Here is a 144,179-nt window from a genome sequence, read left to right as displayed (position 1 = left end):
TACGGTTCCTGCAATAGTGCAACACTCACACCACGCTCACTTACAACCTTACCCAAATCACACATTACCGCATACGCTCTCTGACAATTACACTGCACTATATTAAGTCCCGTATTAGCCATTGCTAATTCTCTGTCTCTCTCTATCTAACATTCTCAAATACTCCGGGCACTCCTCAGACACAACCGCGTGATCACACCTCATACCCCTAATCTTGCAGTTACGACACACCACATCCTTCTTACAACTACCTTTCAAATGTCCAGTCTCACCACACCGCTGACACAATCTCTCAGTCACACTACACTCACGCATCATGTGCCCAAAAGCATAACACTTATGACATCTCAGCACACTCAAGAACTCTCTCACCTTACACGCATGCCATTTCACATACACACGTCCCTCCTTACACAGTACATCCCTCACCTTCCCACTCACTTCCATAATCACATTCCCAACACTTACATTCTTCCTATTCACCCTACTCAATATTCTCACCCGCTCCCTAAATTCACTCTTACTAACACTACCCTTAATATTCTTCTCATACATTTCATTCATGAACTCCTGACTCGCCATCTCATTCGGCACATCATACACAATCACCTTAGGACCTATCTTCCTAGGCAATTCCACTTTCAAACCAATTTCATCAAACTTCTTACATTCACGCACCGACTTCAAATCACTCTCACTCGCCGTCTCAATCGCTATACCACCCGCTCTGATCTTCCTCACCGCTTTCACACGCACATTCAACACACCACTCACCTCACGCATCACTTCCTCCTTAACCTGCTCACTCGTCGCTTTCACCGTCGCATCCTTAGGCCTAACGACCACCGCATACGACTTCGCATTCGACCGCACACTCTCCGATTTACTCACACCAGACATACCAGGCACACCCCTCACCACACTAGTACCAGCCACACTCGCATAACTCCCACCACCCTTCCCACTCATTCCACTCATCCCCATACTCATAAGCCTCTCGCACTCATCCAATCTTCCTTCAGCCTAATCAGTTGCTCCTCATATTCACTCACAGCACTCAAAATAACCTGACTCGCAGCCTTTTTTTTTTTTTTTTTTTTTTTTTTTTTTTTTTTTTTTTTTTTGTCGTGGGGAAAATCTTCGAAAGACTCCCTCCCACCTCCTTGGGGTGAGATGGGAGGGGTGTGTGGGATTCCCCGCGCCCGTACAACGACAGGCGCGGGACCTACCCACTAAAAACCCCACGGTGACCCTTCGGCACGCTTTGGGAGGATACCGGGAATCGCTCGAAGCATTCTTCCGGTATCCTCCCCGTGCCCGCGCTTTCGCGCCCATCCCCCGGGGGGACAATCGGTCCCCCCAGTAGACACACTGCCTCATAGCGGCGGGACGGGGCCACTCCATCCCGCCGCTATCCGTCCCGGGGCCGCGTTTAGTGGCGGCTGCGAGCCCCAACTCGCAACCGCCCGCGACCCCGTTTCCACCCCTCGGCGGCCGGGCGTTCATGGCCGCACCAGACCGCCGAGGGTGCTTCCCCTTGCGTTGGACCGGTAGGGGGAGGCACTCCTACCCCCAACCGGTCCGACCCGGCGCCGCCTGGCGGGAGGAGGGTCCCCTCAGGACCCCCCTCCCAGCCTAGGTCATCCGCCACGCCGAGGCGGCCGCCCGCGACGCCTCGCGACCGGGCGAAGACCTCGGGCCACCGCACGAGCGCGAGCTTCAGCGCGCCGCTGAAGCTCGCGCTCCCTCCCCGCGGCCTCCTTCTGCAACATTACGTTCTCGCAGAAGGAGGCCACGGCCCTCCACTTCTCCTCGCTGCCGGGCGTGGTGCGCGCCACGCCCGGCAGCGAGACATCCCGCCCGACAACGCCGACCAGGACACGGCGCTCCCCCTCCCACGCGGGGCATACCTCCAGGGTATGATCCGCCGTGTCCTGCTCAGCGTCGCAGTGGCAGCAACGCGCCGTCGGCTCCTTCCCTATCCGGCACAGGTATCTTCCGAAGCTGCCATGCCCGGAAAATACCTGTGCCAGCCGGTAGGTGAGGCTGCCATGGCCTCTGTCCAGCCACTCCTTCAGGAGCGGCCGAACAGCCCCGACCGTCCGGTGCCCCGCGGTTGGCAGAGCCAGCCGCTCCTGCCACGCGAGCAACACGGACTGCCGGGCCTGGCGCTTCAAATCGCCCCAAGCAGGTTCCTGCCCGCCCGGGACCGCCCCCACCCCCGCGCGACGGTCGACGCGGTGCCGGTACATCACCGCGTGCGACCGCGCGAGCAGGTCCATGGGCGGCATCCCCGCTAGAACCGTCGCCGCCTCATGTGACATGGTCCGATACCCGCGGACGACCCTGAGCGCCATGCGCCTCTGCACCCGACGCATCATAGTCATGCTGCGCCGGGAGGCAGCCAGGTCGTCCGCCCAGACGGGGGCCCCGTATAGGGCCACCGACTGGACCATTGCCACATAGAGGCGACGAACTCGGCCCGCCGGGCCCCCCAGGTTGGGCAGGATCCGGCCCAGAGCCGCAACCATCCTTTCCAACCGGGGGACCAGGCAGCGGAAATGCTTCTCGAAACGCCAGTGGCTATCGAGGATCAGCCCCAGATACCTGACCTGGGGCTTCACCTCGATGTCAGCCCACCCACCCGAATCAGAGGGGGTGGCGGATCCTGCCGAGGTGAATGAAACGCAATCACCTCGGTCTTATGGACCGCCACCGTCATCCCCATCCCCCTGATCCGGTCGACGACGCGTTGCGACCCCTCCTCCGCGCGACGCATGGCCCTCCCCCAGTGCGCCCCGACGGCCAGCACCAGTGTGTCATCCGCATAACACACCGTGCTGACGCCGTCGGGGTGGCCGGCCCGCAACACCGAGTCGTACGCGATGTTCCACAGGAGTGGCCCGAGGACCGACCCCTGCGGAACACCGCAGTACACCTCCCTCCGCATATCACCATCCCGGCCCGGATACTCGATCCACCTGCCGCGGACAGCATACTGCTTGCTCAAAAGCTAACTGCTTTCTTGCTATCCTGCTGCTTGCTTTCCAGCTTACTGCTTGCCTATCAGCTTCCTGCTTGCTTCTAGCTTACTGTTTACAAAGTAGCATACTGCTTCCTAACTAGCATCCTCCACGGTTACTAGCTCACTGCATTCTTACCCGCTTACTACTTGCTTGGTAGCTTGCCTCTTGGTTCTAGCTTACTGCATGCCTACAAGCTAACTGCCTTCCTTCTAGCCTGCTCCTTGCATTCTAGGGTTATTGCATGCTTACTATATTGCCGCTTGCTTTCTAGCTTACGGCATGCTTACTAGCAGGCTGCTTGCTTACAAGCTTGGTGCTTGCTTTCTATCATACTGCTTGCTTACTAGCTGACTACTCGCTTACAAGCTGACTGCTTGCATACTAGCTTGCAGCTTGCATTCTTGCTTACAGCTTGCTTACAAGCATACTGCTTTCTTACTAGCTACCAGCTTTCTGACTAGACAGCTGCTTGCATACAAGCTTACTGTTTCCTTAGAAGCTTGCTGCATGCTTTCTATCTTAGTGCTTGATTATTAGATTGCTGCATGCTTTCTAGCTTCCTGCTAGCTTACTAGCTTACAACTTGCTTACTAGCTAACAGCTATCTTACCAGCTTACTGTTTGCTTACTGGCTTACTGGTTGCTTACGAGCTTGTAGCTTGCTTACTATCATACTGCCGCTTTTCTATCTTCCCCCTCGCCTACTAGCTCACTTCTTGCTTTCCAGCTTGCTGCTAGCTTACTCGCCAGCTGCTTGCTAGCTAGCCTGCTGCTTGCTAGCTAGCCTGCTGGTGCTTTCGGTCTCACTGCTTGTTTACTTACCTGCAGCGTGCTTTCTAGCTTACTGCTTGCGAACTAGCATACCGCTTTGCTACTTGCTTACTGCTTGCATACTAGATTACTGCTTGCTTAGTAGCTTACTGCACGCTTACTAGCTTACTGCTTGCATACTAGATTACTGCTTGCTTAGTAGCTTACTGCACGCTTACTAGCTTATTGCTTGCTTACTATCTTACTGGTTGCTTGCTAGCTTACTGCTTGCTTACAAGCTTACTGCTTGCTTACTAGCTTACTGCTTCCTTACTAGCTTGCTGCTTCCTTACAAGCTTCCGCCTCGCCTACTAGCTCACGGCTTGCTTACTAGCTTACAGCATGCTTACTAGATAACGACTTTTTTTTTTTTTTTTTTTTGTCGTGGGGAAAAACTTCGAAAGACTTCCTCCCACCTCTTTGGGTAGAGACGGGATGGGTGCGTGGGATACCCCGCGCCCGTAGAATGACGGGCGTGAGACCTACCCACTAAAAACCCCACGGTGACCCTTCCGCACGATTTGGGAGGATACCGGGAATCGCTCGAAGCATTCTTCCGGTATCCTCCCCGTGCCCGCGCTTGGCGCCCAACGCCCGGAGGGACAAACAGTCCCCCCGGTAGACACTCTGTCTCATAGCGGCAGGACGGTGCCACTCCATCTCGCCGTCATCCGTCCCGGGGCCGCGTTTAGTGGCGGCAGCGAGCCCCAACAGCGACCCCGTTTCTACCCCTCGGCGGCCGAGAGCTCATGGCCGCTCCAGGCGGCCGCCCGCTCCCCCTCCCACGCTTGGCATACCTGGAGGGTATGATCAGCCGTGTCCTGCTTGGTGTCACAATGGCAGCAACGCGCCGTCGGCTCCTTCCCTATCCGGCACAGGTATCTTCCGAAGCTGCCATGCCCGGAAAATACCTGTGCCAGCCGGTAAGTGAGGCTTCCATGGCCTCTGTCCAGCCACTGTTCCTGCTCTCCCAGGACAGCCCCCACTCCCGCGCGACGATCGACACGATGACGATACATCATCGCGTGCGACCGCGCGAGGAGATCCATGGGCGACATCCCCGCAAGAACCGTCGCCGCCTCATGCGACACGGTCCGGTGGCCGCGGACGACCCTCAGCACCATCCGCCTCTGCATCCGAAGCAGCATCGTCATGCTGCGCCGGGAGGCCGCCAGGTCGTCCGCCCAGACATGGGCCCCGTATAGGGCCACCGACTGAACCACATAGAGTCGACGAAATCGTCCCGTCGGGCCCCCCAAGTTGGGGAGGATCCGGCCTAAAGCCGAGACCGTCCTCTCCAACCGGGGAACCAGGCAGCGGAAATGCTCCTCGAAGCGCCAGTGGCTATCGAGGATCAGCCACAGATACCTCATCCGGGGCTTCACCTCGATATCAGCCCCACCCACCCGGATCAGAGGGGGTGGCGGATCCTGCCGAGGTGAATGGAACGCTATCACCTCGGTCTTATGGACCGCCACCGTCATCCCCATCCCCCTGATCCGGTCGACGACGCGTTGCGCCCCCTCCTCGTCAAGGCGCTTGGCCCTCCCCCACTGAGCCCCGACGGCCAGCACCAGTGAGTCATCTACGTAACACACGGCACTGATGCCGTCGGGGATGTCGGCACGCAACACCGCGTTGTACGCGATGGTCCACAGGAGTGGCCCGAGGACCGACCCCTGCGGAACCCCGCAGTACACTACCCTCTGCATATCACCATCCCAGCCCGGATACTCGATCCACCTGCCGCGGAGATAATCCCCGACCACTGCCCTGAGACATGTAGTGTGTAGCCGTTATTCTGTCCAAGCGCGTTGCCACTTGGGGACTTTGCTGTACCTCAGACCGAAGGTCTATACCAGCAACTACATTTTGCCTGATGTTCGGGCATCTACTTTTCACGCGTCGTTATGCGTTTGGAGGCTAACGACGTCGAAACCTGCTGCCACCTCGAGTCCAACCCAATCCAGGAACGCTTGCCGAAGCAAGCGGGGCTTGTATCCCGGCCCGAGGAGGTCATTGCCGAAGCACATGACCTAGCATCCGTTCGAGTACATTTTCAAGCATGGTTCTTAAAGAGAATCCGCAGACTTCTCTCGTTCTGTTACGTAGCGTAGTGCGTTCAATGGCGATTTTGGTTTCGCCCTGCTTTCGTAAGTAGTACCGAGCGCGTATATGTCCGGAACTCCCTGTATAGGTCTTGTGTTACAAGATCGGCTTCGGTCACCGGCCACGGATGGCCAGTTTCTTCAGCCGCTTGTCTCAGGAGTTCTCGCGCGTCTCGGTACCTCCGGCACTCGAATAGGACGTGGTTTGGTGTTTCCACTTGGCCACAGTCACAATTCTCGTGCGGTACTAAAGCAAATTCCTTGAGCTTGGCTCGGAAATCTCCGTGCCCGCTTAGGAATTGTACCACGTAGTGATCCAAGATCACCCAGCTTGCGTTGAGACGGTCAGATACATCAGAGAAGTAGCGGTAGGTGACCCTACCTTTCTCCGATGACGACCATCTCGTTTGCCACATATTGAGAAGTTCCGCTCGCACCAAGGCTTTCGCCTGAGCAGCGGTTACTTCTCCAGCCGCCAAATCGGCTCGACTTATTCGACAATTTCCGACTTCTATATTGATTTGTCTTCTAATCTGGTATGCACACGCGCGCTCCACTAACACCAAGTCTATCGGCATCGTCCCGGCGATCACAGTGATCGCGTCGGTAGATACCGTGCGATAGGCCTTGGTGACGGCGAGCAAAACATGTCTCTGCGCCCTGGCAAGTTTAGTTCTTGTCACAGAGGTGAGCATGTCTACCCATCCGGCGGCGGCGTATGTCGTGATCGGGACGAAGAGACCTTTGTACAAAGTACGCATGGTTCTGTGTCCCAATCCCCAGTTTGATCGAGCAAGTCTTGCTAGCGTATAATACGTTCGCATGACTTTGCCATTCAAATATTCGACGTGGGATCTTACTCCCATTCGCGCATCGATGTGAACACCCAAGTACCTTATGGTTTGCTTGAGTGCCACACTTCTCCCGTTTATCTTTATCACAGGAGGTCGTTCTCTATCCAGATTTCCTTTCAAGAGAATCATCTCGGTCTTAGTCGCGGATAGTGTAAGTTTCTGCGTGGCGCACCACTCAGAAATTGTATCCGCGACTCTTTGCCCTCTTTGCTGCAACTGATTCCTCGAGTTTCCGTAGAATACCACGAGTAAGTCGTCAGCGTAGGCTATTGGCTCGCAAGCCAGGTGTTCGTTTGATAGGAGCTGTAGAACTTCGTCAAAGACTAGGTTCCAACAGCTCGGACCGAGTATCGACCCCTGCGGGCAGCCCTTGGTGACTTGCTTACGCACATTACCGTGTTTGGAAACTATTGTAACCATACGGTCAGCGAAGTAGTCGACCATGAGTCGATAAAGATTTCGGGGACATCCCCGGCGTTTCAGCTTCTGAAGTATGCTTGGCCACCAAACATTATCAAAAGCTCCGGCGATGTCGAAGGAGAGACCCATCACATATCGTTCCTCTCGCTGGGATATCAATTCCCTAAGCTTCACCACGGCGTCTTCCGTGGATCGTCCAGGCGCTGCCCTGAGACACGGGGGGACCCGATGATATTCGAGCCCCCTCCGTATCTCTTCCCAGGGAAGGGTGTTAAACGCGTTGGCAATATCCAGCGATACCGCCAACGCCGCCCCTCCCCGGGAGACGGCCGAATCCGAGAGGGCCCTGACACGACTGATCGCGTCGACCGTCGACCGGCCCCCCGGAAACCGTACTGGCAGTCGGCCAGGCCCGGAGCACCCCGCGACAGGTGCTCGACGAGGCGGGCAGCAATCACTCGCTCGAAGAGCTTGCCCACCTCGTCGAGGAGACAGATGGGCCGGTATGCGGATGGAGACACCGCGGGCCGACCCTCCTTCCGGATGAGGACCATCCTCGCTACTTTCCAACTGGGGGGGAATCGCCCGTCCCTCAGGCATCGGTTAAACAACCGCTTGAGGTCGGCCCCAAGGACGCCGTGGGTTAAGACTCAAACCCGGTCGGGCACACCATCCGGACCCGGGGCCATGTTACGCGCCACATATGTTCGCGACCATCCCCCCGAGCCGGGCGACCTCCTCCTCTATACTCGGCAACTCGGCCGCCCCCTGCGGCCAAGTTGCAGCGAGGGCGAGCTGCCATCAGGGCGTCCTTGTCCAGGCACCGACGTGGCCAGCGGCGCGGTGGGGTACCACCCGGACGGTGGTGTCGGGATGCATCCCCCGCGGCGGCAGAGACCTCCATCCGGATATACCGGTGGTCCGAGAGTGTCTCTGCCCCCGCGACCACGTGCCACCCCGACACCATGCGCACGGCGTTGGGCGTTGCGAATCCAACATCCACGATAGACCCCCCATATCGCCGCACACACGTGTGCTCCGACCCCCGGCTCAGTAACCGAAGGTCGAGGCCCGCCGCCCAGTCGCCCAGGATCCCACCGCGAACGGAAGTGCTGCGGGATCCCCACGCCACTGACTTGGCGTTGAAGTCCCCCAGGACCACCACCGGCCGGGCCGCGCAGCGCTGCACGTATGCTGCGACCTCGGCCAGGTACTGCTCGAACGCGACGTGACCGCTGCGAGGCAACTCTCCCCCAGTCCACGGCGACGAATCCCCGACCGTGCTTCAGCATGGAGAACGGCGGGTACCAATTGCCACCTCCCCATACCGTCGCCACCAAGCCGTCCGCGTCGCCCACCCAATGAGGGTGATCAGGGACGCGGTACGGCTCAGCGGCGACAGCCAGGCCAACCCCCCACTCCGCGACGACTTGGGACATCATATCCTGTGCCGCGCGGCAGTGGTTGAGGTTGGCTTGGAGGAGGAGGCAGGCCCAATTAATTACCGACCGCCCCAGCCTCCTCCCGGCTGTCCGTCCTCGTGGCACTGTCCACCTCCATGGTGGACGATGCCACCGCCCGCGGCGCCGGAGCCGGAACGGCCCGCCTATTCCTCTCCTTCCGGAGGGGGGAGAGCACTTCCTGCTCCCCACCCTGTGGTCGGCTGGCATCCCCCTGTCCGCACATAGCGGGTAGTGATGGGCCGCCGAGCACTGGCTCGCGCGGTGGTCCTTCGCTCCGCAGCGGTAACATTGACCGCTGCAGTCCACCGGCGAGGTGCACCACTGCCTCACATGTCCTAATTCGAGGCAGCGGTGACACTGGAGCGGGCGCGGCGCGAGTTTCTCCACTCGCGCCGAAACCCACCCCAACAAAACCCTCCCGGATTCCGCCAATTTATGGACGGCGGAGAGGGGGCAGCGGACCCACACGGACCCCAGGCCGGAAGGAGATCTGCGGATCTCCCCGACCCGTAAGTCCTCCTCAGGGCAATCCCCCGCCCATGCCAGGGCACGCGCCACGTCCTCCGCGGTGACCGAGTCCTCCAGCCCACACACGCGCATCTCCGTGCATTTCGTGGGCCGGGCGACCCGGACGCCCCGCTCGCCCAGCTGCTCCCGGAGCCTCTGGGCGAGTCGGCGAGTGGCCCTATACGGGGCTCCCGTCTGGGCGGACGACCTGGCGGCCTCCCGGCGCAGCATGACGACGCTGCGTCGGGCGCAGAGGCGAATGGCGCTGAGGATCGTCCGCGGCTACCTGACCGTGTCGCATGAGGCGGCGACGGTTCTTGCGGGGATGCCGCCCATGGATCTCCTCGCGCGGCAGTGGGGGCGATCCCGGGAGAGCAGGAACCTGCTTGGGGCGATTTGAAGCGTCAGGCCCGGCAGTTCGTGGTGCTCGGGTGGCAGGAGCGGTTGGCCCGGCCAACCGCTGGGAACCGGACAGTCGGGGCTGATCGGCCACTCCTGAGTGAGTGGCTGGACAGGGGCCATGGAAGCCTTACTTACCGGCTGGCACAAGTATCTTCCGGTCATGGCAGCTTCGGAAGATACCTGTGCCGGATAGGGAAGGAGCCGACGGCGCGTTGCTGCCATTGTGACGCCGAGCAGGACACGGCTGATCATACCCTCCAGATATGCCCAGCGTGGGAGGGGGAGCGCCGTGTCCTGGTCGGCGTCGTCGGGCGGGATGTCTCGCTGCCGGGCGTGGTGCGCGCCATGCTCGGCAGCGAGGAGAAGTGGAGGGCCGTGGCCTCCTTCTGCGAGAACGTAATGTTGCAGAAGGAGGCCGCGGGGAGGGAGCGCGAGCTTCAGCGGCGTGCTGAAGCTCGCGCTCGTGCGGTGGCCCGTGGTCGTCGCCCGGTCGCGAGGCGTCGCGGGCGGCCGCCTCGGCGTGGCGGATGACCTAGGCTGGGAGGGGGGTCCTGAGGGGACCCTCCTCCTGCCAGGCGGCGCTGGGTCGGACCGGTTGGGGGTAGGAGTGCCTCCCCCTACCGGTCCGACGCAAGGGGAGGCACCCTCGGCGGTCTGGTGCGGCCATGAACGCCCGGCCGCCGAGGGGTGGAAACGGGGTCGCGGGCGGTTGCGATTTGGGGCTCGCAGCGGCCACTAAACGCGGCCCCGGGACGGATAGCGGCGGGATGGAGTGGCCCCGTCCCGCCGCTATGAGGCAGTGTGTCTACTGGGGGGACCGATTGTCCCCCCGGGGGATGGGCGCGAAAGCGCGGGCACGGGGAGGATACCGGAAGAATGCTTCGAGCGATTCCCGGTATCCTCCCAAAGCGTGCCGAAGGGTCACCGTGGGGTTTTTAGTGGGTAGGTCCCGCGCCTGTCGTTGTACGGGCGCGGGGAATCCCACACACCCCTCCCACCTCTCCCCAAGGAGGTGGGAGGGAGTCTTTCGAAGATTTTCCCCACGACAAAAAAAAAAAAAAAAAAAAGTGTTGGCTGCTCTCAGTCACGTGATCGACCCAATATATTTACTTGTGATCGATCGTCGAAGGTCCATAAACAGAGAGGGTAGAGAAATATTGAAATTAAGAAGAGATACACATTGAAGAGCAGGGATAGCGCCGCGAGGTGGTGATTACCCCTCTCGTGGCCTCGACTGCGGATGTCTGTTCGCTTCTTGGCTTCGAGATTCGATAGCTGGTCCTCGCAGCGAGCAGATCGACAATCGATTCCGCTCCGCGACGAACCCAAATCTCTGAATATAGGTCCTGAGAATACTCGAACCTTTCGTTGGGAATTTTAAATTGTTGCTCAAAATTAACTAAATCGGTGAGGCATTTTATCAGCCCTGATTATTGACTGTGCAATCTCGCCGAATAGCACGTGACGCTCGAGCTACGTGGTCGTGTGAGGGAATTGAAAGCTTCGGTTCGCGCTTGGCGAGATTATTAACAAAATTTAAGAGACTGTGGGTTTTCGTCCGACTTTCATGTGACGTTTGTGCTTCGCGGTCATGAAAGGGGAATCGAGATAAGAATCGTTTCCCGTGTGTCGAAACTCCAGTCTCAGCAAAGGACTACGGCCCGATCAGTACTGACGACTCCACGGACTGTTGCATTTGACGCGGTTGTGGGAGGCTGACTATCTTCACGTGACATTTGAATTTCGCGGTCGTGTAAGAATTTGTCGTACGGACTGCTGCATTTGACGCGGTCGTGCGACAAGTTGAATTGTCCGCACGGTTTTGTATATCACCCCTAGGGTGGTCTCTGACCGATACCCTACGTGGGCTCACCGTTTCTTCGGTCGGGGCTAAGAAATTCCGGACTTCTTAGCTCTCAACCTGCACGAGCAACGCTCCCTGACCGCCAGTGAGTACGTACCCTGTGCGTAGAGCAACGCATAATGAGCACCGTTGTGTATGCTCCTTTAAACGTAAGACGCTATGTGCGCCGTTAAGGGCTACATCACACCGCGTCTTGTACGCAGGGAACGGTGAGAATCTGCGGTTTGGACAGCATTTGAAGCTTTACGACCTCCACCTGTTGTCCTTTCCTGCGGCATTCATCCAACGCTAAAAAGCGGAGAATTGAGAAATTAGATCTCTTCTTCCGCACAGCGATCGAACGGTTCTCGATTTGTGAGAACGTTCATAATATACAATCCACTCATACATATCTCAGTTCGTCGAGACGTGTCTGTAATCTCCGCTCTTGAGTGCGAACGGCACAGACAGGAGCGTGCGAGATAGAGCGAGACGGGCGATGCGACAAGCGTTAATAGGTATTTAAATCCAGCCTTGTCTTTCCTTGTTACAGAACAACACATCGCGAACTTGGCCAGGAGCAGCCGGCCGAGGTTTTTTCCCCCCGGACGTCTGGCCGACGTCTAGGCGGTTTTTTTTCCTTTTTTTCTTTTTCATTGAGAATAAACGTTAATTTTATTGAGCAAAATCAGGTGCATCCATTTATTCAATACTTTTACCTAGTGTCCTTTGCACCGTAATCCGGACCACGTCAGACTAAAATAACCCCCTAAAGGCGGTGAAGGTCTTCAAAGAAGCAGGCTAGTAAGAAAGCAATTAGCTAGTAAGAATGCAGTAAGCTCGTAAGAAAGCAGGTAGCTAGTAAAGAAGTAGTAAGATTGTAAGCAAGCAGCAGGCTAGTAAGAAAGCAACTAGCTAGTAAGAAAGCAGTATGCTAGTAAGCAAGCAGTAAGGTAGAAAGCAAGGAGCAGGCTGGTAAGAAAGCAGTTAGCTAGTAAGCAAGTAGTAAGCTAGTAAGCAAGCCGTAAGCTAGTAAGCAAGCAGTGAGCTATTAAGCGAGCAGGAAGCTAGTAAGGTAGCTGTATGATAGTAAGCAGCCAGTAAGCAAGTATGCAAGCAGTAAGCTGGTAAGAAAGCAGTATGCTAGTAAGCAAGCATTAAGCAAGTAAGCAAGCAGTAAGCCAGTAATCAACCTGATAGCTTGTAAGCAAGCAGTAAGCTGGTAAGGACGCAGTTAGCTAGTAAGGAAGCATTCGCCTGGTCGTAGAGCAGTAAGTTTGTAAGAAAGCAGTAAGTTAGGAAGAAAGCAGGAATCTAGTAAGCAAGCTGTAAGATAGTAAGCAAGCAGGAAGCTGGTAAGCAAACAGTAAGCTAGTAGGCAAGTAGTAAGCCAGTAAGCAAGCAGTAAGCTAGGAAGCAGCAAATAAGCTGGTAAGCAAGCAGCAGGCTAGTCAGGAAGCCGGTAGTTAGTAGGAAAGCAGTATGCTAGAAAGGAAGCAGTGTGCTAGTAAGCAAGCTGTAAGCTAGTAAGCTACCAGTAAGATAGTAAGCATGCAGTGCACTAGTAAGCGAGGGGGAAGCTAGTAAAGAAGCAGTATGCTAGTAAGCAAGCAGTAAGCCGGAAAGCAAGCAACAAGCTAGTAAGCAAGCAGTAAGCTAGACAGCATGCAGTAAGCTCGTAAGAAACCAGACTGCTAGTAAGGAAGCACAATGCTAGTAAGCAATCAGTAAGTTAGTAAGGGAGCAGGAATTTAGAAAGGAAGCAGTAAGCTAGTAAGAAACAAGTAAGCTAGTAAGCAAGGAGCAGGCTAGTGAAAAAGCAATTAACTTGAAATAAAGCAGTATGCTAGTAAGGAAGCGGTACGCTCTTACGCAAGCAGTGAGCTAGTGAGCGAACAGCAAGCCAGCAAGCAAGCAGTAAACGAGTAAGTTAGCAGTAAGCTAGTAAGCAAGCAGTAATCTAGTAAACAAGCAGTAAGCCAGTAAGCAAGCAGAGAGCTTGTAAGCCAGCAGCAAGATAGTAAGGAAGCAGTCTGCTAGTAAGCTAGTAGTGAGCAAGTAAGTAACCAGTAAGCTAGTAAGCAAGCATTGAGCTGGTAAGAAAGAAGTTGGCTAGTCAGAAGGCAGCAAGGCAGTAAGCAAGCAGTAAACAAGTAAGCAAGCAGTAAGCTAGTAAGCGAGAAGGGAGCTAGTAACAAAGCATTAATCTTGTAAGCAAGCAGTATGCTGGTGAGAAAGCAGATAGCTAGTAGGGAAGCAGTATGCTAGTAAGCAAACACTAAGCTAGTAAGGAACAATTAAGCTAGCAAGCAAGCAGCAAGCTAGTACGGAAGCAGTTAGCTAGTAATCCAGCAGTAAGCTTTCAAGCAAGCCGTAAGCTACTAAGCAAGCAGTAAGGTTGTAAGCAATGAGTGAACTAGTAAGCAAGCAGTGATATCGTTAGCGTGCAGGGAGTTCGTAACAAAGCAGTAATCTTGTAAGCAAGCTGTATGCTGGTGAGAAAGCAGATAGCTAGTAAGCAAGCAGTTTGCTAGTAAGCAAACACTAAGCTAGTAAGGAACAACTAAGCTAGCTAGCAAGCAGCAAGCTAGTACGAAAGCAGTTAGCTAGTAAGCAAGCAGCAGACTAGTAAGAAAGCAGTTAGCTACTAAGAAAGCAGTAGGCTCATGTGCATGCAGCAAACAAGCAAGCAAGCGATAAGCTAGTATCAAAGCAGTATGTTAGTAACAAAGCAGTAAGCTAGTAAGCAAGCCGTAAGCTAGTATGCAAGCAGTGAGCTAGTAAGAAAGCAGTATGCCAGTAAGCAAGCAGTAAGCTAGAAAGGAAACATCGAGCTAGGAAGCAAGCTGTAAGCTAGTAAGGGAGGAGGGACCTAGTAAGGGAGCAGAATGCTAGTAAGCATGCAGTTAGCTAGTAAGCAGCCAGTAAGCTAATAAGCAAGCAGTAAGCTGGCATGGAAGTAATTGGCTTGTAAGCAAGCAGTAAGCTAGGATGAAAGCAGTGAGCTAGTAAGCGAGGAGGATGCTAGTAAGCAAGCAGTGAGCTAGTAAGCGAGCTGTGAGATAGTAAGCGCGCAGGAAGCTAGTAAGGAAGCAGTGAGCTAGTAAGCGAGGAGGAAGTCAGAAAGCAAGCAGGAAGCTAGTACACAAGCAGAGAGCTAGTAAGCTAGCAGTGAGCTAGCAAGCGAGGAGGAATCTTGTGAGGAAGCAGTTAGTTAGTAACAAAGCATTAAGCTAGTTAGCAAGTAGGAAGCTTGTAAGGAAGCATTCGGCTATTAAGAAAGCAGTAGGTTAGTAAGAAAGCAGTGTGTTGGTAAGCAAGCAGTGAGCTAGTGAGGAAGCATTTAGTTAGTAACGAAGCGGCAAGCAGTAAGCAAGCAGTAAGCAGGTAAGGAAGCAGATATCTATAAAGGATGTAGTAAGATAGTAAGCAAGCAGTAAGTTACTAAGCATGCAGTATGGCAGTAAGCAAGCAGGAAGCTAGTAAGCAAGCAGTATGCTAGTAAGCAAGCCTTAAGCTTGTAAGCAGGCAGTAAGCTGGTACGCAAGCAGCGAGCTAGTAAGCATCCAGTAAGCCAGTAAGCAAGCAGGAAGCTGGTAACAAAGCAGTATACTAGAAAGCAAGCAGTAAGCTAGAAGGCAAGCAGCAAGCTAGTAAGCAAATAGTATGCTACTGAGCAAGCAGTAAGCTAGTAAGCAAGTAGTAAGCTAGTAAACAACCAGTAAGCTTGTAAGCAAGTTGAAAGCAAGTACGCAGGCAGTAAGCTTGTAAACAACCAGTAAGCTAGTAGGCAATCAGTAAGCTAGTAAGGAAGCAGTAATCTAGGAAGAAAACAGCAAGCTAGTATGCAACCCTCTGGGTCTGTGTCCGGCAATCGTCGGCCGCAGTAAGGGGCGTAGCGACCCCGAGGTACCTGATGCTTATCACACTGTAAGCCTCCTGTTGGTCGTCACAGCGACCCATCCACAATTCCTTCTTTGGTTTTGTGAATGGTACGTGACGGCAGGAGGAACGGGGGACTTGGCTTAGCCGCCCGGGCCGCGAGTATGGCGACTCTATAAAATCGCCCTCGAATCCTAAGCTATGGTGCGCGGCGATAGGATGCATGGTTGGGGGAGAAAGGGACACCTGCTGAACACCCGGAATATTAGGCTTGCCCGGGTAAGGCGGCTCTGCCCGGGTGGACCTTTATTCCGACCTACGCATGGGAACTAAATGGATTTTCATAACAAAGCGGGGTTGGGCGGGTTATTGCGGAGAGGGAGGTCGAAGACGGTGTTGGGGCTAGTGTGACGGCGCTCGCGCCTCACTCAGCGCCTGGCCCGGCTTCGTGGAGGGCGGTGGAGGGCGACGAGACTGCTTCAGAATGACTGCGTTCCTCTCCAAGAGGAAGCGAACGGGGCAGGCCGTCTCCGGAGTGGGTAGGGCAATGATCCCGGTGGTAATGGTGAGTTGCCTCAGGGACGAGCTAATCGAGGAGATTTCCGAGAGGATATCCTCGCCTCTTAAGCAGATGGAGAAGGTGGCCGCACAATGCTCCTTTAAGGGGCAGAAGAGCGGCGGCGCAGAGGCCCTGAGAGAGGCTGCGCAAAAGGTGAGGGAGGCGGCGCAGGAGCTGGGCGAACGGAACGCCCGTCTGCAGCCCCTGTTGGAGGAGGTGGGACGGCGGAGGAGGAGGGCAGAGGCGTGCTGGTATGGCGCGGCCCTCCCTCCAATCCTCCCGCCTCCACCGCCGCGTGCCCCGGCGGTGGGAAATAAGCGGGATGCGGCGGCGGTGGTGCGAGGCTCTACAGGCCCTTCCGCCTGCACTCCGTCCGCGCAGAGTTCCCCGTTCTCCTTAGAGGACGAACTTCTGAGGAGGATTGGGGAAATGATTGACCGCAAGCTGGCCGCCTTCCAGGATGAGCTCCTCCCCGGTAGAGCGGTCAGCAGGAAGGCGTTGCCCCCCCCCCACCCATGCCGTTACAATCGGGGAAGGCGAAGGTGGTGGGAGCGAAGGCCTCGCAGCCGCAACCTCCGCCATCGCCGCACGCGGCCAAAGTAAAGGCCGCGAAGACGCGACCTGTGCGCCCCCCCCCCCCCCCGCAGAACGGCAGCGGTGGTGCTGACCGTCGCGCAGGGTGGCGATCTGACCCTTGCGGCGGCGATGCAGCTCGCCAGGAAGAACATCTCCCAGGAGGAGCTTGGCATCGCTTCCGTGAGGGCGAAGAGGGCCGTGACCGGGGGTCTCTTGCTGGAGATCCCCGGTGCAGAAGGCGGCGCGAAGGCGGATCGTCTCGCCCAGAGGCTCCGGGAGCAGCTGGGCGAGCGAGGTGTCCGGGTCGCCCGGCCCACGAAGCGCACGGAGATGCGCGTTTACGGGCTGGACGACTCGGTCACAGCGCAGGTGGTGTCTCATGCCCTAGCGAGGGCGGGGGACTGCCCCGAAGGAGACGCGCGGGTCGGAGAGATCCGCAGGTCTCCTTCCGGCCTGGGGTCGGTGTGGGCCTGGTACCCCCTCACCGCTGCCCGCAAAGTGGCGGAATCCGGGAGGGTTTTGGTGGGATGGCTTTCGGCGCGAGTGGAGATACTCGCGCTGCGCCCACTGCAGTGTCGCCGCTGCCTCGAGTTGGGGCACGTGAGGCAGTGGTGCACCTCGCCGGTGGACCGCAGCGGTCAGTGTTACCGCTGCGGAGCGAAAGACTACCGCGCGAGCCAGTGCTCGGCGGCCCCCCCCCCCCCACTGCCCGCTATGTGCGGACATGGGGAGGCCGACAGATCACAGGGTGGGGAGCAAAAAGTGCTCTCCCCCCTCCCGGAAGAAGAGGGGGAATCGACACTCTCCGGTTCAGGCTGCGCGGTTGGTGGCATCGTCTATAATGGAGGTGGACGGTGCCACGGGGACGGACAGCCGGGAGGAGGCTGGGGCGGCCCCTTAGTAATGCTGCCCCGTCTCCTCCTCCAGGCCAACCTCAACCACTGCCGCGCGGCACAGGACATGATGTCCCAGGTCCTCGCGGAGTGGGGGGTTGGCCTGGCGGTCGCCGCCGAGCTGTACCGCGTCCTTGATCACCCTCATTGTGTGGGGGACGCGGACGGCTTGGTGGCGGCGGTATGGGTAGGAGGCGACGTGTCGCCCGCCTTTCTCCATCCTGGAACGCGGTCGGGGATTCGTCGCCGTGGACTGGGGGGGAGTCGCCGTGGTGGGGTGCTACATCTTGCCCCGCAGCGGCCACGCCGCGTTCGCGCACTACCTTGCCGAGGTCGCGGCATGCGTGCAGCGCTGCGCGGCCCTGCCGCTGCTGGTCCTGGAGGACTTTAACGCCAAGGCGGGGGCGTGGGGATCCCCCAGGACCTCCGTTCGCGGTGGGATCCTGGGCGACTGGACGGCCGGGCTGGACCTTCGGTTACTGATCCGGGGGTCGGAGCACACGTGCGTGCGGCGATATGGGAGGTCCATCGTGGATGTTGGATTCACGACCACCAACGCCGTGCGCATGGTGTCGGGATGGCAGGTGGTTAGGGGGGGGGGGCAGAGACACTCTCGGAACACCGGTATATTCGGATGGAGATCTCTACCCCCGGATGTACATCCCGACACCACTGCCCGGTTGGCGCCCCACCGCGCCGCTGGGCGCTTCGACGCTTGGACAAGGACGCTATGATGGCAGCTGCTCTCGCTGCAACTTGGCCGCAGGGGGCGGTAGAGTTGCCGAGCATAGAGGAGGAGGTCGCTCGGCTCGGGGGATTAGTCGCAAATATTTGCAACGCGGCGATGCCCCGGGTCGGGCGGGCTACTCCTCTCCGGGCGGTGTACTGGTGGTCGGCCGCGATCGTAAAATTGCGCTTCGCGAGTGTGCGCGCCCGACGCCAGTACACCCGCGCGCGCCGTCGTCTACGAAGAGACGATGGCGTGGCGCGAGCGAGGGCCGATGACCTGTATGAGTCATACCGTACGGCTCGGGTTGCTCTGCAGTTCGCCATCTAACGGGCCAAAACCCGGGCATGAAAGGAGCTCCTCCAGACCCTCGATGACGTTTCTTGGGGGCGCCCGTAGAAGGTGGTGCTAAATAAGCTCCGCCCGTGGGCGCCACCTGTCACCGAGGGTCTTGATCCCCTGCTGCTGGAAGCCGAGGTCAATACTCTCTTTCCAATTGGGCTAGGAGGTTCACGTCCTCCGGCGCCGTCGGCTGTCCCCATTGAATGGGCGGCCGAGCTGGGGGTCACGCAGGGGGAGCTGGCCACGGCCATCAAACGGCTCGTGGCGCGTAACACGGCCCCGGGGCTGGATGGTGTGCCATGCCGGTATTGGGTTTTGACTCAGGGCTTCGTTGGGGCCGACCTCAGGCGGTTGTTTGACCGATGACTGAGGGACGGGCGATTCTCCGCTACTTGGAAAGTGGCGAGGATGGTCCGCCTCCGGAAGGCTGGTCGGCCCGCAGAGTCTCCCTCCGGCTTACCGGCCCATCTGTCTCCTCGACGATGTGGGCAAGCTCTTCGAGCGCGTGATTGCCGCGCGCCTCGCTGAGCCTCTGTCGGGCTGTGCCCCCGGCCAGGCCGACTGCCAGTGCGGCTTCCGGGAGGGTCGATCGACGATCGACGCGATAGGTCGCGTGAGGGACCTCTCGGAGTCAGCCGTCTCCCGGGGTGGGGTGGCTTTGGCAGTATCCTTGGATATTGCCAACGCCTTTAACAACCTTCCCTGGGAAGAGATAAGGAGGGGGCTCGAAGATCATCGGGTCGCTCCTTATCACAGGGCAGTCGTCGGGGATTGTCTCCGTGGCAGGTGGATCGAGTATCCCGGCCGGGATGGAGATATGCGGAAGGAGGTCTACTGCGGGGTTCCGCAGGGGTCGGTCCTAGGGCCACTCCTGTGGAACATCGCGTACGACACGGTGTTGCGGGCCGACCTCCCCGACGGCGACAGTGCCGTGTGTTACGCAGATGACACACTGGTGCTGGCCGTCGGGGCTCAGTGGGGGAGGGCCAAGCGCCTCGCGGAGGAGGGGGCGCAACGCGTCGTCGACCGGATCAGGGGGATGGGGATGACGGTGGCGGTCCATAGGACCGAGGTGATAGCGTTCCATTCACCCCGGCAGGATACGTCACCCCCTCTGATCCGGGTGGGTGGGGCTGATATCGAGGTTAAGTCCCGGATGAGGTATCTGGGGCTGATCCTCGATGGCCACTTCGAGGTGCATTTCCGCTGCCTGGTTCCCCGGTTGGAGAGGATGGTCTCGGCTTTAGGCCGGATCCTCCCCAACCTGGGGGGCCCGGCGGGACGAGTTTGTCGCCTGTATGTGGTTCAGTCGGTGGCCCTATACGGGGCCCACGTCTGGGCGGACGACCTGTCGGCCTCCCAGCGCAGCATGACGATGCTGCGTCGGGTGCAGAGGCGAATGGCGCTGAGGATCGTCCGCGGCTACCTGACCGTGTCGCATGAGGCGGCGACGGTTCTTGCGGGGATGCCGCCCATGGATCTCCTCGCGTGGTCGCACGCGATGATGTATCGTCATCGTGTCGACCGTCGCGCGGGAGTGGGGGCGGTCCCGGGCGGGCAGGAACCTGCTTGGGGCGATTTGAAGCGCCAGGCCCGGCAGTCCGTGTTGCTCGCGTGGCAGGAGCGGTTGGCCCTGCCAACCGCGGGGCACCGGACAGTCGGGGCTGTTCGGCCACTCCTGAGTGGGTGGCTGGACAGAGGCCATGGAAGCCTCACTTACCGGCTGGCACAGGTATTTTCCGGGCATGGCAGCTTCGGGAAGGAGCCGACGGCGCGTTGCTGCCATTGTGACGCCGAGCAGGACACGGCTGATCATACCCTCCAGGTATGCGCAGCGTGGGAGGGGGAGAGTCGTGTCCTGGTCGGCGTCATAGGGCGGGATGTCCCGCTGCCGGGTGTGGTGCGCGCCATGCTCGGCAGCGATATGAAGTGGCCTCCTTCTGCGAGACCGTAATGCTGCAGAAGGAGGCCGCAGGAAGGGAGCGCGAGCTTCAGCGGCGCGCTGAGGTTCGCATTCGTATGATGGCGCGAGAGCGGCGCCCAGGCGCCAGGCGTCGCGGGCGGCCGCCTTTGCGCGGCGGATGACCCTGGCTTGGAGGGGGGCCCTGAGGGGTCTTCAACGCCAAGTCTGTGGCGTGGGGATCCCCCAGGACTTCCGTTCGCGGCGGGATCCTGGGCGCCCGGGCGGCGGGGCTCGACCTTCGGTTACTGAACCGGGGGTCGGAGCGCACGTGTGTGCGGCGATATGGGGGGTCTATCGTGGATGTTGGATTCGCAACGCCCAACGCCGTGCGCATGGTGTCGGGGTGGCACGTGGTCGCGGGGGCAGAGACACTCTCGGACCACCGGTATATACGGATGGAGGTCTCTGCCGCCGCGGGGGATGCATCCCGACACCACCGTCCGGGTGGTACCCCACCGCGCCGCTGGGCGCTTCGGCGCCTGGACAAGGACGCCCTGATGGCAGCTGCCCTCGCTGCAACTTGGCCGCAGGGGGCGGCCGAGTTGCCGAGTATAGAGGACGAGGTCGCCCGGCTCGGGGGGATGGTCGCGAACATATGTGACGCGGCGATGCCCCGGGTCGGGCGGGCTTCTCCTCGCCGGGCGGTGTACTGGTGGTCGGCCGCGATCGCAGAAACGCGAGACGCGAGTGTCCGCGGCCGATGCCAGTACACCCGCGCGCGCCGTCGTCTACGGAGAGACGATAGCGTGGCGCGAGCGAGGGCAGATGACCTGTATGAAGCATATCGCATGTCGCGGATGGCTCTGCAGGTCGCCATCAAACGGGCCAAGACCCGGGCATGGAAGGAGCTCCTCGAGACCCTTGATGAAGAACCTTGGGGGCGCCCTTATAAGCGCCTTACATGTTGTTTGGCCTTTTAACACCCTACTACCTTACAGGTTGGTTACAAGCTTACTGGTTGCCTACTAGCATACAGCATGCTTACTATCATACTGTTTCCTTACTGGCTTTCTGCTGGCTTACTATCTCACTGCTTTGTTACTAGCTAAGTGCATACTTACAAGTTTCCTCCTGGCATACTAGCTTACCGCTAGCTTACTAGCTTACTGCTTGCTTAGTAGCTTGCTGCTTGCTTTCTGGCAAACCGCTTGTTTACTAGCCTGCAGCTTGCTTTCCCGCTTACTGCTTGCTTACTAGCATAATGGTTTCTAACTACCTCCTTACCAGCTTACTGCTCGTTTACGAGTTCACTATTGCTTACTAGTCTACTGCTTGCTCACTAGCTAACTGCTTTCTTACTAGCCTGCTGCTTGCTTACTAGCTTACTGCTTGCATGCAAGCTTACAGCTTGCTTACTAGGTAGTTGCTTTCTGACCAGCTTGCTGCAGGCTTAGTAGATCACTGGTTGCTTACCAGCTTACTGCTTGCTTACTAGCTTGCTGCTTGCTTTATAGCTTACTACTTGCTTACTAGCATACCGCTTCCTTACTAGCGCCCTCCTGGCTTATTAGCTCACTGCTTGATTATTAGCTTACTGCTAGCTTGCTATCTCACTGCTTGGTGCCTAGCTTACTGTTAGCATACTAGCCTACTGTATGCTTACTAGCCTGCTGCGTGCTTCCTAGCATACTGCTAGCTTACTTGCATACTGTCTTATTACTAGATAATTGCCTTCCTACTAGCCTGCTGCTTGATTACTAGCTTACATGTTTCTAACCAGCTTACTGCTCGCTTACTAGCATACTGCTTCCTTACCAGCTTCCTCCACGCTTAGTAGCTCACAGCTTGCTTTGTAGCTTACTGCTTGCTAACTAGCTTACTACTTGCGTACTAGCAAACTGCTATCTTACTAGACTGCTCATTGCTGACTAGCTTACAGCTTTTTTTTTTTTTTTTTTTTTTTTTTTTTTTTTTTTTGTCGTGGGGAAAATCTTCGAAAGACTCCCTCCCACCTCCTTGGGGAGAGGTGGGAGGGGTGTGTGGGATTCCCCGCGCCCGTACAACGACAGGCGCGGGACCTACCCACTAAAAACCCCACGGTGACCCTTCGGCACGCTTTGGGAGGATACCGGGAATCGCTCGAAGCATTCTTCCGGTATCCTCCCCGTGCCCGCGCTTTCGCGCCCATCCCCCGGGGGGACAATCGGTCCCCCCAGTAGACACACTGCCTCATAGCGGCGGGACGGGGCCACTCCATCCCGCCGCTATCCGTCCCGGGGCCGCGTTTAGTGGCGGCTGCGAGCCCCAACTCGCAACCGCCCGCGACCCCGTTTCCACCCCTCGGCGGCCGGGCGTTCATGGCCGCACCAGACCGCCGAGGGTGCCTCCCCTTGCGTCGGACCGGTGGGGGGAGGCACTCCTACCCCCAACCGGTCCGACCCGGCGCCGCCTGGCGGGAGGAGGGTCCCCTCAGGACCCCCCTCCCAGCCTAGGTCATCCGCCACGCCGAGGCGGCCGCCCGCGACGCCTCGCGACCGGGCGACGACCTCGGGCCACCGCACGAGCGCGAGCTTCAGTGCGCCGCTGAAGCTCGCGCTCCCTCCCCGCGGCCTCCTTCTGCAACATTACGTTCTCGCAGAAGGAGGCCACGGCCCTTCACTTCTCCTCGCTGCCGAGCATGGCGCGCACCACGCCCGGCAGCGAGACATCCCGCCCGACGACGCCGACCAGGACACGGCGCTCCCCCTCCCACGCGGGGCATACCTCCAGGGTATGATCCGCCGTGTCCTGCTCAGCGTCGCAGTGGCAGCAACGCGCCGTCGGCTCCTTCCCTATTCGGCACAGGTATCTTCCGAAGCTGCCATGCCCGGAAAATACCTGTGCCAGCCGGTAGGTGAGGCTGCCATGGCCTCTGTCCAGCCACTCCTTCAGGAGTGGCCGAACAGCCCCGACAGTCCGGTGCCCCGCGGTTGGCAGAGCCAGCCGCTCCTGCCACGCGAGCAACACGGACTGCCGGGCCTGGCGCTTCAAATCGCCCCAAGCAGGTTCCTGCCCGCCCGGGGCCGCCCCCACCCCCGCGCGACGGTCGACGCGGTGCCGGTACATCACCGCGTGCGACCGCGCGAGCAGGTCCATTGGCGGCATCCCCGCTAGAACCGTCGCCGCCTCATGTGACACGGTCCGATACCCGCGGACGACCCTGAGCGCCATGCGCCTCTGCACCCGACGCAGCATAGTCATGCTGCGCCGGGAGGCAGCCAGGTCGTCCGCCCAGACGGGGGCCCCGTATAGGGCCACCGACTGGACCATTGCCACATAGAGGCGACGAACTCGGCCCGCCGGGCCCCCCAGGTTGGGCAGGATCCGGCCCAGAGCCGCAACCATCCTTTCCAACCGGGGGACCAGGCAGCGGAAATGCTTCTCGAAACGCCAGTGGCCATCGAGGATCAGCCCCAGATACCTGATCTGGGGCTTCACCTCGATGTCAGCCCCACCCACCCGAATCAGAGGGGGTGGCGGATCCTGCCGAGGTGAATGAAACGCAATCACCTCGGTCTTATGGACCGCCACCGTCATCCCCATCCCCCTGATCCGGTCGACGACGCGTTGCGACTCCTCCTCCGCGCGACGCATGGCCCTCCCCCAGTGCGCCCCGACGGCCAGCACCAGTGTGTCATCCGCATAACACACCGTGCTGACGCCGTCGGGGTGGCCGGCCCGCAACACCGAGTCGTACGCGATGTTCCACAGGAGTGGCCCGAGGACCGACCCCTGCGGAACACCGCAGTACACCTCCCTCCGCATATCACCATCCCGGCCCGGATACTCGATCCACCTGCCGCGGAGATAATCCCCGACGACCGCCCTGAGACAAGGGGGGACTCGATGATATTCGAGCCCCCTCCTTATCTCTTCCCAGGGGAGGGTGTTAAAGGCATTGGCAATATCCAAGGATATTGCCAATGCCACCCCTCCCCGGGAGACGGCCGCCTCCGAGAGGGCCCTCACACGACCTATCGCGTCGATAGTCGATCGGCCCCCCCGGAAACCGAACTGGCAGTCGGCCAGACCGGGATCACCCCGCGACAGGTGCTCGACGAGGCGGGCAGCAATCACACGCTCGAAGAGCTTGCCCACCTCGTCGAGGAGACAAATGGGCCGGTATGCGGAGGGAGACTCCGCGGGCCGACCCTCCTTCCGGAGGAGGACCATCCTCGCCACCTTCCAACTGGGGGGGAATCGCCCGTCCCTCAGGCAGCGGTCGAACAACCGCCTGAGGTCGGCCCCAAGGACGCCCTGGGTCAAGACCCAAACCCGGCCGGGCACACCATCCGGACCCGGGGCCGTGTTACGAACCCCGAGCCGTCTGATGGCCGCTGCCAGCTCCTCCTGCGTGACCCCCAGCTCGGCTGTCCACTCCACTGGGACAGCCGCCGCCGCCGGAGGACGCGGTCCCCTCTCCCCAATTGGGAAGAGTGTATTGACCACGTCCTCCAGCAGCCGGGGGTCAAGACCCTCGGTGACGGGGGGCGCCCACGGGCGGAGCTTATTCAGCACCACCTTATATGGGCGCCCCCATGGATCGTCATCAAGGGTCTGGAGGAGCTCCTTCCATGCCTGGGTCTTGACCCGTTTGATGGCGACCTGCAGAGCAACCCGCGCCACGCGGTATGCTCCATACAGGTCATCAGCTGCCCTCGCTCGCGCCACGCCGTCGCCTGTACGTTGACGACGGCGCGCGCGGGTGTACTGGCGTCGGGCGCGGACAGTCGCGACTCGCAACTCCGCGATCGTGTCCGACCAACAGTACACCGCCCGGCGAGGAGAAGCCCGCCCGACCCGAGGCATCGCCGCGTCGCAAATACCCGCGACCAATGCTCCGAGCCGGGCGACCTCCTCCTCTATGCTCGGCAACTCGGCCGCTCCCTGCGGCCAAGTTGCAGCGAGGGCAGCTGCCATCAGGGCGTCCTTGTCCAGGCGCCGAAGCGCCCAGCGGCGTGGTGGGGTGCCACGCAGGCGGCCGTGTCGGGATGCACTCGCGGCGGCAGAGACCTCCATCCGGATGTACCGGTGATCGGAGAGTGTCTCTGCCCCCGCGACCACGTGCCAACCCGACACCATGCGCACGGCGTTGGAGGTCGCGAATCCAACATCCACGATGGACCCCCCATATCGCCGCACGCATGTGTGCTCCGACCCCCGGTTCAATACCCGGAGGTCGAGCCCCGCCGCCCAATCGCCCAGGATCCCGCCGCGAACGGAGGTCCTGGGGGATCCCCAAGCCACCGACTTGGCATTAAAATCCCCCAGGACCAACACCGGCCGGGCCGCGTAGCGCTGCACGCATGCCGCGACCTCGGCCAAGTACAGCTCGAACGCAGCGTGACCGCTACGGGGCGAAATGTAGCACCCCACCACAGCGACTCCCCCCCAGTCCACGGCGACGAATCCCCGACCGCGCTCCAACAAGGAGAACGGTGGGGACCCGTCGCCCCCTCCCCATACCGTCGCCACCAAGCCGTCCGCGTCGCCCACCCAATGAGGGTGATCAGGGACGCGGTACGGCTCGGCGGCGACCGCCAGGCCAACCCCCCACTCCGCGAGGACTTGGGACATCAAGTCCTGTGCCGCGCGGCAGTGGTTGAGGTTGGCCTGGAGGAGGAGGCGGGGCGGCATTAATTAATGGCCGCGCCAGCCTCCTCCCGGCCGTCCGTCCCCGTAGCACCGTCCACCTCCATGGAGGACGATGCCACCGCCCTCGGCACCGGAGCCGGTGCAGCCCGCCTCTTCCTCTCCTTCCGGGTGGGGGGGGAGCACTTCTTGCTCCCCACCCTGTGATCGGCTGGCCTCCCCATGTCCGCACACAGCGGGCAGTGGGGGGCCGCCGAGCACTGGCTCGCACGGTGCTCTTTGGCACCGCAGCGGTAACACTGACCGCTGCGGTCCACCGGCGAGGTGCACCACTGCCTCACGTGCCCCAATTCGAGGCAGCGGTGACACTGGAGCGGGCGCGGCGCGAGGATTTCCACTCGCGCCGAAACCCACCCCACCAACACCCTCCCGGATTCCGCCACCTTACGGGCGGCGGAGAGGGGGCACCGGGCCCACACCGACCCGAGGCCGGAGGGCGACCTGCGGATCTCTCCGAACCGCAGGTCCTCCACAGGACAGTCCCCCGCCCTCGCAAGGGCACGGGACACATCCTGTGCGCTGACCGAGTCGTCCAGCCCACAAACGCGCATCTCCGTGCGCTTCGTGGGCCGGGCGACCCGGACACCTCGCTCGCCCAGCTGCTCCCGGAGCCTCTGGGCGAGACGATCCGCCTTCGCGCCGCCTTCTGCACCGGGGATCTCCAGCAAGAGACCCCCGGTCACGGCCCTCTTCGCCCTCACGGAGGCGATGCCCAGCTCTTCCAGGGAGATATTCTCCCTGGCGAGCCGCATCGCCTCCGCGAGGGTCAGGTCGCCCCCCTGCGCAACGGTCAGCGTCACCGCTGCCGTTTTTGGGGGACGACCTGGTCGTGCCTTCCCGACCTTCGCGGCCTTTACCTTGGCCGCCGGCGGCGGAGGCGGAGGCTGCGGTTGCGAGGCCTTCCTCGCCGCCCGCTACGCCTTCCGCCCCACCACCTCACTCCACGCCACCCCCCCTTGGGAGGGTGCTGTGGAGGACGCGACCACCGCGACCACGGGTACACCACCCCCCTTGGGGGTCGCGACCCGGGGCCCTGGTGCCGCAACGCTGGGCGGAGCCTTCACTCCGCCCTTCTTTGCCTTCCCCGACTGTACCGGAACAGGTCGGGGAGGCACCGCCTTCCTGCTGACCGCTCTTCCGGCGAGGAGCTCCTCCCGGAAGGCGGCCAGCTTGCCATCAATCATGTCCCCAATCCTCCTCAGAAGATCGTCTTCTGAGGAGGACGGGGACTTCTTCACGGGCGGAGTGCGGGTGGAGGGGCCCGCGGTGCCCCGCACCACTGCCGCCGCACTCCGCTTATTTACCTCCGCCGAGGGACGCGGCGGTGGAGGAGGAGGGAGGATGGGAGGGAGGGCCGCGCTGTTCCACAGCGCCTCTGCCCTCCTCCTCCCCTGTCGCTCCTCCTCCAACAGGAGCTGCAGACGGGCGTTCCGCCCTCTGAGCTCCCGCGCCGCCTCCCTCATTTCCTCCGCCGCGGCCTTCAGGGCCTCCGCGCCACCGCTTTTCTGCCCCTTAAAGGCGCAGGCAGCGGCGACTTTCTCCACCCGCCTCAGGGACGAGGAGATCCTCTCCGATATCTCCTCGGTCACCTCGTCCCTGAGGCAACTCAGCCTCACCGACGGGCTCATCGCCCCGCCCACCTCGACGACGGCCTGCCCCGTCCTCTTCCTCTTAGAGCCTATGTGGCTCGTGCTGGAGAAGAAGGATGAGACCGACGCCGTCTCGTCGTCCTCCTCCACCCTCCACGAAGCCGGACCTGGCGCTGAGTGGGGCGCGAGCGCCGCCACCCTAACCCCAACCCCGTCTCCGTCCTCCCCAACCGACAAAACCCGCCCCATCCCCATTTTATTTTCTGTGTCCATAAAAATCCCACGAGATGGTCGGAAATAAAGGTCCACCCGGGCAGAGCCGCCTTACCCGGGTAAGCCTAATACTCCGGGGGTTCGGCAGGTTCCCCGGAGGTGGTCGCTTGGGATTGGGCCTTCTCCCCCAACCATGCATCCCATCGCCGCGCACCATAGCTTAGGATTGGAGAGCGAATTTATAGAGTCGCCATACTCGTGGCCCAGGCGGTTAAGCCAAGACCCCCGTTCCTCCTGCCGTCACGTACCATTCACAAAACCAATAGGGAATTGTGAATGGGTCGTTGTGACGACCAACAGGAGGCTTACGGTGTGTGTATGACTCGGGTACCCCGGGTTCGTTAAGCCCGTACTGCAGCTGAAAGGCTGGCAGCCCCTGAGGGGCTAGCTTACAGCTTGCTTGCTAGCTTACTGCTTGCTTACAAGCATACTGCTTCCTTATTAGCGTCCTTCTCCCATACTAGCTTTCTGCACGCTTACTAGTTCACTGCTTGCTTACTAGCTTACTGCTTACTTACCAGCTTACTGCTTGGTCAATGGCTAACTGCTATCTTAATATCCTGCTGCTTGCTTTCTAGCATACTACATCCTTACTAGCATGCTCCTAGCTCACTAGCTTACTGCTTGCTTACTAGCTCACATCTTGCTCCCTAGATTTCTGCTCGCATACTAGCTCACTGCTTGCTTATTAGCTTAGCGCTTTCTTACCGGCATACTGCATGCTTACTAGCATACCGGTTCCTTACTAGCATACTGCTCCCGTACTAGCTCTCTGCTCGCTTACTGGCTGTCTGCATGCTTACTATCTTACCGCTTGCTTACTAGCTTACAGCTAGCTTACCAGCTTACTGCATTGTTACTAACTTACAGCTTTGTTACTAGCTTCCTGCTTGCTTACTAGCTCAATGCTTTCTTACCAGATTACTGCTTGCTTACTAACTTACTGCCTGCTCAATATCTAGCTGCTTTCTTAATAGCCTGCTGGTTGCATTCTAGCTTACTGCTTGCTTACTATCTAGCTCCTTGCTTTCTAGCTTACTGCTCGATTACTAGCTAACTGCTTGCTTACTAACCTACTGCTTGCTTACTAACTTACTACTTGCTTACTAGCTACCTGCTTTCTTACCAGCTTACTGCATTCTTACTAGCTTATTGCTTTCTTACTAGCCTGCTTGTTTAAAGACTTTCACCGCTCTTAGGGGGTTATTTTAGTCTAACGTGGTCCGGATTACGAGGGAAAGGACACTGGGAAAAAGTATTGAATAAATTGATGCACCTGATTTTGCTCAATGAAATTAACGTTTATTTTTAATGGAAAAGAAGAAAAGGAAAAAAATCCGCCTAGACGTCGGCCAGACGTCCGGGGAAAAAAAACCTGGGCCGGCTGCTCCTGGCCAAGTTCGCGATGTGTTGTTCTGTAACAAGGAAAGACAAGGCTGGATTTAAATACCTATTAACTCTAGTCGCGTCGCCCGTCTCGCTCTATGTCGCACGCTTCTGTCTGTGCCGTTCGCACTCAAGAGCGGAGATTACGGACACGTCTCGAAGAACTGAGATATGTATGAGTGGGTTGCATATTATGAACGTTCTCACAAAACGAGAACCGTTCGATCGCTGTGCGGAAGAAGAGATCTAATTTCTCATTTCTCCGCTTTTTAGCGATGGTTGAATGCCGCAGGAAAGGACAACAGGTGGAGGTCGTGAAGCTCCAAATGCTGTCCAAACCGCAGTTTCTCACTGTTCCCTGCGTACAAGACGCGGTGTGATGTAGCCCTTAACGGCGCACGTAGCGTCTTACGTTTAAAGGAGCATACACCACGGTGCTCATTATGCGTTGCTCTACGCACAGTATACGTACTCACTGGCGGTCAAGGAGCGTTGCTCGTGCAGGTTGAGAGCTAAGAAGTCCGGAATTTCTTAGCCCCGACCGAAGAAACGGTGAGCCCACGTAGGGTATCGGTCAGAGACCACCCTAGGGGTGATATACAAAACCGTGCGGACAATTCAACTTGTCGCACGACCGCGTCAAATGCATCAGTCCGTACGACAAATTCTTACACGACCGCGAAACTCAAACGTCACGTGAAGATAATTAGCCTCACACGACCGCGTCAAATGCAGCAGTCCGTGGAGAAATCAGTATTGAGTTGGCCGTAGCCACTGGCCGAAACTGGACTTCCGACGACCGCTGGTTGCAGCAAGACGTTGGAAAGTCAGCCTCACGACCGCGTCAAATGCAGCAGTCCGTGGAGTCGTCAGTACTGATCGGGCCGTAGCCCTTGCTGAGACTGGAGTTTCGACACACGGGAAACGATTCTTATCTCGATTCCCCTTTCATGACCGCGTAGCACAAACGTCACATGAAATTTGGACGAAAACCCACAGTCTTTTAAATTTTGTTAATAATCTCGCCAAGCGGGAACTGAAGTTTATCAATTCCCTCACACGACCACGTAACTCGTGCGCCTCGTGCTATTCGGCGAGATTGTACAGTCAATAATCGGGGCTGATAAAATGCCTCACCGATTTAGTTAATTTTGAGCAACAATTTAAAATTCCCAACGAAAGGTTCGAGTGTTCTCAGAACCTATATTCGGAGATTTGGTTTCGTCGCGGAGCGGAATCGTTTGTCGATCTGCTCGCTGCGAGGACCCGCTATCGAGTCTCGAAGCTAAGAAGCGAACAGACATCCGCAGTCACGGCCACGAGAGGGGTAATCACCACCTCGCGGCGCTATCCCTGCTCTTCAATGTCTATCTCTTCTTAATTTCAATATTCCTCTACCCTCTCTGTTTATGGATCTTCGACGATCGATCCCAAGTAAATATATTGGGTCGATCACGTGACTGAGAGCAGCCAACACTCGCGTATGGTTTTTCTAACCTGTATCGTTCCGTGTACCGATCTACGCATCAGAGAGCCTCTGGAATGTCGCGTACACGAAAAACAATACCGTACGAGGAATTTATAACACGCGCAAAAAACACAACCTCTGCAAAACCTATAACAGCGCATTCGCGGACACAGATTTCTGTAATATATCGCGAGCATCACCGAAAGCATCATCGGGAACAGTGATTTTTTGTAATATATCGTATGCATCACTATACACATTAACACAAAAGACGACAGTATGGATCATCAAGAGCAGGAGCTGTACGAGCAAGCCGCTCAATTAAGGTCGATGGAAGAATACAATTTATGGGAACATCGATTTGGCGATTATCTCGATTCGTTGGTGGAACGAAGCCGAATCAAGAGACTGCGACTCTCAATCGGTGAAAAACAATCATTGATTGCTCGTATCGCTAGATTAGAAAGTCTAAAAGATTCGACACGCAATCGATTTGTACATGCGGGTGCTGGACATAGTGCAAGACTCAGATGGCGTGAAATTGATACGGCTTTCGTTAACCGTATATTGACCGGTGCAGTGATAAATTCTAACCACATAGAATCACAATATCCCTCGAAGATGCGAGGGATATTGTAGTCGATCATGTGCGAAACATTGTGCTGAAACATGATAGTGTAAAAATAAATACTATACTTAATGGTGAATTTGTTGCTGGTAACAAATGTGCAAACAAAAGTGTTAACACGAAAAATTGTGAACTTTTTCGCTTGTCTGACCTACGCGAATGGTATGATTTACGTGTCATCGAACCCATTCTAGCATCCTTAGACGAATTTCAGGAACGCGATAGTGGGTGGGCGCTGTCGCGGATACTGAATTTAATTGTTAATGTAAATAAATATATGCCAATGCATGCAGGATGTGCCATACAATTACCGCGAGAGGTACGACTAAAGAAAGCAGTAATCAATGTATGCTCGACGGACAATGCATGTTTTGCGTGGTCGGTGGTGGCCGCTCTGTATCCAGCCGAAAGTCACGTATCTCTCGCATCGTCATATCCTCATTATACAACAGTGTTGAATATCCAGGATATTGAATTTCCAATGACATTGAACCAAATTAAAAAGTTTGAACATATCAACAACATCTCCATCAATGTCTATACCATTGAGAATAAGAAGGTGTTACCAATACGAGTCACCGATAAGAAGATGGAAAGACATGTCAATTTGTTGTATTTAGAAGGAGCAAACGACGTGGGACATTTCACATGGATTAAGAACTTATCTCGCCTCGTATGCACACAATTGAGTAAACATAATGGCAGGAAATACTTTTGTGATAGGTATGTATATAATAAATCTTTTAAATATTTTATGTTAGATAAAAATTATGCCTCTTATTGCAGATGCTTACACTACTTTAGTTCGAATGAGAAGCTGGAAGCTCACACCATGGATTGTGAGAAGATGAACGATTGTGCAATCATATTGCCAAATGATGATTGCAGTAAGTGGCTCAGCTTCAGCAACTACAACAGGAAAGAGCGTGTTCCGTTTATCGTGTATGCCGATCTGGAATGCATCCTGGAGAAAACGGATACTGATCGAGAAGCGTCAAGATACACGTACCAGCATCATCGAGTATTTAGCGTGGGATATTATGTGCGGTGCTCGTACGACGACTCGTTATCTACGTTTCAATGTCGTCGCGATCCTGATTGCGTATCATGGTTTGTGAGACAACTTCAAGATTTGTCACATCGTGTAAAGTCCATCTTATCGACCAATGTACCCATGGAAAATTTATCAGCTGAACAATTACGAAATTTTAATACGGCAACACACTGCCATATATGCGAAACACCGTTTACGCGAGATGATATGCGAGTACGCGATCATTGCCACTTAACCGGTCGGTACAGAGGTCCTGCACATTCAAATCACAATCTAAATTATAAAGACGCATTTGCCATCCCTATAGTCTTTCACAATTTATCCGGTTATGATTCACATTTTATTATCAAGGAGATAGCCACAGCATTTGAGGGTGATGTCACTGTATTGCCGATAACAAAAGAGAAGTACATTTCATTTACAAAATACGTTGAAAACGCGAATGAAGAATCAAACTCGCGCAAGCGCATAAAATTGCAATTCATCGATTCATTTAAATTTTTAAATACAAGTCACGAGAAATTGGTATTTTTTCTTAGTAAAGATAAACTTGAAATTACACGGTCCGAGTTTCAAAAATTATCTGTGGAAGATTTTGATTTATTGACGCGAAAAGGGGTGTTTCCATACGAGTACATTGACTGTATTGAAAAGTTGGACCAATCATGTTTACCATCACGCAATTCATTTTACAGTTCCGTAACTGGCGATACAGTATCCGAAAACGACTACGCACACGCTGTCAACGTGTGGAAGCGGTTCTCCATTGAAACGCTCGGCGAGTATAGCGATTTGTATCTGAAGACGGATGTCTTGCTGTTGGCTGATATTTTTGAAAATTTTCGCAATAGTTGCATCGCAAGTTATGGACTCGACCCCGCGCACTATTATACTTTGCCTGGTTTTACGTGGGATGCCATGCTGAAGCATACACGTATCAATTTCGAACTTCTTACCGATATCGACATGGTCCTATTTATCGAACGTGGTATACGTGGTGGTTTGAGTCAATGTTCCAACAGACGCGCACGAGCCAACAACAAATACACGCAATCGCACGATCCATCGCAACCGTCGTCATATTTAATGTATTTCGATGTAAATAATTTGTACGGCTGGGCAATGTGTCAACCATTACCATATGCCAATTTTCAGTGGGTCAACAACAAAGATGTAGATGTAATGACCGTAGCGTTAGACTCATCGACGGGGTATATTTTGGAAGTCGATCTGGAGTATCCGCAACATCTGCATGATTCGCACACTGACCTACCGTTCTGCCCAACACATGATAAACCGCCTGGCAAGCGCCAGGAGAAGCTCCTCGCAACTCTATACGATAAGAAGCGTTACGTAATACACTATCGCAATCTGCAGCAATGTATTCGTCACGGCCTTCGCGTAACTGAAGTTCACCGCGTATTACAGTTTTTCCAATCCCCATGGCTTCGCGATTACATCGAACTAAATACAAAGTTCAGAACTCTTGCTACAAACGATTTTGAGAAAAATTTATATAAGTTAATGAATAATGCAGTGTTTGGCAAAACCATGGAGAATGTGCGCAATCATGTAGATGTCAAATTAGTAACGAAATGGGAAGGGAGATACGGTGCAGAGGCACTGATCGCTAAACCAAATTTCCACAGTCGCAGCATATTTTCGGAAAACCTAGTTGCGATCGAACTGCATAAATTGTTCGTAAAATTTAACAAACCAATCTATGTGGGCATGTGTATACTAGATATATCTAAGATTTGTTTGTATGAATTCCATCACGATTACATGTTACCCACACATAGGAATAAATGTAAAATTATGTACACCGGTACAGACAGTCTAATCTACCACATCGAGTGTGACGATATTTATGAACTTATGATACGCGATATTATCCGCTTTGACACGAGCGATTATCCCACAGATAATCGATATGGTATTCCGCTTGCTAATAAGAAGGTACCAGGTTTAATGAAAGATGAAAATAATGATGCGATTATGACGGAATTTGTTGGATTGAGAGCGAAAATGTATGCCATACAAGTCGATGGTAAGAAAGATACGAAAAAGGTGAAAGGTGTCAAGAGTAATGTTGTAGCGCGAACTATAACATTTGATGATTATGTGCAATGTTTGATGGGTGAGGTTGAAAAGATTTGTCACCAATCGTGTATAAGATCCATGTTGCATGAAGTGTACACGGTATCAGAAACAAAAATTGCTTTGAGTCCATACGATGACAAACGATATATTGTACCATATTCAACCAAGACGCTGTCATGGGGGCATTATAAAATACCGCTTTAGACATACCAGTATACATATGTTTGTAACACCATAAAAGATCCAAGAATGCAAAGTTTGCAGAATGCTGTGGGAGAAGCCATAAAAGATCCAAGAACGCAAAGTTTGCAGAATGTTGTGGGAGAAGCTGAAGGCATACAATTCTACTAATGTTGGCAGATACGAGCGAGTACCACTCCCATTCCTAAGAAGACCAAGTCCTCCCCCACCCGAGTAATGCACTATATAAAGAGTTGTACGACCAGTCCATACCATTTATAGTCGAAAGTGATTTCATAAATTTTTTTTACATAAAAATAAAAAAATTGTTTAACAATGGTTGCAGACAAGTGGGTCGAAGGTATGTAAAGCAGAAATAATTTTTATCACATTAGTTTGTATCATATTTTAACAATCTCAATTACAAAATATAATATTCTAATATGAACATTCTCGCCCCCACACAGCAAGAGTTAGCGCAGATAGGACTCATCCATATGCGGAAGTTGTCTTACTTTCAGTAAGATACAATGTTATTAATAAGAGACACTGCTTATGGGGAGGCAAGTGCTATAGGCGGAGGCGGGAGCCATGCCGAATTTGCAAGGAATGCCTAGACGCATTGCCAAGTTATGAAAGTATGGAATATGACAAAGAGCAAGAGATTTGGCAATGTCGTCGATGTTTGATGGCCGTTACAATACATTATATTGTGGTAAATGCGGTACACAAATATATAAACTCGCCGATCCGCTACATTGTATGGGGTGCGTTGCAGCAATTCAAAGAATCCCACTCTACAAAATTTCGAGGCAAGCAGCAATAATTTGCGACGACTTATATTAATAATTTTTTATATTTTTTCATTCATTTTTTCATTATATATTTTTATTTATATTTTTACGTAATTTTTATATTTCTTATTCATTTTTCAATATATATATATATTTTTTATTTATATTTTTATGTAATTTTTATATTTTTTATTCATATTTCTATTTCTATTTTTTATGTATGTAATTATAGTATGTAATAAAACAATTTATATATACATGGTATCTCTACACATCTCCCTCACTCCAATTTGTTATTAATTTTACATTAGGAAAGTTCACAGTAAAAAAAGAAGAAAAAAAAAAAAATATTATTTCTGATATTTCAACCACTCGCTGTATAATTTAAATACATTTTGTAAAAACACAAGTCTTTTCATGGTTGTTGGATTACAATGTATTAGCACAATCGAGATTTTTCAAACACTTGATATCTTCGTAATCGGCATCAATGGTTTTAGATTTATTCTAAAGTTCATAATTTTATAAAAAGATACATTTATATCCAATATTTCAACCATCACTAATAAGTACATGTTTTTCAGAAGCTTGCAAAAAACATTAAAAGATTTTTAGACATATTCTGAAAGTTCATAATTTTATAAAAATTGCTAGGAAGGAGGATGATGGGGAAATTAGATGTATTTTTTAAATGACATAAATTGATTCAAAAAGATACATTTATTTCCAATATCTTAACCACCAATTGCATAATTTAAATACATTTTGCAAATCAAAAAAGGTACATTTATTTTTGATAATTTTGTATAATTTAAATACATTTTGCATAGCGCATGTCTTTTTATGGTTACCACATCGCCATGTGTTTGCACAATCAAGATTTTTTAAGCATTCAATATCACCATAATCAGCATCGATGTTCTCAGCATTAATATGTTCAGCCACCATGTTTGTTAAAGTACTAAGGGACTTTAACGTGGGTCCGGATGAGGGAACAGACAGGTAGAGAAACAGTTACAACTTTTACAAAAAAAGTTAAATTTATTTTACAAAATATAATTTATTACAAAACTAAAATGTGAAAATAAATGTAACGGAAAACAAAAAATTGCGGAAAACACGGCTCACTTTCCCGGCCGGTCTCCTCTTTGCTTTCTCCTAATTCGTTTACCTTGGTGGAGGCCTTCTGTAACACAATTGTACAGCAAAGTGTGAATATTTTGCGGACAGCTTACACGTTAACGCGCGCGTCAGCTGCTTATCTCGCGCTCCAGCGACAGTCTAGTGTGTTTGGAGGGGAGAGCTGCCTGGCAATTTAGCGCTCTAACCAGTGGACTGTATATTCTTTCTGGTCGATGAGATTCGTTTCTTACGATCTCACCGACGTGCACAACCGGGTAGATGAAGATCTCCTCCTATCTACCGGGTTCGCTCTCGCAATGCCACGGACGGGAAACCAAATGGAGGTTGTAAGGCTCCAAGAGGCTATATCCCGCGAGCACGCTCACCGTGCGAGTGGCGTCTGGACACCACCTACGCTAGAGGACGTCTTGTCCTGGTTCGGCTCCCTCGTCAGCTGCTCCTCAGGAGGGACCTGCGGCCTGCCTACGCAGCTGCCTAGCCAGCGATTCCTTTCAGCCAGGAATGCCCGACAGCCAGCCGTAGCGGCCTCGAGGGCGGCTCCTTTAGTTCGAGGAACTGGCCTGCGGCTCGCCAGATTAGGACGAAATTCCCCTGCTAACCTATCCACCCTACTTTTACAGCCCAGTGTGGTCGACTCACAGCTGGTAGTAGGTGTAGAGGTGGGAGGAAGGCTCTTCGAACCCTTTGCTCCACCGTACGCTTAGGCTCTACTTATTGTCCCCTCACGACGGTATATTGGAACGGGTTCTCCGAAGCCCGATGCACGGAGAGCACCACGAGGTGATATCCTTCCTGAATATCTACCTTCCGGTTGCTCCTACGCCGTATAGCTCCAGACTGGTCGGTGAAACTTTCCACCCCACCGGTCGGTGTACTCTCTACGGTACACAGGACGGGTGGCTTCAGTGGGTTTCCTACGACTTCTACAAACGGTGAACTACCACCAGGCGATACTAGTATATCAGTATCAGCCTTCCAGTAGCTCTAACCGGATAATTGGAAGAAGACTCAAGGCGATCGACACCGAGTCTCCAACGTCGCAGTCGCATCCACGACCGGCAACGTTCAATCACACTCCTGCGTCTACGATCGCTTCACACCCGGCGTGCCGTGCGATCGCTACAACAACAGGCAGATTGTCCTATCTCTGGGAAAATCTCAAGTCACGATGACGAGATTTTCCACTAAATTATTACGCTGTCCACTTGCTGTTTCTATTTAAGAGCGAGCTTAGCTCACACTCTTCTGAGCTTCGATTGAAAACCGGAGCGAGATCGTAAATAGGTCTGCTCTGGATCACCGACGGCTCAGTACTGAAGCGTGACGATCTGCAAGCAGCCACGGCCCCGGCTGGCTCCGTCGCGCAGGCGCAGTACTGGTTAGCGACGCATCGCGCTGCTGGGCCCCGGGCAGCTCCTCGCTGCGTGGCCACGGCGCGGCGCTGCCGCGTTTCGTCTATCGACCTTTCTTCGATAGATCTCGTTTCTCTCTCTTTCTCATCGCTAGCAACACAATTCCTAGAATTTCTCTCAAAACTCGAGAATTCCCGTGAAGCTAACTGGAAAAAACACGTAAATAGCCGCGGTATACAAAACTGAACGATGGAAAATTTCCACGTCAGCACAACCATCTAGAATTCCGCGAATTCAATATAGATACGGGCATCGCGGCCGAGTTTCTCCGTCTCGGACTCACGCGATATTTAAACATGGTTAACCAATCACGCTTTTGAAGCCCTTTTACATAGACGATTGGGTTTGACTCATCTACTATTGCCGATGTAATAAGCATTTTGCTCATGCTGTAGGATATAAAACCGTCGTCCCACCACAGTCCGTGATGATTCTTCGTCACCCAAGTAGCTCGTGATTTATCGGGCGCAGATAATAAACACCATGGATATGGACTTTGGAAGATATAATGCGCTAGAGTGCTTCCTTTTTTCAGCACTGCCACTTCCTTTACAACAAACTCTGTGTCGCTAACGAATCCTTGTATGTCGACAAATGTTGGTACCATCATGAAAATATCTTTGAAACTATGCTGCAATGCGGCGTGTCCGCCTGTTATATATATATTACAAACATTGCTGATGTTACAGTTTATGTAATCTAGCGCACAACGTTGGACAGGGGACAGTATTCGACAACACGATCATGTAAAATAAGACAATAGGCGGTAGTATTTGCTGGCACGTTTTCTTTACAATCAAATTCTATTCGCACATCTATGGTAGCGCTCTTGATTGATTCGTTCTGTCTCGAACAATCGATGACTACAAACGGTCCATACAACGAAAAGTTCTCCCTGTTGCAAAGCGTTTCGTAACAGTCGTATCCATAATAAGCTTTACGAAAACGTGCATACATATCAAAAAGAATAGCATATCTGTTTTTATCAAAATCAAGATTCAAGTCATCATATGGATAAAAGTCAGAGTTTAGATACAGTTTCACATTGGTCAAGTTACATTCATCGAAATTGCTTGCATCTTTAGACATGTTGTTCTTCCGACCAGTCTGCAGCCCAAAAATGACGTATCGCGGCTTCTCCAGCTGAGTTGCAGTTTTAACAGCCCACGAATGTTTTGTTGTACTATGCAATAATGGGTACTCATACAGGTCCCACGAACGAAAACTCATGCTTAGGTATTGTCCGCTTTCCAAAATCCGCAACATCGATAGTTTATTCGTATCATTCAGTATAATGCGCGGCATTCGCCACTGTATCTTTAGTAATTCGATCTCCGGCTCCAGCGCGGAATTTTCAATGATGCATTTGTTATCATTGCGAGAGCGTATAAGGATGAGTTCATGTCGAGCGTTGACTACTATACGCTTGTAATCTTCGCAAAACCCCAACAGCATATTGAGCGGTTCACAAAAGTTAAAGTAACCTGTCGGTATGTTTGATTGTGTGGCCCATCCAGCATTCCGTAAAATTAACGATTTGTCATATGTTGAGGACACAAATGTTTTGATGGTACTTGTTATCCCAACGTTTCTGTTACGATCGATCTCCACACCATTGAGTTCATATCGAATTTCATCAAACATAAACGCAACACAATTATTTCCGAGGAATGCATCCAAGTCATTGTTTGGCTTCTTTACTATGAATCTTCCTTCAACGTATAGAAAGCTCTCACATGGTAGCGTGTATAAATCCTGCTGTTGTATAGGTATTCGTATCTCATCGTTGTGTCCAAACGTTGTGTTGGCGTATGGGTTGTATGTGTGAGTCTCAATCTTGACAATGCGATCATCAAAGATCGGTTCGCTTCCAATGTTTAAGATATTAGCCATTTCGTACAACAAAACCCAACGATTTAAGAAATTCAATATTCGATGCAGTAAGTTTTGTGGGTGATCGAATTGTCCTCTCGCCTGATGGTTTTAGACAGTCAATATTCGATACAGTGTGGTGTGCAAGCGATTGAATTGTCTTCTCTTTATTTTCATGCGTCGTCTGTTTCACTTGCTCCCCTTCGTTCAGCACAAGCATCTCCTACTACAGTCGTTGTCTCCGCACATGCAATCGAACGGTGATCTGGTCCCCTCGAAAATCGAGCAATTGATCGTCTTGATTCACAACGCGAATCGTCAAATCCGAAATGCTTCGTGCAGTAATCGGAAGGTAAATGATCTGTGTTGGTCTTTCCGATATCTTATATCCTGGTGGAACGGTAGGCGAAACTCATGTATCGTGTGCGCGCACTTGTTATTGCTGTAAGCGCCAGCTGTCACGTTGCATTCAATGCGAATGATATTTACATTCATTATATTGATTGATGTATCCGATTCGTGCCATTTTCGTGGTTGTAGCACCCGATTCGTTGAAAACCCCAGTAACGAGCCAATAGTATTGGGTTTGGTAAAATTTATGCTATAATTACACCTGATTTCGCTCTTCATCGTATTATTGTTAGCTCTAAGCATCAAGGGCGGGTTCCCTTCATTATCCCATGAAAGCGATCGTTGCAAATACATGTGAATGTCGTCCAGTTCATAAGATCCCTCGGGAATAATGTTTCCTTATCATCATTATCATAGTAAAATTTATTATTTGACAAATTTACATTCGGTATTGTGTAATATGTTTCAAAGTCCATAAGACCGAGTTCGTAATCACCATTGCTCAAATCGATGGCTGGAAAATAGCTTACTGCGAGAATACTACCTTGCCCGGTGAGCGTTAACGTCAGCGACATGTTCCAACGGATACTGGAGTTAAAGCGTACAATGATTATCCTTAAATTGATTGTCAACTGTCAGCAGAAACTGTAAACACAGCTGTCGACAATTGCTTTGATTATAGCGCTGATAAGGCATGTGATTATACTCAATTACACTATTCTTCAAATATTGTATCAGTTCCCTTGGTGGTTGAAGATTGCCAAAACTATCAAAATATATGGCGCATGTTCCCCGTTTTGCGTATGCCACCCAATGAGTACCTGGTCCCTCAACAGTATCCAAATTTACGATCCCGCTCTCATTCCTGCGTACCCCATCTGTTCGTAAAGTATTGCGCATAAAAATACCTCTGAAATATGGAATACGCATACGTTTTGCCAGTTGCTGCAGTTGTATGTTTGTGGTTACGCCTTCAGGCATTTTAATTTTGACCTTTTTTTTTCCTCTTTCAGACTCCTCGCCCGCGTTTGTATGGCGCGAGATAAAGTCCGCGACCTTCCATGGCGAGATTATGACGTTTCATTTCTTCTAGCTGGCGATGCATTGCCTTCTTATCGTTCACAGCCTTCGCGACTCCTGCCGCCCCTCCGACCAATGAGCCAAGAACCCCCAATAATGGTAAAATCGGTAGGATACCGCCACGTTTCGCCGTTGGAAGTATTCGCTTCTTCACAGCACTCTTTTTTTTCTTTTTCAAACCCATGCCGAATTTTGTTTTGGCCTTCATAGCCGCCCAAACGGTTGTAGCAGCAACCTTTTCCCCGAGACTGGAATCTCTCGCAGTAATGCGTTCTCGTGCTTTTGCTGCTAGGATGTTGTCAGCTGCGTGTCGTTTTACGAAATCGTTATTTTGTGAATACGCTATATCATGCTCGCGACATGCAGCATCCAGCGGATTGATACCTTGATCGCCTCGCGCCAAACGTTTCTCTAAATGTGTTCCGGGGCCACAAAACTGATAACCTGGAATATGTAATTCAATCGGAAGTGTGTTTATAACGCGATTTAATAGGCCTATCCCAATTTTTGCTGACATTCGTCACAGTTGTTTATCGATGGTGGTGGTAGACAGTCAATGTGTGTTCTGCTGACTCGACAGGTTATATTTGAATACTGATTGTTTCAGCTCTATGCATCGCTATAAATAGACCAGCACTCTTTCGAAAGTATCTTCATTTGTATAATGCTGATAAAATATGCAGTTTATACGCCAATCACCTATGATCAATGTGACTAATCTAGACAAAAAGATACAGTCTGAGAAAGAGTTACGCAAACATGGAAATATGCTGCCGGCCTCTATACGTGGTATCATCTGCGGTCCATCGAATTGTGGCAAAACGAACGTGTTGATTAGTTTGTTAGAAAGTCCGCACGGTGATCGTTTCGAAAACGTATACGTGTACTCGAAATCGTTGCACCAACCGAAATATCGATATCTAGAAAATATATTCTCATCGATAGACGAAATTGGTTATTTTACATTTTCGAATAACAGCGATGTCGTTCCGCCGAGCGATGCACTTCCGAATTTCATTTTTATCTTTGATGATGTGGCATGTGATAAGCAAAACGTGGTAAGAGAATACTTTGCAATAGGTAGGCACTCGGACGTTGACTGTTTCTATCTTTGTCAGACATATGCAAAGATACCGAAGCATCTGATACGCGACAACGCGAACCTGCTGATCATGTTCAAACAAGATGGTACAAATCTAAAACATGTATACAACGATCATGTTAACACTGACATGTCATTTGAGAATTTCTGCAAATTGTGTACCGCTTGTTGGCAAGAAAAATATGGATTTGTAGTGATTGATAAAGACAGCACATTATGGAATGGTCGCTATAGAAAGGGATTTAATGACTTTGCAATATCATAACATGTTCAGTTATTTCCGATACGTTGATAAAGCAGTGTTCCAACATGAGCAACAATATTGAAGATTGTGAGAGGATAACGAAACAGATTGCGAGAACGAGTGATTTGATTCGCAAAAAGTATCGTGAATTGAAAATTGGTAAAATTGAGGAAGAGATTGCGCTGGAAAAACACTTTAAGCCTGTTACTGAACCGTTGAAAGCAATTGTTGATAACGCGACAAGAAATTATGATCTATACAATAATACAGATATCGGAAGCGAACCATTAGCCACTCCGAATATCAAGGAATTGGATAAAACACAATCAAATTACTGGCTAAATCTTTCGAAACCACTAAAAATAAAAAAACCAAGATTAAGCAGTTTACTCGATATGAATCCCATGATTTCTACACCGGCCTCTACATCGATTAAGACGATGCCAACAATAAAAAGCTCAGCAAGTTTACCCGATACGAATCTGATGGCCTCTACACCGATTAAGATAGCACCAACAATAAAAACCTCAGCAAGATTAAGCAGTTTACCTGGTATGAATACGATGACCTCTATACCGATTAAAACAACACCAGCAACAAAAAGCTTAGGAAACGAAGATACTTTTGAAAGTCCAAAAAGCTTAGCGAACGAAGATGTTTTTGAAAGCCCAAAAAGCAGTTTCTCAACATCTGTTCGAAGTCGGTTGCAAACGTCGGAAGGTGAAAAAATGTTGCGGAATCACCTAGGTCCGCTGAGTCAAAAATACATCGCGCCTGTATTACGTGGAGACATAGAGGTTGGTATGGATCATGTGTATGGTGTTTATCTCGGTAATGATGGACCGATGCTCGGTAATAAACAGGTTGATGTGGACAATGCTGATAACATAATTATCGATGGCATACGATATTCTGGTACACCCGGGGGTTATGAATTGATATTTAAGAAAATTCCAGATAACGACATTTATACTGAGGCTGATGAATGCAAATATAGGGACATACTGCTGACAACGAGTGCACATAAGTACAAGCATGATTCGTATGGTAAAACATTAGGCAACAAAGGATACAAGTATAACTATGTAATCAAGCCTTTATTGAAAGATAGAAAAGTTGGAAAGGGTGTACCAAGCTCGATGAGATTAACCAGCAACAAGAATGAATACGTTCATTGGAATGATCCTAACGAACTCGTAGATCGGCTTCGATTGCTCGAGGCTTCGCGTCAAGCTGGTCACAATGCTCACGATAATGAGATGTTATCGATTATCGAGGAACTTCGCGAGGCAGAGCTCATTATAAATTAAGCTGCACTTTGACGATAGAATCAATCATTATCAAAATGCCAATCAACAAGTTTGGGTCATCGTTTGGAACAATGGAATCATACTATCGCTGGAATGGAGTAGTGAGAAATTATGTGCGCAACAACGCTCTATGTATTGTCGGTGCCGATTATGATGCAAAGGCGCGCAAGATTCGTCGAGTAGCACCACCTGTAGAGGATGGTGACGCTATCAACAAACTATACTTGCAAGAAAACATGACATTTATAAAAAATCGGCAAGATGAATTCGACAAGAAGATGATCATGTTTCATGATTACGTTCAGAATTTGAAAGATCAACTGAATCACTTGGAGAGGGATATTATCGAATTCCGAAATCAAATGCATCAATAGCTGGATGTTGGGACGTTGGAACGTTGGGACGTTGGGGCGTTGGGATGTTGGGACATTGAGATGTTGGAGCCTTGAGGTTTAGGGGTGTTGGGGACGTTGGGGTGTTGAGACGTTGAACATTGATTGATAAGACGTGTGCGTTAGGTCTTCGCGTTAGTGGCGAGCCATACACGGCCGAGAAGAAAACCTCCAGTATCGAGAAACGATGTCTTGTGGAAGAATTGCATGCTCCAGCGAGAAGACATTTTCCTCGAAGACGCGTCATAGTACATGGATACGACGACCTATGGCAAGCGGATGTGGTTGAGATGCGACCTTACACGCGATATAACAGAGGCTTCCATTACATACTCACTGTTATCGATATGCTGAGTAAGCATGCGTGGGCTATACCCCTCAAAACCAAGAATGGAAATGAAGTTTCTACAGCGATCGGGAAGATAATCTGAGACAGTGGGAGGTATCCGAAAAATTTGCAGACCGACAAAGAAAAGGAATTTTACAACGCAAATATGCAAAAACTTTTGTCAAAATACACCATAAATCATTATTCAACGTATTCGGTGATGAAGGCGTCAGTCGTCGAGCGGTTCAATCGTACACTCAAAAACGATATGTGGACACAGTTTACACTTAATGGAAATTATAAATGGATTGATTCGCTGCAGCATCTCATATCAAATTACAACGCGCGAAAGCATCGAACTATCGCTATACGACCAATTGATGTTACACCAACAAACGCTGCTATGCTCTTAACAATGGCGTATAATCATATAAAAATTGCCGCTCCTGCACGATTCAAAGTGGGAGATGCAGTACGCGTGAGCAAATTCAAGACAATTTTTGAAAAAAGTTACACACCGAATTGGAGCACTGAAATATTTACAATCGCCGAGGTACAGAAAACTAATCCTGCAACGTATCTGCTGAAAGATATTTATGAAAAACCAATTGCTGGAGGATTCTACGAACACGAGTTGCAACGCGTTGCAAATTCCGACGTGTATATAGTTGAAAAAGTATTGCGTAAGAAGGGGAACAATGTGTATGTAAAATGGTTGGGGCTCAATAACTCGCACAATTCGTGGATCCATAAAAGTAATGTTTCGTAACATAATTATTCATTGCTTTAATAAATATATCATATTTTTAAATCATCAAAACATGGTATCTAATTTCTTTCCCATGGTAAGGGTCTCCATATATATATTACAGAATTCTTTGCCTGTAAATGCAATGTATACGTTTTGCAGAAGTTGCGTTTTTGCACGTGTTCAGCGTAATCTAAAACGTCTTGCAAAAAAACGTTGCGCTCTTCGCAGAAGAAGAACATGCGACATAAAATAAGAATATGAATAGCGTGTACGTAAAATGATTAGGACCCCAATAGCTCGCACAATTCGTGTGTAATGTTATACGCTTTGCAGAAGTTGCATATTTAGACATGTTCAAGGTAATCTAAAAAACAATTTTTGCAAAAAGTTGCACTTTTCCACGTGATATAAAAAATTCCTCCTTCCCCACAAATGATCTATGTCGCGAAGAATATTATTTGTTTGCATCATCCTGCGAATGTAATGTTATACGCTTTGCAGAAGTTGCATGTTTAGACGTGTTCAAGGTAATCTAAAAGACATTTTTGCAAAAGTTGCACTTTTCGCAGAAGAAGAACATGTGATATAAAAAATTCCTCCCCCCACTACGCGCCATCCGCTTCCCTGATACATATGATGCAACGTTGCATTTAAGTGCTGCACAATATTCACACTCGTTTGATAGTATCGTCGTGAAACATTATCTATTGAATTCTACGTTCAAATTTTTTCTGAAAAAATGAATTATTGCATTCCTTGCGATACAGCATGCACAAGTAATGAGTAAGTATTATTATCACCATTTTTTCTTATCCATTTTTTCTTACTGTTATTACTTATTGTCATTACTAACCTTTTATTCTTTATTTACTTTTCTACATGAAACAGTAGCAAGAAACAGCATTCAACGCCTCATATACTGGGAAGGAGGTTTGCCCTCACATCCACAGCATACAAGTATTTGGATATTGCAATCGGTGTAGGACCTGTATCCACCGTGGAAATTATACTTGGCGATACTCGAGGAAATAAATTGTTGCTGTCTTACTCAACATGGATGGTGTTTATTCAGAAACGCGAGGATATCAAACAACATGTGCTATCAGCTCCTTCTCCAACATCGTTATCAATTTGTGATTTGGTGCTTACGGTTGTTGCAATGCGTGATATGAACATTGTACAAGTGAAATTGCATGATGCTTGCATGTATATGAAACCGACAACTCTATTATTTTTATTCGAACTGGAACAGTGCATCGAGCATGCATATTCGTGGCTATGCCAAAATGCGCACTATGTTGGTGAGAAATACCAAGAATTTACAAATATTTTAAAACGCAATAGTATTATGCGTAAACGTGATGCAGACAAAATCCTTCGTCAATATTACGACAAAAATTCGCCTGTAGATTGCGAGCTGTTGGCATATGCGCTAGATAACATTTTATATGATGCTATTAATAATTAAAAATAAAAACTGTATCTAATTTTTGTGGAATAAAATTTCGAAATAGTCAAAAGACGTCTAATTTCTTTCCCCACCTCCTCTTTATCGACCTCTGATAATTACCATTGATAATTACCACTTCTTTTTACCAGATGCATCTCTTTTATCGCCCCTTCTCTTTTTATCGATACCAGGCAATTACCCTCTTTCATTTTCTAACCTCCGCTAATTACCAGCCGTTAATGTCAATTATCGATCGATGATACTAATTACCGACCATAAATACTAATTACCAACCATAGATACTAAATATCGACCGTAGATACCTATTATCGACTGTCGGTAATAGTTACCGACCTCCCACTCCGACAGCCCCCCCCCCTCCCGACGGACCCACCTCGGGCACCCCTCACCCACCCTCCCTCACCCTCATCTCCCCCTCCCCACCTCCCCTCACCCTCAACTCCCCCTCCCCCGCACCCACCAGGTGCCCCCTGTCCAGAACTCTCCTTTCTCACCTACTCACGTCTCCATCGTGGCAGTCCCCCGTCGTCGCTATGGCACGAGACACATCCTGCGTTGTGACCGAATCGTCTAGCCCACAAACGCGCATCTTCGTGCGCTTCGCGGGCCTCGCGACCCGGAGAACCCGCTCGCCCAGCTGTTCCCAGAGCCTCTGGGAGAGTCGGTCCGCCTTCTCCCAGCCCTACGGTCCGGGAGTCTCCAGCAGGAGGCCCCCGGACACGGCCCTCTTCTTCCTTACTAGCCTGCTGCTCGCATACAAGCTTACTGGTTGCATACTAGCTAACAGGATGCTTAGTAGCATTCTGCTCCCCTACAAGGACCCTGCTCGCTTACCAGCTTACTGCCTGCTTGCTAGCATACTGCTTGCTTCCTAGCCAGCTGCTTGCTTTTTAGCACACTGAATCCTTACTAGCGTCCTGCTTGCTTACTAGCTCACTGGTTCCTTAATAGCTTACTGCTAGCTTGCTAGCACTCTGCTCTCTTACTAGGTCCCAGCTCGCTTTCCAGCTTCCTGCTCGCGTACTAGCTGACTGCTGGCTTACTAGCTTACAGCTCCTTTACTCGCTTACTGCTTGCTTACTAGCCCGCTGCTCGCTTATTAGATTACTGCTTGCTTACTGGCATACTGCTTTCTTACTAGCCAGCCGCTTGCTTACTTGTTTACTGCATTCTTACCAGCTTACTGCTCGCTTAATAACTTACTGCTTGCTTGCTAGCTTACTGCTTCCTTACTAGCTTCTTGCTTGCTTACCAGGATACTGCCTTACTGCAAACTTACTTCTTCCCTACTAACGAACAGCATTTTTACTAGCCTGCTGCTTGCTTACTAGCTTACTGTTTGCTTACTACCTTACTGCTAGCTAACTATCCTACTGCCAGCTTACTCCCTTACTGCTTGCTTTCTAGCTTACTGTTTCCTTAGTAGCTTACTGCTAGCTTACTAGCCTACTGGCAGCTTACACCCTTACTGCTTGCTTTCTAGCTTACTGTTTGCTTCGTAGCTTACTGCTCGCTTACTAGCTTACTCCTTGCTTACTAGCTTACTGCTTGCTTACTAGCACACTACTCGCTTAGTAGCTGACAGCTTGCATACTAGCTTGGTGCTTGCTTTCTAGCTTACAGCTTGCCCACAATCTTACTGCTAGCTTACTCGCTTACTGCTCCCTTACTAGCTTCCTGCTTGCTTACCAGATTCCTGGTTCCTTAATAGCTTACTGCTAGCTTACTAGCATCCTGCTTCCTTACTAGGTCCATGCTCGCTTAGTATCTTACTGGTTGCTTACTAGTTAACTGGATGCTTAGTAGCATTCTGCACCATTACAAGGACCCACCTCGCTTGCCAGCTTACTTGTTACTTACATGCTTACTGCATGGTTACTAGCATAAGGCATCCTCACTAGATTCCTGCTCGCCTACTAGATTACAGCTTGCTTACTAGCTTACTGCTTGGTTACTAGCATACAGCTTCCTCACTAGATTCCCACTCGCCTACTAGCACACTGCTCGCTTACTAGCATACTGCTTGCTTACTAGCATACTACTTGCTTACAAGCGATCTGCTTTTATGCTAGCTTACTGCTCGCTTACTAGCTCACTGCTTGCTTACTAGCATAATGTTTCCTTACTAGCTTCCAGCTTGCTAACTAGCTCACTGCTTGCTTACTAGCTTACTCCTAGCATACACGCTTACTGCATGCTTACTAGCCTGCTGCTCGCTTTTTAGCTTATTGCCTGCTTACAAGCTTGCTGCTTGCATTCCAGCTTACAGCTTGCTTACTAGCTCACATCTTGCCTACTAGCTTACTGCTTACTTACTAGCTTACTATCTGCTTACTAGCTAACTACATTCTTGCCAGCTAATTGCATTCTTGCCAACATGCTGCTTGCTTACTAGCTTACAGCTTGTTTACTAGCTCACAGTTTGGTTGCTAGCTTACTGCACGCTTACCAGCATACTGCTTGCTAACTAGCATACTACTTGCTTACTAGCCAACAGCTTTCTGACGAGCCTGATGCTTGCTTCCAAGCTTACTGCTTGCTTAGTAGCATACAGCTTTCTTACTAGCTAGCTTACTTGTTGCTTAATAGCTCACTGCTTGCTTAATAGCTCACTCCATGCTTACTAGCTTCCTGCTTGCTTACTGTCATGCTGCTTCCGTTCTAGCTTCCAGCTCGCTTGCTGGCTCACTGCTTGCTTACTAGCTTACTGCGAGCCCACTCGATTGCTGCTTGTTTACTAGCATACTGCTATCCTTACTATCTTCCAGCTCGCATACTATCTCACTGCTTGCTGACTAACATACTGCTTGCTTGCAAGCTTACTTCTAGGATACTGGCTTACAGCATGCTTACTTGCTTCCACCTCGCATACTAGCACACTCCTTGCATGCTAGCTTACTGCTTGCTTACTAGCGGACTGGTTGCATACAAACTTACAGCTTGCTGACTATCAAACTGCTTCCTTACTATCTTCCACCTCGCTCACTAGCTCACTGCACGCTTACTAGCTTACTACTTCCTTGCTAGCTAACTGCTTGCTTTCTAGCATACTGCTTCCTTACTACCCTCCTGATCGCTTACTGGCTCACTGTTTGCTTACTAGATTTCAGTTTGCTTACTAGCTTACTGCTAGCTTCATCGCTTACTGCTTGCTTACTACCTTACCACTTGCTTACTATTTAACTGCTTCCATACTAGCTTGCTGCTTGATTTCTAGCTTACAGCACTAACTGCTCTCTTACTAACCTGTTGCTTGCCCTCTAGCTTACTGTTTGCTTACTAGCTTGCTGCTTCCTTTCTAGCTTACCGGTGTCTTACTAGCTTGCTTCTTGCTTCCTAACATACTGAATGCTTACTACCATACAGCTAGCCTTACTAGCTTCCAGCTCGCTTACTAGCACACTGCTTGCATGCTTGCTTACTGCTTGCTTACTAGCTCACTGGTGGCTTTCTAGCATACTGCTAGCTTAACTGCATACTGCTTCCTTCCTAGCTTCCTGCTCGCTTACTAGCTCTCGGCCTGCTTACTAGCTGACTGCTTTGTTACAGTCTTACTGCTTGCTTACTAGCACTCTGGTTGCTTACTAGCCTACCGCTCGCTTAATATCTCACTGCTTCCTTACTAGCTTCCTGCTCGCTTACTGTCTCACTGCATACTTACCAGCTTAATGCTTGCTTACTAGCTTACTGCTTGCTTACTGATGCAACTCATCAGGACAACCGGTGTTTGGGCTAGTAAGCCAGCAGTGAGCTAGAAAGCAAGCAAGAAGCTAGTAAGGAAGCAGTATGCTAGAAAACAAGCAGCGGGCTCGTTAGTAAGCAGTAAGCTAGTAAGCGAGCAGGGACCTAGTGAGGAAGTAGTAAAGTAGTAAGCAAGAACAAAGTTTGTAAGCAAGCTGTGAGCTGGTAAGTTAGCAGGAAACTAGTAAGGAATCAGTAAGCTAGTAAGGGAGTATGGAGCCAGTAAGGAAGCAGTAAGCTAGAAAGCAAGCAGTTAGCTAGGAAGGATGTAGTAAGCTCGTATACAAGCAGTAAGCTGCTAAGCAAGCAGTGAGCTAGTAAGGAAGTGGTAAGCTAGTAACCAAGTAATAAGTTCGTAAGCAAGCAGTGAGCTAGTAAGCATGCAGCAAGCTAGTAGGCAAGCATTAAGCGATTATGCTAGCAGTAAGCTATTAAGCAACTAGTAAGCTAGTAAGCAACCAGTATGCTAGCAAGCAAGCAGTACGCTAGTAAGCGAGGAGGAAGCTACTAAGCAAGCAGTAAGCTAGTATGCAACATGTAGGCTAGTAAGCAAGCAGTAAGATTGTGAGCATGCAGTGAGCTAGTAAGGAAGCAGCATGCTAGTATGCAAGCAATGTGATAGCAAGCAAGCAGTAAGCTAGTAAGCGAGGAGGAAGCTAGTAAGCAAGCAGTAAGCTAGTATGCAACATGTAGGCTAGTAAGCAAGCAGTAAGATTGTGAGCATGCAGTGAGCTAGTAAGGAAGCAGTCAGCTAGTAAGGAAGCAGTATGCTAGGAAGCAAGCAGTAAGCTAGAAGGCAAGCTGCCAGCTAGAACGCATGCAGCAAGCTAGTATGCCTGCAGAAAGTTAGTAACGGAGCAGGAAGCTTGTAACGAAGCAGTAATGTATTGGCAGCAAGCTGCAAGGTAGTAAGCATGCATCAGGCTAGACAGATAGCAGTTAGCTAGTAGGAAAGCAGTATGCAAGTAAGCCAGCAGTATGCTGGAATGCATCCAGTAAGCTAGTAAGAAAGCATTTAGCTAGTGAGAAACCAGTATGCTAGTATGCAAGCATTATGCTAGTAAGCGAGCAGCAAGCTGATAAGCACGCAGAAAGATAGTAAGCGAGCAGGAAGCTAGTAAGCAACAAGTAAGCTAGTAAGCAAGCAGCAGGCTAGTATGAAAGCAATTAGCTAGTAAGAGAGCAGTGTGCTTGTAAGCTCGCAGAATGCTAGAAAGCGAGCAGCGAGCTAGTAAGAAAGCAGTCAGCTAGTAAGGAATCAGTATGCTAGTAAGCAAGCAGTAAGCTAGTAAGCAAGTAGTAAGCTAGCAAGCATGCAGTAAGCTTGTAAGCAAGCAGTGAGCTATTAAGCTAGCAGTAAGCTAGAAAGCAAGCCGCAAGCTAGTAAGGAAGCAGTAAGCTAGAAAGCCAGCGGTGAACCATTATGCTAGCAGGGAGCTCGTAAGGAAGCAGTATGCTAGTAAGGAAGCAGTAAGCTAGAAAGCAAGCAGTAAGATAGTAAGCAAGCGGTGTGCTATTATGCAAGCAGGGAGCTCGTAGGGAAGCAGTATGCTAGTAAGTAAGCAGTGAGCTAGTGAGCAAGCAGTAAGGTAGCAAGCATGCATCAGGCTAGTCAGAAAGCTGTTAGATAGTAGGACAGCAGTGTTCTAGTAGGGAAGCAGCATGCTAGTAAGCAAGCAGTGAGCTAGTAGACAAGCAGTGAGTTTCTAAGTGAGCAGCGGGGTAGTAAGGAAGCAGTGATATAGTTAGCGAGGAGGTAGCTAGAAAGGAAGCAGTAAGCTAGTAAGCAACTAGTAAGCTAGTAAGCATGCTGTATGGTAGTAAGCAAGCATCGGGCTAGACAGAAAGCAGTTAACTAGTAGGAAAGCAGTGCTAGTAAGGAAGCAGGAAGCTCCAAAGCAGGCAACAAGCTAGTGAGCTACCAGGTAAGCTAGGAAGCAACCAGTGAGCGAGTGAGCGAGTGGGAATCCAGTAAGGAAGCAGTACTCTAGTTAACAAGCAGTAAGCTGGAATGCAAGCAGTGAGCTTGTAAGCTAGGTGATATCTAGTTAGCAAGCCGTAAGCTCGTATGCAAGCTGTGAGCAATCAAGCGAGCAGGAAGCTAGTAAGGAATCAGCAAGCTAGTAAGCAAGCAGTAAGCTTGTATGAAGGCAGTTAGCCAGTAGGCATGTAGTAAACTAGTAAGAAAGCAGTATGCTATTAAGCAAGCAGTAAGCTAGTATGCAAGCAGCAAGCTAGTAACAGAGCAGTAAGTTAGTAACAACGACGTAAGCTAGTAAGCAAGCAACAGGCTAGTAAGAATGCAATTAGGTAGCAAGCAAGAAGTAAGCTAGCAAGCATGCAGGAAACTAGTAAGGAATCTTTCGGCTAGTAGGAAAGCATTAAGTTAGGAAGGAATCAGGAAGGTACAATGCAAGCAGCAAGATGGCAGGCAAGCAGTAAGCTAGTAGGCAAGCAGTGAGCTTATAAGGATGCAATAAGTTACTATGAAACCGGCAAGCTAGTAAGCAAGCAATAAGCAGGTCAGCAAGCTGTATTCTTGTAAGCCAGCAGTGAGCTAGTAAGCAACCAGCAATCTAGTAAGCTAGTAAGCAAGCAGTAAGTCAGAAGCAAAGCAGTAAGCTAGTAAGGAAACATTAGTCTTGTAAGAAATCAGTAAGTTAGTAAGAAAGCACTAAGTTAGGAGGAAAGCTGGAAGGTAGTAAGAAAGCAATTAGCTACTAAGCAAGGAGTAAGCTAATAGTCATGCAGTACGCTAGTAAGCAAGAAGTGAGCTAGTAAGAGAGCTTGAATCTAGTAAGGAAGCAGCAAGCTAGTTAGCGAGCAGGAAAGTAGTAAGGAAGCAACAAGCGAGTGAGCTAGCATTAAGCTAGTAAGCAAGCAGTGAGCTACTAAGGGAGCAGGAAGCTAGTAAGCAAGCAGTAAGCTAGTAAGCAAGCTGTAAGCTCGAAAGCAAGTAGCAAGATAGTAAGCAAGCACTAAGCTAGAAAGTAAGCAGCAGGCTAGTAAGAAAGCAGTTAACTATTAAGCAAGCAGTAAGCCATTATGCTAGCAGTGAGCTAGTAAGCAAGCAGTAAGCAGGAATGGAAGCAATTAGCATGTAAGCATGTAGCAAGCTATTAAGCAAGCACTAAGCTTGAAAGCAAGCAGCAGGCTAGTAAGCAAGCAGTAAGCTAGAAAGCGAGACGCAGGCTATTAAGAATGCAGTTAGCTATTGTGCAAGCAGTAAGCTAGATAGCATGCAGCGTGCTAGTAAGCAAGCAGCAGGCTAGTAAGCAAGCAGGAAGCGAGTAAGCTAGCAGTAAGCAAGTAAGCAACTGATAATCTAGTAAGCAAACAGCGAGTTGGTAAGCGCGCAGGAAGATAGTAAGGAAGTACTAAGCTAGAAAACAAGCAGCTGGCTAGTATACAAGCAGTAAGCAAATAAGCTAGCAGTAAACTTGGATGCCAGCAGTAATCCAGAAAGCAATGGGCAGGCTAGTAAGAAAGCAGTTTGATAGTAAGCAAGCCTTGAGCTAGTAAGTGAGCAGGAAGCTAGTAAGAATGCAGCCTGCTATTAATCAAGGCGTAAGCTCGTTTGCAACAGGTAAGCTAGTAAGCAAGCATCTGGCTAGTAAGAAAGCTATTAGCTAGTAAGCAAGCAACATGCTAGTAAGCAAGCAGTAAGCTAGTAAGCAAGCAGTAACCTAGTAAGTAACCGGTAAGCTAGTAAGCAAGCAGCAGGCTTGTAAGATAGCAGTTAGCTAGTAAGCGAGTATTAAGCTAGTAAGCCAGCTGTAATCTAGTAAGCAAGCAGTGAGCTAGTAAGCAAGCATGGAGCTAGTAGGGAAGCAGTATGCTTGTAAGCAAGAAGTCAGCTGGTAAGAAAGCAGTTAGTAAGCAAGTAGTAAGCTAGTAATCATGCAGTAAGCTAGAATGCAAGCAGCAGGCTAGTAAGCAGGCAGTAAGGCAGAACGCAAGCAGCAGGCTCTTAAGAAAGCAGTTAGCCAGTAAGCAAGCAGTAACCTAGTGAGCAACAAGATAGTAAGCAAGCAGGAAGCCAGTAAGAAAGCAGTTAGCTAGTTAAAAAGCAGTATGCTAGTAAGCCAGCAGTAAGCTAGAAAGCAAGCAGCAAGCTAGTGAGCAAGCAGTAAGCTAGAATGCAAGCAGGAAGCTCGAAAGCAAGCAGCAAGCTAGCAAGCGAGCAGGAAGCGAGTATTCTAGCTGTAAGCTAGTATGCAAGCAATTATCTAGTATGCAAGCTTTAAGCTAGAAAGCACGCAGCAGGCTAGTAAGGAGGCGGTATGCTAGTAAGCCAGCAGTAGGCTAGTAAGTATCCATTCATCTGGTAAGCTAGCACTGAGCTAGTAAGCGAGCAGGAAGCTAGTAAGGAAGCAGTATGCTAGAAAGCAAGCAGTAGGCTAGTATGTAACCGGTAGGCTAGTTAGCAAACAGTAAGCTGTTAAGCATGTTGTAAGCTAGTACGCAAGCAGTATGCCAGTGAGTAAGGAGTAAGCTAGTGTGGTGTGTGTGTGTGTATGGTATGTGTGAATCATGAATGGTATGAGTAAACGACGAATGCTTGGAGCCGAATGATTGTTTATGCAATGGTATCGATGCTGATGCCGTCAATGTTGCGGGTAGCGTCATTCGGTTTGAAGACGCACGTGGCTGGCCCTGGGGAAAAAGGGCAGAGTCGAGCCAACCGTCGAAGAGTCCACACGAGCGAGTTAAGACGTAGCGAGTTATATTTTTACCACCTTTACTTTATTTCATGTTCAAGTAAACTTAACATCTTTTATTCTATTTTAATTTCATTTTCTACAAAATTGGGGGCTCGTCCGTGATCAGAATTTAAACCGAGTCGTAGCAGAACGCTTAGTGTGGACAGGAAAGTGTTGTGAGAACAGAGTTTACTTAAAAGGGTTGAGGTGAAAGTGTAGAGTGTGTACTGCGGGGACTAGTGTTGAAAGTGACGATTCATAGTTGTTAGTGGTCAATAAAATGGCTTCAGTGAGGAGGGATGCAAGTGATTTCTGCATCGCAGAATTGAAAGAAAAATTACGAGAGAAGGGACTTTCAATATCTGGTTTGAAAGCGGAGTTGATTCAGCGGCTGCATGAAGCCGATCCGACCGGCGAATGGTTAAAAGTATGTACTAGCAGCGTGGTCGAAGAAACTGCGAGTGACAATAGTTCAGGATGCGCAAGTGATATGGTACAGATGCGGCGAGAAATGGAACTTGCGCAAAGAGAGAAGCAACTAGTAGAGCGGTAGCTTGATTTAGCTCGCCAACAAATTGCATTACTTCGAGAAATGCAGAGGCTTAATCTCGACAGAGGTGAGGCAGGGGAATCAACAAGCGTACCGACGGGGCAAAGACGACCACCACCGGTAAATATCTCTGCCATTGCGGATTTATTAAGTTATTTTGATGGAAGTAGCAATACATTCGTCACGTGGGAGCGTCAAGTTCAAACATTGAAAATGACGTATCAACTGACGGATGATATGGCTAAACTGTTGATGGGATCGCGAATGAAGGGTAATGCACTTGAGTGGTTACATTCGAAACCTGAACATATTGCAATGTCAGTAGAAGAATTACTGAGGAATCTACAGGAAATGTTTTACCATCCTGGAAGCGTTCTTGAGATGAGACGACGTTTTGAGGCGCGTGTTTGGAGGAAAGAAGAAACGTTCAGCGAATATGTACATCAAAAAGTGATTTTAGGATACCGCGTACCTAGCAGTGACGCAGAAATCATAGAGTACATTATAGAAGGAATACCTGATCGAGGATTAAGGGATCTGGCGCGAGTGCAGAAGATAGCAACTAAGGGGGAACTGTTAGCAGCATTCGATAGGATTTCCTTGCAAGGAAGATCGTTGCCGTTCAACCCAGCGATCAAGCCAAAGAAAAGCAAGTGGTCACCAGTGAAGACAATAAAGCAAGACGTTAAAGAAGTGCCGAATAACCAATTACGATGCTCCAATTGCTGTGAGAGGAACCATCGAGTTGTAGACTGTCTTGTTAAAAGCAAAGGGCCAAGATGTTTCGCTTGCCGAGACTTGGGACACAGAGCCATGGATTGTAAGAAGGGGCAGGACAAGCAGGTAAACGAGTATACGGCAGTGGCCGTTCAGGACAATAAAGTATACAAGCCTGTTACATTACTAGGTAAGCAGATAGTAGCGTTTATAGATATGGGTAGCGATTTACATTTAATGAAGGCCGAACAATATATTAGGTTAGGATGCCCAACTTTACACGGTACAGAAATATCTTGTAAAGGATTCGGTTTAAGTAAGGTCACTACTTTAGGCAGTTTTCATGGGAACGTACAAATCGATACAAATATTTTCCGATTCTTAATTCACGTGGTACCGGATGAATATTTGAGACATAATTTTTTGATTGGCTTGGAATTGTTGCAAGAGGCTAAATTGACATTAGACGGTAAGAGTGTTGAGGTTTCAAAACGCGATAACAGGGTAACGAATTCTTATGATGTACCAGAAATATTTTGCATAGATACTTTCGATGAGTCCGAGAACAATGTAACTAATACTTTAATAGATTTGCAGCATATTAAAAATGATACCGTTAAACCAGAAATAGAAGATATATTAAGTAATTATGAGCCTAAAACTATTAAAAAGTCTAACATTAAAATGAACATTGTATTGAAAGATGATATATCTATATATCAACCTCCACGTAGATTAGCGCCAGTGCAAAGAGAAATAGTTAATAAACAGTTAGATGAATGGATGCAACAAGGAATAGTGCGAGAAAGTACATCGGAATATGCCAGTCCGATTGTACTGGTAAAAAAGAAAGATAATGGAATGCGTTTGTGTATAGATTATAGATTACTTAATAAGAAAGTATGTAAAGATCGCTATCCGCTTCCGTTGATAGAAGATCAGCTGGATCGTTTACAGGGCGCGACGATATTTAGTACTCTCGATTTAAAAGATGGTTTTTTTCACGTCCCGATTGAGGAAAATAGTTGTAAATTCACTGCATTTATAGTACCTGATGGGCATTTTGAATTTTTAAGAACCCCATTTGGTCTCTGCAACTCTCCAGCTATCTTTCAAAAATATATCAATAATATATTTCGTAACCCGATTCAGACAAGTGTTGTTTTGACATATATAGATGATTTAATTATTCTTGCGAATAACGAAAATGAAGCCGTATCAAGATTGCGTGAGATATTGTGTATTGCAAGTGATTATGGATTGCGAGTGAATTGGAAGAAATGTCGTTTTCTTCAACGTAGCATAGAATATCTAGGTCACATAATTGAGGATGGTCACGTACGTCCGTCGAAGCGTAAGACATTAGCTGTTATGAATTTTCCATTAGTAAAAAATGTTAGAGACGTACAGAGCTTCTTAGGATTAACCGGGTATTTTCGCAAATTTATTCCACAATATTCAACAATAGCCCAACCCTTGACGAACTTGTTGAAAAAAGACGTAAATTTTGAACTAAATGAAAAACATATGCTAGCGTTTAAACAATTGAAAATTGCATAGAGCAGTGAGCCGGTTTTAAAATTATACCGCGTAGGTGCGGAAACAGAACTCCATACGGATGCGTCGAGCGTCGGACTCGGTGCCATCCTGTTACAGAGAGACGATGTCGATCAACGTTACCATCCAACATATTATGCGAGCTGGAAAACATCAGAGGCAGAATCGCGATACATTAGCTATGAATTGGAGATATTAGCTATAGTTAAAGCGTTACATAAGTTTAGAGTTTATCTTTTAGGAATACCGTTTAGAATAATAACCGATTGTCGTGCGTTTACTCTCACTATGAAAAAAAGAGACTTATGTGTTCGAGTTGCAAGGTGGGCATTATTGTTAGAGAAGTTCAATTATATTATTGAACATCGCTCAGGAAGCAATATGCGACATGTCGATGTGCTAAGTCGAAAGCCTATTCCGGTGTGTATGCTTATCAGCGAGTGTGAGACGAGTGTGCTCGTGAGATTGCGAAAAGCGCAATGTGCGGACAAAGAGTTATCAGAAATAATGGATTGTGTGAATAGTGTACAAAATAATGATGGCGACTACGTAATAAAAAACGGACTTTTGTTTAAGGTAATTGACGACGATGTTCGCATAGTAGTGTCGCGTGCTATGCAGGGTCAAATAATAAGACAGTTGCATGAGAACGGACACTTCTCTAGTGGTAAAACCGAGACCCTTGTTAGAAAAGATTATTGGTTCAAAGGTCTAAGATCTAAAGAGGAAAAAGTGATTCAGAATTGCATTGCGTGTATTTTAGCAGAACGAAAATCTGGAAAACGAGACGGACTATTATACCCTATCGACAAAGGAGACGTTCCGTTAGATGGATACCACATTGATCACTTAGGACCGCTTCCGTCAACTCGGAAGAATTACAAACACATATTCGTAGTGATAGATGGATTTTCTAAATTTGTGTGGCTCTATGCTACAAAATCTACCGGTACTGGAGAGGTCGTCAACCACTTGAAAAAACAAGCGAAAATTTTTGGCAATCCCCGAAAGATTATTTCGGACCGTGGAACTGCATTTACTTCGGCAGAGTTTCAAGAGTACTGCAGAGAAGAAAATATTGAAGCTGGCCTTATTACAACGGGGGTACCAAAAGCGAATGGACAGGTAGAAAGGGTGAACAGGACAATCATTCCTGTGTTAACTAAGTTGGCCGCACCAAAACCTAATGAGTGGCACAGGTACCTAGACGTATGCCAAAACTACCTGAATGCAACTCCTCACCGCAGTATCGGCAATACACCTTTTAAGATTCTATTCGGGACTGATATGAGGTTGAAGAACAATCCCGAGGTCCGAGAAATAATAAGCAACGAGTGGAACGAACTATTTCAAGAAAATCGACACGAATTGAGACGGTAAGCAAAAAACAACATTTTGAAAATCCAACAGGAGAATCGGCGTAGTTTTAACCGGAATCGTAAATAGGCTCATCACTATCACGAAGGAGATTTGGTCGCTATCAAAAGGACACAATCAGGACCAGGTTTAAAGTTTGCGCATAAATATTTAGGCCCGTATCAAATTACCCGTGTACTGCGCAATGATCGGTATTTGGTAGAGAAAGTAGGTGAGCACGAGGGGCCACGACAAACATCGACAACTTCAGAATACTTGAAATCGTGGATTGAGGACTTAGAAGATGCATTGACGGATAGTGAGAATACATCTGATATCTGAGGGCAGATATCTCTTCACGATGGCCGAATGTGGTGTGTGTGTGTGTATGGTATGTGTGAATCATGAGTGGTATGAGTAAGCGACGAATGCTTGGAGCCGAATGATTGTTTATGCAATGGTATCGATGCCGATGCCGTCAATGTTGCGGGTAGCGTCATTCGGTTTGAAGACGCACGTGGCTGGCCCTGGGAAAAAAGGGCAGAGTCGAGCGAACCGTCGAAGAGTCCACACGAGCGAGTTAAGACGTAGCGAGTTATATTTTTACCACCTTTATTTTATTTCATGTTCAAGTAAACTTAACATCTTTTATTCTATTTTAATTTCATTTTCTACAAAATTGGGGGCTCGTCCGTGATCAGAATTTAAACCGAGTCGTAGCAGAACGCTTAGTGTGGACAGTAAAGTGTTGTGAGAACAGAGTTTACTTAAAAGGGTTGAGGTGAAAGTGTAGAGTGTGTACTGCGGGGACTAGTGTTGAAAGTGACGATTCATAGTTGTTAGTGGACAATAAAGTGTGAACTTTTTGCAACCTTACAATGAATTTGTGACTGTGTGATTTGCTCCGCCATTCTTCGCGTCCCTGTTCCTCGTCCGCGCCTCTTTTCGTCTGTACAAGTATGCTAGTAAGCAAGCTGTGAGCTAGTAAGCGAGCAGGGAACTAGTAAGGAAGCGGTATACTAGTAAGCAAGCAGTAAGCTAGTAAGCAACCAGTAAGATAGACAGCACGCAATAAGCTAGTAAACAAGCAGTAAGCTTGTAAGCAAGCAGCAAGCTAGTAAGCAAGCAGTGAGCTAGTAAGAAAGCAGTAAGTTAGTAACAAAGCACCAAGCTAGTAAACAACCAGTAAGCTAGAAAGCAAGCAGTGTGCTAGTAAGAAAGCAATTAGCTAGTAAGCCAGCAGCAAGCTAGTAAGCTAGCAGCATGCTAGTGAGCAAGCAATAAGCGATTATGCTAGCAGTAGGCTTTGAAGCAGCCAGCCAGCTAGTATGCAAGCAGTGAGCTAGTAATCAAGCAGCAAGCTAGTAAGCAAGGAGTAAGCTAGTAAGCAAGCAGTTAGCTAGTATGGAAGTAGTAAGCTCGAATGCAAGCAGTAAGCTGGTAAGGAAGCGGTGAGCTAGTAAGGAAGCAGTATGCTGGTAAGAAAGCAGCCGGCTATTACGAGAGCATTTAGCTAGTCAGAAAGCAGTATGCCAGTATGCCAGCAGTAAGCTTGAATGCACGCAGCAAGCTAGCAAGCTAGCTGGAAGCGAGTAAGCTAGCAGCAAGTTCGTAAGCAAGCTGTAATCCAGTAAGCAAGCAGTGTGTTAGTAAGCAAGCTAGAAGCTAGTAGGGAAGCACTAAGTTAGAAAGGAAGCTGCAGGCTAATAAGCAAGCAGTAAACGAGAAAGCTAGCTGTAAGCTGGTAAGCAAGTAGTAAGCTAGTCAGCATGCAGCAAGTGAGTAAGCTAGCAGTAAGCTAGTAAGCAAGCAGTAAGCTACTTAGCATGCAGAAAGCTGGTAAGAAAGCAGTTTGCTAGCAAGGAACTGGTAAGCTCGTGAGCAAGCAGTAAGTTAGTAAGCAAGCAGTGTGCTAGTAAGCGAGCAGGAAGCTAGTAATCAAGCTGTAAGCTAGTAAGCAACCGGTAAGCTGGTAAGAAAGCTGTAAGTAAGTAACAAAGCAGTAAAATAGTAACAAAGCAGTTAGCTAGAAAGCAAGCAGGAGGCTAGTGAGCATGCAGTAAGAGTGAAAGCTAGCAGTAAGCAAGTAAGCCCGCAATAAGCCAGTAATCAAGCTGTAAGCTTGTAAGCATGCAGTAAGTTAGTAAGCAAGCTGTGAGCTAGCATGCGAGCAGGCAGCTAGTAAGGCCACGCACCCGTTTGGTTGTCCCGGCGGCAGGGGAGGTGAACCCCTACGTGGCGCATCCCCAGGTGGCGGATAGGTGTAGCCGTTGGGATGGGGTGCGGGGATGGGGTCACCAACTTGTGGAGGCTGGTGACCACATCCTCGCATGTGATCCCGGAGGTTGGAGCGAAAGCTCCCGCGGACCAAACACAGATATGAATGCTTTGCGTGGGTGAATGCGTGTGTGAGTGGCCCGGGACATGGGATATTTGCCGCGGGTGTTACCTAAGGCTGGAGGTTGGCCCGTTGACTGCGGATGAGTCCAGCGGCCAACGTGGCCTCCCAGTCGGCGGCCTATTCCTATGTCACGAGGCCGTGGGCGCTGGTAACCAGGCGCCTGCGGTTGAGTGGGAATGCGGTGGGAGGAGTGCCTCCCACCTGGAGGGGCTTGTAAAGGCACGACGCGGCGGGGGATTCTGTGATGCCTCACTAGAGTTCCCGGATCCTCGCCAGGCGTCTGAGGATGGTCACCGTGGGGTTTTAGTCGGTAAGAGCCCGACACCACCCGCGGGTGTCCATGAGGATTTCCCCACGTACAAAAAAAAAAAAAAAAGAAAAAAAAAGGCAGCTAGTAAGGAAGCAGTATGCTAGTAAGCAAGCAGTAAGCGATTAAGCTAACACCATGCTATTAGGCAAGCATTGAGCTAGTAAGCGGGCAGGAATCTAGTAAGGAAGCTCTAAGCTAGAAAGCAGCAGCAGGCTAGTAAGCAAGCAGTAAGCAAGTAGGCTAGCAGTAAGCTAGTAAGCAAGCAGTAAGCTAGAAAGCAAGCACCAAGCCAGAAAGCAAGCAGTAAGCTACTAAGCAACAAGTAAGCTAGCAAGCAAGCAGGTGGCTAGTAAGAAAGCAATTAGCTAGTAAGGAAGCAGTACAGTAGTAAGCAACAAGTAAGATTGTAAGCAAGCAGCAGGCTAGTATGGTAGCAATTTGCTAGTAAGGAAGTAGTACGCTAGTAAGCAAGCAGTAAGCTAGAAAGCAAGCGGCAAGCTAGCAACCAAGCAGTAAGCTAGAAAGGAAACAGCAAGGTAGCAAGCAAGCAGGAAGCAGTACGCTAGTAAGCTATCTGAAATCTAGAAAGCAAGTAGCAAACTACTAAGCAAGCAGTAAGCTAGAAAGCAAGCAGCAGGCATGTAGGAAAGCAGATACGTATTAAGCCAACAGCACACTAGTAAGCAAGCAGCAAGCGGGTATGCTAGCAGTAAGCTAGTATGCAAGCAGTAAGATAGTAGTCAAGCAGCTGGCTAGAAAGAAAGCAGTATGCAAGTAAGCAAGCAGTAAGCTAATAAGCAAGCAGCGGGCTAGTAAGCGAGTTGGGAGCTAGTAACAAAGCAGTAATCCAGTAAGCAAGCAGTATGCTGGTGAGAACGCAGTTAGCTAATAAGTACGCAGTAATCTAGAAAGCAAGCAACAAGCTAGTAAGCATGCAGTAAGCTAGTAAGTGAGCAGGGACCTAGTAAGGGAGCAGAATGCTAGTAAGCAAGCAGTGAGCTAGTAAGCAACGAGTAAGCTAGTAAGCAAGCAGGAAGCTGGTGAGAAAGCAGTATGCCCGAAATCAAGCAGCGGGATTGTAAGCAAGCAATAAGCAAGTCAGCTAGCAGTAAGCTAGTAGGGATGAAGTAAGCTAGTAAGCGAACAGGAAGCTAGTACGGAAGCAGTATGCTAGGATCAAGCAGTAAGCTGGTAAGAAAGCAGTTATCTAGTAAGAAAGCGGTATGCCAGTCAACAAGCAGTATGTTAGAAAGCAAGCAGCAAACTATTAAGCAGGCAATAAGCTAGAAAGCAAGGGGCAGGCTGGTAAGAACGCAGTTAGATAGCAAGCAAGGAGCAGGGTAGTAAGGAAGCAGTAAGCTAGTAAGCATGCAGCTGGTTAGTAAGAATGCCGCAAATTAGGAATGTTTAAAGATCGAGTTAATTCGATTTATTTAAACCCGTAATTAGCCGTTAATCCACTTTATTTTCAATATACGCGACAGACCAGAATATTCTAGGTCGACGCGTCCGCGATTCGAAACAGAAGGCAGCAGAAAAACTCTCGCTCCTTGAGTTTTTCTGTAAGTCACGCGAGCATTACAGCAACGTTCGATTTCGAACTTTTCGGTTAAACGCTCGACCATAGAGAAGGTGCGACAATTACATATGAGATAAAGACGGACGAGAGCCACGGCGACAGCGCCGCGCGTCGGAGGATTCCCCCTCTCTCACGCGTACTTTTCGGCAGCTCGTGCTCGTCCGTCACTTGAAAACGAGAGCCTGCCAAGCGCGGATCGATAACCGATCACGCTTCGCATAATTAAAAGAATTCCGTATTGCTTCGAGTTATTCGAGCATTCGTAGAAAATCAAAAGGCCCTCGCAATATCCGAATTGCTTCGAGTTATTCGAACATTCGGAAAAATTAAGAAAACTATAAAGAAAATTCTCAGGTTCAAGCGGCTGATTCCCACGCAACGTTGAAAGTTTGAGTTATTCGAACTTTCACAACGCGGGCAACCGACGTATAACCGCAGCTTTACGGGATTAGCTTGCGTAAACAAACTGCCCCCAGTAAACTACGTGTAATTCCGGTTGTCGAATCAAACCAGTTAATCGATTCGGTCGTGAGTACGACCCGGTTAAAAGACTGCGGGAAACTCTTTGGTATCATCGAGTTCCCGAATTTTCCGCGTATTGCTGCAAACAGCGGTCGTGTGAGAGGTATCGAGGTTAAGACTCGATCCTCCCTTGATTTAATCGAACGGCCTTACACCCACCTAAAGGGGCCTCATTGGCACGTATACCCTAGGTGGACTTGTCGCCTTCTAGTCGGAGCGTTGGACGAGTTACTCTAAGCCCAGCTTCCGGCGAATGCCAGAGCGTTGTTCTTTGATCGCCAGTCTTGTACGGTCACTGCGCGTAGAACGCGACTCACAAGGCGTCGGGATGCCAGTCTCAATATTAAGACGTCCTATACGCCATTGAAAGACTGCACCACATCGTGTTCCGTACACACGCATACGAAGACGGTAAGGGGCCGAGGACCGGGTGACGGTTGGAGCCTTATAACCTCCCTCTAGGCACCCTCTCCTGCGACAATCAAGTGTTGCAGTCTAACAGAAAAAACCGAGACGAATTTCCATAATTGGAAGAAAGCGAGCGATTCCCGGTTTAAAGGGAACGCTCACACACACGTGCAGTCCACTAGCTTAGCTGCGTATCGCGGCGGCAGAGATTCCCGCTCCTAGGTGCGACAAGCACAGACCAGGAGCGTACGGCAAAGAGAAAGACAAGCGACGTGACTCACGTCGATAGGTATTAAACGCCTAGTCGTGTCTCTTTCTGTTTCAGGGTAACAACGCGGGCCGCACAACAACATCGTCTGGCAGACGTCGGCCGGTTATTACCAAAAACCTGTACAAGCTATAAGAAAAGAAACAAAATAAAAGGCTTATCCGTGCATTTGGATAAGCGTAAATAAAAATTATAATTGTACTGCTTATTTTCCGTCTGTTCCTTCCCTTGAGATCCGGACCACCGTTAGGCGAGGCATTTCCAAACCTCCTCCCCCTAACAAGGAAGAAAGCAGGAATGTAGTAAGAATGCAGTTAGGTAGTAAGCAAGCATTAAGCTAGTAAGGTAGCAGTTAGCATTTATGCATGCAATAAGCTAGTACGCAAGCAGTAAGCTGGTAAGCATGCAGTGAGCTAGTCAGCGAGCGGGGAGCTCGTAAGGAAGCAGTAAGCTACAAAGCGAGGAGAAAGCAATCAAGAACGCAGAATGCTGGTAAGCAGGCAGAAAGCTAGAAAACAAGCAGCATGTTAGGAAGCAAGTAGTAAGCTAGTAAGAAGGCAGTTAGCTAGTAAGCAACCAGTAATCCTGTAAGCAAGCAGTAAGCCTGTAAGCAATCAGTGGGCTTGCGAGCGAGCAGGGATCTGGTAACAATGCAGTAAACTAGTAAGCAAGTAGTATGCTGGTAAGAAGGCAGTTACGTAGTAAGCCAGTACTGAGCCTGTAAGCCAGCAGAAAGCTAGTACGCAAGCAGAAAGCAAGTAAAGAAGCAGTAAGCTAGAAAGAAAGCAGGGGGCTAGTGAGCAAGCAGTAGGCGAGTAAGCTAGCATTATGCTAGTAGGGTTGCAGTGAGCTGGTAAGCGAGGAGGAAGCTAGGAAGCAAGCAGCGAGCATGTAAGCATGCAGGCAGCTAGTAAGCGACCAGTAAGATTGTAAGGAAGCAGCAGCCTAGTCAGATAACAGTTCGCTATTAAGAAAGCTGTGTTCTGGTAAGCAAGCAGTAAACTAGAAAGCAACCGGGAAGCTAGCATTCAAGCAGTAGGCTGGCATGAAAGCAGTTAGCTAGTAAGGATGTAGTAGGCTTGTTAGCAAGCAGAAGGCGAATAAGCTTGCTGTAAGTTAGTAAACATGCTGCAGGGTGGTCAGAAATCAGTTAGCTAGTAAGCAAGCAGTAGGCTAGTGTGCAAGCAGTGAGCCAATGAGAAAGCATGACGCTAGTAACAAAGCAGTATGCTTGACAGCTAGCAGCAGGCTAGTAAAAAAGCAGGAAGCTAGTTGAAAGCAGTATGCTAGCTATCAAGCAGTAAGCTAGACTGCAAGCAGCAAGCTAGTAAGCAAGCAGTACGCTAGAACGCAAGCAGCAGGCTTCTAAGCAAGCAGTAAGCTGGTAAGAAAGCAAACAGCTAGTCAGAAAGCAATTAGTTAGTTAGAACGCTGTATGCTAGTAAGCAAGCGGAAAGCTAGAAAGCATGTTGCAATCCAGTAAGCAAGCAGTAAGCTTGGAAGAAAGCAGTAAGCTAGCAAGCAAGCAGTAAGCTTGTAAGCAGGCAGTAAGCTGGTAAGAAAGCAGATAGCTAGTAAGCGAGCAGGAAGCTAGTAAGAAAGCAGCTAGCTAGTAAGAAAGCAGCAGTCTAGTAAGAAAGCAAGTAGCTTGTAAGAACGCAGTATGCTAGTAAGCTAGCAGGCAGCTTGAAAGCAAGCCGCAAGCTAGCATGCAAGTATTAGGCGATTTAGCTAGAAGTAAGCTGGTATGCATGCAGTAGTCTTGTACGCAAGCAGTGAGCTAGTAAGCTAGCAGTAAACTAGTCAGCAAGCAGTAAGCTAGAAAGCCAGCAGTAAGCGAGTGAGCAAGTAGTAAGCAAGTAAGCAACCAGGAAGCTAATAAGGAAGCATTATGCTTGCAAGCAAGCAGCAAGCTTGCAAGCAACAAGTAAGCTACTAAGCAAGCAGCATGCTATTAAGCCAGACGTAAGCTAGTTAGCAAGCAGTAAGCTTCTAAGCATGCAGCAGGCTAGTCAGAAAGCAGCAAGCTTGTAAGCAAGCGCTAAGATAGTATCCTAGCAGTGAGCTAGTAAGCGTGCAGGGAGCTAGAACGGGAGCAGTATGCTAGAAAGCAAGCATTAAACTAGTAAGCAACCACACGGGCAGTAAGCATGCAGTAAGCTAGTAAGGGAGGAGGAAGGCAGTATGGAAGCAGTATGATAGCATGCAAGCAGCAAGCTAGTATGCGGTAAGCATGTTAGCAAGCAGCCGGCTGGTCAGAAAGCAATTAGCTAGTAAGAATGCAGTATGCTAGTAAGCATGCTGTAAGGTAGAAAGGGAGCAGCAGGCGAGTAAGGAAGCAGTATGCTAGTAAGCTAGCAGTGAGCTAGCAGGCAAGCAGTGAGCTAGTAAGAAAGCAGTACGCTGGTGAGCAAGCAGTGAGCTAGAAAGCAAGCAGCAAGCTAGTACGCATGCAGTGAGCCAGTAAGCGAGCAGGTAGCTAGTAAATGTGCTGAATGCTAGTAAGCAAGCAGTAAGCTAGTAAGGGAGCAGAATGCTAGTAAGCAAGCAGAATACTAGAAAGTAACCAGTAAGCTAGTAAGCAAGCAGGAAGCTACTAAGGAAGCAGTATGCTAGAAAGCAAGCAGCGGGCTAGTAAAAAAGAAGGAAGCTAGAAAGCAAGCAGCGGGCTAGTAAAAAAGCAGCAAGCTAGTTGAAGGCAGTATGCTAGTAATCAAGCAGTAAGCTAGAATGCCAGCTGCAAGCTAGTAAGCAAGCACTAAGCTAAAACGCAAGCAACATTCTCGTAAACATGCAGTAAGCGAGGATGCTGGCAGTAAGCTAGTAAGTAAGCAGTGAGCTAGTAATCGAGGAAGAATCTATTAAGGAAACAGCATGATAGTACGCAAGCAGTAAGCTAGTAAGCAAGCAGTAAGCTGGTAGGAAAGCTGTTAGGTAGTATGCAAGTAGTGAGCTGCTAAGGAAGCAAATAGATAGTTAGCAAGCAGTGAGCTAGTAAGCGATGAGGGGGCTAGTAAGGAAGCAGTTAGCTAGTAAGCAAGCAGTAAGCGAGTAAGCTAGCGGTAAGATAGTAAGCCAGCAGCTGGCTAGTAAGTTAGCAGTATGTTGGGAAGAAAACAATAACATACTAAGAAATCAGTTAGGTAGAAAGCAAGCAGTAAGCTAGTAAGAAAGGGGTGAGCTGGAAAGCGAGGAGATACCTAGAGAGGAAGCGGTATTGTAGTAAGCATGCATGGAGCTAGTAAGCAACAAGTAAGCTAGTAAGCAAGCAGTAAGCTAGCAAGCAAGCAGTAAGCTAGAAAGCAACCAGCAGGATTTTAAGAAAGCAGTTAGCTATTGAGCAGGCAGTATGGTAGTAAGGAAGCGGTAAGGTAGTGAGCAAGCATTAAGCTAGTAAGCGAGCTGGGAGATAGTAAGGGAGCAGTATGCTAGTATGCAAGCAGTAAGCTGGTGTGAAAGCATTATGCTAGTAAGCAAGCAGTAAGCTAGTAAGAAACAACTAAGCTAGTATGCATGGTGCACGCTAGTAAGCATGCAGTGCGCCAGTAAGCGAGCAGGGAACTAGTAACAAAGCAGTAATCTAGTAAGCAAACAGTATACTGCTAAGAAAGCAGTTAGCTATTAAGCAAGTAGTAAGCTAGTAAGCAAGCAGGAAGCTGGTAAGGAGGCACTAAGGTAGAAAGCAAGTAGAAGGCTAGTAATGATGCAGTAAGCGTGTATGTAACCAGTAAGCTAGTAAGCAAGCTGTAACCTAGTGTGCAAGCAGTTAGCTAGTAAGCGAGGAGGAAGCTAGTAAGGAAGCAGTACGCTAGTAAGCAAGCTGTAATTGGTAAGAAAGCAGTTAGCTAGTTACGGAATAGTAAGCTAGTAAGCAGGCAGTAAGATAGTAAGCAAACAGTAAGCTAGTAAGCAAGCAGAAAGATAGTCTGAACGCTGCTAGTTAGTAGGAGAGCAGTTTGCTAGAAAGCAAGCTGTAAGCAAGAAAGCAAGCGACAATCTAGTATGCATGCAGTAAGCTAGAAAGCAAGCAGCAAGCTATTAAGCTAGCATTAAGCTTAAAAGCAAGCAGAAGGCTAGTCAGAAAGCAGTTAGTTATAAAGCAAGCAGTTTGGCAGCAAGCAAGCAGTAACCTAGATAGCAAGTCGTGTGCTAGTAAGCTAGCAGTGAGCTAGTAAGCGAGCAGGGAACTAGTAACAAAGCAGTAATCTAGCAAGCAAGCAGTATGCTGCTAAGAAAGCAGTTAGCTATTAACCAAGTAGTAAGCTAGTAAGCAAGCACTAAACTAGTAAGCGAGGAGTCAGCAAATAAGGGAGCAGCAAGTTAGTATGAAGGCAGTAAGTTTGGAAGAAAGCAGGAATGTAGTAGGATAGCAGTATACTAGCAAGCAAGCAGTGGGCTAGTAACCTAGGGGGAAGCTAGAATGGAAGCACTATGCTAGTAAGCTTATAGTAAGCTAATAAGCAAGCAGTGAGCTAGAATGCGAGCAGGGCGATAGTATGGAAGCAGTATGCCAGTATGAAAGCACTAACCTAGTAAGCAAGCAGTAAGATAGTATGCTACCAGTATGTTAGTAGGCAAGCAGTGAGCTAGTAAGCGAGGGGGAAGCTAGCAAGGAAGCTGTACGCTAGTAAGCAAGCGGTAAGCTGGAAGGCAAGCAGTGAGCTAGTAAGCAAGCAGTAAGCTAGTTAGCAAGCAGTAACCTCGTAGGCAAGCTGTGAGCTATTAAGCGAGCAGGAAGCTAGAATGAAAGCCGCATGCTAGTAAGCAAGCAGTTATCTAGTATGAAAGCTGTATGCAGGTATGCAAGCAGTATGCTAGAAAGCATGCAGCAAGCTAGTAAGCGAGCAGTAAGCTACTATACAAGCAGTAAGTTAGTAAATAAGCAGTGAGCTACAAAACGAGCAGGGCATTAGTATGGAAGCAGCATGCCAGTGAGCAATCAGGAAGCTAGTAAGTATGCAGTGAGCCAGTAAGCGAGCAGCGAGCAAGTAAGTAGCCTGTACGGTAGTAAGCAATCAATAGGCTGGTAAGGAAGCAGTTTGTTACTGAGCAAGTCGCAAGCTAGTAAGCATGCAGTAAGCTAGTATGCATGCAGTAAGCTAGTAGGCAAGCAGGATGCCAGCAAGGAAGCCGTATGCTAGTAAGCAAACAGTAAACTAGTAAGCATGCAGTATGCTGGTACGGAGGCAGTAAGGTACTAAGCAAACAGTAAGCGAGAAAGCAAGCAGTAAGCGAGTAAGCTGGCAGTAGGATAGTTAGCAACCAGTAAGCAAGCAGTAATCTAGTAAGCAACCAGTAAGCTAGTAAGCAAGCAGCAGGCTAGTAAGAAAGCATTATACTCGTGAGCAAGCAGCAGGCTGGTAAGCAAGCAGTGAGCTAGTAAGCAGGCAGCTGGCTAGTAAGAAAGCAGAAATTTAAGAAGAAAGCAGGTGTGTTGTCAGAAAGCAGTTAGGTAGTAAGCAAGCAGTATGCTAATAAGCAAGCTGTAAGTAGGTATCAGAGCAGTATGCTAGTAAGCAAGCAACAGGCTAGTAAAAATGCAGTTAGTTAGTAGGGAAGAAGTAAGATTGTAGTAAAGCAGTATCTTGGTAAGCAAGCAAGAAGCAACTAAGGAAGCAGTAAGCTAGCGAGCACGCTGTAAGATAGTAACAAAGCACTTTACAAGTAAGGAAGCAGCAGGCTAGTAAGGAGGCAGTTAGTTAGTAAGGTGGCAGTTCGCTAGTAAGCAAGGAGCAAGCTTGTAAGCAAGCAGCAAGGTAGTAAGCGAGCATTAAGCGATTAAGCTAGCAGTAAGCTATTAAGCAGCCAGTAAGCTAGTAAGTAAACAGTGAGCTAGTAAGCGAGGAGAAAGCTAGTAAAGAAGCAGTAAGCTATAATGTAAGCAGCAAGCTAGTGAGCAAGCAGCAAGCTAGTAAGCATGCAGTAAGCTAGTAAGCAGGCAGTGAGCTAGTAAGACAGCAGTTAACTATTGAGCAAGCAGTTAAATAGTAAGCAGCCAGTACGCTTGTTAGCAAGCAGTAAGATGGTAAGAACACAGTTATCTAGGTAGCTCGTAGTAAGCTAGTAAGCGAGCAGGAAGCTAGTAAGAACGTAGTATCCTACTAAGCAAGCAGTAAGCTAGAGAGAAAACGGTAAGCTAGTAAGCATGCAGCCGGCTAGGAAGCAAGCAGCAGGCTAGTAAGAAAGCTACTACCTACTAAGAAAGCAGGAAGGTATTAAGCAAGCAGTAAGCTAGTACGAGAGCAGGAAGATTGTAAGAAAGTAGTATGCTAGTAAGCAAGCAGTAAGCTAGTAAGCAACCGGTAAGTTGGTAAGCAAGCATTGAGCTCGTAAGAAAGCAGTAAGTTAGAGAGCAAGCAAAGAGCTAGTGAGGAAGCATTTAGTTAGCAACAAAGCAGTAAGTTTGTAGCAAAGCAGTAAGCTGGTAAGCAAGCTGGAAGCTAGTAAGCATTCGTATGGTAAGAGAGCGGTAAGTTAGTAAGAATGCAGTATGTTAGGAAGAATGCAGGAATGTTGTAAGCAAGCACTAAGATAGTAAGCAAGCAGTACGATAGTAAGCAAACAGTAACATTGTAAGCAAGCAGCAGGATAGTGAGCGTGCAGTAAGCGAGTTAGCTAGCAGTGAGCATGTAAGCCAGCAATAAGCTAGTAATCAAGCTGTAAGCTGGTAAGCATACAGTAAGTTAATAAGCAAGCAGTGAGCTAGTAAGCGAGCAGAAGCTTGTAAGGAAGCAGCAGGCTAGTAAGCCAGCAGTAGGCTAGTAAGCGAGCAGGAAGCTGAAAAGCGAGCAGGGACCCAGTAAGAGAGCAGAATGCAAGTAAACTAGCAGTAAGCTTTTAAGGAACCAGTAAGTTAGTATGCAAGCAGTAAGCTAGTAAGCGAGCAGGAAGCTAGTAAGCGAGCAGGAAGCTAGTAAGCAAGCAGTGAGCTAGTAAACAAGCAGTAAGATACTAAGCATGCAGTGAGGTAGTATGCGAGCTGGGCGATAGTATGGAAGCAGTCTGCTAGTAAGCAATGAGTGAGCTAGTGAGCAACAGGTGAGCTAGTAAGCAAGCGGCAGGCTAGTAAGCAAGCAGTAAGCTAGTAAGCGAGCAATGAGCCAGTAAGCGAGCAGTAAGCTAGTAAGCGAGGAGGAATCAATTAAGAAAGCAGTATGCTAGGGAAAAAGCAGTAAGCTAGTAAGGAACATGTAAGCTAGTAAGCAAGTAGCAGGCTAGTAAGGAAGCAATTAGCTAGTAAGGAACCAATGTGCTTGTAAGCAAGCAGTAAGCTAGAAAGCAGGCAAAAAAACCGGTAAGCAAGCAGAACGCTAGAAAGCCATCATCAGGCTTGAAAAATAGCAGTTACCTATTAAGCAAGCAGTATGGTAGTGACCCACGGCGTCCTTGGGGCCGACCTCAGGCGGTTGTTTAACTGATGCCTGAGGGACGGGCGATTCCCCCCCAGTTGGAAGGTGGCGAGGATGATCCTCCTCCGGAAGGAGGGTCGGCCCGCGGAGTCTCCATCCGCATACCGGCCCATCTGTCTCCTCGACGAGGTGGGCAAGATCTTCGAGCGAGTGATTGCTGCCCGCCTCGTCGAGCACCTGTCGCGGGGTGCTCCGGGCCTGGTCGACTGCCAGTACGGTTTCCGGGGGGGCCGGTCGACGGTCGACGCGATCAGTCGGGTCAGGGTCCTCTCGGAGTCGGCCGTCACCCGGGGAGGGGTGGCGTTGGCGGTATCGCTGGATATTCCCAACGCGTTTAACACCCTTCCCTGGGAGGAGATACGGAGGGGGCTCGAATATCATCGGGTACCCCTGTGTCTCAGGGCAGTCGTCGGGGATTATCTCCGCGGCAGGTGGATCGAGTATTCGGGCCGGGATGGTGATATGCGGAGGGAGGTCTACTGCGGGGTTCCGCAGGGGTCGGTCCTAGGGCCACTCCTGTGGAACATCGCGTACGACGCGGTGTTGCGGGCCGACCTCCCCGACGGCGTCAGTGCCGTGTGTTACGCAGATGACACACTGGTGCTGGCCGTCGGGGCTCAGTGGGGGAGGGCCAAGCGCCTCGCCGAGGAGGGGGCGCAACGCGTCGTCGACCGGATCAGGGGGATGGGGATGACGGTGGCGGTCCATAAGACCGAGGTGATAGCGTTCCATTCACCTCGGCAGGATCCGCCACCCCCTCTGATCCGGGTGGGTGGGGCTGATATCGAGGTGAAGCCCCGGATGAGGTATCTGGGGCTGATCCTCGATAGCCACTGGCGCTTCTAGGAGCATTTCCGCTGCCTGGTTCCCCGGTTGGAGAGGATGGTCTCGGCTTTAGGCCGGATCCTCCCCAACCTGGGGGGCCCGGCGGGACGAGTTCGCCGCCTCTATGTGGCAATGGTTCAGTCGGTGGCCCTATACGGGGCCCCCGTCTGGGCGGACGACCTGGCGGCCTCCCGCCGCAGCATGACGATGCTGCGTCGGGTGCAGAGGCGGATGGCGCTGAGGGTCGTCCGCGGCTACCGGACCGTGTCGCATGAGGCGGCGACGGTTCTTGCGGGGATGCCGCCCATGGATCTCCTCGCGCGGTCGCACGCGATGATGTATCGTCATCGTGTCGACCGTCGCGCGGGAGTGGGGGCGGTCCCGGGAGAGCAGGAACCTGCTTGGGGCGATTTGAAGCGCCAGGCCCGGCAGTTCGTGGCGCTTGCGTGGCAGGAGCGGTTGGCCCTGCCAACTGCGGGGCACCGGACAGTCGGGGCTGTTCGGCCACTGCTGTGTGAGTGGCTGGACAGAGGCCATGGAAGCCTTACTTACCGGATGGCACAGGTATTTTCCGGGCATGGTAGCTTCGGAAGATACCTGTGCCGGATAGGGAAGGAGCCGACCGCGCGTTGCTGCCATTGTGACGCCGAGCAGGACACGGCTGATCATACCCTCCAGGTATGCCCAGCGTGGGAGGGGGAGCGCCGTGTCCTGGTCGGCGTCAGAGGGCGGGAAGTCTCGCTGCTGGGTGTGGTGGGCGCCATGCTCGGCAGCGAGAGGAAGTGGAGGGCCGTGGCCTCCTTCTGCGAGACCGTGATGCTGCAGAAGGACGCCGCGGGAAGGGAGCGCGAGCTTCAGCGGCGCGCTGAGGCTCGCGCTCGTATGCTGGCGGGCGCCAGGCGTCGCGGGCGGCGGCTTTTGCGCGGCGGATGACCCTGGCTGGGAGGGGGGCGCTGAGGGGAGCCTCCTCCCGCCAGGCGGCGATGGGTCGGACCGGGTGGGTTCGGCCCACGGGGAGGCACCCTCGGTGGCCTGGAGCGGCCATGATCTCCCGGCCGCCGAGGGGTAGAAACGGGGTCGCAGGCGGTTGCGAGTTGGGGCTCGCGGCCCGCCACTAAATGCGGCCCCGGGACGGATCGCGGCGGGATGGAGTGGCCCCGTCCTGCCGCTATGAGACAGAGTGTCTACCGGGGGGACCGTTTGTCCCCCCCGGGGATGGGCGCAAAGCGCGGGCACGGGGAGGATACCGGAGGAATGCTTCGAGCGATACCCGGTATCCTCCCAAATCGTGCGGAAGGGTCACCGTGGGGTTTTTAGTGGGTAGGTACCGCGCCTGTCATTCTACGGGCGCGGGGAATCCCACACATCCCTCCCGCCTCTCGCCAAAGAGGTGGGAGGGAGTCTTTCGAAGATTTTCCCCACGACAAAAAAAAAAAAAAAAAAAGCAGTATGGTAGTAAGGAAGCAGTATGATAGTAAGCATGTAGTAAGCTAGTAAGCAACCAGCAATCTAGTAAGCAAGAAGTAAGCTAGAAAGCATGCAGCAGGCTAGTAAGAAAGCATTTAGCTGTTAAGCAAGCAGTAAGCTAGTAACAAAGCAGTAGGTTACAAACAAAGCAGTAGGCTAGTAAGCAAGCAGGGAGCTCGTAAGGAAGCAGTATGCTAGTATGAAAGCAGTAAGCTAGTAAGCAACCAGTAAGGTAGTAAGCAAGCATCAGGCTAGTCAGAAAGCAGTCGGCTAGTTGGAAAGCAGTATGCTAGTAAGGAAGCAGTAAGCTAGTATGCAAGCAGTGAGTTATTAAGCCAGCAGGGAGCACGTATGGAAGCATTATGATAGTAAGCAAGAAGTAAGCTAGTAAGCAAGCAGCAGGATAGCAAGATAGCAGTTAGCTATCGAGCACGCAGTAAACTGGTAACCAAGCAGTAAGCAAGTAAGCAAACAGTAAGCTTGTAAGCAAGCAGTAAGCGTGTAAGAAACCAGTTAGCCCGTAAGGAAGTAGTAGGCAAGTAAGAAAACAGCAAACTAGTGAGCTAGCAGTGAGGTAGTAAGCGAGGAGGAACCTAGTAAGGAAGCAGTATGCTAGTCAGCAAGCAGTCAGCTGGAACGAAAGCAATTAGCAAGTAAGCAAGTAGTAAGCTGGTAAGCAAGAAGTGCGCTAGTAAGCTGGCACGAAGCTAGTAAGGTAGCAGAATGCTAGTATGCAAGCAGTAAGCTAGTAAGAAAGCAGTGAGCTGGTAAGCGCGAAGGGAGATAGTAAGGAAGCAGTATGCTTGTAAGCGAGCATGAAGGTAGTAAACAAGCAGTTAGGTATTAAGCAAGCAGTAAGCTGGTAAGCAAGCAGTTAGCTGGTAAGAAAGTTGTTAGCTACTAAGCAAGCAGTATGCTAAGAACATAGCAGTATGCTAGTAAGCAAGCAGTAAGCTAGAAAGCCAGCAGCAAGCTAGAAAGCAAGCAGTATACTAGTAAACAAGCAGTTAGCTAGGTAGCAAGCAGTAGGCTAGAAAGCAAGCGGTAAGCTAGCAAGCAGGCAACAGGCTAGTAATCATGCAGTAAGCGTGTAAGTTCGCAGTAAGCTAGTAAGCAAGCTGTGAGCTAGTAAGCGAGGAGGTAGCTAGAAAGAGTGCAGTAAGCTAGTAAGCATGTAGTAATCTAGTAAGCATGGAGTGTGCTAGTAAGCAAGCAGGAAGCTGGTAAGGAAGCAGTGAGCTAGAAAGCAAGCTGTAAGCAACAAAGCAAGCAGTAAGCTAATAAGCGAGCATGGAGCTAGTACGGATGCTGTTTGCTTGTAAGCAAGCAGTATGCTAGTAAGCAAGCAGTAAGCTAGAAAGCAGGCTGTCAGCTAGAACGCATGCAGCAAGCTAGCAAGCAAGCAGTATAATAGTAAACAAGCAGTTAGCTAGGTAGCAAGCAGTAGGCTAGAAAGCAAGCGGTAAGCTAGCAAGCAGGCAACAGGCTAGTAATCATGCAGTAAGCGTGTAAGTTCGCAGTAAGCTAGTAAGCAAGCTGTGAGCTAGTAAGCGAGGAGGTAGCTAGAAAGAGTGCAGTAAGCTAGTAAGCAACAAGTAAGCTAGTAAGCATGCTGTATGGTAGTAAGCAAGCATCGGGCTAGACAGAAAGCAGTTAACTAGAAGGAAAGCAGTATGCTAGTAAGGAAGCAGATAGCTACAAAGCGGGCAACAAGATAGTAAGCTACCAGGCAAGCTAGGGAGCAAGCGATGAACTAGTAAGCGAGTGGGAATCCAGTAAGGAAGCTGTACGCTAGTTAGCATGCAGTAATATACTAAGCAAGCAGTAAGTTAGTCAGCATGCAGTGAGCTAGTAAGAAAGCATTATGCTAGTAAAGAAGCAGTAAGATACAAAGCAAGCAGTAAACCAGTAAGCAAGCAGCGTGCTAGTAAGCGAGAGGGAAGCTAGTATGGATGCAGTATGCTAGTAAGCAAGTAGTAAGCTAGTAAGCAAGTAGAGATCTAGTAAGCGTGCATGGCGCTAGTAGGGAAGCAGTATGCTAGTAAGCAACAAGTAAGCTAGTAAGCAAGCTGTATGGTAGTAAGCAACCTACGGCCTAGACAGAAAGCAGTCAGCTAGTAGGAAAGCAGTATGCTAGTAGGGAAGCAGATTGCTACAAAGCAGGCAACAAGCTAGTAAGGAAGCAGTATGCTAGAAAGCAAGCAGTAGGCTAGTAATTAACCGGTAGGCTAGTTAGCAAGCAGCAAGCTATTAAGCGAGGAGCAGGCTAGTAAGAACGCGGGTAGCTTGTAAGCAAGCAGTAAGCTAGTAGCCAACAAGATATTAAGCAAGCAGGAAGCCAGTAAGAAAAGAATTGGCTAGTAAGAAAGCAGTATGCTTGTCAGCAAGAAGCAAGCAGCAAGCTAGCATGCAAGCAGGAAGCGAGTAAGCTAGCAGTAAGCTAGTAAGCATGCAGTAAGCTAGAAGACAAGCCGGAAGTTAGTAAGGAAATACGAAGCTAGAAAGCAGGTTGGAGGCTAGTAAGCAAGCAGTAAGCTAGTAAGCAAGCAGTAAGCTAGTGTGGTGTGTGTGTGTGTATGGTATGTGTGAATCATGGGTGGTATGAGTAAGCGACGGATGCTTGGAGCCGAATGATTGTTTATGCAAGGGTATCGATGCCGATGCCGTCAATGTTGCGGGTGGCGTCATTCGTTTAGAAGATGCATGTGGCCGGCCCTGGGAGAAAAGGGCAGAGTCGAGCGAACCGTCGAAGTGTCCACACGAGCGATTTAAGACGTAGCGAGTTATATTTTTTACCACCTTTATTTTATTTCATGTTGAAATAAACTTGACATCTTTTATTCTATTTTAATTTCATTTCCTACAAAATTGGGGGCACGTCCGCGATCAGAATTTAAACCGAGTCGTAGCAGAACGTTTAGTGTGGACAGTAAAGTATTGTGAGAACAGAGTTTACTTAAAAGGGTTGAGGTGAAAGTGTAGAGTGTGTACTGCGAGGACTAGTGTTGAAAGTCACGATTCATAGTTGTGGTGGTCAATAAAATGGCTTCAGTAAGGAGGGATGCAAGTGATTTCTGCATCGCAGAATTGAAAGAAAAATTATGAGAGAAGGGACTTTCAATATCTGGTTTGAAAGCGGAATTGATTCAGCGGCTGCATGAAGCCGATCCGACCGGCGAATGGTTAAAAGTATGTACAAGCAGCGTGGTCGAAGAAACTGCGAGTGACAATAGTTCGGGATGCGCATACGATATGGTACAGATGCGGCGAGAAATGGAACTTGCGCAAAGAGAGAAGCAACTAGTAGAGCGGTAGCTTGATTTAGCTCGCCAACAAATTGCATTACTTCGAGAAATGCAGAGGCTTAATCTCGACAGAGGTGAGGCAGGGGAATCAACAAGCGTACCGACGGGGCAAAGACGACCACCACCGGTAAATATCTCTGCCATTGCGGATTTATTAAGTTATTTTGATGGAAGTAGCAATACATTCGTCACGTGGGAGCGTCAAGTTCAAACATTGAAAATGACGTATCAACTGACGGATGATATGGCTAAACTGTTGATGGGATCGCGAATGAAGGGTAATGCACTTGAGTGGTTACATTCGAAACCTGAACATATTGCAATGTCAGTAGAAGAATTACTGGGGAATCTACAGGAAATGTTTTACCATCCTGGAAGCGTTCTTGAGATGAGACGACGTTTTGAGGCGCGTGTTTGGAGGAAAGAAGAAACGTTCAGCGAATATGTACATCAAAAAGTGATTTTAGGATACCGCGTACCTAGCAGTGACGCAGAAATCATAGAGTACATTATAGAAGGAATACCTGATCGAGGATTAAGGGATCTGGCGCGAGTGCAGAAGATAGCAACTAAGGGGGAACTGTTAGCAGCATTCGATAGGATTTCCTTGCAAGGAAGATCGTTGCCGTTCAACCCAGCGATCAAGCCAAAGAAAAGCAAGTGGTCACCAGTGAAGACAATAAAGCAAGACGTTAAAGAAGTGCCGAATAACCAATTACGATGCTCTAATTGCTGTGAGAGGAACCATCGAGTTGTAGACTGTCTTGTTGAAAGCAAAGGGCCAAGATGTTTCGCTTGCCGAGACTTGGGACACAGAGCCATGGATTGTAAGAAGGGGCAGGACAAGCAGGTAAACGAGTATACGGCAGTGGCCGTTCAGGACAATAAAGTATACAAGCCTGTTACATTACTAGGTAAGCAGATAGTAGCGTTTATAGATATGGGTAGCGATTTACATTTAATGAAGGCCGAACAATATATTAGGTTAGGATGCCCAACTTTACACGGTACAGAAATATCTTGTAAAGGATTCGGTTTAAGTAAGGTCACTACTTTAGGCAGTTTTTATGGGAACGTACAAATCGATACAAATATTTTCCGATTCTTAATTCACGTGGTACCGGATGAATATTTGAGACATAATTTTTTGATTGGCTTGGAATTGTTGCAAGAGGCTAAATTGACGTTAGACGGTAAGAGTGTTGAGGTTTCAAAACGCGATAACAGGGTAACGAATTCTTATGATGTACCAGAAATATTTTGCATAGATACTTTCGATGAGTCCGAGAACAATGTAACTAATTCTTTAATAGATTTGCAGCATATTAAAAATGATACCGTTAAACAAGAAATAGAAGATATATTAAGTAATTATGAGCCTAAAACTATTAAAAAGTCTAACATTAAAATGAACATTGTATTGAAAGATGATATATCTATATATCAACCTCCACGTAGATTAGCGCCAGTGCAAAGAGAAATAGTTAATAAACAGTTAGATGAATGGATGCAACAAGGAATAGTGCGAGAAAGTACATCGGAATATGCCAGTCCGATTGTACTGGTAAAAAAGAAAGATAATGGAATGCGTTTGTGTATAGATTATAGATTACTTAATAAGAAAGTATGTAAAGATCGCTATCCGCTTCCGTTGATAGAAGATCAGCTGGATCGTTTACAGGGCGCGACGATATTTAGTACTCTCGATTTAAAAGATGGTTTTTTTCACGTCCCGATTGAGGAAAATAGTTGTAAATTCACTGCATTTATAGTACCTGATGGGCATTTTGAATTTTTAAGAACCCCATTTGGTCTCTGCAACTCTCCAGCTATCTTTCAAAAATATATCAATAATATATTTCGTAACCCGATTCAGACAAGTGTTGTTTTGACATATATAGATGATTTAATTATTCCTGCGAATGACGAAAATGAAGCCGTATCAAGATTGCGTGAGATATTGTGTATTGCAAGTGATTATGGATTGCGAGTGAATTGGAAGAAATGTCGTTTTCTTCAACGTAGCATAGAATATCTAGGTCACATAATTGAGGATGGTCACGTACGTCCGTCGAAGCGTAAGACATTAGCTGTTATGAATTTTCCATTAGTAAAAAATGTTAGAGACGTACAGAGCTTCTTAGGATTAACCGGGTATTTTCGCAAATTTATTCCACAATATTCAACAATAGCCCAACCCTTGACGAACTTGTTGAAAAAAGACGTAAATTTTGAACTAAATGAAAAACATATGCTAGCGTTTAAACAATTGAAAATTGCATAGAGCAGTGAGCCGGTTTTAAAATTATACCGCGTAGGTGCGGAAACAGAACTCCATACGGATGCGTCGAGCGTCGGACTCGGTGCCATCCTGTTACAGAGAGACGATGTCGTTCAACGTTACCATCCAACATATTATGCGAGCTGGAAAACATCAGAGGCAGAATCGCGATACATTAGTTATGAATTGGAGATATTAGCTATAGTTAAAGCGTTACATAAGTTTAGAGTTTATCTTTTAGGAATACCGTTTAGAATAATAACCGATTGTCGTGCGTTTACTCTCACTATGAAAAAAAGAGACTTATGTGTTCGAGTTGCAAGGTGGGCATTATTGTTAGAGAAGTTCAATTATATTATTGAACATCGCTCAGGAAGCAATATGCGACATGTCGATGCGCTAAGTCGAAAGCCTATTCCGGTGTGTATGCTTATCAGTGAGTGTGAGACGAGTGTGCTCGTGAGATTGCGAAAAGCGCAATGTGCGGACAAAGAGTTATCGGAAATGATGGATTCTGTGAATAGTGTACAAAATAATGATGGCGACTACGTAATAAGAAACGGACTTTTGTTTAAGGTAATTGCCGACGATGTTCGCATAGTAGTGCCGCGTGCTATGCAGTGTCAAATAATAAGACAGTTGCATGAGAAACCGAGACCCTTGTTAGAAAAGATTATTGGTTCAAAGGTCTAAGATCTAAAGAGGAAAAAGTGATTCAGAATTGCATTGCGTGTATGTTAGCTGAACGAAAATCTGGAAAACGAGACGGACTATTATACCCTATCGACAAAGGAGACGTTCCGTTAGATGTATACCACATTGATCACTTAGGACCGCTTCCGTCAACTCGGAAGAATTACAAACACATATTCGTAGTGATAGATGGATTTTCTAAATTTGTGTGGCTCTATGCTACAAAATCTACCGGTACTGGAGAGGTCGTCAACCACTTGAAAAAACAAGCGAAAATTTTTGGCAATCCCCGAAAGATTATTTCGGACCGTGGAACTGCATTTACTTCGGCAGAGTTTCAAGAGTACTGCAGAGAAGAAAATATTGAAGCTGGCCTTATTACAACGGGGGTACCAAAAGCGAATGGACAGGTAGAAAGGGTGAACAGGACAATCATTCCTGTGTTAACTAAGTTGGCCGCACCAAAACCTAATGAGTGGCACAGGTACCTAGACGTATGCCAAAACTACCTGAATGCAACTCCTCACCGCAGTATCGGCAATACACCTTTTAAGATTCTATTCGGGACTGATATGAGGTTGAAGAACAATCCCGCGGTCCGAGAAATAATAAGCAACGAGTGGAACGAACTATTTCAAGAAAATCGAGACGAATTGAGACGGCAAGTAAAAAACAACATTTTGAAAATCCAACAGAAGAATCGGCGTAGTTTTAACCGGAATCGTAAAGAGGCTCATCACTATCACGAAGGAGATTTGGTCGCTATCAAAAGGACACAATCAGGACCAGGTTTAAAGTTTGCGCATAAATATTTAGGCCCGTATCAAATTACCCGTGTACTGCGCAATGATCGGTATTTGGTAGAGAAAGTAGGTGAGCACGAGGGGCCACGACAAACATCGACAACTTCAGAATACTTGAAATCGTGGATTGAGGACTTAGAAGATGCATTGACGGATAGTGAGAATACATCTGATATCTGAGGGCAGATATCTCTGCAGGATGGCCGAATGTGGTGTGTGTGTGTGTATGGTATGTGTGAGTCACGAGTGGTATGAATAAGCGACGAATGCTTGGAGCCGAATGATTGTTTATGCAATGGTATCGATGCCGATGCCGTCAATGTTGCGGGTGGCGTCATTCGTTTAGAAGACGCACAAAAAAGGGCAGAGTCGAGCGAACTGTCGAAGAGTCCACACGAGCGAGTTAAGACGTAGCGAGTTATATTTTTTACAACCTTTATTTTATTTCATGTTCAAATAAACTTAACATCATTTATTCTATTTTAATTTCATTTCCTACACTAGTAAGCTACAAGTAAGCTATTAAGCTAGCAGCAGGCTAGTAAGAAAGCAGTTAGCTAGTAGGAAAGCAGTATGCTAGTAAGCAAGCAGTGAGCTAGTAAACGAGCGGGAAGCTAGTAAGGAAGCAATATGCTAGTGAGCAAGCAGTAGACTAGTAAGTATCCAGTTATCCAGTAAGCAAGCAGTGAGCTAGTAAGCGAGCAGGAAGCTAGTAAGGAAGCAGTATGCTAGTAAGCTAGTTGCAGGCTAGTAAGCAAGCAGTAAACGATTAAGCTAGCAGTACGCTAGTAAGCAAGCAGTGAGCTAGTAAGCGAGCAGGAAGCTAGTAAGGAAGCAGCATGATAGTAAACAAGTTGTAAGCTCGTAAGCAACAAGTAAGCTGGTAAGCATGCAGTAAGCTGGTAAGAGAGCAGTTAGCTAGTGAGCAAGTAGTATGCTAGTGCGCCATGCTCGGCAGCGTGAGGAAGTGGTGGGCCGTGACCTCCTTCTGCAAGATCGTAATGCTGCAGAAGGAGGCCGCGGGAAGGGAGCGCGAGCGTCAGCAGCGCGCTGAGGCTCGCGCTCGTATGGTGGCGCGAGGGCGTCGCGGGAGGCAGCCTTTGCGCGGCGGATGACCCTGGCTAGGAGGGGGGCCCTGAGGGGAACCTCCTCCCGTCAGGCGGCGAAGGGTCGGACCGGGTGGGTCACGGATGGGGGACACGGGGAGGCACCCTCGGTGGCCTGGAGCGGCCATGAGCTCCCGGCCGCCGAGGAGTAGAAACGGGGCCGCAGCCGCCACTAAACGCGGCCCCGGGACGGATGGCGGTAGGGCGGAGTGACCTCGTCCTGCCGCCATGAGATAGCGTGACAGCCGGGGGGACCCTTTTGTCCCCCCGTGGATGGGCGCACAGCGCAGGCACGGGGAGGATACCGGAAGTATGCTTCGAGCGATTCCCGGTATCCTCCCAAAACGTGCGGAAGAGTCACCGTGGGGTTTTTAGTGGGTAGGTCCCGCGCCCGTCATTCCATGGGCGCGGGGAATCCCACACACCCCTTCCGCCTCGCCACAAAGAGGTGGAAGGGAGACTTACGGATATTTTCCCCACGAAAAAAAAAGCTGGTATGCAACCAGTAAGCTAGTAAGCGAGGAGGAAGCAAGTAAGGAAGCAGTATGCTAGTAAGCAACCAATAAGCTAGTCAACTAGCAGTTAGCTAGTAAGCAAGCAGGAAGCTAGTAAGCAAGCTGCAATCTAGTAAGCAAGGAGTGAGATAGTAAGTAGGCATGAAGCTAGTAAGGAATCAGTAAGCGTGTAAGCTAGCTGTAAGCATGTAAGCAAGCAGTAAGCTAGTAGGTAAGCAGTGAGCTAGCAACGCAGCAGTATGCTAGTAAGCAAGTAGTAAGCTAGAGAGCAAGCAGTAAGCTTGAAGGCAACCAACAAGGGAGTAAGCAAGCAGTAAGCACGTGAACAAGCAGTAAGCTGGTCAGGAAGCAGATAGCTAGTAAGGAAGCTGTAAGTTAGAAAGCAAGCAGTGAGATAGTTAGGGAGCAGGAAGCTAGAATGGAGGCAGGATGCTAGAAAGCAAGCAGTTAGCTAGGAAGAAACAAGTTTGCTACTAAGCAAGCAGCTCGCTGGTAAGGATGCAGTTAGCTAGTAAGGAAGCAGTAAGTAATGAAGGAAGCAGGAGGGTAGTAAGAAAGCGGTTAGCTAGTCTGAAAGCAGCGAGCTAGTATGCCTTCAGTGGGCTGGTAGGTTTGCAGTTAGCTAGTAAGCAAGCACTGAGCTAGTATACGAGGAGGAAGCTGGTAAGGAAGCAGTATGCTACTAAGCAAGCGGTAATCTAGTAAGCGAGCAGGGAGCTAGTAAGCAACCAGTAAGCTACTAAGCAAACAGTCAGCTTGTAAGCAAGCAGCAGGCTAGTCAGAAAGCTGCTAGCTAGTAAGAAAGCAGTAAGCTAGTAAGCAACCTGGAAGCTAGAAAGCAAGCAGTAAGCTGGCGCGAATGCAATTAGCTTGTATGCAAGCAGTAAGCTAGTATGCAAGCAGTGAGCTAGTAAGTGAGACGGAAGATATTAAGCAAGCAGTAAGCAAGTAAGCTAGCAGCAGGCTAGTAAGAAAGTAGTTAGGTATTGAGCGAGCAGCAAACTAGTGGCAAGCATTAATCTTGTAAGCTAGCAGTGGGCTAGTAAGCGAGCAGGGAGCTAGTAAGGAAGCATTAAGCTAGTAGGCAAGCAGGGAGCTAGCAAGAAATTACTCAGCTACTAAACGAGGAGGCAGCTAGTAAGCAAGCAGTAAGCTGGAAAGCAAAGAGCAAGCTAGTAAGCAAGCAGTAAGCTAGTAAGCAAGCTGAAGCTAGTACAGAAGCAGTATGCTGGAAAGCATGCGGTATGTTCGATAGCAAGCAGTGAGCTAGTAAGCGAGCAGTAAGAGCGATGGCAAGCAGTGTGCTAGTAAGCGAGCAGTGAGATAGTAAGCGAGCTGTAAGCTAGAAAGCAAGCAGCAAGCAAGTAAGCAAGCATTAAGCTAGATAGCAAGCCGCTGGCTAGTAACAAAGCAGTATGCCAGTAAGCTAGCAGTAAGCTAGTAAGCAAGCAAGTAGGTGAGAAAGGGGAGTTCTGGACAGGGGGCTCTGAGAGGGGTGCGGGGAGGGGGGAGATGAGGGTGAGGGAGGGTGGGGGAGGGGGCCTGTGCGCCGGAGTGGGGGGCCCGTGGTGGGTCCGTGGGGGGGGGGGGAGCAGTCGGATTGGGAGGTCGGTAACTATTACCGACAGTCGATAATTGGTATCTACGGTCGATAATTAGTATCTACGGTTGGTAAATAGTATTTATGGTCGGTAATTAGTATCAACGATCGATAATTGACATTAGCGGCTGGTAATTAGCGGAGGTTAGAAAATGGAAGAGGGTAATTGCCTGGTATCGATAGAAAGGGAAGGGGGGATAAAAGAGATGCATCTGGTAAAAAGAAGTGGTAATTATCAAAGGTAATAATCAGAGGTCGATAAAGAGGAGGTGGGGAAAGAAATTAGACGTCTTTTGACTATTTCGAAATTTTATTCCACAAAAATTAGATACAGTTTTTATTTTTAATTATTAATAGCATCATATAAAATGTTATCCAGCGCATATGCCAACAGCTCGCAATCTACAGGCGAATTTTTGTCGTAATATTCACGAAGGATTTTGTCTGCATCACGTTTACGCATAATACTATTGCGTTTTAAAATATTTGTAAATTCTTGGTATTTCTCACCAACATAGTGCGCATTTTGGCATAGCCACGAATATGCATGCTCGATGCACTGTTCCAGTTCGAATAAAAACAATAGAGTTGTCGGTTTCATATACATGCAAGCATCATGCAATTTCACTTGTACAATGTTCATATCACGCATTGCAACAACCGTAAGCACCAAATCACAAATTGATAACGATGTTGGAGAAGGCGCTGATAGCACATGTTGTTTGATGTCCTCGCGTTTCTGAATAAACACCATCCATGTTGAGTAAGACAGCAACAATTTATTTCCTCGAGTATCGCCAAGTATAATTTCCACGGCGGATACAGGTCCTACACCGATTGCAATATCCAAATACTTGTATGCTGTGGATGTGAGGGCAAACCTCCTTCCCAGTATATGAGGCGTTGAATGCTGTTTCTTGCTACTGTTACATGTAGAAAAGTAAATAAAGAATAAAAGGTAAGTAATGACAATAAGTAATAACAATAAGAAAAAATGGATAAGAAAAGATGGTGATAATAATACTTACTGATTACTTGTGCATGCTGTATCGCAAGGAATGCAATAATTCATTTTTTCAGAAAAAATTTGAACGTAGAATTCAATAGATAATGTTTCACGACGATACTATCAAACGAGTGTGAATATTGTGCAGCACTTAAATGCAACGTTGCATCATATGTATCAGGGAAGCGGGTGGCGCGTAGTGGGGGGACGAATTTCAGGGAAGCGGGTGGCGCGTAGTGGGGGAAGGAATTTTTTATATCACATGTTCTTCTTCTGCGAAAAGTGCAGCTTTTGCAAAAATGTCTTTTAGATTACCTTGAACACGTCTAAACATGCAACTTCTGCAAAGCGTATAACATTACATTCGCAGGATGATGCAAACAAATAATATTCTTCGCGACATAGATCATTTGTGGGGAAGGAGGAATTTTTTATATCACGTGTTCTTCTTCTGTGAAAAGTGCAACTTTTTGCAAAAATTGTTTTTTAGATTACCTTGAACATGTCTAAACATGCAACTTCTGCAAAGCGTATAACATTACACACGAATTGTGCGAGCTATTGGGATCCTAATCATTTTACGTACACGCTATTCATATTCTTATTTTATGTCGCATGTTCTTCTTTTGCGAAGAGCGCAACGTTTTTTTTTTTTTTTGCAAGACGTTTTAGATTACACTGAACACGTGCAAAAACGCAACTTCTGCAAACGTATACATTGCACTCACAGGCAAAGAATTCTGTAACATATATATATGGAGACCCTTACCATGGGAAAGAAATTAGATACCATGTTTTGATGATTTAAAAATATGATATATTTATTAAAGCAATGAATAATTATGTTACAAAACATTACTTTTGTGGATCCACGAATTGTGCGAGTTATTGAGCCCCAACCATTTTACGTACACGTTGTTCCCCTTCTTACGCAATACTTTTTCAACTAGATACACGTCGGAATTTGCAACGCGTTGCAACTCGTGTTCGATCCATGAATTGTGCGAGTTATTGAACCCCAACCATATTTACGTACACGTTGTTCCCCCTTCTTACTATTTTATGTTACATGTTCTTCTGCGAAAAGCGCAACTGTTTTGCAAGGTGTTTTAGATTACACTGAACATGTGCAAAAAACGTATACAATACATTTGTGGATGAACACGCGCAAAAAACACAACCTCTGCAAAACCTATAACAGCGCATTCGCGGACACAGATTTCTGTAATATATCGCGAGCATCACCGAAAGCATCATCGGGAACAGTGATTTTTTGTAATATATCGTATGCATCACTATACACATTAACACAAAGGACGACAGTATGGATCATCAAGAGCAGGAGCTGTACGAGCAAGCCGCTCAATTAAGGTCGATGGAAGAATACAATTTATGGGAACATCGATTTGGCGATTATCTCGATTCGTTGGTGGAACGAAGCCGAATCAAGAGACTGCGACTCTCAATCGGTGAAAAACAATCATTGATTGCTCGTATCGCTAGATTAGAAAGTCTAAAAGATTCGACACGCAATCGATTTGTACATGCGGGTGCTGGACATAGTGCAAGACTCAGATGGCGTGAAATTGTTACGGCTTTCGTTAACCGTATATTGACCGGTGCAGTGATAAATTCTAACCACATAGAATCACAATATCCCTCGAAGATGCGAGGGATATTGTAGTCGATCATGTGCGAAACATTGTGCTGAAACATGATAGTGTAAAAATAAATACTATACTTAATGGTGAATTTGTTGCTGGTAACAAATGTGCAAACAAAAGTGTTAACACGAAAAATTGTGAACTTTTTCGCTTGTCTGACCTACGCGAATGGTATGATTTACGTGTCATCGAACCCATTCTAGCATCCTTAGACGAATTTCAGGAACGCGATAGTGGGTGGGCGCTGTCGCGGATACTGAATTTAATTGTTAATGTAAATAAATATATGCCAATGCATGCAGGATGTGCCATACAATTACCGCGAGAGGTACGACTAAAGAAAGCAGTAATCAATGTATGCTCGACGGACAATGCATGTTTTGCGTGGTCGGTGGTGGCCGCTCTGTATCCAGCCGAAAGTCACGTATCTCTCGCATCGTCATATCCTCATTATACAACAGTGTTGAATATCCAGGATATTGAATTTCCAATGACATTGAACCAAATTAAAAAGTTTGAACATATCAACAACATCTCCATCAATGTCTATACCATTGAGAATAAGAAGGTGTTACCAATACGAGTCACCGATAAGAAGATGGAAAGACATGTCAATTTGTTGTATTTAGAAGGAGCAAACGACGTGGGACATTTCACATGGATTAAGAACTTATCTCGCCTCGTATGCACACAATTGAGTAAACATAATGGCAGGAAATACTTTTGTGATAGGTATGTATATAATAAATCTTTTAAATATTTTATGTTAGATAAAAATTATGCCTCTTATTGCAGATGCTTACACTACTTTAGTTCGAATGAGAAGCTGGAAGCTCACACCATGGATTGTGAGAAGATGAACGATTGTGCAATCATATTGCCAAATGATGATTGCAGTAAGTGGCTCAGCTTCAGCAACTACAACAGGAAAGAGCGTGTTCCGTTTATCGTGTATGCCGATCTGGAATGCATCCTGGAGAAAACGGATACTGATCGAGAAGCGTCAAGATACACGTACCAGCATCATCGAGTATTTAGCGTGGGATATTATGTGCGGTGCTCGTACGACGACTCGTTATCTACGTTTCAATGTTGTCGCGATCCTGATTGCGTATCATGGTTTGTGAGACAACTTCAAGATTTGTCACATCGTGTAAAGTCCATCTTATCGACCAATGTACCCATGGAAAATTTATCAGCTGAACAATTACGAAATTTTAATACGGCAACACACTGCCATATATGCGAAACACCGTTTACGCGAGATGATATGCGAGTACGCGATCATTGCCACTTAACCGGTCGGTACAGAGGTCCTGCACATTCAAATCACAATCTAAATTATAAAGACGCATTTGCCATCCCTATAGTCTTTCACAATTTATCCGGTTATGATTCACATTTTATTATCAAGGAGATAGCCACAGCATTTGAGGGTGATGTCACTGTATTGCCGATAACAAAAGAGAAGTACATTTCATTTACAAAATACGTTGAAAACGCGAATGAAGAATCAAACTCGCGCAAGCGCATAAAATTGCAATTCATCGATTCATTTAAATTTTTAAATACAAGTCACGAGAAATTGGTATTTTTTCTTAGTAAAGATAAACTTGAAATTACACGGTCCGAGTTTCAAAAATTATCTGTGGAAGATTTTGATTTATTGACGCGAAAAGGGGTGTTTCCATACGAGTACATTGACTGTATTGAAAAGTTGGACCAATCATGTTTACCATCACGCAATTCATTTTACAGTTCCGTAACTGGCGATACAGTATCCGAAAACGACTACGCACACGCTGTCAACGTGTGGAAGCGGTTCTCCATTGAAACGCTCGGCGAGTATAGCGATTTGTATCTGAAGACGGATGTCTTGCTGTTGGCTGATATTTTTGAAAATTTTCGCAATAGTTGCATCGCAAGTTATGGACTCGACCCCGCGCACTATTATACTTTGCCTGGTTTTACGTGGGATGCCATGCTGAAGCATACACGTATCAATTTCGAACTTCTTACCGATATCGACATGGTCCTATTTATCGAACGTGGTATACGTGGTGGTTTGAGTCAATGTTCCAACAGACGCGCACGAGCCAACAACAAATACACGCAATCGCACGATCCATCGCAACCGTCGTCATATTTAATGTATTTCGATGTAAATAATTTGTACGGCTGGGCAATGTGTCAACCATTACCATATGCCAATTTTCAGTGGGTCAACAACAAAGATGTAGATGTAATGACCGTAGCGTTAGACTCATCGACGGGGTATATTTTGGAAGTCGATCTGGAGTATCCGCAACATCTGCATGATTCGCACACTGACCTACCGTTCTGCCCAACACATGATAAACCGCCTGGCAAGCGCCAGGAGAAGCTCCTCGCAACTCTATACGATAAGAAGCGTTACGTAATACACTATCGCAATCTGCAGCAATGTATTCGTCACGGCCTTCGCGTAACTGAAGTTCACCGCGTATTACAGTTTTTCCAATCCCCATGGCTTCGCGATTACATCGAACTAAATACAAAGTTCAGAACTCTTGCTACAAACGATTTTGAGAAAAATTTATATAAGTTAATGAATAATGCAGTGTTTGGCAAAACCATGGAGAATGTGCGCAATCATGTAGATATCAAATTAGTAACGAAATGGGAAGGGAGATACGGTGCAGAGGCACTGATCGCTAAACCAAATTTCCACAGTCGCAGCATATTTTCGGAAAACCTAGTTGCGATCGAACTGCATAAATTGTTCGTAAAATTTAACAAACCAATCTATGTGGGCATGTGTATACTAGATATATCTAAGATTTGTTTGTATGAATTCCATCACGATTACATGTTACCCACACATAGGAATAAATGTAAAATTATGTACACCGGTACAGACAGTCTAATCTACCACATCGAGTGTGACGATATTTATGAACTTATGATACGCGATATTATCCGCTTTGACACGAGCGACTATCCCACAGATAATCGATATGGTATTCCGCTTGCTAATAAGAAGGTACCAGGTTTAATGAAAGATGAAAATAATGATGCGATTATGACGGAATTTGTTGGATTGAGAGCGAAAATGTATGCCATACAAGTCGATGGTAAGAAAGATACGAAAAAGGTGAAAGGTGTCAAGAGTAATGTTGTAGCGCGAACTATAACATTTGATGATTATGTGCAATGTTTGATGGGTGAGGTTGAAAAGATTTGTCACCAATCGTGTATAAGATCCATGTTGCATGAAGTGTACACGGTATCAGAAACAAAAATTGCTTTGAGTCCATACGATGACAAACGATATATTGTACCATATTCAACCAAGACGCTGCCGTGGGGGCATTATAAAATACCGCTTTAGACATACCAATTATATTTCTTATTCATTTTTCAATATATATATTTTTTATTTATATTTTTTATGTAATTTTTATATTTCTTATTCATTTTTCAATATATATATTTTTTATTTATATTTTTTATGTAATTTTTATATTTCTTATTCATTTTTCAATATATATATTTTTTATTTATATTTTTTATGTAATTTTTATATTTCTTATTCATTTTTCAATATATATATATTTTTTATTTACATTTTCATGTAATTTTTATATTTTTTATTCATTTCATTATATATATATTTTTTATGTATGTAATTATAGTATGTAATAAAACAATTTATATATACATGGTATCTCTACACATCTCCCTCACCCCAATTTGTTATTAATTTTACATTAGGAAAAGTTCACAGTAAAAAAAAAAAAAAAAAAAAAAATTATTATTTCTGATATTTCAACCACTCGCTGTATAATTTAAATACATTTTTGTAAAACACAAGTCTTTTCATGGTTGTTGGATTATAATGTATTAGCACAATCGAGACTTTTCAAACACTTGATATCTTCGTAATCGGCATCAATGGTTTTAGATTTATTCTAAAGTTCATAATTTTATAAAAGGCTACATTTATATCCAATATTTCAACCATCACTAATAAGTACATGTTTTTCAGAAGCTTACAAAAACATTAAAAGATTTTTAGACATATTCTGAAAGTTCATAATTTTATAAAAATTGCTAGGAAGGAGGAGGATGGGGAAATTAGATGTATTTTTTAAATGACATAAATTAATTCAAAAAGATACATTTATTTCCAATATTTTAACCACCAATTGCATAATTTAAATACATTTTACAAATCAAAAAAGGTACATTTATTTTTGATATTTTAACCACCAATTGTATAATTTAAATACATTTTGCATAGCGCATGTCTTTTTATGGTTACCACATCGCCATGTGTTTGCACAATCAAGATTTTTTAAGCATTCAATATCACCATAATCAGCATCGATGTTCTCTGCATTAATATGTTCAGCCACCATGTTTATTAACCAATCACGTTTTTGAAGCCCTTTAACATAGATGATTGGGTTTGACTCATCTACTATTGCCGATGTAATAAGCATTTTGCTCATGCTGTAGGGTATAAAACCGTCGTCCCACGACAGTCCGTGATGATTCTTCGTCACCCAAGTAGCTCGTGATTTATCGGGCGCAGATAATAAACACCATGGATATGGACTTTGGAAGATATAATGCGCTAGAGTGCTTCCTTTTTTCAACACTGCCACTTCCTTTACAACAAACTCTGTGTCGCTAACGAATCCTTGTATGTCGACAAATGTTGGTACCATCATGAAAATATCTGTGAAACTATGCTGCAATGCGGCGTGTCCGCCTGTTATATATATTACAAACATTGCTGATGTTACAGTTTAGGTAATCTTGCGCACAACGTTGGACAGGGGACAGTATTCGACAACACGATCATGTAAAATAAGACAATAGGCGGTAGTATTTGCTGGCACGTTTTCTTTACAATCAAATTCTATTCCCACATCTATGGTAGCGCTCTTGATTGATTCGTTCTGTCTCGAACAATCGATGACTACAAACGGTCCATACAACGAAAAGTTCTCCCTGTTGCAAAGCGTTTCGTAACAGTCGTATCCATAATAAGCTTTACGAAAACGTGCATACATATCAAAAAGAATAGCATATCTGTTTTTATCAAAATCAAGATTCAAGTCATCATATGGATAAAAGTCAGAGTTTAGATACAGTTTCACATTGGTCAAGTTACATTCATCGAAATTGCTTGCATCTTTAGACATGTTGTTCTTCCGACCAGTCTGCAGCGCAAAAATGACGTATCGCGGCTTCTCCAGCTGAGTTGCAGTTTTAACAGCCCACGAATGTTTTGTTGTACTTTGCAATAATGGGTACTCATACAGGTCCCACGAACGAAAACTCATGCTTAGGTATTGTCCGCTTTCCAAAATCCGGAACATCGATAGTTTATTCGTATCATTCAGTATAATGCGCGGCATTCGCCACTGTATCTTTAGTAATTCGATCTCCGGCTCCAGCGCGGAATTTGCAATGATGCAGTTGTTATCATTGCGAGCGCGTATAAGAATGAGTTCATGTCGAGCGTTGACTACTATACGCCTGTAATCTTCGCAAAACCCCAACAGCATATTGAGCGGTACACAAAAGTTAAAGTAACCTGTCGGTATGTTTGATTGTACGGCCCATCCAGCATTCCGTAAAATTAACGATTTGTCATATGTTGAGGACACAAATGTTTTGATGGTACTTGTTATCCCAACGTTTCTGTTACGATCGATCTCCACACCATTGAGTTCATATCGAATTTCATCAAACATAAACGCAACACAATTATTTCCGAGGAATGCATCCAACTCATTGTTTGGCTTCTTTACTATGAATCTTCCTTCAACGTATAGAAAGCTCTCACATGGTAGCGTGTATAAATCCTGCTGTTGTATAGGTATTCGTATCTCATCGTTGTGTCCAAACGTTGTGTTGGCGTATGGGTTGTATGTGTGAGTCTCAATCTTGACAATGCGATCATCAAAGATCGGTTCACTTCCAATGTTTAAGATATTAGTCATTTCGTACAACAAAACCCAACGATTTCAGAAATTCAACATTCGATGCAGTAAGTTTTGTGGGTGATCGAATTGTCCTCTCGCCTGATGGTTTTAGACAGTCAATATTCGATACAGTGTGGCGTGCAAGCGATTGAATTGTCTTCTCTTTATTTTCATGCGTCGTCTGTTTCACTTGCTCCCCTTCGTTCAGCACAAGCATCTCCTACTACAGTCGCTGTCTCCGCACATGCAATCGAACGGTGATCTGTTCCCCTCGAAAATCGAGCAATTGATCGTCTTGATTCACAACGCGAATCGTCAAATCCGAAATGCTTCGTGCAGTAATCGGAAGGTAAATGATCTGTGTTGGTCTTTCCGATATCTTATATCCTGGTGGAACGGTAGGCGAAAACTCATGTATCGTGTGCGCACACTTGTTATTGCTGTAAGCGCCAGCTGTCACGTTGCATTCAATGCGAATGATATTTACATTCATTATATTGATTGATGTATCCGATTCGTGCCATTTTCGTGGTTGTAGCACCCGATTCGTTGAAAACCCCAGTAACGAGCCAATAGTATTGGGTTTGGTAAAATTTATGCTATAATTACACCTAATTTCGCTCTTCATCGTATTGTTGTTAGCTCTAAGCATCAAGGGCGGGTTCCCTTCATTATCCCATGAAAGCGATCGTTGCAAATACATGTGAATGTCGTCCAGCTCATAAGATCCCTCGGGAATAATGATTTCCTTATCATCATTATCATAGTAAAATTTATTATTTGACAAATTTACATTCGGTATTGTGTAATATGTTTCAAAGTCCATAAGACCGAGTTCGTAATCATCATTGCTCAAATCGATTGCTGGAAAATAGCTTACTGCGAGAATACTACTTTGCCCGGTGAGCGTTAGCGTCAGCGACATGTTCCAATGGATACTGGAGTTAAAGCGTACAATGATTATCCTTAAATTGATTGTCAACTGTCAGCAGAAACTGTAAACACAGCTGTCCACAATTGCTTTGATTATAGCGCTGATAAGGCATGTGATATTACTCAATTACACTATTCTTCAAATATTGTATCAGTTCCCTCGGTGGTTGAAGGTTGCCAAAACTATCAAAATATATGGCGCATGTTCCCCGTTTTGCGTATGCCACCCAATGAGTACCTGGTCCCTCAACAGTATCCAAATTTACGATCCCGCTCTCATTCCTGCGTACCCCATCTGTTGGTAAAGTATTGCGCATAAAAATACCTCTGAAATATGGAATACGCATACGTTTTGCCAGTTGCTGCAATTGTATGTTTGTGGTTACGCCTTCAGGCATTTTAATTTTGACTTTTTTTTTTCCTCTTTGAGACTCCTCGCCCGCGTTTGTATGGCGCGAGATAAAGTCCGCGACCTTCCATGGCGAGATTATGACGATTCATTTCTTCTAGCTGGCGATGCATCGCCTTCTTATCGTTCACAGCCTTCGCGACTCCTGCCGCCCCTCCGACCAATGAGCCAAGAACCCCCAATAATGGTAAAATCGGTAGGATACCGCCACGTTTCGCCGTTGGAAGTATTCGCTTCTTCACAGCATTCTTTTTTTTCTTTTTCAAACCCATGCCGAATTTTGTTTTGGCCTTCATAGCCGCCCAAACGGTTGTAGCAGCAGCCTTTTCCCCGAGACTGGAATCTCTCGCAGTAATGCGTTCTCGTGCTTTTGCTGCTAGGATGTTGTCAGCTGCGTGTCGTTTTACGAGATCGTTATTTTGTGAATACGCTATATCATGCTCGCGACATGCAGCATCCAGCGGATTGATACCTTGATCGCCTCGCGCCAAACGTTTCTCTAAATGTGTTCCGGGGCCACAAAACTGATAACCTGGAATATGTAATTCAATCGGAAGTGTGTTTATAACGCGATTTAATAGGCCTTTCCCAATTTTTGCTGACATTCGTCACAGTTGTTTATCGATGGTGGTGGTAGACAGTCAATGTGTGTTCTGCTGACTCGACAGGTTATATTTGAATACTGATTGTTTCAGCTCTATGCATCGCTATAAATAGACCAGCACTCTTTCGAAAGTATCTTCATTTGTATAATGCTGATAAAATATGCAGTTTATACGCCAATCACCTATGATCAAAGTGACTAATCTGGACAAAAAGATACAGTCTGAGAAAGAGTTACGCAAACATGGAAATATGCTGCCGGCCTCTATACGTGGTATCATCTGCGGTCCATCGAATTGTGGCAAAACGAACGTGTTGATTAGTTTGTTAGAAAGTCCGCATGGTATTTATTTCGAAAACGTATACGTGTACTCGAAATCGTTGCACCAACCGAAATATCGATATCTAGAAAATATATTCTCATCGATAGACGAAATTGGTTATTTTACATTTTCGAATAACAGCGATGTCGTTCCGCCGAGCGATGCACTTCCGAATTCCATTTTTATCTTTAATGATGTGGCATGTGATAAGCAAAACGTGGTAAGAGAATACTTTGCAATGGGTAGGCACTCGGACGTTGACTGTTTCTATCTTTGTCAGACATATGCAAAGATACCGAAGCATCTGATACGCGACAACGCGAACCTGCTGATCATGTTCAAACAAGATGGTACAAATCTAAAACATGTATACAACGATCATGTTAACACTGACATGTCATTTGAGAATTTCTGCAAATTGTGTACCGCTTGTTGGCAAGAAAAATATGGATTTGTAGTGATTGATAAAGACAGCGCATTATGGAATGGTCGCTATAGAAAGGGATTTAATGACTTTGCAATATCATAACATGTTCAGTTATTTCCGATACGTTGACAAAGCAGTGTTCCAACATGAGCAACAATATTGAAGATTGTGAGAGGATAACGAAACAGATTGCGAGAACGAGTGATTTGATTCGCAAAAAGTATCGTGAATTGAAAACTGGTAAAATTGAGGAAGAGATTGCGCTGGAAAAACACTTTAAGCCTGTTACTGAACCGTTGAAAGCAATTGTTGATAACGCGACAAAAAATTATGATCTATACAATAATACAGATATCGGAAGCGAACCATTAGCCACTCCGAATATCAAGGAATTGGATAAAACACAATCAAATTACTGGCTAAATCTTTCGAAACCACTAAAAATAAAAAAACCAAGATTAAGCAGTTTACTCGATATGAATCCCATGATTTCTACAGCGGCCTCTACATCGATTAAGACGATGCCAACAATAAAAAGCTCAGCAAGTTTACCCGATACGAATCTGATGGCCTCTACACCGATTAAGATAGCACCAACAATAAAAACCTCAGCAAGATTAAGCAGTTTACCTGGTATGAATACGATGACCTCTATACCGATTAAAACAACACCAGCAACAAAAAGCTTAGGAAACGAAGATACTTTTGAAAGTCCAAAAAGCTTAGCAAACGAAGATGTTTTTGAAAGCCCAAAAAGCAGTTTCTCAACATCTGTTCGAAGTCGGTTGCAAACGTCGGAAGGTGAAAAAACGTTGCGGAATCACCTAGGTCCGCTGAGTCAAAAATACATCGCGCCTGTATTACGTGGAGACATAGAGGTTGGTATGGATCATGTGTATGGTGTTTATCTCGGTAATGATGGACCGATGCTCGGTAATAAACACGTTGATGTGGACAATGCCGATAACATAATTATCGATGGCATACGATATTCTGGTACACCCGGTCTTTATAAATTGATATTTAAGAAAATTCCAGATAACGACATTTATACTGAGGCTGATGAATGCAAATATAGGGACATACTGCTGACAACGAGTGCACATAAGTACAAGCATGATTCGTATGGTAAAACATTAGGCAACAAAGGATACAAGTATAACTATGTAATCAAGCCTTTATTGAAAGATAGAAAAGTTGGAAAGGGTGTACCAAGCTCGATGAGATTAACCAGCAACAAGATTGAATACGTTCATTGGAATGATCCTAACGAACTCGTAGATCGGCTTCGATTGCTCGAGGCTTCGCGTCAAGCTGGTCACAATGCTCACGATAATGAGATGTTATCGATTATCGAGGAACTTCGCGAGGCAGAGCTCATTATAAATTAAGCTGCACTTTGACGATAGAATCAATCATTATCAAAATGCCAATCAACAAGTTTGGGTCATCGTTTGGAACAATGGAATCATACTATCGCTGGAATGGAGTAGTGAGAAATTATGTGCGCAACAACGCTCTATGTATTGTCGGTGCCGATTATGATGCAAAGGCGCGCAAGATTCGTCGAGTAGCACCACCTGTAGAGGATGGTGACGCTATCAACAAACTATACTTGCAAGAAAACATGACATTTATAAAAAATCGGCAAGATGAATTCGACAAGAAGATGATCATGTTTCATGATTACGTTCAGAATTTGAAAGATCAACTGAATCACTTGGAGAGGGATATTATCGAATTCCGAAATCAAATGCATCAATAGCTGGATGTTGGGACGTTGGAACGTTGGGACGTTGGGGCGTTGGGATGTTGGGACATTGAGATGTTGGAGCCTTGAGGTTTAGGGGTGTTGGGGACGTTGGGGTGTTGAGACGTTGAACATTGATTGATAAGACGTGTGCGTTAGGTCTTCGCGTTAGTGGCGAGCCATACACGGCCGAGAAGAAAACCTCCAGTATCGAGAAACGATGTCTTGTGGAAGAATTGCATGCTCCAGCGAGAAGACATTTTCCTCGAAGACGCGTCATAGTACATGGATACGACGACCTATGGCAAGCGGATGTGGTTGAGATGCGACCTTACACGCGATATAACAGAGGCTTCCATTACATACTCACTGTTATCGATGTGCTGAGTAAGCATGCGTGGGCTATACCCCTCAAAACCAAGAATGGAAATGAAGTTTCTACAGCGATCGGGAAGATAATCCGAGACAGTAGGAGGTATCCGAAAAATTTGCAGACCGACAAAGAAAAGGAATTTTACAACGCAAATATGCAAAAACTTTTGTCAAAATACACCATAAATCATTATTCAACGTATTCGGTGATGAAGGCGTCAGTCGTCGAGCGGTTCAATCGTACACTCAAAAACGATATGTGGACACAGTTTACACTTAATGGAAATTATAAAGGGATTGATTCGCTGCAGCATCTCATATCAAATTACAACGCGCGAAAGCATCGAACTATCGCTATACGACCAATTGATGTTACACCAACAAACGCTGCTATGCTCTTAACAATGGCGTATAATCATATAAAAATTGCCGCTCCTGCACGATTCAAAGTGGGAGATGCAGTACGCGTGAGCAAATTCAAGACAATTTTTGAAAAAAGTTACACACCGAATTGGAGCACTGAAATATTTACAATCGCCGAGGTACAGAAAACTAATCCTGCAACGTATCTGCTGAAAGATATTTATGAAAAACCAATTGCTGGAGGATTCTACGAACACGAGTTGCAACGCGTTGCAAATTCCGACGTGTATATAGTTGAAAAAGTATTGCGTAAGAAGGGGAACAATGTGTATGTAAAATGGTTGGGGCTCAATAACTCGCACAATTCGTGGATCCATAAAAGTAATGTTTCGTAACATAATTATTCATTGCTTTAATAAATATATCATATTTTTAAATCATCAAAACATGGTATCTAATTTCTTTCCCATGGTAAGGGTCTCCATATATATATTACAGAATTCTTTGCCTGTAAATGCAATGTATACGTTTTGCAGAAGTTGCGTTTTTGCACGTGTTCAGCGTAATCTAAAACGTCTTGCAAAAAAACGTTGCGCTCTTCGCAGAAGAAGAACATGCGACATAAAATAAGAATATGAATAGCGTGTACGTAAAATGATTAGGACCCCAATAGCTCGCACAATTCGTGTGTAATGTTATACGCTTTGCAGAAGTTGCATGTTTAGACATATTCAAGGTAATCTAAAAAACAATTTTTGCAAAAAGTTGCACTTTTCCACGTGATATAAAAAATTCCTCCTTCCCCACAAATGATCTATGTCGCGAAGAATATTATTTGTTTGCATCATCCTGCGAATGTAATGTTATACGCTTTGCAGAAGTTGCATGTTTAGACGTGTTCAAGGTAATCTAAAAGACATTTTTGCAAAAGTTGCACTTTTCGCAGAAGAAGAACATGTGATATAAAAAATTCCTCCCCCCACTACGCGCCATCCGCTTCCCTGATACATATGATGCAACGTTGCATTTAAGTGCTGCACAATATTCACACTCGTTTGATAGTATCGTCGTGAAACATTATCTATTGAATTCTACGTTCAAATTTTTTCTGAAAAAATGAATTATTGCATTCCTTGCGATACAGCATGCACAAGTAATCAGTAAGTATTATTATCACCATTTTTTCTTATCCATTTTTTCTTATTGTTATTACTTATTGTCATTACTTACCTTTTATTCTTTATTTACTTTTCTACATGTAACAGTAGCAAGAAACAGCATTCAACGCCTCATATACTGGGAAGGAGGTTTGCCCTCACATCCACAGCATACAAGTATTTGGATATTGCAATCGGTGTAGGACCTGTATCCACCGTGGAAATTATACTTGGCGATACTCGAGGAAATAAATTGTTGCTGTCTTACTCAACATGGATGGTGTTTATTCAGAAACGCGAGGATATCAAAAAACATGTGCTATCAGCTCCTTCTCCAACATCGTTATCAATTTGTGATTTGGTGCTTACGGTTGTTACAATGCGTGATATGAACATTGTACAAGTGAAATTGCATGATGCTTGCATGTATATGAAACCGACAACTCTATTATTTTTATTCGAACTGGAACAGTGCATCGAGCATGCATATTCGTGGCTATGCCAAAATGCGCACTATGTTGGCGAGAAATACCAAGAATTTACAAATATTTTAAAACGCAATAGTATTATGCGTAAACGTGATGCAGACAAAATCCTTCGTGAATATTACGACAAAAATTCGCCTGTAGATTGCGAGCTGTTGGCATATGCGCTGGATAACATTTTATATGATGCTATTAATAATTAAAAATAGAAACTGTACCTAATTTTTGTGGAATAAAATTTCGAAATAGTCAAAAGACGTCTAATCTCTTTCCCCACATCCTCTTTATCAACCTCTGATAATTACCTTTGATAATTACCACTTCTTTTTACCAGATGCATCTCTTTTATCCCCCCTTCCCTTTTTATCGATACCAGGCAATTACCCTCTTCCATTTTCTAACCTCCGCTAATTACCAGCCGTTAATGTCAATTATCGATCGTTGATACTAATTACCGACCATAAATACTAATTACCAACCATAGATACTAAATATCGACCGTAGATACCAATTATCGACTGTCGGTAATAGTTACCGACCTCCCACTCCGACTGCCCCCCCCCCCCCTCCCGACGGACCCACCTCGGGCACCCCTCACCCACCTTCCCTCACCCTCATCACCCCTTCCCCCACCTCCCCTCCCCCCCCTCCCCCTCCCCCGCACCCCCCTCGGTGCCCCCTGTCCAGAACTCTCCTTTCTCACCTACTCACGTCTCCATCGGGGCAGTCCCCCGTCGTCGCTATAGCACGAGACACATCCTGCGTTGTGACCGAATCGTCTAGCCCACAAACGCGCATCTCCGTGCGCTTCGCGGGCCTCGCGACCCGGACAACCCGCTCGCCCAGCTGTTCCCAGAGCCTCTGGGAGAGTCGGTCCGCCTTCTCCCAGCCCTACGGTCCGGGAATCTCCAGCAGGAGGCCCCCGGACACGGCTCTCTTCTTCCTTACTAGCCTGCTGCTCGCATACAAGCTTACTGGTTGCTTACTAGCTAACAGGATGCTTAGTAGCATTCTGCTCCCCTACAAGGACCCTGCTCGCTTACCAGCTTACTGCCTGCTTGCTAGCATACTGCTTGCTTCCTAGCCAGCTGCTTGCTTTTTAGCACACTGATTCCTTACTAGCTTCCTGCTTGCTTACTTGCACACTGGTTCCTTAATAGCTTACTGCTAGCTTGCTAGCACTCTGCTCTCTTACTAGGTCCTAGCTCGCTTTCCAGCTTCCTGCTCGCGTACTAGCTTACTGCTGGCTTACTAGCTTACAGCTCCTTTACTCGCTTACTGCTTGCTTACTAGCCCGCTGCTCGCTTATTAGATTACTGCTTGCTTACTGGCATACTGCTTTCTTACTAGCAGGCTGCTTGCTTACTAGTTTACTGCTTTCTTACCAGCTTACTGCTCGCTTACTAACTTACTGCTTGCTTGCTAGCTTACTGCTCCCTTATTAGCTTCTTGCTTGCTTACCAGGATACTGCCTTACTACAAACTTACTTCTTCCCTACTAACGAACAGCATTTTTACTAGCCTGCTGCTTGCTTACTAGCTTACTGTTTGCTTACTAGCTTACTGCATCGTAACTAACTTACTGCTTTGTCACTAACTTACTGCTTTGTTACTAACCTACTGTTTTGATACTAACTTACGGCTTTGTTACTAGCTCACTGCGTGCATACTAGCTTACTCCTTGCTTACTAGCTTACTGCTTGCTTACTAGCACACTACTCGCTTAGTAGCTGACAGCTTGCATACTAACTTGGTGCTTGCTTTCTAGCTTACAGCTTGCCCACAATCTTACTACTAGCTTACTCGCTTACTGCTCCCTTACTAGCTTCCTGCTTGCTTACCAGATTCCTGGTTCCTTAATAGCTTAGTGCTAGCTTACTAGCATCCTGCTTCCTTACTAGGTCCATGCTCGCTTACTAGCTTACTGCTTGCATGGAAGCATAATTCTTCCTTACTAGCACACTGCTCGCTTAGTATCTTACTGGTTGCTTACTAGCTAACTGGATGCTTAGTAGCATTCTGCACCATTACAAGGACCCTCCTCGCTTGCCAGCTTACTGCTTGCTTACAAGCCTACTCCTTGCTTACTAGCATAATGCTTTCTTAATAGCTCCCTGCACGCTTACTAGCTGACTCGTTGCTTACTAGCTAACTGGATGCTTAGTAGCATTCTGCTCCCTTACAAGGTCCCTGCTAGCTTACTAGCCCACTGCTAGCTTACAAGATTACAGCTTGCTACTAGTTTACTGCTCGCTCAACACCTAACTACATTCTTACTAGCCTGCTGCTAGCTTGCTTGCTTACCGCTCGCTTACTATCTTCCTCCTCGCTTACTAGCACACTGCTTGCATACTAGCTTACTGCTTGCATACAAGCTAATTGTATTCGCGCCAGCTTACTGCTTGCTTACTAGCTTACTGGTTACTTCCTAGCTTACAGCTTGCTTACTAGCATACTGCTTCCTTAATAGCTTCCTCCTCGCTTACTAGCTCACTTCTTGCCTACTAGCTTACTGCTTGCTTACTAGCTTACAGCTGGCTTACTAGATTACTGCTTGCTCACTAGCTTACTGCTAGCTTACTCTCTTCCGGCTTGCTTGCCAGCTTGTAGCTTGCTTCCGAGCTAAATGCTGGTATAGTGGCATACTGCTTTCTTACTAGCTAATTGCTTCCTTACTAGTCTGCACCTTGCTTTCTAGCTTTTTACTTGCTTACTAGCTTACTGCTTGCTTACTAGTTTACTACTTGCTTACTAGCATCCTGCACGCTTACTAGCTAACTGCTAGCTTACTCGCTTACACCTTGCTTACTAGCCCGCTGCTTACTTTCTAGCATACTCCTTCCTCACTAACTTCCTGCTTCCTTGCTAGCTAACTGCTTGCTTTCTAGCATACTGCTTCCTTACTTGCTTCCTGCTCGCTTACTTGCTCACTGTTTGCTTACTAGATTTCAGTTTGCTTCCAAGCTTACTGCTCGCTTCCTAGCTTACTGCTTGCATACTAGCTTACTGCTTGCTTACTAGCTTGTTGCTTGCGTTCTAGCTTACTGCTTGCTTACTAGCTTACTACCTGCTTACTAGCTTACTGCTAACTAACTCGCTTACTGCACGCTTGTTGGCATGCTTCATGCTTGCTGGCGTACTGCTTTCATTCCAGCTAATTGCATCCATACTAGCTTGCTGCTTGCTTACTAGCTTACTTGTAACTTACTTGCTTACTGCTTGGTTACTAGCATACTGCCTCCACACTAGTTTCCCGCTCGCCTACTAGTTCACTGCTTGCTTACTAGCATACTGCTTGCTTAACAGCATAACAGCTTTCTTACTAGCTTACTCCTCGCTATCCAGCTCACAGACTGCTTACCAGCTTACTGCATGCATACTAGGTTACTGCGTTCTTACTAGCTAAATGCTATCTTTCTAGCCTGCTGCGTGCTTACTAACTTACTGGTTGCTTAGTATCATACTGCTCTCTTACTAGCTAACTGCTATTTTACCAGCCTGTTCCTTGCTTTCTAGCTTACTACTTGCTTGCTAGCTTACAACTTGCTGTCTAGCTTACTTCTTGCTTACTAGCATACTGCTTCCTTACTAGCTCCATGCTCCCTTACTAGTTTACTGCTTCCTTACTAGTTTCCTGCTAACTTACCAGTTCACAGCTTGCTTACTAACTTTGTTCTTGCTTACTACTTTACTACTTCCTCACTAGGTCCCTGCTCGCTTACTAGCTTACTGCTTGCTAACGAGCCCGCTGCTTGTTTTCTAGCATACTGCTTCCTTACTAGCTTCTTGCTTGCTCTCTAGCTCACTGCTGGCTTACTAGCCCAAACACCGGATGTCCGGATGAGTTGCATCAGTAAGCAAGCAGTAAGCTAGTAAGCAAGCATTCAGCTGGTAAGTATGCAGTGAGACAGTAAGCGAGCAGGATGCTAGTAAGGAAGCAGTGAGATATTAAGCGAGCGGTAGGCTAGTAAGCAACCAGAGTGCTAGTAAGCAAGCAGTAAGATAGTAAGCAAGCAGTAAGACTGTAACAAAGCAGTCAGCTAGTAAGCAGGCCGAGAGCTAGTAAGCGAGCAGGAAGCTAGGAAGGAAGCAGTATGCAGTTAAGCTAGCAGTATGCTAGAAAGCCACCAGTGAGCTAGTAAGCAAGCAGTAAGCAAGCATGTAAGCAGTGTGCTAGTAAGCGAGCTGGAAGCTAGTAAGGCTAGCTGTATGGTAGTAAGCATTCAGTATGTTAGGAAACAAGAAGCAAGCTAGTAAGACACCGGTAAGCTAGAAAGGAAGCAGCATGCTAGTAAGCAAACAGTAAGCTAGAGGGCAAGCAACAGGTTAGTAAGAGAGCAGTTAGTGCTGTAAGCTAGAAATCAAGCAGCAAGCTAGCAAGAAAGCAGTTAGCTATTGGGCATGCTGTAAATTAGTAAGCAAGCAGTAAGCTAGTAAGCGAGCAGAATGCTAGTAAGCTAGCAGTAAGCTATTAAGGAACCAGTAAGTAAGTAAGCAAGCAGAAAGCTAGTAAGAATGCAGTATGCTAGAAAGCAAGCAGCTGGCTAGTATGCAGGCAGTAAGCTAGTAAGCGAGCAGGAAGCTAGAAAGCGAGCAGGGAGCTAGTAAGGATGCAGTATGCTAGTAAGCAAGCAGTAAGCTGGAAAACAAGTAGCTATCTAATAAGCAAGCACTATGATTGAAAGCATGCTGTAAGCTACTAAGCAAAGATGCAAGCAGCAGACTAGTCAGAAAGCTGCTAGCTAGTAAGAACGCAGTATGCTAGTAAGTAAGCCGTAAGCTAGTTAACAAGCAGTATGCTAGTAAGCAAGCAGTGATATAGTAAGCCAAATGGAAGCTAGTAAGGAAGCTGTATAATACAAGCAAGCAGTAAGCTAGAAAGCAAGCGGCAAGCGGCAAGCTAGTAAGCAAGCAGTAAGCTAGAATGCAAACAGCAGGCAATTAGGAAAGCAGCTAGCTATTCAGCAAGCAGTAAGCTAGTATGGAGGCAAGGAGGAAGTTTGACTGTAAGCAAGCTGTGTGCTAGTATACAACCAGTAATCTAGTAGGCAAGCAGTGAGCTGGTAAGCTAGCTGTATGCTAGAAATCAAGCAGCAGGCTAGTAAGCAAGCAGCAGGCAAGCAAGAAAGCTGGTAGCTGCTAAGAAAGCAGGGAGGTAGTAAGCAAGCATAGAGCTAGTAAGCAGCCAGCTAACTTGTAGCAGAGTAGTAATCTATTAAGCAAGCAGTTTACTGGTAGGAAAGCAGTTATCTAGTAAGCAAGCAGTAAGCTTGTAAGCAAGCAGTACGCTAGTAACCATGCACTGAGATAGTAAGCGAGCAGGAAGCTAGTAAGCATGCAGTAAGCGAGCAGCAAACTAGTAAACAAGGAGTAAGCTAGTAAGCGAACAGGAAGCTGGTAAGATAGTAGTATGCTAGTAAGCAAGCAGTAAGCTAGTACGCAAACGGTAAGCTAGTAAGCATGCAGCCGGCTAGGAAGCATGCAGCAGGCTAGTAAGAAAGCTAGTACCTACTGAGGGAGGAGGAAGGTATTAAGCATGCAGTAAGCTAGTACGAGAGCAGGAAGGTTGTAAGAAAGTAGTATGCTAGTAAGCAAGCAGTAAGCTAGTAAGCAACCGGTAAGCTAGTAAGCAAGCGTTGAGCTAGTAAGGGGTCAGTAAGTTAGAGAGCAGCCAGTGAGCTAGTGAGCAAGCATTTAGTTAGCAACAAAGCAGTAAGTTTGTAGGAGAGCAGTAAGCCGGTAAGCAAGCTGGAAGCTAGTAAGGAAGTAGTAAGCTTGTAAGCAAGCAGCAGGCTAGTCAGAAAGCTGCTGGCTAGTATGAAAGCAGCATGCTAGGAAGGAAGTAGTAAGCTAGTAAGCAAGCACTAAGTTAGTAAGGAAACAACGAGCTAGTAAGCGAGCAAGAAGCTAGTAAGGAAGCAGTGTGCTAGTAAGCGAGGAGGAAGATAGTAAGCGAGCGGTAAGCAAGCAAGCTAGCAGCAGGCTAGTAAGAATGTAGTTAGGTGTTGAGCGAGCAGCAAACTAGTAGCAAGCTGTAATCTTGTAAGCTAGCAGTGGGCTAGTAAGCTAGCAGGGACCTTGTAAGGGAGCAGAATGCTACTAAGCATCCAGTTAGCTAGTAAGCAACGAGTCAGCTAGTAAGCGTGCAGGGAGCTATTAAGAAAGCATTATGCTAGTAAGCAAGGAGTAGGCTTGTAAGCGAGCATGGACATAGCTAGAGAGCAGGATGCTAGTAAGCTAGCAATAAGCTATTAAGGTACCAGTAATCTAGTAAGCAAGCAGGAAGTTAGTAAGGAAACAGTAAGCTAGTAAGGGAGCAGTAATCTAGTAAGCAACCAGTAAGCATGTAAGCAAGCAGTAAGCTGGTAGGCAAGCAGTAGGCTAGAAAGCAAGCAATACGCTATAAAGTAAGCAGCAAGTTAGTAAGCAAGCAGTAAGGCAGTAAGCGAGCAGGAAGCTAGTAAGGATGCAGCATGCTAGAAAGCAACCAATAAGCTAGTAATCAAGCAGTGTGCCAGTAAGCCACGGGGAAGCTAGTAAGAATGGTGTAACCTAGTAAGCAAGCAGCGAGCTAGTAAGCGAGCAGTGAGCTAGTAAGCAAGCAGCAGGATAGTAAAAGAACAGTTAGCTAGTAAGGAAGCAGTATCCTAGTAAGCAAGCCGTAAGATAGTAAGCAAGCAGTAAGTTAGTAAGCAAGCAGTGAGCTACTTAGCGAGGTGGAAGCTAGCAAGCAAGCAGTAATCGAGTAAGCAGGCAGTAACCTAGGAAGCAACGAGCAGGCTAGTTAGAAGGCTGTTAGCTAGTAAGCAAGCAGTAACTTAGTAAGCAAGCAGTGAGTCAGTAAGCGAGCAGGAAGCTAGTAAGGAAGCAGCATGCCAGTAAGCAAGCGTGATGCCAGTAAGCATGCACTGTGCCAGTAGGCGTGCAGCGAGCTAGTAAGTAACCAATAAGGTAGTAAGCAAACCGTAAGCTGTTAAAAAAGCAGAGAGCTAGTAAGCAAGCAGTGAGCTAGTAACAAAGCCGTATGCTAGTAAGCAAAGAGTAAGCTAGAAAGGAAGCAGTAATCTAGTTAGCTAGCAGTGAGCTAGTTAGCAAGCAGGAAGCTAGTAAGGAAGCAGTATGTTAGTAAGCAAGCGGCAGGCTAGTACAAATGCAGTTAGTTAGTAAGGAAGCAGTAAGCTTGTAATCAAGCAGTTAGCTATTAAGCTAGCTGTAAGCTAGTAAGGAAGTAGTAGACAAGTAAGCAAGCAGTTAGTAAGCCTGCAGTAAGCTCGAAAGCAAGCAGCTAGATTGTAAGCAAGCAGGATGCGAGTATGCAAGCAGTAAGATAGTTAGCAAGCAGTAAGCTAGTAGGCGAACAGGAAGCTATTAAGAAAGCTAGAAGCTAGTAAGTATGCTGTTAGCTAGCAAGCAACCAGTAAGCTAGTAAGCATGCAGCTTGCCAGTAAGAAAGCCGTTAGTTAACACATTGTACGCCGGTGGCATCTGATACATTTAAAATCTGAGCGCCAGCACAGTATCGACCGCGTAAAGCCTAGGCGCCGGCATGATTCGCTTTTTGACGACCAATGAGTAGGTGAAGAAAATATTTAAAGTTTTATACATTATTGTAAAACACTAAAATTGATTTACATATTCATTATATGCAATTTAGCGATAACAAAAAATAGAAGCAAAATAGAAAATTTTAATTTATAATTATAAAAAAATACACCTGTTTTATTTGATGATTGATTATTACATATATATAATATGAACGGAAAGAAAAGTATTAATATTTAAGAGATGTATGGTATTTTTCGAAACATTTTCCAAGATGTAAAGGTACTAGGCACAGAGAGCACATAAAGCTACTCTCGCTTCTTTTTTTGCTAGCAGAGCAAACTTTGCATGGACGTCGTACATATCGGTTTTTCCCAGATCCAATAATTCGAGTAACGTTATGCTTCTTTATATCACCCGATAGTCTCTGAGGGTGATCATATTTTGATATGCGAGGTGTAGGAACTAATGCAGAAGTTCGTTCCACACAATCATTCGATACATCTTGAGTACTTGGATATTCCTCGATCCATAAACATGCAACAGCATGTAAAAATTTTTGATATTTTATAGTGTTACCATTGAACTCAACATATAATCTATATGCATTGAACAATGCGCAATTTAAAAGAAACAAAACTGTTTTCTTTGTCCATTTCACTGTTTTCCTCATAATGGAAAAATATGATAAAAACTGATCGGCCAAATCTACGCCCATCATATATTTGTTATAATCTATGACAGATTGAGGTTTTATAATTTCTTGTTTTGTTTTCCAATGTACTTTTTTTGTGTTTGTTAGTTCTCCCGAATGTATTGTAGAAACCATGTATACGATTTTGTGTTTTGGCTTCCACGCCTGTACTAAAATTTCATTTTTTCTTTTAAATGTATAATCTCCAGTTTTTAATCTGATATGCTTCATAGATTCGGGAACACCTCTATTCGCTCTAATTGTACCGCAAACTCGTGTACCATTTTTCAGAAGCAATTCTGCGGTACAAATACTGTTATAATAATTATCCATATATACATGATACCCCAGTCCTATATGTTTATCGAGCAACGACATTATAGTTTGGCCCAGTTTTTTGCCATTCGCACAGTATATTTCCAAATTGCAAATATATCCACTTTTAGCTTCACATAACATACGACACAGTAGGCCATACTTTATTATTTTTGCGGGTTTGTACGTTTTTATAGATAATCTTCCACGCCATGAAATAATAGATTCGTCAAGCGAAAGCTCCTTTTTCGGCGTGTATACTGATTTAAATTTATCTAATAAATAACTCAGTATTAGCTGAAACTTCCCGAGCTTATTAGAACCAGCTGTTGTACGATTATTTGAAAAATGCCATGTGTCCCAAATCTGGCGAAATCTGTTACGCGACATTACCGTGGAGAACGATGGTGTTTTCGTATAAAAGTCTGTCGACCAGTAATCATCTTTTCGATCTTTCTTTATTTGGCCCATCAATATAATCAAACCAAGAAATTTCTTCATGTCGCCTAGAGAAACATCCCTCCACTTAGGCATTTTTTTACCATTACACATCTTGTCCTTATTCTGATGATAATAAATGTTTGATTCATTTACCATCAATTGAAATAAATCATTGCCAATAAACATTTCTCTGCTTATTAGCAGGAACAATCTTTGGACCAGATTCCGCAATAAAATCTGGTACGTTAGGAGCTTTATCAACATTTGACCATGATTCAGTGTCACTATGTGATTCTGTGAACATTTCACTATCAATTAGATCATCGGAATCACTGGAATACTGCAATGGAACAGTTCTTGTTCTTCTTTTTGGAATCACATCACTAACACTGACCTCGACCTCTATATCAGAATCTTCTGATTGTATAGAATAATCTGATAGAGGATCAGCGACATATACTCAGTAAATTCACTCATATTATAGGAGTAAAAATGCACAGAATAAGATGGCCTATTAAGCTGTTCATCTAAAAGCGTAAAGCCATGAAAGATTTACTGGCTACAGTATACGATGCTCAAGAGTAACTCTTGCATCAGCGTAGTCATGACAACAGCCAACAAATCGCCAAAGAAAAGAATGCTGTATTATCGCAGACCCAGCGCTGAAGCGGCAGACTTTGAAACCCGCGTTTTCACGGGGCCGGCGTTCAAGCGATACACTTCGAAACCCGCGTTTTCGCGGGCCCGGCGCTCAAGCGATAGACTTCGAATCCCGCGTTTTCGCGGGGCCGACCTACAATGTGTTAAGAAGTAAGCAGGAATGCAGTAAGAGTGCAGTTAGGTAGTAAGCAAGCAGTAAGCAAGTAAGCATGTAGTACGCCAGTAAGCAAGCGGCAAGCTAGAAAGCATGTAGCAATCTAGTAACCAAGCAGTAAGCTTCTAAGCAAGCAGTAAGCTAGTAAGCAAGCAGTAGGCTTGTAAGCAAGCAGTAAGCTGGTAAGATAGCAGGTAGCTAGTAAGGAGGTAGTAAGTTAGTAAGCAAGTAGTAAAATAGTAAGCAAGCAGTGAGCTAGTAAGCGAGGAAGAAGATAGTAAGGAAGCAGTATGCTAGTAAGCAAGCAGCGATACAGTAAGTGAGCTGGAAGCTAGCAGGCAAGCAGCTGGCTAGTAAGAAAGCAGTATGCCAGTAAGCAAGCAGTAAGCTAATAAGCAAGCAGCGGGCTAGTAGGCAAGCAGTAAACGTGCAGGAAGCTAGAAAGCGAGCAGGGACCTAGTAAGAGAGCAGAGTGCTGGTAAGCTAGCAGTAAGCTATTTAGGAACCAGCAAGCTAGTAAGCAAACAGGAAGCTAGTAAGGAAGCAGTATGCTAGAGAGTAAACAGCTGGCTAGTAAGCAAGCAGTATGCTAGCAAGCAAGCAGTAAGCATGTAAGCAAGCAGTAAGCTGGCAAGCGAGGAGGGTCCTTGTAATGGTGCAGAATGCTACTAAGCATCCAGTTAGCTAGTAAGCAACCAGTAAGATACAAAGCGAGCAGTGTGCTAGTAAGGAAGAATTATGCTTGTATGCAAGCAGTAAGCTAGTAAGCGAGCATGGACCTAGTAAGGAAGCAGGATGCTAGTAAGCTAGCAGTAAGCTATTAAGGAACCAGGCATCTGGTAAGCAAGCAGGAAGCTAGTAAGGGAGCAGTAAGCGAGCAAGCTAGCAGTAAGATTGTGGGCAAGCTGTAAGCTAGAAAGCAAGCACCAAGCTAGTATGCAAGCTGTCAGCTACTAAGCGAGTAGTGTGCTAGTAAGCAAGCAGTAAGCTAGTAAGCAAGGAGTAAGCTAGTAAGCGAGCAGTAAGCTACGAAGCAAACAGTAAGCTAGAAAGCAAGCAGTAAGGGAGTAAGCTAGCAGTAGGCTAGTAAGCAAGCAGTAAACTAGTAAGCAAGCAGCCTGCTAGTAAGAAAGCAGTATGCCAGTAAGCAAGCAGTAATCTAATAAGCGAGCAGCGGGCTAGTAAGCAAGCAGTAAGCGAGTAAAGGAGCTGTAAGCTAGTAAGCCAGCAGTAAGCTAGTACGCGAGCAGGAAGCTGGAAAGCGAGCTGGGACCTAGTAAGAGAGCAGAGTGCTAGCAAGCTAGCAGTAAGCTATTAAGGAACCAGTGTGCTAGTAAGCAAGCAGGAAGCTAGTAAGGAATCAGTGTGCTAAAAAGCAAGCAGCTGGCTAGGAAGCAAGCAGTATGCTAGCAAGCAGGCAGTAAGCTGGTAAGCGAGCAGGGTCCTTGTAGGGGAGCAGAATGCTACTAAGCATCCTGTTAGCTAGTAAGCAACCAGTAAGCTTGTATGCGAGCAGCTGGCTAGTAAGGAAGAAGAGAGCCGTGTCCGGGGGCCTCCTGCTGGAGATTCCCGGACCGTAGGGCTGGGAGAAGGCGGACCGACTCTCCCAGAGGCTCTGGGAACAGCTGGGCGAGCGGGTTGTCCGGGTCGCGAGGCCCGCGAAGCGCACGGAGATGCGCGTTTGTGGGCTAGACGATTCGGTCACAACGCAGGATGTGTCTCGTGCCATAGCGACGACGGGGGACTGCCCCGATGGAGACGTGAGTAGGTGAGAAAGGAGAGTTCTGGACAGGGGGCACCGAGGGGGGTGCGGGGGAGGGGGAGGGGGGGGAGGGGAGGTGGGGGAAGGGGTGATGAGGGTGAGGGAAGGTGGGTGAGGGGTGCCCGAGGTGGGTCCGTCGGGAGGGGGGGGGGCAGTCGGAGTGGGAGGTCGGTAACTATTACCGACAATCGATAATTGGTATCTACGGTCGATATTTAGTATCTATGGTTGGTAATTAGTATTTATGGTCTGTAATTAGTATCAACGATCGATAATTGACATTAGCGGCTGGTAATTAGCGGAGGTTAGAAAATGGAAGAGGGTAATTGCCTGGTATCGATAGAAAGGGAAAGGGGGATAAAAGAGATGCATCTGGTAAAAAGAAGTGGTAATTATCAAAGGTAATTATCAGAGGTTGATAAAGAGGAGGTGGGGAAAGAAATTAGACGTCTTTTGACTATTTCGAAATTTTATTCCACAAAAATTAGGTACAGTTTCTATTTTTAATTATTAATAGCATCATATAAAATGTTATCCAGCGCATATGCCAACAGCTCGCAATCTACAGGCGAATTTTTGTCGTAATATTCACGAAGGATTTTGTCTGCATCACGTTTACGCATAATACTATTGCGTTTTAAAATATTTGTAAATTCTTGGTATTTCTCACCAACATAGTGCGCATTTTGGCATAGCCACGAATATGCATGCTCGATGCACTGTTCCAGTTCGAATAAAAACAATAGAGTTGTCGGTTTCATATACATGCAAGCATCATGCAATTTCACTTGTACAATGTTCATATCACGCATTGCAACAACCGTAAGCACCAAATCACAAATTGATAACGATGTTGGAGAAGGAGCTGATAGCACATGTTGTTTGATGTCCTCGCGTTTCTGAATAAACACCATCCATGTTGAGTAAGACAGCAACAATTTATTTCCTCGAGTATCGCCAAGTATAATTTCCACGGCGGATACAGGTCCTACACCGATTGCAATATCCAAATACTTGTATGCTGTGGATGTGAGGGCAAACCTCCTTCCCAGTATATGAGGCGTTGAATGCTGTTTCTTGCTACTGTTACATGTAGAAAAGTAAATAAAGAATAAAAGGTAAGTAATAACAATAAGTAATAACAATAAGAAAAAATGGATAAGAAAAAATGGTGATAATAATACTTACTGATTACTTGTGCATGCTGTATCGCAAGGAATGCAATAATTCATTTTTTCAGAAAAAATTTGAACGTAGAATTCAATAGATAATGTTTCACGACGATACTATCAAACGAGTGTGAATATTGTGCAGTACTTAAATGCAACGTTGCATCATATGTATCAGGGAAGCGGATGGCGCGTAGTGGGGGGAGGAATTTTTTATATCACATGTTCTTCTTCTGCGAAAAGTGCAACTTTTGCAAAAATGTCTTTTAGATTACCTTGAACACGTCTAAACATGCAACTTCTGCAAAGCGTATAACATTACACACGAATTGTGCGAGCTATTGGGGTCCTAATCATTTTACGTACACGCTATTCATATTCTTATTTTATGTCGCATGTTCTTCTTCTGCGAAGAGCGCAACGTTTTTTTGCAAGACGTTTTAGATTACGCTGAACACGTGCAAAATCGCAACTTCTGCAAAACGTATACATTGCATTTACAGGCAAAGAATTCTGTAATATATATATGGAGACCCTTACCATGGGAAAGAAATTAGATACCATGTTTTGATGATTTAAAAATATGATATATTTATTAAAGCAATGAATAATTATGTTACGAAACATTACTTTTATGGATCCACGAATTGTGCGAGTTATTGAGCCCCAACCATTTTACATACACATTGTTCCCCTTCTTACGCAATACTTTTTCAACTATATACACGTCGGAATTTGCAACGCGTTGCAACTCGTGTTCGTAGAATCCTCCAGCAATTGGTTTTTCATAAATATCTTTCAGCAGATACGTTGCAGGATTAGTTTTCTGTACCTCGGCGATTGTAAATATTTCAGTGCTCCAATTCGGTGTGTAACTTTTTTCAAAAATTGTCTTGAATTTGCTCACGCGTACTGCATCTCCCACTTTGAATCGTGCAGGAGCGGCAATTTTTATATGATTATACGCCATTGTTAAGAGCATAGCAGCGTTTGTTGGTGTAACATCAATTGGTCGCATAGCGATAGTTCGATGCTTTCGCGCGTTGTAATTTGATATGAGATGCTGCAGCGAATCAATCCATTTATAATTTCCATTAAGTGTAAACTGTGTCCACGTATCGTTTTTGAGTGTACGATTGAACCGCTCGACGACTGACGCCTTCATCACCGAATACGTTGAATAATGATTTATGGTGTATTTTGACAAAAGTTTTTGCATATTTGCGTTGTAAAATTCCTTTTCTTTGTCGGTCTTTTTTTTTTTTTTTTTTTTTTTTTTTTTTTTTTTTTGTCGTGGGGAAAATCTTCGAAAGACTCCCTCCCACCTCCTTGGGGAGAGGTGGGAGGGGTGTGTGGGATTCCCCGCGCCCGTACAACGACAGGCGCGGGACCTACCCACTAAAAACCCCACGGTGACCCTTCGGCACGCTTTGGGAGGATACCGGGAATCGCTCGAAGCATTCTTCCGGTATCCTCCCCGTGCCCGCGCTTTCGCGCCCATCCCCCGGGGGGACAATCGGTCCCCCCAGTAGACACACTGCCTCATAGCGGCGGGACGGGGCCACTCCATCCCGCCGCTATCCGTCCCGGAGCCGCGTTTAGTGGCGGCTGCGAGCCCCAACTCGCAACCGCCCGCGACCCCGTTTCCACCCCTCGGCGGCCGGGCGTTCATGGCCGCACCAGACCGCCGAGGGTGCCTCCCCTTGCGTCGGACCGGTAGGGGGAGGCACTCCTACCCCCAACCGGTCCGACCCGGCGCCGCCTGGCGGGAGGAGGGTCCCCTCAGGACCCCCCTCCCAGCCTAGGTCATCCGCCACGCCGAGGCGGCCGCCCGCGACGCCTCGCGACCGGGCGACGACCTCGGGCCACCGCACGAGCGCGAGCTTCAGCGCGCCGTTGAAGCTCGCGCTCCCTCCCCGCGGCCTCCTTCTGCAACATTACGTTCTCGCAGAAGGAGGCCACGGCCCTCCACTTCCCCTCGCTGCCGAGCATGGCGCGCACCACGCCCGGCAGCGAGACATCCCGCCCGACGACGCCGACCAGGACACGGCGCTCCCCCTCCCACGCGGGGCATACCTCCAGGGTATGATCCGCCGTGTCCTGCTCAGCGTCGCAGTGGCAGCAACGCGCCGTCGGCTCCTTCCCTATCCGGCACAGGTATCTTCCGAAGCTGCCATGCCCGGAAAATACCTGTGCCATCCGGTAGGTGAGGCTGCCATGGCCTCTGTCCAGCCACTCCTTCAGGAGTGGCCGAACCGCCCCGACAGTCCGGTGCCCCGCGGTTGGCAGAGCCAGCCGCTCCTGCCACGCGAGCAACACGGACTGCCGGGCCTGGCGCTTCAAATCGCCCCAAGCAGGTTCCTGCCCGCCCGGGACCGCCCCCACCCCCGCGCGACGGTCGACGCGGTGCCGGTACATCACCGCGTGCGACCGCGCGAGCAGGTCCATGGGCGGCATCCCCGCTAGAACCGTCGCCGCCTCATGTGACATGGTCCGATACCCGCGGACGACCCTGAGCGCCATGCGCCTCTGCACCCGACGCAGCATAGTCATGCTGCGCCGGGAGGCAGCCAGGTCGTCCGCCCAGACGGGGGCCCCGTATAGGGCCACCGACTGGACCATTGCCACATAGAGGCGACGAACTCGGCCCGCCGGGCCCCCCAGGTTGGGCAGGATCCGGCCCAGAGCCGCAACCATCCTTTCCAACCGGGGGACCAGGCAGCGGAAATGCTCCTCGAAACGCCAGTGGCTATCGAGGATCAGCCCTAGATACCTGATCCGGGGCTTCACCTCGATGTCAGCCCCACCCACCCGGATCAGAGGGGGTGGCGGATCCTGCCGAGGTGAATGAAACGCAATCACCTCGGTCTTATGGACCGCCACCGTCATCCCCATCCCCCTGATCCGGTCGACGACGCGTTGCGACCCCTCCTCCGCGCGACGCATGGCCCTCCCCCAGTGCGCCCCGACGGCCAGCACCAGTGTGTCATCCGCATAACACACCGTGCTGACGCCGTCGGGGAGTTTCTTTGTCGGTCTGCAAATTTTTCGGATACCTCCCACTGTCTCGGATTATCTTCCCGATCGCTGTAGAAACTTCATTTCCATTCTTGGTTTTGAGGGGTATAGCCCACGCATGCTTACTCAGCACATCGATAACAGTGAGTATGTAATGGAAGCCTCTGTTATATCGCGTGTAAGGTCGCATCTCAACCACATCCGCTTGCCATAGGTCGTCGTATCCATGTACTATGACGCGTCTTCGAGGAAAATGTCTTCTCGCTGGAGCATGCAATTCTTCCACAAGACATCGTTTCTCGATACTGGAGGTTTTCTTCTCGGCCATGTATGACTCGCCACTAACGCGAAGACCTAACGCACACGTCTTATCAATCAATGTTCAACGTCTCAACACCCCAACGTCCCCAACACCCCAAAACCTCAAGGCTCCAACATCTCAATGTCCCAACATCCCAACGCCCCAACGTCCCAACGTTCCAACGTCCCAACATCCAGCTATTGATGCATTTGATTTCGGAATTCGATAATATCCCTCTCCAAGTGATTCAGTTGATCTTTCAAATTCTGAACGTAATCATGAAACATGATCATCTTCTTGTCGAATTCATCTTGCCGATTTTTTATAAATGTCATGTTTTCTTGCAAGTATAGTTTGTTGATAGCGTCACCATCCTCTACAGGTGGTGCTACTCGACGAATCTTGCGCGCCTTTGCATCATAATCGGCACCGACAATACATAGAGCGTTGTTGCGCACATAATTTCTCACTACTCCATTCCAGCGATAGTATGATTCCATTGTTCCAAACGATGACCCAAACTTGTTGATTGGCATTTTGATAATGATTGATTCTATCGTCAAAGTGCAGCTTAATTTATAATGAGCTCTGCCTCGCGAAGTTCCTCGATAATCGATAACATCTCATTATCGTGAGCATTGTGACCAGCTTGACGCGAAGCCTCGAGCAATCGAAGCCGATCTACGAGTTCGTTAGGATCATTCCAATGAACGTATTCAATCTTGTTGCTGGTTAATCTCATCGAGCTTGGTACACCCTTTCCAACTTTTCTATCTTTCAATAAAGGCTTGATTACATAGTTATACTTGTATCCTTTGTTGCCTAATGTTTTACCATACGAATCATGCTTGTACTTATGTGCACTCGTTGTCAGCAGTATGTCCCTATATTTGCATTCATCAGCCTCAGTATAAATGTCGTTATCTGGAATTTTCTTAAATATCAATTTATAAAGACCGGGTGTACCAGAATATCGTATGCCATCGATAATTATGTTATCGGCATTGTCCACATCAACGTGTTTATTACCGAGCATCGGTCCATCATTACCGAGATAAACACCATACACATGATCCATACCAACCTCTATGTCTCCACGTAATACAGGCGCGATGTATTTTTGACTCAGCGGACCTAGGTGATTCCGCAACGTTTTTTCACCTTCCGACGTTTGCAACCGACTTCGAACAGATGTTGAGAAACTGCTTTTTGGGCTTTCAAAAACATCTTCGTTTGCTAAGCTTTTTGGACTTTCAAAAGTATCTTCGTTTCCTAAGCTTTTTGTTGCTGGTGTTGTTTTAATCGGTATAGAGGTCATCGTATTCATACCAGGTAAACTGCTTAATCTTGCTGAGGTTTTTATTGTTGGTGCTATCTTAATCGGTGTAGAGGCCATCAGATTCGTATCGGGTAAACTTGCTGAGCTTTTTATTGTTGGCATCGTCTTAATCGATGTAGAGGCCGCTGTAGAAATCATGGGATTCATATCGAGTAAACTGCTTAATCTTGGTTTTTTTATTTTTAGTGGTTTCGAAAGATTTAGCCAGTAATTTGATTGTGTTTTATCCAATTCCTTGATATTCGGAGTGGCTAATGGTTCGCTTCCGATATCTGTATTATTGTATAGATCATAATTTTTTGTCGCGTTATCAACAATTGCTTTCAACGGTTCAGTAACAGGCTTAAAGTGTTTTTCCAGCGCAATCTCTTCCTCAATTTTACCAGTTTTCAATTCACGATACTTTTTGCGAATCAAATCACTCGTTCTCGCAATCTGTTTCGTTATCCTCTCACAATCTTCAATATTGTTGCTCATGTTGGAACACTGCTTTGTCAACGTATCGGAAATAACTGAACATGTTATGATATTGCAAAGTCATTAAATCCCTTTCTATAGCGACCATTCCATAATGCGCTGTCTTTATCAATCACTACAAATCCATATTTTTCTTGCCAACAAGCGGTACACAATTTGCAGAAATTCTCAAATGACATGTCAGTGTTAACATGATCGTTGTATACATGTTTTAGATTTGTACCATCTTGTTTGAACATGATCAGCAGGTTCGCGTTGTCGCGTATCAGATGCTTCGGTATCTTTGCATATGTCTGACAAAGATAGAAACAGTCAACGTCCGAGTGCCTACCCATTGCAAAGTATTCTCTTACCACGTTTTGCTTATCACATGCCACATCATTAAAGATAAAAATGGAATTCGGAAGTGCATCGCTCGGCGGAACGACATCGCTGTTATTCGAAAATGTAAAATAACCAATTTCGTCTATCGATGAGAATATATTTTCTAGATATCGATATTTCGGTTGGTGCAACGATTTCGAGTACACGTATACGTTTTCGAAATAAATACCATGCGGACTTTCTAACAAACTAATCAACACGTTCGTTTTGCCACAATTCGATGGACCGCAGATGATACCACGTATAGAGGCCGGCAGCATATTTCCATGTTTGCGTAACTCTTTCTCAGACTGTATCTTTTTGTCCAGATTAGTCACTTTGATCATAGGTGATTGGCGTATAAACTGCATATTTTATCAGCATTATACAAATGAAGATACTTTCGAAAGAGTGCTGGTCTATTTATAGCGATGCATAGAGCTGAAACAATCAGTATTCAAATATAACCTGTCGAGTCAGCAGAACACACATTGACTGTCTACCACCACCATCGATAAACAACTGTGACGAATGTCAGCAAAAATTGGGAAAGGCCTATTAAATCGCGTTATAAACACACTTCCGATTGAATTACATATTCCAGGTTATCAGTTTTGTGGCCCCGGAACACATTTAGAGAAACGTTTGGCGCGAGGCGATCAAGGTATCAATCCGCTGGATGCTGCATGTCGCGAGCATGATATAGCGTATTCACAAAATAACGATCTCGTAAAACGACACGCAGCTGACAACATCCTAGCAGCAAAAGCACGAGAACGCATTACTGCGAGAGATTCCAGTCTCGGGGAAAAGGCTGCTGCTACAACCGTTTGGGCGGCTATGAAGGCCAAAACAAAATTCGGCATGGGTTTGAAAAAGAAAAAAAAGAATGCTGTGAAGAAGCGAATACTTCCAACGGCGAAACGTGGCGGTATCCTACCGATTTTACCATTATTGGGGGTTCTTGGCTCATTGGTCGGAGGGGCGGCAGGAGTCGCGAAGGCTGTGAACGATAAGAAGGCGATGCATCGCCAGCTAGAAGAAATGAATCGTCATAATCTCGCCATGGAAGGTCGCGGACTTTATCTCGCGCCATACAAACGCGGGCGAGGAGTCTCAAAGAGGAAAAAAAAAGTCAAAATTAAAATGCCTGAAGGCGTAACCACAAACATACAATTGCAGCAACTGGCAAAACGTATGCGTATTCCATATTTCAGAGGTATTTTTATGCGCAATACTTTACCAACAGATGGGGTACGCAGGAATGAGAGCGGGATCGTAAATTTGGATACTGTTGAGGGACCAGGTACTCATTGGGTGGCATACGCAAAACGGGGAACATGCGCCATATATTTTGATAGTTTTGGCAACCTTCAACCACCGAGGGAACTGATACAATATTTGAAGAATAGTGTAATTGAGTAATATCACATGCCTTATCAGCGCTATAATCAAAGCAATTGTGGACAGCTGTGTTTACAGTTTCTGCTGACAGTTGACAATCAATTTAAGGATAATCATTGTACGCTTTAACTCCAGTATCCATTGGAACATGTCGCTGACGCTAACGCTCACCGGGCAAAGTAGTATTCTCGCAGTAAGCTATTTTCCAGCAATCGATTTGAGCAATGATGATTACGAACTCGGTCTTATGGACTTTGAAACATATTACACAATACCGAATGTAAATTTGTCAAATAATAAATTTTACTATGATAATGATGATAAGGAAATCATTATTCCCGAGGGATCTTATGAGCTGGACGACATTCACATGTATTTGCAACGATCGCTTTCATGGGATAATGAAGGGAACCCGCCCTTGATGCTTAGAGCTAACAACAATACGATGAAGAGCGAAATTAGGTGTAATTATAGCATAAATTTTACCAAACCCAATACTATTGGCTCGTTACTGGGGTTTTCAACGAATCGGGTGCTACAACCACGAAAATGGCACGAATCGGATACATCAATCAATATAATGAATGTAAATATCATTCGCATTGAATGCAACGTGACAGCTGGCGCTTACAGCAATAACAAGTGTGCGCACACGATACATGAGTTTTCGCCTACCGTTCCACCAGGATATAAGATATCGGAAAGACCAACACAGATCATTTACCTTCCGATTACTGCACGAAGCATTTCGGATTTGACGATTCGCGTTGTGAATCAAGACGATCAATTGCTCGATTTTCGAGGGGAACAGATCACCGTTCGATTGCATGTGCGGAGACAGCGACTGTAGTAGGAGATGCTTGTGCTGAACGAAGGGGAGCAAGTGAAACAGACGACGCATGAAAATAAAGAGAAGACAATTCAATCGCTTGCACACCACACTGTATCGAATATTGACTGTCTAAAACCATCAGGCGAGAGGACAATTCGATCACCCACAAAACTTACTGCATCGAATGTTGAATTTCTGAAATCGTTGGGTTTTGTTGTACGAAATGACTAATATCTTAAACATTGGAAGTGAACCGATCTTTGATGATCGCATTGTCAAGATTGAGACTCACACATACAACCCATACGCCAACACAACGTTTGGACACAACGATGAGATACGAATACCTATACAACAGCAGGATTTATACACGCTACCATGTGAGAGCTTTCTATACGTTGAAGGAAGATTCATAGTAAAGAAGCCAAACAATGAGTTGGATGCATTCCTCGGAAATAATTGTGTTGCGTTTATGTTTGATGAAATTCGATATGAACTCAATGGTGTGGAGATCGATCGTAACAGAAACGTTGGGATAACAAGTACCATCAAAACATTTGTGTCCTCAACATATGACAAATCGTTAATTTTACGGAATGCTGGATGGGCCGTACAATCAAACATACCGACAGGTTACTTTAACTTTTGTGTACCGCTCAATATGCTGTTGGGGTTTTGCGAAGATTACAGGCGTATAGTAGTCAACGCTCGACATGAACTCATTCTTATACGCGCTCGCAATGATAACAACTGCATCATTGCAAATTCCGCGCTGGAGCCGGAGATCGAATTACTAAAGATACAGTGGCGAATGCCGCGCATTATACTGAATGATACGAATAAACTATCGATGTTGCGGATTTTGGAAAGCGGACAATACCTAAGCATGAGTTTTCGTTCGTGGGACCTGTATGAGTACCCATTATTGCAAAGTACAACAAAACATTCGTGGGCTGTTAAAACTGCAACTCAGCTGGAGAAGCCGCGATACGTCATTTTTGCGCTGCAGACTGGTCGGAAGAACAACATGTCTAAAGATGCAAGCAATTTCGATGAATGTAACTTGACCAATGTGAAACTGTATCTAAACTCTGACTTTTATCCATATGATGACTTGAATCTTGATTTTGATAAAAACAGATATGCTATTCTTTTTGATATGTATGCACGTTTTCGTAAAGCTTATTATGGATACGACTGTTACGAAACGCTTTGCAACAGGGAGAACTTTTCGTTGTATGGACCGTTTGTAGTCATCGATTGTTCGAGACAGAACGAATCAATCAAGAGCGCTACCATAGATGTGGGAATAGAATTTGATTGTAAAGAAAACGTGCCAGCAAATACTACCGCCTATTGTCTTATTTTACATGATCGTGTTGTCGAATACTGTCCCCTGTCCAACGTTGTGCGCAAGATTACCTAAACTGTAACATCAGCAATGTTTGTAATATATATAACAGGCGGACACGCCGCATTGCAGCATAGTTTCACAGATATTTTCATGATGGTACCAACATTTGTCGACATACAAGGATTCGTTAGCGACACAGAGTTTGTTGTAAAGGAAGTGGCAGTGTTGAAAAAAGGAAGCACTCTAGCGCATTATATCTTCCAAAGTCCATATCCATGGTGTTTATTATCTGCGCCCGATAAATCACGAGCTACTTGGGTGACGAAGAATCATCACGGACTGTCGTGGGACGACGGTTTTATACCCTACAGCATGAGCAAAATGCTTATTACATCGGCAATAGTAGATGAGTCAAACCCAATCATCTATGTTAAAGGGCTTCAAAAACGTGATTGGTTAATAAACATGGTGGCTGAACATATTAATGCAGAGAACATCGATGCTGATTATGGTGATATTGAATGCTTAAAAAATCTTGATTGTGCAAACACATGGCGATGTGGTAACCATAAAAAGACATGCGCTATGCAAAATGTATTTAAATTATACAATTGGTGGTTAAAATATCAAAAATAAATGTACCTTTTTTGATTTGTAAAATGTATTTAAATTATGCAATTGGTGGTTAAAATATTGGAAATAAATGTATCTTTTTGAATTAATTTATGTCATTTAAAAAATACATCTAATTTCCCCATCCTCCTCCTTCCTAGCAATTTTTATAAAATTATGAACTTTCAGAATATGTCTAAAAATCTTTTAATGTTTTTGCAAGCTTCTGAAAAACATGTACTTATTAGTGATGGTTGAAATATTGGATATAAATGTATCCTTTTATAAAATTATGAACTTTAGAATAAATCTAAAACCATTGATGCCGATTACGAAGATATCAAGTGTTCGAAAAATCTCGATCGTGCTAATACATTGTAATCCAACAACCATGAAAAGACTTGTGTTTTACAAAAATGTATTTAAATTATACAGCGAGTGGTTGAAATATCAGAAATAATAATTTTTTTTTTTTTTTTTTTTTTTACTGTGAACTTTTCCTAATGTAAAATTAATAACAAATTGGGGTGAGGGAGATGTGTAGAGATACCATGTATATATAAATTGTTTTATTACATACTATAATTACATACATAAAAAATATATATATAATGAAATGAATAAAAAATATAAAAATTACATGAAAATGTAAATAAAAAATATATATATATTGAAAAATGAATAAGAAATATAAAAATTACATAAAAAATATAAATAAAAAATATATATATTGAAAAATGAATAAGAAATATAAAAATTACATAAAAAATATAAATAAAAAATATATATATTGAAAAATGAATAAGAAATATAAAAATTACATAAAAAATATAAATAAAAAATATATATATTGAAAAATGAATAAGAAATATAATTGGTATGTCTAAAGCGGTATTTTATAATGCCCCCACGGCAGCGTCTTGGTTGAATATGGTACAATATATCGTTTGTCATCGTATGGACTCAAAGCAATTTTTGTTTCTGATACCGTGTACACTTCATGCAACATGGATCTTATACACGATTGGTGACAAATCTTTTCAACCTCACCCATCAAACATTGCACATAATCATCAAATGTTATAGTTCGCGCTACAACATTACTCTTGACACCTTTCACCTTTTTCGTATCTTTCTTACCATCGACTTGTATGGCATACATTTTCGCTCTCAATCCAACAAATTCCGTCATAATCGCATCATTATTTTCATCTTTCATTAAACCTGGTACCTTCTTATTAGCAAGCGGAATACCATATCGATTATCTGTGGGATAGTCGCTCGTGTCAAAGCGGATAATATCGCGTATCATAAGTTCATAAATATCGTCACACTCGATGTGGTAGATTAGACTGTCTGTACCGGTGTACATAATTTTACATTTATTCCTATGTGTGGGTAACATGTAATCGTGATGGAATTCATACAAACAAATCTTAGATATATCTAGTATACACATGCCCACATAGATTGGTTTGTTAAATTTTACGAACAATTTATGCAGTTCGATCGCAACTAGGTTTTCCGAAAATATGCTGCGACTGTGGAAATTTGGTTTAGCGATCAGTGCCTCTGCACCGTATCTCCCTTCCCATTTCGTTACTAATTTGACATCTACATGATTGCGCACATTCTCCATGGTTTTGCCAAACACTGCATTATTCATTAACTTATATAAATTTTTCTCAAAATCGTTTGTAGCAAGAGTTCTGAACTTTGTATTTAGTTCGATGTAATCGCGAAGCCATGGGGATTGGAAAAACTGTAATACGCGGTGAACTTCAGTTACGCGAAGGCCGTGACGAATACATTGCTGCAGATTGCGATAGTGTATTACGTAACGCTTCTTATCGTATAGAGTTGCGAGGAGCTTCTCCTGGCGCTTGCCAGGCGGTTTATCATGTGTTGGGCAGAACGGTAGGTCAGTGTGCGAATCATGCAGATGTTGCGGATACTCCAGATCGACTTCCAAAATATACCCCGTCGATGAGTCTAACGCTACGGTCATTACATCTACATCTTTGTTGTTGACCCACTGAAAATTGGCATATGGTAATGGTTGACACATTGCCCAGCCGTACAAATTATTTACATCGAAATACATTAAATATGACGACGGTTGCGATGGATCGTGCGATTGCGTGTATTTGTTGTTGGCTCGTGCGCGTCTGTTGGAACATTGACTCAAACCACCACGTATACCACGTTCGATAAATAGGACCATGTCGATATCGGTAAGAAGTTCGAAATTGATACGTGTATGCTTCAGCATGGCATCCCACGTAAAACCAGGCAAAGTATAATAGTGCGCGGGGTCGAGTCCATAACTTGCGATGCAACTATTGCGAAAATTTTCAAAAATATCAGCCAACAGCAAGACATCCGTCTTCAGATACAAATCGCTATACTCGCCGAGCGTTTCAATGGAGAACCGCTTCCACACGTTGGCAGCGTGTGCGTAGTCGTTTTCGGATACTGTATCGCCAGTTACGGAACTGTAAAATGAATTGCGTGATGGTAAACATGATTGGTCCAACTTTTCAATACAGTCAATGTACTCGTATGGAAACACCCCTTTTCGCGTCAATAAATCAAAATCTTCCACAGATAATTTTTGAAACTCGGACCGTGTAATTTCAAGTTTATCTTTACTAAGAAAAAATACCAATTTCTCGTGACTTGTATTTAAAAATTTAAATGAATCGATGAATTGCAATTTTATGCGCTTGCGCGAGTTTGATTCTTCATTCGCGTTTTCAACGTATTTTGTAAATGAAATGTACTTCTCTTTTGTTATCGGCAATACAGTGACATCACCCTCAAATGCTGTGGCTATCTCCTTGATAATAAAATGTGAATCATAACCGGATAAATTGTGAAAGACTATAGGGATGGCAAATGCGTCTTTATAATTTAGATTGTGATTTGAATGTGCAGGACCTCTGTACCGACCGGTTAAGTGGCAATGATCGCGTACTCGCATATCATCTCGCGTAAACGGTGTTTCGCATATATGGCAGTGTGTTGCCGTATTAAAATTTCGTAATTGTTCAGCTGATAAATTTTCCATGGGTACATTGGTCGATAAGATGGACTTTACACGATGTGACAAATCTTGAAGTTGTCTCACAAACCATGATACGCAATCAGGATCGCGACGACATTGAAACGTAGATAACGAGTCGTCGTACGAGCACCGCACATAATATCCCACGCTAAATACTCGATGATGCTGGTACGTGTATCTTGACGCTTCTCGATCAGTATCCGTTTTCTCCAGGATGCATTCCAGATCGGCATACACGATAAACGGAACACGCTCTTTCCTGTTGTAGTTGCTGAAGCTGAGCCACTTACTGCAATCATCATTTGGCAATATGATTGCACAATCGTTCATCTTCTCACAATCCATGGTGTGAGCTTCCAGCTTCTCATTCGAACTAAAGTAGTGTAAGCATCTGCAATAAGAGGCATAATTTTTATCTAACATAAAATATTTAAAAGATTTATTATATACATACCTATCACAAAAGTATTTCCTGCCATTATGTTTACTCAATTGTGTGCATACGAGGCGAGATAAGTTCTTAATCCATGTGAAATGTCCCACGTCGTTTGCTCCTTCTAAATACAACAAATTGACATGTCTTTCCATCTTCTTATCGGTGACTCGTATTGGTAACACCTTCTTATTCTCAATGGTATAGACATTGATGGAGATGTTGTTGATATGTTCAAACTTTTTAATTTGGTTCAATGTCATTGGAAATTCAATATCCTGGATATTCAACACTGTTGTATAATGAGGATATGACGATGCGAGAGATACGTGACTTTCGGCTGGATACAGAGCGGCCACCACCGACCACGCAAAACATGCATTGTCCGTCGAGCATACATTGATTACTGCTTTCTTTAGTCGTACCTCTCGCGGTAATTGTATGGCACATCCTGCATGCATTGGCATATATTTATTTACATTAACAATTAAATTCAGTATCCGCGACAGCGCCCACCCACTATCGCGTTCCTGAAATTCGTCTAAGGATGCTAGAATGGGTTCGATGACACGTAAATCATACCATTCGCGTAGGTCAGACAAGCGAAAAAGTTCACAATTTTTCGTGTTAACACTTTTGTTTGCACATTTGTTACCAGCAACAAATTCACCATTAAGTATAGTATTTATTTTTACACTATCATGTTTCAGCACAATGTTTCGCACATGATCGACTACAATATCCCTCGCATCTTCGAGGGATATTGTGATTCTATGTGGTTAGAATTTATCACTGCACCGGTCAATATACGGTTAACGAAAGCCGTAACAATTTCACGCCATCTGAGTCTTGCACTATGTCCAGCACCCGCATGTACAAATCGATTGCGTGTCGAATCTTTTAGACTTTCTAATCTAGCGATACGAGCAATCAATGATTGTTTTTCACCGATTGAGAGTCGCAGTCTCTTGATTCGGCTTCGTTCCACCAACGAATCGAGATAATCGCCAAATCGATGTTCCCATAAATTGTATTCTTCCATCGACCTTAATTGAGCGGCTTGCTCGTACAGCTCCTGCTCTTGATGATCCATACTGTCGTCCTTTGTGTTAATGTGTATAGTGATGCATACGATATATTACAAAAAATCACTGTTCCCGATGATGCTTTCGGTGATGCTCGCGATATATTACAGAAATCTGTGTCCGCGAATGCGCTGTTATAGGTTTTGCAGAGGTTGTGTTTTTTGCGCGTGTTCATCCACAAATGTATTGTATACGTTTTTTGCACATGTTCAGTGTAATCTAAAACACCTTGCAAAACAGTTGCGCTTTTCGCAGAAGAACATGTAACATAAAATAGTAAGAAGGGGGAACAACGTGTACGTAAATATGGTTGGGGTTCAATAACTCGCACAATTCATGGATCGAACACGAGTTGCAACGCGTTGCAAATTCCGACGTGTATCTAGTTGAAAAAGTATTGCGTAAGAAGGGGAACAACGTGTACGTAAAATGGTTGGGGCTCAATAACTCGCACAATTCGTGGATCCACAAAAGTAATGTTTTGTAACATAATTATTCATTGCTTTAATAAATATATCATATTTTTAAATCATCAAAACATGGTATCTAATTTCTTTCCCATGGTAAGGGTCTCCATATATATATGTTACAGAATTCTTTGCCTGTGAGTGCAATGTATACGTTTGCAGAAGTTGCGTTTTTGCACGTGTTCAGTGTAATCTAAAACGTCTTGCAAAAAAAAAAAAAAACGTTGCGCTCTTCGCAAAAGAAGAACATGCGACATAAAATAAGAATATGAATAGCGTGTACGTAAAATGATTAGGATCCCAATAGCTCGCACAATTCGTGTGTAATGTTATACGCTTTGCAGAAGTTGCATGTTTAGACATGTTCAAGGTAATCTAAAAAACAATTTTTGCAAAAAGTTGCACTTTTCACAGAAGAAGAACACGTGATATAAAAAATTCCTCCTTCCCCACAAATGATCTATGTCGCGAAGAATATTATTTGTTTGCATCATCCTGCGAATGTAATGTTATACGCTTTGCAGAAGTTGCATGTTTAGACGTGTTCAAGGTAATCTAAAAGACATTTTTGCAAAAGCTGCACTTTTCGCAGAAGAAGAACATGTGATATAAAAAATTCCTTCCCCCACTACGCGCCACCCGCTTCCCTGAAATTCGTCCCCCCACTACGCGCCACCCGCTTCCCTGATACATATGATGCAACGTTGCATTTAAGTGCTGCACAATATTCACACTCGTTTGATAGTATCGTCGTGAAACATTATCTATTGAATTCTACGTTCAAATTTTTTCTGAAAAAATGAATTATTGCATTCCTTGCGATACAGCATGCACAAGTAATCAGTAAGTATTATTATCACCATTTTTTCTTATCCATTTTTTCTTATTGTTATTACTTATTGTCATTACTTACCTTTTATTCTTTATTTACTTTTCTACATGTAACAGTAGCAAGAAACAGCATTCAACGCCTCATATACTGGGAAGGAGGTTTGCCCTCACATCCACAGCATACAAGTATTTGGATATTGCAATCGGTGTAGGACCTGTATCCGCCGTGGAAATTATACTTGGCGATACTCGAGGAAATAAATTGTTGCTGTCTTACTCAACATGGATGGTGTTTATTCAGAAACGCGAGGACATCAAACAACATGTGCTATCAGCGCCTTCTCCAACATCGTTATCAATTTGTGATTTGGTGCTTACGGTTGTTGCAATGCGTGATATGAACATTGTACAAGTGAAATTGCATGATGCTTGCATGTATATGAAACCGACAACTCTATTGTTTTTATTCGAACTGGAACAGTGCATCGAGCATGCATATTCGTGGCTATGCCAAAATGCGCACTATGTTGGTGAGAAATACCAAGAATTTACAAATATTTTAAAACGCAATAGTATTATGCGTAAACGTGATGCAGACAAAATCCTTCGTGAATATTACGACAAAAATTCGCCTGTAGATTGCGAGCTGTTGGCATATGCGCTGGATAACATTTTATATGATGCTATTAATAATTAAAAATAAAAACTGTATCTAATTTTTGTGGAATAAAATTTCGAAATAGTCAAAAGACGTCTAATTTCTTTCCCCACCTCCTCTTTATCGACCTCTGATTATTACCTTTGATAATTACCACTTCTTTTTACCAGATGCATCTCTTTTATCCCCCCTTCCCTTTTTATCGATACCAGGCAATTACCCTCTTCCATTTTCTAACCTCCGCTAATTACCAGCCGTTAATGTCAATTATCGATCGTTGATACTAATTACCGACCATAAATACTAATTACCAACCATAGATACTAAATATCGACCGTAGATACCAATTATCGACTGTCGGTAATAGTTACCGACCTCCCACTCCGACTGCCCCCCCCCCCCCTCCCGACGGACCCACCTCGGGCACTCCTCACCCACCTTCCCTCACCCTCATCACCCCTTCCCCCACCTCCCCTCCCCCTCCCCCGCACCCCCCTCGGTGCCCCCTGTCCAGAACTCTCCTTTCTCACCTACTCACGTCTCCATCGGGGCAGTCCCCCGTCGTCGCTATAGCACGAGACACATCCTGCGTTGTGACCGAATCGTCTAGCCCACAAACGCGCATCTCCGTGCGCTTCGCGGGCCTCGCGACCCGGACAACCCGCTCGCCCAGCTGTTCCCAGAGCCTCTGGGAGAGTCGGTCCGCCTTCTCCCAGCCCTACGGTCCGGGAATCTCCAGCAGGAGGCCCCCGGACACGGCTCTCTTCTTCCTTACTAGCCTGCTGCTCGCATACAAGCTTACTGGTTGCTTACTAGCTAACAGGATGCTTAGTAGCATTCTGCTCCCCTACAAGAACCCTGCTCGCTTACCAGCTTACTGCCTGCTTGCTAGCATACTGCTTGCTTCCTAGCCAGCTGCTTGCTTTTTAGCACACTGACTCCTTACTAGCTTCCTGCTTGCTTACTTGCACACTGGTTCCTTAATAGCTTACTGCTAGCTTGCTAGCACTCTGCTCTCTTACTAGGTCCCAGCTCGCTTTCCAGCTTCCTGCTCGCGTACTAGCTTACTGCTGGCTTACTAGCTTACAGCTCCTTTACTCGCTTACTGCTTGCTTACTAGCCCGCTGCTCGCTTATTAGATTACTGCTTGCTTACTGGCATACTGCTTTCTTACTAGCAGGCTGCTTGCTTACTAGTTTACTGCTTTCTTACCAGCTTACTACTCGCTTACTAACTTACTGCTTGCTTGCTAGCTTACTGCTCCCCTATTAGCTTCTTGCTTGCTTACCAGGATACTGCCTTACTACAAACTTACTTCTTCCACTACTAACGAACAGCATTTTTACTAGCCTGCTGCTTGCTTACTAGCTTACTGTTTGCTTACTAGCTTACTGCATCGTAACTAACTTACTGCTTTGTCACTATCTTACTGCTTTGTTACTAACTTACTGTTTTGATACTAACTTACGGCTTTGTTACTAGCTCACTGCGTGCATACTAGCTTACTCCTTGCTTACTAGCTTACTGCTTGCTTACTAGCACACTACTCGCTTAGTAGCTGACAGCCTGCATACTAGCTTGGTGCTTGCTTTCTAGCTTACAGCTTGCCCACAATCTTACTGCTAGCTTACTCGCTTACTGCTCCCTTACTAGCTCACTGCTTGCTATCGAACATACCGCATGCTTTCCAGCATACTGCTTATGTACTAGCTTCAGCTTGCTTACTAGCTTACTGCTTGCTTACTAGCTTGCTCTTTGCTTTCCAGCTTACTGCTTGCTTACTAGCTGCCTCCTCGTTTAGTAGCTGAGTAATTTCTTGCTAGCTCCCTGCTTGCCTACTAGCTTAATGCTTCGTTACTAGCTCCCTGCTCGCTTACTAGCCCACTGCTAGCTTACAAGATTAATGCTTGCCACTAGTTTGCTGCTCGCTCAATACCTAACTACTTTCTTACTAGCCTGCTGCTAGCTTACTTGCTTACTGCTTGCTTAATATCTTCCGTCTCACTTACTAGCTCACTGCTTGCATACTAGCTTACTGCTTGCATACAAGCTAATTGCATTCGCGCCAGCTTACTGCTTGCTTTCTAGCTTCCAGGTTGCTTGCTAGCTTACTTTTTTTTTTTTTTTTTTTTTTTTTTTTTTTTTGTCGTGGGGAAAATCTTCGAAAGACTCCCTCCCACCTCCTTGGGGAGAGGTGGGAGGGGTGTGTGGGATTCCCCGCGCCCGTACAACGACAGGCGCGGGACCTACCCACTAAAAACCCCACGGTGACCCTTCGGCACGCTTTGGGAGGATACCGGGAATCGCTCGAAGCATTCTTCCGGTATCCTCCCCGTGCCCGCGCTTTCGCGCCCATCCCCCGGGGGGACAATCGGTCCCCCCAGTAGACACACTGCCTCATAGCGGCGGGACGGGGCCACTCCATCCCGCCGCTATCCGTCCCGGGGCCGCGTTTAGTGGCGGCTGCGAGCCCCAACTCGCAACCGCCCGCGACCCCGTTTCCACCCCTCGGCGGCCGGGCGTTCATGGCCGCACCAGACCGCCGAGTTGCTAGCTTACTGCTTTCTTACTAGCTAGCAGCTCTCTGACTAGCCTGCTGCTTGCTTACAAGCTGACTGTTTGCTTAGTAGCTTACTGGTTGCTTACTAGCTCCTTGCTCGCTTACTAGATTACCGCTTGCTTACTAGCATACTGCTTCCTTACCAGCTTCCTCCTCGTATACTAGCTCAGTGCTTGCTTACTAGCTAACTGCAAACCTACCAGCCCACTGAAGGCATACTAGCTCTCTGCTTTCAGACTAGCTAACCGCTTTCTTACTACCCTCCTGCTTCCTTCATTACTTACTGCTTCCTTACTAGCTAACTGCATCCTTACCAGCGAGCTGCTTGCTTAGTAGCATACTTGTTTCTTCCTAGCTAACTGCTTGCTTTCTAGCATCCTGCCTCCATTCTAGCTTCCTGCTCCCTAACTATCTCACTGCTTGCTTACTAACTTACAGCTTCCTTACTAGCTATCTGCTTCCTGACCAGCTTACTGCTTGTTCACGTGCTTACTGCTTGCTTACTCCCTTGCTGGTTGCCTTCAAGCTTACTGCTTGCTCTCTAACTTACTACTTGCTTACTAGCATACTGCTTCGTTGCTAGCTCACTGCTTACCTACTAGCTTACTGCTTGCTTACATGCTTACAGCTAGCTTACACGCTTACTGCTTCCTTACTAGCTTCATGCCTACTTACTATCTCACTCCTTGCTTACTAGATTGCAGCTTGCTTACTAGCTTCCTGCTTGCTTACTAGCTAACTGCTAGTTGACTAGCTTATTGGTTGCTTACTAGCATACTGCTTCCTTACTTGCTTCCTCCTCGCTTACTAGCTTACTGGTTGCATACCAGCTTTTTTTTTCGTGGGGAAAATCTTCGTTAGTCTCCCTTCCACCTCTTTGTGGAGAGGCGGAAGGGGTGTGTGGGATTCCCCGCGCCCATGGAATGACGGGCGCGGGACCTACCCACTAAAAACCCCACGGTGACCCTTCCGCACGTTTTGGGAGGATACCGGGAATCGCTCGAAGCATACTTCCGGTATCCTCCCCGTGCCTGCGCTGTGCGCCCATCCACGGGGGGACAAAAGGATCCCCCCGGCTGTCACGCTATCTCATGGAGGCAGGACGAGGTCACTCCGCCCTACCGCCATCCGTCCCGGGGCCGCGTTTAGTGGCGGCTGCGACCCCGTTTCTACTCCTCGGCGGCCGGGAGCTCATGGCCGCTCCAGGCCACCGAGGGTGCCTCCCCGTGTCCCCCACCCGTGACCCACCCGGTCCGACCCTTCGCCGCCTGGCGGGAGGAGGTTCCCCTCAGGGCCCCCCTCCTAGCCAGAGTTATCCGCCGCGCAAAGGCGGCCGCCCGCGACGCCCTCGCGCCACCATACGAGCGCGAGCCTCAGCGCGCTGCTGACGCTCGCGCTCCCTTCCCGCGGCCTCCTTCTGCAGCATTACGATCTCGCAGAAGGAGGTCACGGCCCACCACTTCCTCACGCTGCCGAGCATGGCGCACTAGCATACTACTTGCTCACTAGCTAACTGCTCTCTTACCAGCTTACTGCATGCTTACCAGCTTACTTGTTGCTTACGAGCTTACTACTTGTTTACTATCATGCTGCTTCCTTACTAGCTTCCTGCTCGCTTACTAGCTCACTGCTTGCTTACTAGCGTACTGCTAGCTTAATCGGTTACTGCTTGCTTACTAGCCTGCAACTTGCTTACTAGCATACTGCTTCCTTACTAGCTTCCTGCTCGCTTACTAGCTCACTGCTTGCTTACTGGATAACTGGATACTTACTAGTCTACTGCTTGCTCACTAGCATATTGCTTCCTTACTAGCTTCCCGCTCGCTTACTAGCGCACTGCTTGCTTACTAGCATACTGCTTTCCTACTAGCTAACTGCTTTCTTACTAGCCTGCTGCTAGCTTAATAGCTTACTTGTAGCTTACTAGTGTAGGAAATGAAATTAAAATAGAATAAATGATGTTAAGTTTATTTGAACATGAAATAAAATAAAGGTTGTAAAAAATATAACTCGCTACGTCTTAACTCGCTCGTGTGGACTCTTCGACAGTTCGCTCGACTCTGCCCTTTTTTGTGCGTCTTCTAAACGAATGACGCCACCCGCAACATTGACGGCATCGGCATCGATACCATTGCATAAACAATCATTCGGCTCCAAGCATTCGTCGCTTATTCATACCACTCGAGATTCACACATACCATACACACACACACACCACATTCGGCCATCCTGCAGAGATATCTGCCCTCAGATATCAGATGTATTCTCACTATCCGTCAATGCATCTTCTAAGTCCTCAATCCACGATTTCAAGTATTCTGAAGTTGTCGATGTTTGTCGTGGCCCCTCGTGCTCACCTACTTTCTCTACCAAATACCGATCATTGCGCAGTACACGGGTAATTTGATACGGGCCTAAATATTTATGCGCAAACTTTAAACCTGGTCCTGATTGTGTCCTTTTGATAGCGACCAAATCTCCTTCGTGATAGTGATGAGCCTCTTTACGATTCCGGTTAAAACTACGCCGATTCTTCTGTTGGATTTTCAAAATGTTGTTTTTTACTTGCCGTCTCAATTCGTCTCGATTTTCTTGAAATAGTTCGTTCCACTCGTTGCTTATTATTTCTCGGACCGCGGGATTGTTCTTCAACCTCATATCAGTCCCGAATAGAATCTTAAAAGGTGTATTGCCGATACTGCGGTGAGGAGTTGCATTCAGGTAGTTTTGGCATACGTCTAGGTACCTGTGCCACTCATTAGGTTTTGGTGCGGCCAACTTAGTTAACACAGGAATGATTGTCCTGTTCACCCTTTCTACCTGTCCATTCGCTTTTGGTACCCCCGTTGTAATAAGGCCAGCTTCAATATTTTCTTCTCTGCAGTAGTCTTGAAACTCTGCCGAAGTAAATGCAGTTCCACGGTCCGAAATAATCTTTCGGGGATTGCCAAAAATTTTCGCTTGTTTTTTCAAGTGGTTGACGACCTCTCCAGTACCGGTAGATTTTGTAGCATAGAGCCACACAAATTTAGAAAATCCATCTATCACTACGAATATGTGTTTGTAATTCTTCCGAGTTGACGGAAGCGGTCCTAAGTGATCAATGTGGTATACATCTAACGGAACGTCTCCTTTGTCGATAGGGTATAATAGTCCGTCTCGTTTTCCAGATTTTCGTTCAGCTAACATACACGCAATGCAATTCTGATTCACTTTTTCCTCTTTAGATCTTAGACCTTTGAACCAATAATCTTTTCTAACAAGGGTCTCGGTTTTACCACTAGTGAAGTGTCCGTTCTCATGCAACTGTCTTATTATTTGACCCTGCATAGCACGCGGCACTACTATGCGAACATCGTCGTCAATTACCTTAAACAAAAGTCCGTTTTTTATTACGTAGTCGCCATCATTATTTTGTACACTATTCACAGAATCCATTATTTCTGATAACTCTTTGTCCGCACATTGCGCTTTTCGCAATCTCACGAGCACACTCGTCTCACACTCACTGATAAGCATACACACCGGAATAGGCTTTCGACTTAGCACATCGACATGTGGCATATTGCTTCCTGAGCGATGTTCAATAATATAATTGAACTTCTCTAACAATAATGCCCACCTTGCAACTCGAACACATAAGTCTCTTTTTTTCATAGTGAGAGTAAACGCACGACAATCGGTTATTATTCTAAACGGTATTCCTAAAAGATAAACTCTAAACTTATGTAACGCTTTAACTATAGCTAATATCTCCAATTCATAACTAATGTATCGCGATTCTGCCTCTGATGTTTTCCAGCTCGCATAATATGTTGGATGGTAACGTTGATCGACATCGTCTCTCTGTAACAGGATGGCACCGAGTCCGACGCTCAACGCATCCGTATGGAGTTCTGTTTCCGCACCTACGCGGTATAATTTTAAAACCGGCTCACTGCTCTATGCAATTTTCAATTGTTTAAACGCTAGCATATGTTTTTCATTTAGTTCAAAATTTACGTCTTTTTTCAACAAGTTCGTCAAGGGTTGGGCTATTGTTGAATATTGTGGAATAAATTTGCGAAAATACCCGGTTAATCCTAAGAAGCTCTGTACGTCTCTAACATTTTTTACTAATGGAAAATTCATAACAGCTAATGTCTTACGCTTCGACGGACGTACGTGACCATCCTCAATTATGTGACCTAGATATTCTATGCTACGTTGAAGAAAACGACATTTCTTCCAATTCACTCGCAATCCATAATCACTTGCAATACACAATATCTCACGCAATCTTGATACGGCTTCATTTTCGTCATTCGCAGGAATAATTAAATCATCTATATATGTCAAAACAACACTTGTCTGAATCGGGTTACGAAATATATTATTGATATATTTTTGAAAGATAGCTGGAGAGTTGCAGAGACCAAATGGGGTTCTTAAAAATTCAAAATGCCCATCAGGTACTATAAATGCAGTGAATTTACAACTATTTTCCTCAATCGGGACGTGAAAAAAACCATCTTTTAAATCGAGAGTACTAAATATCGTCGCGCCCTGTAAACGATCCAGCTGATCTTCTATCAACGGAAGCGGATAGCGATCTTTACATACTTTCTTATTAAGTAATCTATAATCTATACACAAACGCATTCCATTATCTTTCTTTTTTACCAGTACAATCGGACTGGCATATTCCGATGTACTTTCTCGCACTATTCCTTGTTGCATCCATTCATCTAACTGTTTATTAACTATTTCTCTTTGCACTGGCGCTAATCTACGTGGAGGTTGATATATAGATATATCATCTTTCAATACAATGTTCATTTTAATGTTAGACTTTTTAATAGTTTTAGGCTCATAATTACTTAATATATCTTCTATTTCTTGTTTAACGGTATCATTTTTAATATGCTGCAAATCTATTAAAGAATTAGTTACATTGTTCTCGGACTCATCGAAAGTATCTATGCAAAATATTTCTGGTACATCATAAGAATTCGTTACCCTGTTATCGCGTTTTGAAACCTCAACACTCTTACCGTCTAACGTCAATTTAGCCTCTTGCAACAATTCCAAGCCAATCAAAAAATTATGTCTCAAATATTCATCCGGTACCACGTGAATTAAGAATCGGAAAATATTTGTATCGATTTGTACGTTCCCATAAAAACTGCCTAAAGTAGTGACCTTACTTAAACCGAATCCTTTACAAGATATTTCTGTACCGTGTAAAGTTGGGCATCCTAACCTAATATATTGTTCGGCCTTCATTAAATGTAAATCGCTACCCATATCTATAAACGCTACTATCTGCTTACCTAGTAATGTAACAGGCTTGTATACTTTATTGTCCTGAACGGCCACTGCCGTATACTCGTTTACCTGCTTGTCCTGCCCCTTCTTACAATCCATGGCTCTGTGTCCGAAGTCTCGGCAAGCGAAACATCTTGGCCCTTTGCTTTTAACAAGACAGTCTACAACTCGATGGTTCCTCTCACAGCAATTGGAGCATCGTAATTGGTTATTCGGCACTTCTTTAACGTCTTGCTTTATTGTCTTCACTGGTGACCACTTGCTTTTCTTTGGCTTGATCGCTGGGTTGAACGGCAACGATCTTCCTTGCAAGGAAATCCTATCGAATGCTGCTAACAGTTCCCCCTTAGTTGCTATCTTCTGCACTCGCGCCAGATCCCTTAATCCTCGATCAGGTATTCCTTCTATAATGTACTCTATGATTTCTGCGTCACTGCTAGGTACGCGGTATCCTAAAATCACTTTTTGATGTACATATTCGCTGAACGTTTCTACTTTCCTCCAAACACGCGCCTCAAAACGTCGTCTCATCTCAAGAACGCTTCCAGGATGGTAAAACATTTCCTGTAGATTCCTCAGTAATTCTTCTACTGACATTGCAATATGTTCAGGTTTCGAATGTAACCACTCAAGTGCATTACCCTTCATTCGCGATCCCATCAACAGTTTAGCCATATCATCCGTCAGTTGATACGTCATTTTCAATGTTTGAACTTGACGCTCCCACGTGACGAATGTATTGCTACTTCCATCAAAATAACTTAATAAATCCGCAATGGCAGAGATATTTACCGGTGGTGGTCGCCTTTGCCCCGTCGGTACGCTTGTTGATTCCCCTGCCTCACCTCTGTCGAGATTAAGCCTCTGCATTTCTCGAAGTAATGCAATTTGTTGGCGAGCTAAATCAAGCTACCGCTCTACTAGTTGCTTCTCTCTTTGCGCAAGTTCCATTTCTCGCCGCATCTGTACCATATCGTATGCGCATCCCGAACTATTGTCACTCGCAGTTTCTTCGACCACGCTGCTTGTACATACTTTTAACCATTCGCCGGTCGGATCGGCTTCATGCAGCCGCTGAATCAATTCCGCTTTCAAACCAGATATTGAAAGTCCCTTCTCTCATAATTTTTCTTTCAATTCTGCGATGCAGAAATCACTTGCATCCCTCCTTACTGAAGCCATTTTATTGACCACCACAACTATGAATCGTGACTTTCAACACTAGTCCTCGCAGTACACACTCTACACTTTCACCTCAACCCTTTTAAGTAAACTCTGTTCTCACAATACTTTACTGTCCACACTAAACGTTCTGCTACGACTCGGTTTAAATTCTGATCGCGGACGTGCCCCCAATTTTGTAGGAAATGAAATTAAAATAGAATAAAAGATGTCAAGTTTATTTCAACATGAAATAAAATAAAGGTGGTAAAAAATATAACTCGCTACGTCTTAAATCGCTCGTGTGGACACTTCGACGGTTCGCTCGACTCTGCCTCTTTCTCCCAGGGCCAGCCACATGCATCTTCTAAACGAAAGACGCCACCCGCAACATTGACGGCATCGGCATCGATACCCTTGCATTAACAATCATTCGGCTCCAAGCATCCGTCGCTTACTCATACCACCCATGATTCACACATACCATACACACACACACACCACACTAGCTTACTGCTTGCTTACTAGCCTCCTACCTGCTTTCTAGCTTCGTGCTTCCTTACTAACTTCCGGCTTGTCTTCTAGCTTACTGCATGCCTACTAGCTTACTGCTAGCTTACTCGCTTCCTGCTCGCTTACTAGCTCAGTGCTTGCTTACTAGATGACTGGATACTTACTAGCCTACTGCTTGCTTACTAGCATACCGCCTCCTTACTAGCCTGCTGCGTGCTTTCTAGCTTAAAGCTTGCATACTAGATAATTGCTTGCATACTAGCTTACAGTTAGAATACTCGCATCCTGCTTGCTTGCTACCTTGCTGCTTGCTTTCGAGCTTACTGCGTGCTTTCTAGCTTACTGCTTGCTCACTAGCTTGCTGCTTGCTTTCTAGCTTACTGCTTGCTTACTAGCATACTGCTTTTTAACTAGCTAACTGCTTTCTTACTGGCTTCCTGCTTGCTTACTATCTTGTTGCTTACTAGGATACTGCTTGCTTACTGGCGAACTGCTTTCTTAATAGCCTGCTGCTTGCTTTCTGGCTTACTGCTTGCTTACTAGCTTGCTGCTTGCATTCTAGCTTACTGCATGATTACTAGCTTACTACTTGCTTACTAACTAACTGCTTTCTTACCAGCTTACTTCTTGCTTACAAGCCTGCTGCTTGCTTACTAGCTTACCTGTTACTTACTAGGTTACTGCCAGCTTACTAGCTTACTACCTGCTTACTAGCATGCTGCTTCCTTACTAGCTAATTGCTTTCTTACTAGCCAGATGCTTGCTTACTAGCTTACCTGTTGTAAACGTGCTTACGCCTTGATTAATAGCAGGCTGCATTCTTACTAGCTTTCTGCTCGCTTACTAGCTCAAGGCTTGCTAACTATCAAATTGCTTTCTTAATAGCCTGCTCCTTGCCTTCTAGATTACAGCTGGCATCCAAGCTTACTGCTAGCTTATTTGCTTACTGCTTGCATACTAGCCAGCTGCTTATTTTCTAGCTTAGTGCTTCCTTTCTATCATCCTGCTTGCTTACTAACTCGCTGTTTGCTTACTAGCTTGCCGCTTGCTTACATGCGTAGTGCTAGCTTACTCGCTTCCTGCTTGCTTGCCAGTTGCAAACGAGCTTACGCCTTGATTAATAGCAGGCTGCATTCTTCCTAGATTCCTGCTCGTATATTAACTCAAGGCTTGCTTACTATCAAACTGCTTTCTTAATAGCCTGCTCCGTGCTTTCTAGATTACAGCTGGCATTCAAGCTTACTGCTTGGTTACTAGCTTACTGGTCGCTGACTAGCTTACTGCATGATTACAAGCATCCTGTTCCTTACTAGCTCCCTGCTCGCTTGCTACCTCACTGCTTGCTTACGAGATTACTGCTTGCTCACTAGCTTGCTGCTTGCTATCTAGCTTACTGCTTGCTTGCTAGCATACTGCATGCTTAATAGCAAACTGCTTTCTTACCAGGCTGCAGCTTGCTTTCTAGCTTACGGCTTGCTTAATAGCTTGCTACTTGCTTACATGCTAATTGCTTCCACTCCAGCTTACTGCATGCTTACTAGCATGCTGCATGCTTTCTAGCATACTGCTTGATTACTTGCATACAACTTTCTTACTAGCTAACTGCTTGCTTACTAGCATGCTGCTTCCTTACAAGCTTCATGCTCGCTTGATTGCTCACAGCTTGCATACGAGCTTACTGCTTGCTAACTAGCTTACTCCTTGCTTACCTTCTCACTGCTTGCATTCCAGCTTACTGCTTGATAACTAGCGTACTGCTTCCTTACTGGATTCCCACTCGCTCACTAGCTCACAGCTTGCTTCCTAGCTTACCTGGTAGCTTACTAGCTTGTTGCCTGCTTTGTAGCAATCTGCTTCCTTACTAGCATACTGCTTTCCTACTAGCTAACTGCTTTCTGTCTAGCCCGTAGCTTGCTTACTACCATACAGCTTGCTTACTAGCTTACTTGTTGCTTACTAGCATACTGCTTCCCTACTAGCGCCATGCACGCTTACTAGATCTCTACTTGCTTACTAGCTTACTACTTGCTTACTAGCATACTGCATCCATACTAGCTTCCCCCTCGCTTACTAGCACGCTGCTTGCTTACTGGTTTACTGCTTGCTTTGTATCTTACTGCTTCTTTACTAGCATAATGCTTTCTTACTAGCTCACTGCATGCTGACTAACTTACTGCTTGCTTAATATACTTATTACTGCATGCCAACTAGCGTACAGCTTCCTTACTGGATTCCCACTCGCTTACTAGTTCATCGCTTGCTCCCTAGCTTGCCTGGTAGCTTACTATCTTGTTGCCCGCTTTGTAGCTATCTGCTTCCTTACTAGCATACTGCTTTCCTTCTAGTTAACTGCTTTCTGTCTAGCCCGATGCTTGCTTACTACCATACAGCATGCTTACTAGCTTACTTGTTGCTTACTAGCTTACTGCACTCTTTCTAGCTACCTCCTCGCTTACTAGCTCACAGCTTGCTTACTAGCTTACTGCGAACTTACACGCTTACTGCATGATTACTAGCCTGTTGCCTGCTTGCTAGCTTACCGCTTGCTTTCTAGCCTACTGCTTGCTACCTAGCTAACTGCTTGTTTACTAGTATACTGCTTGCTTGCTAGCTTGCCGCATGCGTTCTAGCTGTCAGCCTGCTTTCTAGCTTACTGCTTGCTTACTAGCATACTGCTTGCTTACAAGCAAACAGCATCCGTACTAGCTCCATGCTCGCTTATTAGCTTACTGCTTGCTTTGTTGTTTATAGCTTGCTTTCTAGCTTAATGCTTGTTTACAAGCTTGCTGCATGCTTTCTAGCTAACAGCTTGCTTTCTAGCTCACTGCTTCCTTACCAGCTTCCTGCTTGCTTACTAGCACACTCCATGCTTACTAGATTACTACATGCTTACTAGCTTACTCCTACCTTACTCGCTTACTGCTTGCATTCTAGCTTGCTGCTGGTTTTCTAGCTTACTGCTTGCTTACTAGCATACTGCTATGTTCTTAGCATACTGCTTGCTTAGTAGCTAACAACTTTCTTACCAGCTCACTGCCTTCTTACTAGCTTACTGCTTGCATACTAGCATTCCGCTACCTTACTAGCTTCGTGCCAGCTTACTAGCGCACTACTTGCTTACTAGCTTACTACTTGCTTACTTGCTAATTGCTTTCGTTCCAGCTGACTGCTTGCTGACTAGCATACTGCTTCCTTACTAGGTTCCTCCTCGCTTACTACCTCACTGCTAGCTCACTAGTTTGCTGTTTTCTTACTTGCCTACTACTTCCTTACGAGCTAACTGGTTTCTTACAAGCTTACTGCTTGCTTACAAGCTTACTGTTTGCTTACTTGCTTACTGCTTGGTTACCAGTTTACTGCGTGCTCGATAGCTAACTGCTATCTTGCTATCCTGCTGCTTGCTTACTAGCTTACTTCTTGCTTACTACCTTGCTGGTTGCTTACTAGCTTACTACATGCTTACTATCATAATGCTTCCATACGTGCTCCCTGCTGGCTTAATAACTCACTGCTTGCATACTAGCTTACTGCTTCCTTACTAGCATACTGCATTCCAAATAGCCGACTGCTTTCAGACTAGCCCGATGCTTGCTTACTTCCATACTGGTTGCTTACTACCTTACTGCTTCCTTACCAGCCTACTGTTTCCTTACTACCTCACTGCTCACTTACTATCTCACTGCTTGCTTACTAGCTTACTGCTTGCCTACTTGCATGCTGCCTCCATACTATCTTCCAGCTCGCTTACTGGCTCACTGAATGCTTACTAACTTACCGCTCGCTTACTAGATCACTGCTTCCTTACTACCCCGCTGATTACTTACTATCTCACTGCTTGTTTACTAGCTCACTGCTTGCTTACTAGCATGCTGCTTCCCTACTAGAACACTGCGTTCCTACTATCTAACTGCTTTCTGACTAGCGTGATGCTTGCTTACTACCTTACTGGTTGCTTAATAGCTTACTGCTTTCATACTAGCATACTGCTTCCTTACGAGCTCCCTGCTTGCTTACTAGCCTACTGCTTTGTTTGTAACCTACTGCTTTGTTACTAGCTTACTGCTTGCTTAATAGCTAAATGCTTTCTTACTAGCCTGCTGCATGCTTACTAGCTTACTTCTTGCTTACTAGATTGCTGGTTGCTTACTAGCTTACTACATGCTTACTATCATACTGCTTCCTTACTACCATACTGCTTGCTTAATAGGTAACTGCTATTTTTCAAGCCTGATGCTGGCTTTCTAGCGTTCTGCTTGCTTACCGGTTTTTTGCCTGCTTTCTAGCTTACTGCTTGCTTACAAGCACATTGGTTCCTTACTAGCTAATTGCTTCCTTACTAGCCTGCTACTTGCTTACTAGCTTACATGTTCCTTACTAGCTTACTTTTTTTTTTTTTTTTTTTTTTTTTTTGTTGTCGTGGGGAAAATCTTCGAAAGACTCCCTCCCACCTCCTTGGGGAGAGGTGGGAGGGGTGTGTGGGATTCCCCGCGCCCGTACAACGACAGGCGCGGGACCTACCCACTAAAAACCCCACGGTGACCCTTCGGCACGCTTTGGGAGGATACCGGGAATCGCTCGAAGCATTCTTCCGGTATCCTCCCCGTGCCCGCGCTTTCGCGCCCATCCCCCGGGGGGACAATCAGTCCCCCCAGTAGACACACTGCCTCATAGCGGCGGGACGGGGCCACTCCATCCCGCCGCTATCCGTCCCGGGGCCGCGTTTAGTGGCGGCTGCGAGCCCCAACTCGCAACCGCCCGCGACCCCGTTTCCACCCCTCGGCGGCCGGGCGTTCATGGCCGCACCAGACCGCCGAGGGTGCCTCCCCTTGCGTCGGACCGGTAGGGGGAGGCACTCCTACCCCCAACCGGTCCGAACCGGCGCCGCCTGGCGGGAGGAGGGTCCCCTCAGGACCCCCCTCCCAGCCTAGGTCATCCGCCACGCCGAGGCGGCCGCCCGTGACGCCTCGCGACCGGGCGACGACCTCGGGCCACCGCACGAGCGCGAGCTTCAGCGCGCCGCTGAAGCTCGCGCTCCCTCCCCGCGGCCTCCTTCTGCAACATTACGTTCTCGCAGAAGGAGGCCACGGCCCTCCACTTCTCCTCGCTGCCGAGCATGGCGCGCACCACGCCCGGCAGC

General features: G+C 46.6%; 2 protein-coding genes across 2 annotated transcripts; one reads left to right on the top strand and one right to left on the bottom strand.

Annotated features, from left to right (window-relative positions):
• Window positions 1–54,221: 54,221 nt before the first annotated feature.
• Window positions 54,222–110,033, top strand: LOC143350733 (uncharacterized). Its single transcript, XM_076782743.1, is given in 6 exon segments — window positions 54,222–54,264; window positions 56,392–56,964; window positions 78,523–78,905; window positions 87,375–87,711; window positions 87,714–88,455; window positions 110,000–110,033. Coding segments are annotated over 6 exon segments (2,112 nt in total).
• A 5-nt stretch (window positions 110,034–110,038) lies between these two features.
• LOC143350732 (uncharacterized) lies at window positions 110,039–139,861 on the bottom strand. The gene is given in 6 exon segments (XM_076782742.1): window positions 110,039–110,042; window positions 126,482–127,223; window positions 127,226–127,562; window positions 134,696–135,108; window positions 137,374–137,820; window positions 139,819–139,861. Coding segments are annotated over 6 exon segments (1,986 nt in total).
• Between the last annotated feature and the right edge of the window lie 4,318 nt (window positions 139,862–144,179).

This window comes from Colletes latitarsis, unplaced genomic scaffold, assembly GCF_051014445.1.
Source record: "Colletes latitarsis isolate SP2378_abdomen unplaced genomic scaffold, iyColLati1 scaffold0027, whole genome shotgun sequence".
NCBI lineage: Eukaryota > Metazoa > Arthropoda > Insecta > Hymenoptera > Colletidae > Colletes > Colletes latitarsis.
The sequence above is the reverse complement of the archived record's forward strand: the minus strand, read 5'-3'. Positions and strand labels throughout refer to the sequence as shown.